This window comes from Anarhichas minor, unplaced genomic scaffold (assembly GCF_050575085.1).
Source record: "Anarhichas minor isolate MPS153535 unplaced genomic scaffold, ASM5057508v1 ptg000009l, whole genome shotgun sequence".
Lineage (NCBI taxonomy): Eukaryota > Metazoa > Chordata > Actinopteri > Perciformes > Anarhichadidae > Anarhichas > Anarhichas minor.
The window spans coordinates 7,277,989-7,422,167 of NW_027466455.1; positions in this window are offsets into that span (position 1 = coordinate 7,277,989).

Sequence of the window (144,179 nt, forward strand, 5' to 3'; positions counted from 1 at the left end):
AGAATGTTTGAATCTTTTTAGAATGTTTGAATCGTTTTTAGAATGTTTGAATCTTTTTTAGAATGTTTGAATCGTTTTTAGAATGTTTGAATCGTTTTTAGAATGTTTGAATCGTTATTAGAATTTTTTAGAATGTTTGAATTGTTTTTAGAATGTTTGAATCCTTTTAGAATGTTTGAATCCTTTTAGAATGTTTGAATCGTTTTTAGAATGTTTGAATCTTTTTAGAATGTTTGAATCTTTTTTAGAATGTTTGAATCGTTTTAGAATGTTTGAATCTTTTTTAGAATTTTTTAGAATGTTTGAATCGTTTTTAGAATGTTTGAATCCTTTTTAGAATGTTTGAATCTTTTTTAGAATGTTTATATCTTTTTTAGAATGTTTGAATCGTTTTTAGAATGTTTGAATCCTTTTTAGAATGTTTGAATCTTTTTTAGAATGTTTATATCTTTTTTAGAATGTTTGAATCGTTTGTAGAATGTTTGAATCTTTTTAGAATGTTTGAATCTTTTTTAGAATGTTTATATCTTTTTAGAATGTTTGAATCCTTTTAGAATGTTTGAATCTTTTTAGAATGTTTGAATCGTTTTTAGAATGTTTGAATCTTTTAGAATGTTTGAATTGTTTTTAGAATGTTTGAATCCTTTTAGAATGTTTGAATCTTTTTTAGAATTTTTTAGAATGTTTGAATCGTTTTTAGAATGTTTGAATCGTTTTTAGAATGTTTGAATCTTTTTTAGAATGTTTGAATCCTTTTAGAATGTTTGAATCGTTTTTAGAATGTTTGAATCGTTTTTAGAATGATTGAATCTTTTTTAGAATGTTTGAATCCTTTTAGAATGTTTGAATCGTTTTAGAATGTTTGAATCGTTTTTAGAATGATTTAATCGTTTTTAGAATGTTTGAATCTTTTTTAGAATGTTTGAATCTTTTTTAGAATGTTTGAATCCTTTTAGAATGTTTGAATCGTTTTTAGAATGTTTGAATCGTTTTTAGAATGATTGAATCTTTTTTAGAATGTTTGAATCCTTTTAGAATGTTTGAATCGTTTTAGAATGTTTGAATCGTTTTTAGAATGATTTAATCGTTTTTAGAATGTTTGAATCTTTTTTAGAATGTTTGCATCTTTTTTAGAATGTTTGAATCCTTTTAGAATGTTTGAATCCTTTTAGAATGTTTGAATCTTTTTAGAATGTTTGAATCGTTTTTAGAATGTTTATATCTTTTTTAGAATGTTTGAATCCTTTTAGAATGTTTGAATCCTTTTAGAATGTTTGAATCTTTTTTAGAATGTTTGAATCTTTTTAGAATGTTTGAATCGTTTTTAGAATGTTTGAATCTTTTTAGAATGTTTGAATCTTTTTTAGAATGTTTGAATCGTTTTAGAATGTTTGAATCTTTTTTAGAATTTTTTAGAATGTTTGAATCGTTTTTAGAATGTTTGAATCCTTTTTAGAATGTTTGAATCTTTTTTAGAATGTTTATATCTTTTTTAGAATGTTTGAATCGTTTTTAGAATGTTTGAATCCTTTTTAGAATGTTTGAATCTTTTTTAGAATGTTTATATCTTTTTTAGAATGTTTGAATCGTTTGTAGAATGTTTGAATCTTTTTAGAATGTTTGAATCTTTTTTAGAATGTTTATATCTTTTTAGAATGTTTGAATCCTTTTAGAATGTTTGAATCTTTTTAGAATGTTTGAATTGTTTTTAGAATGTTTGAATCCTTTTAGAATGTTTGAATCGTTTTTAGAATGTTTGAATCGTTATTAGAATTTTTTAGAATGTTTGAATTGTTTTTAGAATGTTTGAATCCTTTTAGAATGTTTGAATCTTTTTTAGAATTTTTTAGAATGTTTGAATCCTTTTAGAATGTTTGAATCCTTTTAGAATGTTTGAATCTTTTTTAGAATGTTTGAATCTTTTTAGAATGTTTGAATCGTTTTTAGAATGTTTGAATCTTTTTAGAATGTTTGAATTTTTTTAGAATGTTTGAATCGTTTTAGAATGTTTGAATCTTTTTTAGAATTTTTTAGAATGTTTGAATCGTTTTTAGAATGTTTGAATCCTTTTTAGAATGTTTGAATCTTTTTTAGAATGTTTATATCTTTTTTAGAATGTTTGAATCGTTTTTAGAATGTTTGAATCCTTTTTAGAATGTTTGAATCTTTTTTAGAATGTTTATATCTTTTTTAGAATGTTTGAATCGTTTGTAGAATGTTTGAATCTTTTTAGAATGTTTGAATCTTTTTTAGAATGTTTATATCTTTTTAGAATGTTTGAATCCTTTTAGAATGTTTGAATCTTTTTAGAATGTTTGAATCGTTTTTAGAATGTTTGAATCTTTTTAGAATGTTTGATTTTTTTAGAATGTTTGAATTGTTTTTAGAATGTTTGAATACTTTTAGAATGTTTGAATCTTTTTTAGAATTTTTTAGAATGTTTGAATCGTTTTTAGAATGTTTGAATCGTTTTTAGAATGTTTGAATCTTTTTTAGTATGTTTGAATCGTTTTTTGAATGATTTAATCGTTTTTAGAATGTTTGAATCTTTTTTAGAATGTTTGAATCCTTTTAGAATGTTTGAATCTTTTTTAGAATGTTTGAATCCTTTTAGAATGTTTGAATCGTTTTTAGAATGTTTGAATCGTTTTTAGAATGTTTGAATCCTTTTTTAGAATGTTTGAATCGTTTTTAGAATGTTTGAATCTTTTTTAGAATATTTGAATCCTTTTAGAATGTTTGAATCCTTTTAGAATGTTTGAATCTTTTTAGAATGTTTGAATCGTTTCTAGAATGTTTGAATCTTTTTTAGAATGTTTGCATCGTTTTTAGAATGTTTGAATCGTTTTTAGAATGTTTGAATCTTTTTTAGAATGTTTATATCTTTTTTAGAATGTTTGAATCTTTTTTAGAATGTTTGAATCGTTTTTAGAATGTTTGAATCGTTTTTAGAATGTTTGAATCGTTATTAGAATTTTTTAGAATGTTTGAATTGTTTTTAGAATGTTTGAATCCTTTTAGAATGTTTGAATCTTTTTTAGAATTTTTTAGAATGTTTGAATCCTTTTAGAATGTTTGAATCCTTTTAGAATGTTTGAATCTTTTTTAGAATGTTTGAATCTTTTTAGAATGTTTGAATCGTTTTTAGAATGTTTGAATCTTTTTAGAATGTTTGAATCTTTTTTAGAATGTTTGAATCGTTTTAGAATGTTTGAATCTTTTTTAGAATTTTTTAGAATGTTTGAATCGTTTTTAGAATGTTTGAATCCTTTTTAGAATGTTTGAATCTTTTTTAGAATGTTTATATCTTTTTTAGAATGTTTGAATCGTTTTTAGAATGTTTGAATCCTTTTTAGAATGTTTGAATCTTTTTTAGAATGTTTATATCTTTTTTAGAATGTTTGAATCGTTTGTAGAATGTTTGAATCTTTTTAGAATGTTTGAATCTTTTTTAGAATGTTTATATCTTTTTAGAATGTTTGAATCCTTTTAGAATGTTTGAATCTTTTTAGAATGTTTGAATCGTTTTTAGAATGTTTGAATCTTTTTAGAATGTTTGATTTTTTTAGAATGTTTGAATTGTTTTTAGAATGTTTGAATCGTTTTTAGAATGTTTGAATCGTTTTTAGAATGTTTGAATCTTTTTTAGTATGTTTGAATCGTTTTTTGAATGATTTAATCGTTTTTAGAATGTTTGAATCTTTTTTAGAATGTTTGAATCCTTTTAGAATGTTTGAATCTTTTTAGAATGTTTGAATCGTTTTTAGAATGTTTATATCTTTTTTAGAATGTTTGAATCCTTTTAGAATGTTTGAATCGTTTTAGAATGTTTGAATCGTTTTTAGAATGATTTAATCGTTTTTAGAATGTTTGAATCTTTTTAGAATGTTTGAATCGTTTTTAGAATGTTTGAATCTTTTTTAGAATGTTTGAATCGTTTTTAGAATGTTTGAATCGTTTTTAGAATGTTTGAATCGTTATTAGAATTTTTTAGAATGTTTGAATTGTTTTTAGAATGTTTGAATCCTTTTAGAATGTTTGAATCTTTTTTAGAATTTTTTAGAATGTTTGAATCCTTTTAGAATGTTTGAATCCTTTTAGAATGTTTGAATCTTTTTTAGAATGTTTGAATCTTTTTAGAATGTTTGAATCGTTTTTAGAATGTTTGAATCTTTTTAGAATGTTTGAATCTTTTTTAGAATGTTTGAATCGTTTTAGAATGTTTGAATCTTTTTTAGAATTTTTTAGAATGTTTGAATCGTTTTTAGAATGTTTGAATCGTTTTTAGAATGTTTGAATCTTTTTTAGAATGTTTATATCTTTTTTAGAATGTTTGAATCGTTTTTAGAATGTTTGAATCCTTTTTAGAATGTTTGAATCTTTTTTAGAATGTTTATATCTTTTTTAGAATGTTTGAATCGTTTGTAGAATGTTTGAATCTTTTTAGAATGTTTGATTTTTTTAGAATGTTTGAATTGTTTTTAGAATGTTTGAATCCTTTTAGAATGTTTGAATCTTTTTTAGAATTTTTTAGAATGTTTGAATCGTTTTTAGAATGTTTGAATCGTTTTTAGAATGTTTGAATCTTTTTTAGTATGTTTGAATCGTTTTTTGAATGATTTAATCGTTTTTAGAATGTTTGAATCTTTTTTAGAATGTTTGAATCCTTTTAGAATGTTTGAATCTTTTTTAGAATGTTTGAATCCTTTTAGAATGTTTGAATCGTTTTTAGAATGTTTGAATCGTTTTTAGAATGGTTGAATCCTTTTTTAGAATGTTTGAATCGTTTTTAGAATGTTTGAATCTTTTTTAGAATATTTGAATCCTTTTAGAATGTTTGAATCCTTTTAGAATGTTTGAATCTTTTTAGAATGTTTGAATCGTTTCTAGAATGTTTGAATCTTTTTTAGAATGTTTGCATCGTTTTTAGAATGTTTGAATCGTTTTTAGAATGTTTGAATCTTTTTTAGAATGTTTATATCTTTTTTAGAATGTTTGAATCCTTTTAGAATGTTTGAATCGTTTTTAGAATGTTTGAATCTTTTTTAGAATGTTTGAATCCTTTTAGAATGTTTGAATCGTTTTAGAATGTTTATATCTTTTTAGAATGTTTGAATCCTTTTAGAATGTTTGAATCTTTTTAGAATGTTTGAATCCTTTTTAGAATGTTTGAATCTTTTTTAGAATGTTTATATCTTTTTTAGAATGTTTGAATCGTTTGTAGAATGTTTGAATCTTTTTAGAATGTTTGATTTTTTTAGAATGTTTGAATTGTTTTTAGAATGTTTGAATCCTTTTAGAATGTTTGAATCTTTTTTAGAATTTTTTAGAATGTTTGAATCGTTTTTAGAATGTTTGAATCGTTTTTAGAATGTTTGAATCTTTTTTAGTATGTTTGAATCGTTTTTTGAATGATTTAATCGTTTTTAGAATGTTTGAATCTTTTTTAGAATGTTTGAATCCTTTTAGAATGTTTGAATCTTTTTTAGAATGTTTGAATCCTTTTAGAATGTTTGAATCGTTTTTAGAATGTTTGAATCGTTTTTAGAATGGTTGAATCCTTTTTTAGAATGTTTGAATCGTTTTTAGAATGTTTGAATCTTTTTTAGAATATTTGAATCCTTTTAGAATGTTTGAATCCTTTTAGAATGTTTGAATCTTTTTAGAATGTTTGAATCGTTTCTAGAATGTTTGAATCTTTTTTAGAATGTTTGCATCGTTTTTAGAATGTTTGAATCGTTTTTAGAATGTTTGAATCTTTTTTAGAATGTTTATATCTTTTTTAGAATGTTTGAATCCTTTTAGAATGTTTGAATCGTTTTTAGAATGTTTGAATCTTTTTTAGAATGTTTGAATCCTTTTAGAATGTTTGAATCGTTTTAGAATGTTTGAATCGTTTTTAGAATGATTGAATCTTTTTTAGAATGTTTGAATCCTTTTAGAATGTTTGAATCGTTTTAGAATGTTTGAATCGTTTTTAGAATGATTTAATCGTTTTTAGAATGTTTGAATCTTTTTAGAATGTTTGAATCGTTTTTAGAATGTTTGAATCTTTTTTAGAATGTTTGAATCCTTTTAGAATGTTTGAATCTTTTTTAGAATGATTTAATCGTTTTTAGAATGTTTGAATCTTTTTAGAATGTTTGAATCGTTTTTAGAATGTTTGAATCTTTTTTAGAATGTTTGAATCTTTTTAGAATGTTTGAATCTTTTTTAGAATGATTTAATCGTTTTAGAATGTTTGATCTTTTTAGAATGTTTGAATCGTTATTAGAATTTTTTAGAATGTTTGAATTGTTTTTAGAATGTTAGAATCCTTTTAGAATGTTTGAATCGTTTTTAGAATGTTTGAATCTTTTTTAGAATATTTGAATCCTTTTAGAATGTTTGAATCCTTTTAGAATGTTTGAATCTTTTTAGAATGTTTGAATCGTTTCTAGAATGTTTGAATCTTTTTTAGAATGTTTGCATCGTTTTTAGAATGTTTGAATCGTTTTTAGAATGTTTGAATCTTTTTTAGAATGTTTATATCTTTTTTAGAATGTTTGAATCCTTTTAGAATGTTTGAATCGTTTTTAGAATGTTTGAATCTTTTTTAGAATGTTTGAATCCTTTTAGAATGTTTGAATCGTTTTAGAATGTTTGAATCGTTTTTAGAATGTTTGAATCTTTTTTAGAATGTTTGAATCCTTTTAGAATGTTTGAATCGTTTTAGAATGTTTATATCTTTTTAGAATGTTTGAATCCTTTTAGAATGTTTGAATCTTTTTAGAATGTTTGAATCCTTTTTAGAATGTTTGAATCTTTTTTAGAATGTTTATATCTTTTTTAGAATGTTTGAATCGTTTGTAGAATGTTTGAATCTTTTTAGAATGTTTGATTTTTTTAGAATGTTTGAATTGTTTTTAGAATGTTTGAATCCTTTTAGAATGTTTGAATCTTTTTTAGAATTTTTTAGAATGTTTGAATCGTTTTTAGAATGTTTGAATCGTTTTTAGAATGTTTGAATCTTTTTTAGTATGTTTGAATCGTTTTTTGAATGATTTAATCGTTTTTAGAATGTTTGAATCTTTTTTAGAATGTTTGAATCCTTTTAGAATGTTTGAATCTTTTTTAGAATGTTTGAATCCTTTTAGAATGTTTGAATCGTTTTTAGAATGTTTGAATCGTTTTTAGAATGGTTGAATCCTTTTTTAGAATGTTTGAATCGTTTTTAGAATGTTTGAATCTTTTTTAGAATATTTGAATCCTTTTAGAATGTTTGAATCCTTTTAGAATGTTTGAATCCTTTTAGAATGTTTGAATCGTTTTAGAATGTTTGAATCGTTTTTAGAATGTTTGCATCGTTTTTAGAATGTTTGAATCGTTTTTAGAATGTTTGAATCTTTTTTAGAATGTTTATATCTTTTTTAGAATGTTTGAATCCTTTTAGAATGTTTGAATCGTTTTTAGAATGTTTGAATCTTTTTTAGAATGTTTGAATCCTTTTAGAATGTTTGAATCGTTTTAGAATGTTTGAATCGTTTTTAGAATGATTGAATCTTTTTTAGAATGTTTGAATCCTTTTAGAATGTTTGAATCGTTTTAGAATGTTTGAATCGTTTTTAGAATGATTTAATCGTTTTAGAATGTTTGATCTTTTTAGAATGTTTGAATCGTTATTAGAATTTTTTAGAATGTTTGAATTGTTTTTAGAATGTTTGAATCCTTTTAGAATGTTTGAATCGTTTGTAGAATGTTTGAATCTTTTTAGAATGTTTGAATCTTTTTTAGAATGTTTATATCTTTTTAGAATGTTTGAATCCTTTTAGAATGTTTGAATCTTTTTAGAATGTTTGAATCGTTTTTAGAATGTTTGAATCTTTTTAGAATGTTTGATTTTTTTAGAATGTTTGAATTGTTTTTAGAATGTTTGAATCCTTTTAGAATGTTTGAATCTTTTTTAGAATTTTTTAGAATGTTTGAATCGTTTTTAGAATGTTTGAATCGTTTTTAGAATGTTTGAATCTTTTTTAGTATGTTTGAATCGTTTTTTGAATGATTTAATCGTTTTTAGAATGTTTGAATCTTTTTTAGAATGTTTGAATCCTTTTAGAATGTTTGAATCTTTTTAGAATGTTTGAATCGTTTTTAGAATGTTTATATCTTTTTTAGAATGTTTGAATCCTTTTAGAATGTTTGAATCGTTTTAGAATGTTTGAATCGTTTTTAGAATGATTTAATCGTTTTTAGAATGTTTGAATCTTTTTAGAATGTTTGAATCGTTTTTAGAATGTTTGAATCTTTTTTAGAATGTTTGAATCGTTTTTAGAATGTTTGAATCGTTTTTAGAATGTTTGAATCGTTATTAGAATTTTTTAGAATGTTTGAATTGTTTTTAGAATGTTTGAATCCTTTTAGAATGTTTGAATCTTTTTTAGAATTTTTTAGAATGTTTGAATCCTTTTAGAATGTTTGAATCCTTTTAGAATGTTTGAATCTTTTTTAGAATGTTTGAATCTTTTTAGAATGTTTGAATCGTTTTTAGAATGTTTGAATCTTTTTAGAATGTTTGAATCTTTTTTAGAATGTTTGAATCGTTTTTAGAATGTTTGAATCCTTTTTAGAATGTTTGAATCTTTTTTAGAATGTTTATATCTTTTTTAGAATGTTTGAATCGTTTGTAGAATGTTTGAATCTTTTTAGAATGTTTGAATCTTTTTTAGAATGTTTATATCTTTTTAGAATGTTTGAATCCTTTTAGAATGTTTGAATCTTTTTAGAATGTTTGAATCGTTTTTAGAATGTTTGAATCTTTTTAGAATGTTTGATTTTTTTAGAATGTTTGAATTGTTTTTAGAATGTTTGAATCCTTTTAGAATGTTTGAATCTTTTTTAGAATTTTTTAGAATGTTTGAATCGTTTTTAGAATGTTTGAATCGTTTTTAGAATGTTTGAATCCTTTTAGAATGTTTGAATCTTTTTAGAATGTTTGAATCGTTTTTAGAATGATTTAATCGTTTTTAGAATGTTTGAATCTTTTTAGAATGTTTGAATCGTTTTTAGAATGTTTGAATCTTTTTTAGAATGTTTGAATCGTTTTTAGAATGTTTGAATCGTTTTTAGAATGTTTGAATCGTTTTTAGAATGTTTGAATCTTTTTTAGAATGTTTGAATCCTTTTAGAATGTTTGAATCGTTTTAGAATGTTTGAATCGTTTTTAGAATGATTGAATCTTTTTTAGAATGTTTGAATCCTTTTAGAATGTTTGAATCGTTTTAGAATGTTTGAATCGTTTTTAGAATGATTTAATCGTTTTTAGAATGTTTGAATCTTTTTAGAATGTTTGAATCGTTTTTAGAATGTTTGAATCTTTTTTAGAATGTTTGAATCCTTTTAGAATGTTTGAATCTTTTTTAGAATGATTTAATCGTTTTTAGAATGTTTGAATCTTTTTAGAATGTTTGAATCGTTTTTAGAATGTTTGAATCTTTTTTAGAATGTTTGAATCTTTTTAGAATGTTTGAATCTTTTTTAGAATGATTTAATCGTTTTAGAATGTTTGATCTTTTTAGAATGTTTGAATCGTTATTAGAATTTTTTAGAATGTTTGAATTGTTTTTAGAATGTTAGAATCCTTTTAGAATGTTTGAATCGTTTTTAGAATGTTTGAATCTTTTTTAGAATATTTGAATCCTTTTAGAATGTTTGAATCGTTTTTAGAATGTTTGAATCTTTTTTAGAATGTTTATATCTTTTTTAGAATGTTTGAATCCTTTTAGAATGTTTGAATCGTTTTTAGAATGTTTGAATCTTTTTTAGAATGTTTGAATCCTTTTAGAATGTTTGAATCGTTTTAGAATGTTTGAATCGTTTTTAGAATGTTTGAATCTTTTTTAGAATGTTTGAATCCTTTTAGAATGTTTGAATCGTTTTAGAATGTTTATATCTTTTTAGAATGTTTGAATCCTTTTAGAATGTTTGAATCTTTTTAGAATGTTTGAATCCTTTTTAGAATGTTTGAATCTTTTTTAGAATGTTTATATCTTTTTTAGAATGTTTGAATCGTTTGTAGAATGTTTGAATCTTTTTAGAATGTTTGATTTTTTTAGAATGTTTGAATTGTTTTTAGAATGTTTGAATCCTTTTAGAATGTTTGAATCTTTTTTAGAATTTTTTAGAATGTTTGAATCGTTTTTAGAATGTTTGAATCGTTTTTAGAATGTTTGAATCTTTTTTAGTATGTTTGAATCGTTTTTTGAATGATTTAATCGTTTTTAGAATGTTTGAATCTTTTTTAGAATGTTTGAATCCTTTTAGAATGTTTGAATCTTTTTTAGAATGTTTGAATCCTTTTAGAATGTTTGAATCGTTTTTAGAATGTTTGAATCGTTTTTAGAATGGTTGAATCCTTTTTTAGAATGTTTGAATCGTTTTTAGAATGTTTGAATCTTTTTTAGAATATTTGAATCCTTTTAGAATGTTTGAATCCTTTTAGAATGTTTGAATCCTTTTAGAATGTTTGAATCGTTTTAGAATGTTTGAATCGTTTTTAGAATGTTTGCATCGTTTTTAGAATGTTTGAATCGTTTTTAGAATGTTTGAATCTTTTTTAGAATGTTTATATCTTTTTTAGAATGTTTGAATCCTTTTAGAATGTTTGAATCGTTTTTAGAATGTTTGAATCTTTTTTAGAATGTTTGAATCCTTTTAGAATGTTTGAATCGTTTTAGAATGTTTGAATCGTTTTTAGAATGATTGAATCTTTTTTAGAATGTTTGAATCCTTTTAGAATGTTTGAATCGTTTTAGAATGTTTGAATCGTTTTTAGAATGATTTAATCGTTTTAGAATGTTTGATCTTTTTAGAATGTTTGAATCGTTATTAGAATTTTTTAGAATGTTTGAATTGTTTTTAGAATGTTTGAATCCTTTTAGAATGTTTGAATCGTTTGTAGAATGTTTGAATCTTTTTAGAATGTTTGAATCTTTTTTAGAATGTTTATATCTTTTTAGAATGTTTGAATCCTTTTAGAATGTTTGAATCTTTTTAGAATGTTTGAATCGTTTTTAGAATGTTTGAATCTTTTTAGAATGTTTGATTTTTTTAGAATGTTTGAATTGTTTTTAGAATGTTTGAATCCTTTTAGAATGTTTGAATCTTTTTTAGAATTTTTTAGAATGTTTGAATCGTTTTTAGAATGTTTGAATCGTTTTTAGAATGTTTGAATCTTTTTTAGTATGTTTGAATCGTTTTTTGAATGATTTAATCGTTTTTAGAATGTTTGAATCTTTTTTAGAATGTTTGAATCCTTTTAGAATGTTTGAATCTTTTTAGAATGTTTGAATCGTTTTTAGAATGTTTATATCTTTTTTAGAATGTTTGAATCCTTTTAGAATGTTTGAATCGTTTTAGAATGTTTGAATCGTTTTTAGAATGATTTAATCGTTTTTAGAATGTTTGAATCTTTTTAGAATGTTTGAATCGTTTTTAGAATGTTTGAATCTTTTTTAGAATGTTTGAATCGTTTTTAGAATGTTTGAATCGTTTTTAGAATGTTTGAATCGTTATTAGAATTTTTTAGAATGTTTGAATTGTTTTTAGAATGTTTGAATCCTTTTAGAATGTTTGAATCTTTTTTAGAATTTTTTAGAATGTTTGAATCCTTTTAGAATGTTTGAATCCTTTTAGAATGTTTGAATCTTTTTTAGAATGTTTGAATCTTTTTAGAATGTTTGAATCGTTTTTAGAATGTTTGAATCTTTTTAGAATGTTTGAATCTTTTTTAGAATGTTTGAATCGTTTTTAGAATGTTTGAATCCTTTTTAGAATGTTTGAATCTTTTTTAGAATGTTTATATCTTTTTTAGAATGTTTGAATCGTTTGTAGAATGTTTGAATCTTTTTAGAATGTTTGAATCTTTTTTAGAATGTTTATATCTTTTTAGAATGTTTGAATCCTTTTAGAATGTTTGAATCTTTTTAGAATGTTTGAATCGTTTTTAGAATGTTTGAATCTTTTTAGAATGTTTGATTTTTTTAGAATGTTTGAATTGTTTTTAGAATGTTTGAATCCTTTTAGAATGTTTGAATCTTTTTTAGAATTTTTTAGAATGTTTGAATCGTTTTTAGAATGTTTGAATCGTTTTTAGAATGTTTGAATCCTTTTAGAATGTTTGAATCTTTTTAGAATGTTTGAATCGTTTTTAGAATGATTTAATCGTTTTTAGAATGTTTGAATCTTTTTAGAATGTTTGAATCGTTTTTAGAATGTTTGAATCTTTTTTAGAATGTTTGAATCGTTTTTAGAATGTTTGAATCGTTTTTAGAATGTTTGAATCGTTATTAGAATTTTTTAGAATGTTTGAATTGTTTTTAGAATGTTTGAATCCTTTTAGAATGTTTGAATCTTTTTTAGAATTTTTTAGAATGTTTGAATCCTTTTAGAATGTTTGAATCCTTTTAGAATGTTTGAATCTTTTTTAGAATGTTTGAATCTTTTTAGAATGTTTGAATCGTTTTTAGAATGTTTGAATCTTTTTAGAATGTTTGAATCTTTTTTAGAATGTTTGAATCGTTTTAGAATGTTTGAATCTTTTTTAGAATTTTTTAGAATGTTTGAATCGTTTTTAGAATGTTTGAATCCTTTTTAGAATGTTTGAATCTTTTTTAGAATGTTTATATCTTTTTTAGAATGTTTGAATCGTTTTTAGAATGTTTGAATCCTTTTTAGAATGTTTGAATCTTTTTTAGAATGTTTATATCTTTTTTAGAATGTTTGAATCGTTTGTAGAATGTTTGAATCTTTTTAGAATGTTTGATTTTTTTAGAATGTTTGAATTGTTTTTAGAATGTTTGAATCCTTTTAGAATGTTTGAATCTTTTTTAGAATTTTTTAGAATGTTTGAATCGTTTTTAGAATGTTTGAATCGTTTTTAGAATGTTTGAATCTTTTTTAGTATGTTTGAATCGTTTTTTGAATGATTTAATCGTTTTTAGAATGTTTGAATCTTTTTTAGAATGTTTGAATCCTTTTAGAATGTTTGAATCTTTTTTAGAATGTTTGAATCCTTTTAGAATGTTTGAATCGTTTTTAGAATGTTTGAATCGTTTTTAGAATGGTTGAATCCTTTTTTAGAATGTTTGAATCGTTTTTAGAATGTTTGAATCTTTTTTAGAATATTTGAATCCTTTTAGAATGTTTGAATCCTTTTAGAATGTTTGAATCTTTTTAGAATGTTTGAATCGTTTCTAGAATGTTTGAATCTTTTTTAGAATGTTTGCATCGTTTTTAGAATGTTTGAATCGTTTTTAGAATGTTTGAATCTTTTTTAGAATGTTTATATCTTTTTTAGAATGTTTGAATCCTTTTAGAATGTTTGAATCGTTTTTAGAATGTTTGAATCTTTTTTAGAATGTTTGAATCCTTTTAGAATGTTTGAATCGTTTTAGAATGTTTATATCTTTTTAGAATGTTTGAATCCTTTTAGAATGTTTGAATCTTTTTAGAATGTTTGAATCCTTTTTAGAATGTTTGAATCTTTTTTAGAATGTTTATATCTTTTTTAGAATGTTTGAATCGTTTGTAGAATGTTTGAATCTTTTTAGAATGTTTGATTTTTTTAGAATGTTTGAATTGTTTTTAGAATGTTTGAATCCTTTTAGAATGTTTGAATCTTTTTTAGAATTTTTTAGAATGTTTGAATCGTTTTTAGAATGTTTGAATCGTTTTTAGAATGTTTGAATCTTTTTTAGTATGTTTGAATCGTTTTTTGAATGATTTAATCGTTTTTAGAATGTTTGAATCTTTTTTAGAATGTTTGAATCCTTTTAGAATGTTTGAATCTTTTTTAGAATGTTTGAATCCTTTTAGAATGTTTGAATCGTTTTTAGAATGTTTGAATCGTTTTTAGAATGGTTGAATCCTTTTTTAGAATGTTTGAATCGTTTTTAGAATGTTTGAATCTTTTTTAGAATATTTGAATCCTTTTAGAATGTTTGAATCCTTTTAGAATGTTTGAATCCTTTTAGAATGTTTGAATCGTTTTAGAATGTTTGAATCGTTTTTAGAATGTTTGCATCGTTTTTAGAATGTTTGAATCGTTTTTAGAATGTTTGAATCTTTTTTAGAATGTTTATATCTTTTTTAGAATGTTTGAATCCTTTTAGAATGTTTGAATCGTTTTTAGAATGTTTGAATCTTTTTTAGAATGTTTGAATCCTTTTAGAATGTTTGAATCGTTTTAGAATGTTTGAATCGTTTTTAGAATGATTGAATCTTTTTTAGAATGTTTGAATCCTTTTAGAATGTTTGAATCGTTTTAGAATGTTTGAATCGTTTTTAGAATGATTTAATCGTTTTAGAATGTTTGATCTTTTTAGAATGTTTGAATCGTTATTAGAATTTTTTAGAATGTTTGAATTGTTTTTAGAATGTTTGAATCCTTTTAGAATGTTTGAATCGTTTGTAGAATGTTTGAATCTTTTTAGAATGTTTGAATCTTTTTTAGAATGTTTATATCTTTTTAGAATGTTTGAATCCTTTTAGAATGTTTGAATCTTTTTAGAATGTTTGAATCGTTTTTAGAATGTTTGAATCTTTTTAGAATGTTTGATTTTTTTAGAATGTTTGAATTGTTTTTAGAATGTTTGAATCCTTTTAGAATGTTTGAATCTTTTTTAGAATTTTTTAGAATGTTTGAATCGTTTTTAGAATGTTTGAATCGTTTTTAGAATGTTTGAATCTTTTTTAGTATGTTTGAATCGTTTTTTGAATGATTTAATCGTTTTTAGAATGTTTGAATCTTTTTTAGAATGTTTGAATCCTTTTAGAATGTTTGAATCTTTTTAGAATGTTTGAATCGTTTTTAGAATGTTTATATCTTTTTTAGAATGTTTGAATCCTTTTAGAATGTTTGAATCGTTTTAGAATGTTTGAATCGTTTTTAGAATGATTTAATCGTTTTTAGAATGTTTGAATCTTTTTAGAATGTTTGAATCGTTTTTAGAATGTTTGAATCTTTTTTAGAATGTTTGAATCGTTTTTAGAATGTTTGAATCGTTTTTAGAATGTTTGAATCGTTATTAGAATTTTTTAGAATGTTTGAATTGTTTTTAGAATGTTTGAATCCTTTTAGAATGTTTGAATCTTTTTTAGAATTTTTTAGAATGTTTGAATCCTTTTAGAATGTTTGAATCCTTTTAGAATGTTTGAATCTTTTTTAGAATGTTTGAATCTTTTTAGAATGTTTGAATCGTTTTTAGAATGTTTGAATCTTTTTAGAATGTTTGAATCTTTTTTAGAATGTTTGAATCGTTTTTAGAATGTTTGAATCCTTTTTAGAATGTTTGAATCTTTTTTAGAATGTTTATATCTTTTTTAGAATGTTTGAATCGTTTGTAGAATGTTTGAATCTTTTTAGAATGTTTGAATCTTTTTTAGAATGTTTATATCTTTTTAGAATGTTTGAATCCTTTTAGAATGTTTGAATCTTTTTAGAATGTTTGAATCGTTTTTAGAATGTTTGAATCTTTTTAGAATGTTTGATTTTTTTAGAATGTTTGAATTGTTTTTAGAATGTTTGAATCCTTTTAGAATGTTTGAATCTTTTTTAGAATTTTTTAGAATGTTTGAATCGTTTTTAGAATGTTTGAATCGTTTTTAGAATGTTTGAATCCTTTTAGAATGTTTGAATCTTTTTAGAATGTTTGAATCGTTTTTAGAATGATTTAATCGTTTTTAGAATGTTTGAATCTTTTTAGAATGTTTGAATCGTTTTTAGAATGTTTGAATCTTTTTTAGAATGTTTGAATCGTTTTTAGAATGTTTGAATCGTTTTTAGAATGTTTGAATCGTTATTAGAATTTTTTAGAATGTTTGAATTGTTTTTAGAATGTTTGAATCCTTTTAGAATGTTTGAATCTTTTTTAGAATTTTTTAGAATGTTTGAATCCTTTTAGAATGTTTGAATCCTTTTAGAATGTTTGAATCTTTTTTAGAATGTTTGAATCTTTTTAGAATGTTTGAATCGTTTTTAGAATGTTTGAATCTTTTTAGAATGTTTGAATCTTTTTTAGAATGTTTGAATCGTTTTAGAATGTTTGAATCTTTTTTAGAATTTTTTAGAATGTTTGAATCGTTTTTAGAATGTTTGAATCCTTTTTAGAATGTTTGAATCTTTTTTAGAATGTTTATATCTTTTTTAGAATGTTTGAATCGTTTTTAGAATGTTTGAATCCTTTTTAGAATGTTTGAATCTTTTTTAGAATGTTTATATCTTTTTTAGAATGTTTGAATCGTTTGTAGAATGTTTGAATCTTTTTAGAATGTTTGATTTTTTTAGAATGTTTGAATTGTTTTTAGAATGTTTGAATCCTTTTAGAATGTTTGAATCTTTTTTAGAATTTTTTAGAATGTTTGAATCGTTTTTAGAATGTTTGAATCGTTTTTAGAATGTTTGAATCTTTTTTAGTATGTTTGAATCGTTTTTTGAATGATTTAATCGTTTTTAGAATGTTTGAATCTTTTTTAGAATGTTTGAATCCTTTTAGAATGTTTGAATCTTTTTTAGAATGTTTGAATCCTTTTAGAATGTTTGAATCGTTTTTAGAATGTTTGAATCGTTTTTAGAATGGTTGAATCCTTTTTTAGAATGTTTGAATCGTTTTTAGAATGTTTGAATCTTTTTTAGAATATTTGAATCCTTTTAGAATGTTTGAATCCTTTTAGAATGTTTGAATCTTTTTAGAATGTTTGAATCGTTTCTAGAATGTTTGAATCTTTTTTAGAATGTTTGCATCGTTTTTAGAATGTTTGAATCGTTTTTAGAATGTTTGAATCTTTTTTAGAATGTTTATATCTTTTTTAGAATGTTTGAATCCTTTTAGAATGTTTGAATCGTTTTTAGAATGTTTGAATCTTTTTTAGAATGTTTGAATCCTTTTAGAATGTTTGAATCGTTTTAGAATGTTTGAATCGTTTTTAGAATGATTGAATCTTTTTTAGAATGTTTGAATCCTTTTAGAATGTTTGAATCGTTTTAGAATGTTTGAATCGTTTTTAGAATGATTTAATCGTTTTTAGAATGTTTGAATCTTTTTAGAATGTTTGAATCGTTTTTAGAATGTTTGAATCTTTTTTAGAATGTTTGAATCCTTTTAGAATGTTTGAATCTTTTTTAGAATGATTTAATCGTTTTTAGAATGTTTGAATCTTTTTAGAATGTTTGAATCGTTTTTAGAATGTTTGAATCTTTTTTAGAATGTTTGAATCTTTTTAGAATGTTTGAATCTTTTTAGAATGTTTATATCTTTTTTAGAATGTTTGAATCCTTTTAGAATGTTTGAATCGTTTTAGAATGTTTGAATCGTTTTTAGAATGATTTAATCGTTTTTAGAATGTTTGAATCTTTTTAGAATGTTTGAATCGTTTTTAGAATGTTTGAATCTTTTTTAGAATGTTTGAATCGTTTTTAGAATGTTTGAATCGTTTTTAGAATGTTTGAATCGTTATTAGAATTTTTTAGAATGTTTGAATTGTTTTTAGAATGTTTGAATCCTTTTAGAATGTTTGAATCTTTTTTAGAATTTTTTAGAATGTTTGAATCCTTTTAGAATGTTTGAATCCTTTTAGAATGTTTGAATCTTTTTTAGAATGTTTGAATCTTTTTAGAATGTTTGAATCGTTTTTAGAATGTTTGAATCTTTTTAGAATGTTTGAATCTTTTTTAGAATGTTTGAATCGTTTTTAGAATGTTTGAATCCTTTTTAGAATGTTTGAATCTTTTTTAGAATGTTTATATCTTTTTTAGAATGTTTGAATCGTTTGTAGAATGTTTGAATCTTTTTAGAATGTTTGAATCTTTTTTAGAATGTTTATATCTTTTTAGAATGTTTGAATCCTTTTAGAATGTTTGAATCTTTTTAGAATGTTTGAATCGTTTTTAGAATGTTTGAATCTTTTTAGAATGTTTGATTTTTTTAGAATGTTTGAATTGTTTTTAGAATGTTTGAATCCTTTTAGAATGTTTGAATCTTTTTTAGAATTTTTTAGAATGTTTGAATCGTTTTTAGAATGTTTGAATCGTTTTTAGAATGTTTGAATCCTTTTAGAATGTTTGAATCTTTTTAGAATGTTTGAATCGTTTTTAGAATGATTTAATCGTTTTTAGAATGTTTGAATCTTTTTAGAATGTTTGAATCGTTTTTAGAATGTTTGAATCTTTTTTAGAATGTTTGAATCGTTTTTAGAATGTTTGAATCGTTTTTAGAATGTTTGAATCGTTATTAGAATTTTTTAGAATGTTTGAATTGTTTTTAGAATGTTTGAATCCTTTTAGAATGTTTGAATCTTTTTTAGAATTTTTTAGAATGTTTGAATCCTTTTAGAATGTTTGAATCCTTTTAGAATGTTTGAATCTTTTTTAGAATGTTTGAATCTTTTTAGAATGTTTGAATCGTTTTTAGAATGTTTGAATCTTTTTAGAATGTTTGAATCTTTTTTAGAATGTTTGAATCGTTTTAGAATGTTTGAATCTTTTTTAGAATTTTTTAGAATGTTTGAATCGTTTTTAGAATGTTTGAATCCTTTTTAGAATGTTTGAATCTTTTTTAGAATGTTTATATCTTTTTTAGAATGTTTGAATCGTTTTTAGAATGTTTGAATCCTTTTTAGAATGTTTGAATCTTTTTTAGAATGTTTATATCTTTTTTAGAATGTTTGAATCGTTTGTAGAATGTTTGAATCTTTTTAGAATGTTTGATTTTTTTAGAATGTTTGAATTGTTTTTAGAATGTTTGAATCCTTTTAGAATGTTTGAATCTTTTTTAGAATTTTTTAGAATGTTTGAATCGTTTTTAGAATGTTTGAATCGTTTTTAGAATGTTTGAATCTTTTTTAGTATGTTTGAATCGTTTTTTGAATGATTTAATCGTTTTTAGAATGTTTGAATCTTTTTTAGAATGTTTGAATCCTTTTAGAATGTTTGAATCTTTTTTAGAATGTTTGAATCCTTTTAGAATGTTTGAATCGTTTTTAGAATGTTTGAATCGTTTTTAGAATGGTTGAATCCTTTTTTAGAATGTTTGAATCGTTTTTAGAATGTTTGAATCTTTTTTAGAATATTTGAATCCTTTTAGAATGTTTGAATCCTTTTAGAATGTTTGAATCTTTTTAGAATGTTTGAATCGTTTCTAGAATGTTTGAATCTTTTTTAGAATGTTTGCATCGTTTTTAGAATGTTTGAATCGTTTTTAGAATGTTTGAATCTTTTTTAGAATGTTTATATCTTTTTTAGAATGTTTGAATCCTTTTAGAATGTTTGAATCGTTTTTAGAATGTTTGAATCTTTTTTAGAATGTTTGAATCCTTTTAGAATGTTTGAATCGTTTTAGAATGTTTGAATCGTTTTTAGAATGATTGAATCTTTTTTAGAATGTTTGAATCCTTTTAGAATGTTTGAATCGTTTTAGAATGTTTGAATCGTTTTTAGAATGATTTAATCGTTTTTAGAATGTTTGAATCTTTTTAGAATGTTTGAATCGTTTTTAGAATGTTTGAATCTTTTTTAGAATGTTTGAATCCTTTTAGAATGTTTGAATCTTTTTTAGAATGATTTAATCGTTTTTAGAATGTTTGAATCTTTTTAGAATGTTTGAATCGTTTTTAGAATGTTTGAATCTTTTTTAGAATGTTTGAATCTTTTTAGAATGTTTGAATCTTTTTTAGAATGATTTAATCGTTTTAGAATGTTTGAATCTTTTTTAGAATGTTTGAATCGTTTTTTGAATGATTTAATCGTTTTTAGAATGTTTGAATCTTTTTTAGAATGTTTGAATCCTTTTAGAATGTTTGAATCTTTTTTAGAATGTTTGAATCCTTTTAGAATGTTTGAATCCTTTTAGAATGTTTGAATCTTTTTAGAATGTTTGAATCGTTTTTAGAATGTTTGAATCTTTTTTAGAATGTTTGCATCGTTTTTAGAATGTTTGAATCCTTTTTAGAATGTTTGAATCTTTTTTAGAATGTTTATATCTTTTTTAGAATGTTTGAATCGTTTTTAGAATGTTTGAATCTTTTTAGAATGTTTGAATCGTTTTTAGAATGTTTGAATCTTTTTTAGAATGTTTGATCTTTTTAGAATGTTTGAATCGTTTTTAGAATGTTTGATCTTTTTAGAATGTTTGAATCGTTTTTAGAATGTTTGAATCGTTTTTAGAATGTTTGAATCGTTATTAGAATTTTTTAGAATGTTTGAATTGTTTTTAGAATGTTTGAATCCTTTTAGAATGTTTGAATCTTTTTTAGAATTTTTTAGAATGTTTGAATCCTTTTAGAATGTTTGAATCCTTTTAGAATGTTTGAATCGTTTTAGAATGTTTGAATCGTTTTTAGAATGATTTAATCGTTTTTAGAATGTTTGAATCTTTTTAGAATGTTTGAATCGTTTTTAGAATGTTTGAATCTTTTTTAGAATGTTTGAATCCTTTTAGAATGTTTGAATCTTTTTTAGAATGATTTAATCGTTTTTAGAATGTTTGAATCTTTTTAGAATGTTTGAATCGTTTTTAGAATGTTTGAATCTTTTTTAGAATGTTTGAATCTTTTTAGAATGTTTGAATCGTTTTTAGAATGTTTGAATCTTTTTTAGAATGTTTGAATCTTTTTAGAATGTTTGAATCGTTTTTAGAATGTTTGAATCTTTTTTAGAATGTTTGAATCCTTTTAGAATGTTTGATCTTTTTAGAATGTTTGAATCGTTATTAGAATGTTTGAATCGTTTTTAGAATGTTTGAATCGTTTTTAGAATGTTTGAATCGTTATTAGAATTTTTTAGAATGTTTGAATTGTTTTTAGAATGTTTGAATCCTTTTAGAATGTTTGAATCTTTTTTAGAATTTTTTAGAATGTTTGAATCCTTTTAGAATGTTTGAATCCTTTTAGAATGTTTGAATCGTTTTAGAATGTTTGAATCGTTTTTAGAATGATTTAATCGTTTTTAGAATGTTTGAATCTTTTTAGAATGTTTGAATCGTTTTTAGAATGTTTGAATCTTTTTTAGAATGTTTGAATCCTTTTAGAATGTTTGAATCTTTTTTAGAATGATTTAATCGTTTTTAGAATGTTTGAATCTTTTTAGAATGTTTGAATCGTTTTTAGAATGTTTGAATCTTTTTTAGAATGTTTGAATCTTTTTAGAATGTTTGAATCGTTTTTAGAATGTTTGAATCTTTTTTAGAATGTTTGAATCTTTTTAGAATGTTTGAATCGTTTTTAGAATGTTTGAATCTTTTTTAGAATGTTTGAATCCTTTTAGAATGTTTGATCTTTTTAGAATGTTTGAATCGTTATTAGAATGTTTGAATCGTTTTTAGAATGTTTGAATCGTTTTTAGAATGTTTGAATCGTTATTAGAATTTTTTAGAATGTTTGAATTGTTTTTAGAATGTTTGAATCCTTTTAGAATGTTTGAATCTTTTTTAGAATTTTTTAGAATGTTTGAATCGTTTTTAGAATGTTTGAATCGTTTTTAGAATGTTTGATCTTTTTAGAATGTTTGAATCGTTTTTAGAATGTTTGAATCGTTTTTAGAATGTTTGAATCTTTTTTAGAATGTTTGAATCTTTTTTATAATGTTTGAATCTTTTTAGAATGTTTGAATCCTTTTTAGAATGATTTAATCGTTTTTAGAATGTTTGAATCTTTTTAGAATGTTTGAATCGTTTTTAGAATGTTCATATCTTTTTTAGAATGTTTGAATCTTTTTTAGAATGTTTGAATCGTTTTTAGAATGTTTGAATCTTTTTTAGAATTTTTTAGAATGTTTGAATCGTTTTCAGAATGTTTGAATCCTTTTAGAATGTTTGAATCGTTATTAGAATGTTTGAATCGTTTTTAGAATGTTTGATCTTTTTAGAATGTTTGAATCGTTATTAGAATGTTTGAATCGTTTTTAGAATGTTTGAATCGTTTTTAGAATGTTTGAATCGTTTTTAGAATGTTTGATCTTTTTAGAATGTTTGAATCGTTTTTAGAATGTTTGAATCGTTTTTAGAATGTTTGAATCTTTTTTAGAATGTTTGAATCTTTTTTATAATGTTTGAATCTTTTTAGAATGTTTGAATCCTTTTTAGAATGATTTAATCGTTTTTAGAATGTTTGAATCTTTTTAGAATGTTTGAATCGTTTTTAGAATGTTTATATCTTTTTTAGAATGTTTGAATCTTTTTTAGAATGTTTGAATCGTTTTTAGAATGTTTGAATCGTTTTTAGAATGTTTGAATCGTTTTTAGAATGTTTGAATCGTTTTTAGAATGTTTGAATCGTTATTAGACTTTTTTAGAATGTTTGAATTGTTTTTAGAATGTTTGAATCGTTTTTAGAATGTTTGAATCGTTTTTAGAATGTTTGAATCGTTATTAGACTTTTTTAGAATGTTTGAATTGTTTTTAGAATGTTTGAATCCTTTTAGAATGTTTGAATCTTTTTTAGAATTTTTTAGAATGTTTGAATCGTTTTTAGAATGTTTGAATCGTTTTTAGAATGTTTGAATCTTTTTTAGAATGTTTGAATCCTTTTAGAATGTTTGAATCTTTTTTAGAATGTTTGAATCCTTTTAGAATGTTTGAATCGTTTTAGAATGTTTGAATCGTTTTTAGAATGATTTAATCGTTTTTAGAATGTTTGAATCTTTTTTAGAATGTTTGAATCCTTTTAGAATGTTTGAATCTTTTTTAGAATGTTTGAATCCTTTTAGAATGTTTGAATCGTTTTTAGAATGTTTGAATCGTTTTTAGAATGGTTGAATCCTTTTTTAGAATGTTTGAATCGTTTTTAGAATGTTTGAATCTTTTTTAGAATATTTGAATCCTTTTAGAATGTTTGAATCCTTTTAGAATGTTTGAATCTTTTTAGAATGTTTGAATCGTTTCTAGAATGTTTGAATCTTTTTTAGAATGTTTGCATCGTTTTTAGAATGTTTGAATCGTTTTTAGAATGTTTGAATCTTTTTTAGAATGTTTATATCTTTTTTAGAATGTTTGAATCCTTTTAGAATGTTTGAATCGTTTTTAGAATGTTTGAATCTTTTTTAGAATGTTTGAATCCTTTTAGAATGTTTGAATCGTTTTAGAATGTTTGAATCGTTTTTAGAATGATTGAATCTTTTTTAGAATGTTTGAATCCTTTTAGAATGTTTGAATCGTTTTAGAATGTTTGAATCGTTTTTAGAATGATTTAATCGTTTTTAGAATGTTTGAATCTTTTTAGAATGTTTGAATCGTTTTTAGAATGTTTGAATCTTTTTTAGAATGTTTGAATCCTTTTAGAATGTTTGAATCTTTTTTAGAATGATTTAATCGTTTTTAGAATGTTTGAATCTTTTTAGAATGTTTGAATCGTTTTTAGAATGTTTGAATCTTTTTTAGAATGTTTGAATCTTTTTAGAATGTTTGAATCTTTTTTAGAATGATTTAATCGTTTTAGAATGTTTGAATCTTTTTTAGAATGTTTGAATCGTTTTTTGAATGATTTAATCGTTTTTAGAATGTTTGAATCTTTTTTAGAATGTTTGAATCCTTTTAGAATGTTTGAATCTTTTTTAGAATGTTTGAATCCTTTTAGAATGTTTGAATCCTTTTAGAATGTTTGAATCTTTTTAGAATGTTTGAATCGTTTTTAGAATGTTTGAATCTTTTTTAGAATGTTTGCATCGTTTTTAGAATGTTTGAATCCTTTTTAGAATGTTTGAATCTTTTTTAGAATGTTTATATCTTTTTTAGAATGTTTGAATCGTTTTTAGAATGTTTGAATCTTTTTAGAATGTTTGAATCGTTTTTAGAATGTTTGAATCTTTTTTAGAATGTTTGATCTTTTTAGAATGTTTGAATCGTTTTTAGAATGTTTGATCTTTTTAGAATGTTTGAATCGTTTTTAGAATGTTTGAATCGTTTTTAGAATGTTTGAATCGTTATTAGAATTTTTTAGAATGTTTGAATTGTTTTTAGAATGTTTGAATCCTTTTAGAATGTTTGAATCTTTTTTAGAATTTTTTAGAATGTTTGAATCCTTTTAGAATGTTTGAATCCTTTTAGAATGTTTGAATCGTTTTAGAATGTTTGAATCGTTTTTAGAATGATTTAATCGTTTTTAGAATGTTTGAATCTTTTTAGAATGTTTGAATCGTTTTTAGAATGTTTGAATCTTTTTTAGAATGTTTGAATCCTTTTAGAATGTTTGAATCTTTTTTAGAATGATTTAATCGTTTTTAGAATGTTTGAATCTTTTTAGAATGTTTGAATCGTTTTTAGAATGTTTGAATCTTTTTTAGAATGTTTGAATCTTTTTAGAATGTTTGAATCGTTTTTAGAATGTTTGAATCTTTTTTAGAATGTTTGAATCTTTTTAGAATGTTTGAATCGTTTTTAGAATGTTTGAATCTTTTTTAGAATGTTTGAATCCTTTTAGAATGTTTGATCTTTTTAGAATGTTTGAATCGTTATTAGAATGTTTGAATCGTTTTTAGAATGTTTGAATCGTTTTTAGAATGTTTGAATCGTTATTAGAATTTTTTAGAATGTTTGAATTGTTTTTAGAATGTTTGAATCCTTTTAGAATGTTTGAATCTTTTTTAGAATTTTTTAGAATGTTTGAATCGTTTTTAGAATGTTTGAATCGTTTTTAGAATGTTTGATCTTTTTAGAATGTTTGAATCGTTTTTAGAATGTTTGAATCGTTTTTAGAATGTTTGAATCTTTTTTAGAATGTTTGAATCTTTTTTATAATGTTTGAATCTTTTTAGAATGTTTGAATCCTTTTTAGAATGATTTAATCGTTTTTAGAATGTTTGAATCTTTTTAGAATGTTTGAATCGTTTTTAGAATGTTCATATCTTTTTTAGAATGTTTGAATCTTTTTTAGAATGTTTGAATCGTTTTTAGAATGTTTGAATCTTTTTTAGAATTTTTTAGAATGTTTGAATCGTTTTCAGAATGTTTGAATCCTTTTAGAATGTTTGAATCCTTTTAGAATGTTTGAATCTTTTTAGAATGTTTGAATCGTTTTTAGAATGTTTGAATCGTTTTCAGAATGTTTGAATCCTTTTAGAATGTTTGAATCCTTTTAGAATGTTTGAATCTTTTTAGAATGTTTGAATCGTTTTTAGAATGTTTGAATCTTTTTTAGAATGTTTGCATCGTTTTTAGAATGTTTGAATCCTTTTTAGAATGTTTGAATCTTTTTTAGAATGTTTATATCTTTTTTAGAATGTTTGAATCGTTTTTAGAATGTTTGAATCTTTTTAGAATGTTTGAATCGTTTTTAGAATGTTTGAATCTTTTTTAGAATGTTTGATCTTTTTAGAATGTTTGAATCGTTTTTAGAATGTTTGAATCGTTATTAGAATTTTTTAGAATGTTTGAATTGTTTTTAGAATGTTTGAATCCTTTTAGAATGTTTGAATCTTTTTTAGAATTTTTTAGAATGTTTGAATCCTTTTAGAATGTTTGAATCCTTTTAGAATGTTTGAATCGTTTTAGAATGTTTGAATCGTTTTTAGAATGATTTAATCGTTTTTAGAATGTTTGAATCTTTTTAGAATGTTTGAATCGTTTTTAGAATGTTTGAATCTTTTTTAGAATGTTTGAATCCTTTTAGAATGTTTGAATCTTTTTTAGAATGATTTAATCGTTTTTAGAATGTTTGAATCTTTTTAGAATGTTTGAATCGTTTTTAGAATGTTTGAATCTTTTTTAGAATGTTTGAATCTTTTTAGAATGTTTGAATCGTTTTTAGAATGTTTGAATCTTTTTTAGAATGTTTGAATCTTTTTAGAATGTTTGAATCGTTTTTAGAATGTTTGAATCTTTTTTAGAATGTTTGAATCCTTTTAGAATGTTTGATCTTTTTAGAATGTTTGAATCGTTATTAGAATGTTTGAATCGTTTTTAGAATGTTTGAATCGTTTTTAGAATGTTTGAATCGTTATTAGAATTTTTTAGAATGTTTGAATTGTTTTTAGAATGTTTGAATCCTTTTAGAATGTTTGAATCTTTTTTAGAATTTTTTAGAATGTTTGAATCGTTTTTAGAATGTTTGAATCGTTTTTAGAATGTTTGATCTTTTTAGAATGTTTGAATCGTTTTTAGAATGTTTGAATCGTTTTTAGAATGTTTGAATCTTTTTTAGAATGTTTGAATCTTTTTTATAATGTTTGAATCTTTTTAGAATGTTTGAATCCTTTTTAGAATGATTTAATCGTTTTTAGAATGTTTGAATCTTTTTAGAATGTTTGAATCGTTTTTAGAATGTTCATATCTTTTTTAGAATGTTTGAATCTTTTTTAGAATGTTTGAATCGTTTTTAGAATGTTTGAATCTTTTTTAGAATTTTTTAGAATGTTTGAATCGTTTTCAGAATGTTTGAATCCTTTTAGAATGTTTGAATCGTTATTAGAATGTTTGAATCGTTTTTAGAATGTTTGATCTTTTTAGAATGTTTGAATCGTTATTAGAATGTTTGAATCGTTTTTAGAATGTTTGAATCGTTTTTAGAATGTTTGAATCGTTTTTAGAATGTTTGATCTTTTTAGAATGTTTGAATCGTTTTTAGAATGTTTGAATCGTTTTTAGAATGTTTGAATCTTTTTTAGAATGTTTGAATCTTTTTTATAATGTTTGAATCTTTTTAGAATGTTTGAATCCTTTTTAGAATGATTTAATCGTTTTTAGAATGTTTGAATCTTTTTAGAATGTTTGAATCGTTTTTAGAATGTTTGAATCGTTATTAGACTTTTTTAGAATGTTTGAATTGTTTTTAGAATGTTTGAATCCTTTTAGAATGTTTGAATCTTTTTTAGAATTTTTTAGAATGTTTGAATCGTTTTTAGAATGTTTGAATCGTTTTTAGAATGTTTGAATCTTTTTTAGAATGTTTGAATCCTTTTAGAATGTTTGAATCTTTTTTAGAATGTTTGAATCCTTTTAGAATGTTTGAATCGTTTTAGAATGTTTGAATCGTTTTTAGAATGATTTAATCGTTTTTAGAATGTTTGAATCTTTTTAGAATGTTTGAATCCTTTTAGAATGTTTGAATCTTTTTTAGAATGATTTAATCGTTTTTAGAATGTTTGAATCTTTTTAGAATGTTTGAATCGTTTTTAGAATGTTTGAATCTTTTTTAGAATGTTTGAATCTTTTTAGAATGTTTGAATCGTTTTTAGAATGTTTGAATCTTTTTTAGAATGTTTGAATCTTTTTAGAATGTTTGAATCGTTTTTAGAATGTTTGAATCTTTTTTAGAATGTTTGAATCCTTTTAGAATGTTTGATCTTTTTAGAATGTTTGAATCGTTATTAGAATGTTTGAATCGTTTTTAGAATGTTTGAATCGTTTTTAGAATGTTTGAATCGTTATTAGAATTTTTTAGAATGTTTGAATTGTTTTTAGAATGTTTGAATCCTTTTAGAATGTTTGAATCTTTTTTAGAATTTTTTAGAATGTTTGAATCGTTTTTAGAATGTTTGAATCGTTTTTAGAATGTTTGAATCTTTTTTAGAATGTTTGAATCGTTTTTTGAATGATTTAATCGTTTTTAGAATGTTTGAATCTTTTTTAGAATGTTTGAATCCTTTTAGAATGTTTGAATCTTTTTTAGAATGTTTGAATCCTTTTAGAATGTTTGAATCCTTTTAGAATGTTTGAATCTTTTTAGAATGTTTGAATCGTTTTTAGAATGTTTATATCTTTTTTAGAATGTTTGAATCGTTTTTAGAATGTTTGAATCTTTTTAGAATGTTTGAATCGTTTTTAGAATGTTTGATCTTTTTAGAATGTTTGAATCGTTTTTAGAATGTTTGAATCGTTTTTAGAATGTTTGAATCGTTATTAGAATTTTTTAGAATGTTTGAATTGTTTTTAGAATGTTTGAATCCTTTTAGAATGTTTGAATCTTTTTTAGAATTTTTTAGAATGTTTGAATCTTTTTTAGAATGTTTGAATCGTTTTAGAATGTTTGAATCTTTTTTAGAATTTTTTAGAATGTTTGAATCGTTTTTAGAATGTTTGAATCCTTTTTAGAATGTTTGAATCTTTTTTAGAATGTTTATATCTTTTTTAGAATGTTTGAATCGTTTGTAGAATGTTTGAATCTTTTTAGAATGTTTGAATCTTTTTTAGAATGTTTGAATTGTTTTTAGAATGTTTGAATCCTTTTAGAATGTTTGAATCTTTTTTAGAATTTTTTAGAATGTTTGAATCGTTTTTAGAATGTTTGAATCGTTTTTAGAATGTTTGAATCTTTTTTAGAATGTTTGAATCGTTTTTTGAATGATTTAATCGTTTTTAGAATGTTTGAATCTTTTTTAGAATGTTTGAATCCTTTTAGAATGTTTGAATCTTTTTTAGAATGTTTGAATCCTTTTAGAATGTTTGAATCCTTTTAGAATGTTTGAATCTTTTTAGAATGTTTGAATCGTTTTTAGAATGTTTATATCTTTTTTAGAATGTTTGAATCGTTTTTAGAATGTTTGAATCTTTTTAGAATGTTTGAATCGTTTTTAGAATGTTTGAATCTTTTTTAGAATGTTTGATCTTTTTAGAATGTTTGAATCGTTTTTAGAATGTTTGATCTTTTTAGAATGTTTGAATCGTTTTTAGAATGTTTGAATCGTTTTTAGAATGTTTGAATCGTTATTAGAATTTTTTAGAATGTTTGAATTGTTTTTAGAATGTTTGAATCCTTTTAGAATGTTTGAATCTTTTTTAGAATTTTTTAGAATGTTTGAATCCTTTTAGAATGTTTGAATCCTTTTAGAATGTTTGAATCTTTTTTAGAATGTTTGAATCTTTTTAGAATGTTTGAATCGTTTTTAGAATGTTTGAATCTTTTTAGAATGTTTGAATCTTTTTTAGAATGTTTGAATCGTTTTAGAATGTTTGAATCTTTTTTAGAATTTTTTAGAATGTTTGAATCGTTTTTAGAATGTTTGAATCCTTTTTAGAATGTTTGAATCTTTTTTAGAATGTTTATATCTTTTTTAGAATGTTTGAATCGTTTGTAGAATGTTTGAATCTTTTTAGAATGTTTGAATCTTTTTTAGAATGTTTGAATCGTTTTTAGAATGTTCATATCTTTTTTAGAATGTTTGAATCTTTTTTAGAATGTTTGAATCGTTTTTAGAATGTTTGAATCTTTTTTAGAATTTTTTAGAATGTTTGAATCGTTTTCAGAATGTTTGAATCCTTTTAGAATGTTTGAATCCTTTTAGAATGTTTGAATCTTTTTAGAATGTTTGAATCGTTTTTAGAATGTTTGAATCGTTTTCAGAATGTTTGAATCCTTTTAGAATGTTTGAATCCTTTTAGAATGTTTGAATCTTTTTAGAATGTTTGAATCGTTTTTAGAATGTTTGAATCTTTTTTAGAATGTTTGCATCGTTTTTAGAATGTTTGAATCCTTTTTAGAATGTTTGAATCTTTTTTAGAATGTTTATATCTTTTTTAGAATGTTTGAATCGTTTTTAGAATGTTTGAATCTTTTTAGAATGTTTGAATCGTTTTTAGAATGTTTGAATCTTTTTTAGAATGTTTGATCTTTTTAGAATGTTTGAATCGTTTTTAGAATGTTTGAATCGTTATTAGAATTTTTTAGAATGTTTGAATTGTTTTTAGAATGTTTGAATCCTTTTAGAATGTTTGAATCTTTTTTAGAATTTTTTAGAATGTTTGAATCCTTTTAGAATGTTTGAATCCTTTTAGAATGTTTGAATCGTTTTAGAATGTTTGAATCGTTTTTAGAATGATTTAATCGTTTTTAGAATGTTTGAATCTTTTTAGAATGTTTGAATCGTTTTTAGAATGTTTGAATCTTTTTTAGAATGTTTGAATCCTTTTAGAATGTTTGAATCTTTTTTAGAATGATTTAATCGTTTTTAGAATGTTTGAATCTTTTTAGAATGTTTGAATCGTTTTTAGAATGTTTGAATCTTTTTTAGAATGTTTGAATCTTTTTAGAATGTTTGAATCGTTTTTAGAATGTTTGAATCTTTTTTAGAATGTTTGAATCTTTTTAGAATGTTTGAATCGTTTTTAGAATTTTTTAGAATGTTTGAATTGTTTTTAGAATGTTTGAATCCTTTTAGAATGTTTGAATCTTTTTTAGAATTTTTTAGAATGTTTGAATCGTTTTTAGAATGTTTGAATCGTTTTTAGAATGTTTGATCTTTTTAGAATGTTTGAATCGTTTTTAGAATGTTTGAATCGTTTTTAGAATGTTTGAATCTTTTTTAGAATGTTTGAATCTTTTTTATAATGTTTGAATCTTTTTAGAATGTTTGAATCCTTTTTAGAATGATTTAATCGTTTTTAGAATGTTTGAATCTTTTTAGAATGTTTGAATCGTTTTTAGAATGTTCATATCTTTTTTAGAATGTTTGAATCTTTTTTAGAATGTTTGAATCGTTTTTAGAATGTTTGAATCTTTTTTAGAATTTTTTAGAATGTTTGAATCGTTTTCAGAATGTTTGAATCCTTTTAGAATGTTTGAATCGTTATTAGAATGTTTGAATCGTTTTTAGAATGTTTGATCTTTTTAGAATGTTTGAATCGTTATTAGAATGTTTGAATCGTTTTTAGAATGTTTGAATCGTTTTTAGAATGTTTGAATCGTTTTTAGAATGTTTGATCTTTTTAGAATGTTTGAATCGTTTTTAGAATGTTTGAATCGTTTTTAGAATGTTTGAATCTTTTTTAGAATGTTTGAATCTTTTTTATAATGTTTGAATCTTTTTAGAATGTTTGAATCCTTTTTAGAATGATTTAATCGTTTTTAGAATGTTTGAATCTTTTTAGAATGTTTGAATCGTTTTTAGAATGTTTATATCTTTTTTAGAATGTTTGAATCTTTTTTAGAATGTTTGAATCGTTTTTAGAATGTTTGAATCTTTTTTAGAATTTTTTAGAATGTTTGAATCGTTTTCAGAATGTTTGAATCCTTTTAGAATGTTTGAATCGTTTTTAGAATGTTTGATCTTTTTAGAATGTTTGAATCGTTATTAGAATGTTTGAATCTTTTTAGAATGTTTGAATCCTTTTAGAATGTTTGAATCTTTTTTAGAATGATTTAATCGTTTTTAGAATGTTTGAATCTTTTTAGAATGTTTGAATCGTTTTTAGAATGTTTGAATCTTTTTTAGAATGTTTGAATCTTTTTAGAATGTTTGAATCGTTTTTAGAATGTTTGAATCTTTTTTAGAATGTTTGAATCCTTTTAGAATGTTTGATCTTTTTAGAATGTTTGAATCGTTATTAGAATGTTTGAATCGTTTTTAGAATGTTTGAATCGTTTTTAGAATGTTTGAATCGTTATTAGAATTTTTTAGAATGTTTGAATTGTTTTTAGAATGTTTGAATCCTTTTAGAATGTTTGAATCTTTTTTAGAATTTTTTAGAATGTTTGAATCGTTTTTAGAATGTTTGAATCGTTTTTAGAATGTTTGAATCTTTTTTAGAATGTTTGAATCGTTTTTTGAATGATTTAATCGTTTTTAGAATGTTTGAATCTTTTTTAGAATGTTTGAATCCTTTTAGAATGTTTGAATCTTTTTTAGAATGTTTGAATCCTTTTAGAATGTTTGAATCCTTTTAGAATGTTTGAATCTTTTTAGAATGTTTGAATCGTTTTTAGAATGTTTATATCTTTTTTAGAATGTTTGAATCGTTTTCAGAATGTTTGAATCCTTTTAGAATGTTTGAATCGTTATTAGAATGTTTGAATCGTTTTTAGAATGTTTGATCTTTTTAGAATGTTTGAATCGTTATTAGAATGTTTGAATCGTTTTTAGAATGTTTGATCTTTTTAGAATGTTTGAATCGTTTTTAGAATGTTTGAATCGTTTTTAGAATGTTTGAATCTTTTTAGAATGTTTGAATCGTTTTTAGAATGTTTGAATCGTTTTTAGAATGTTTGAATCTTTTTTAGAATGTTTGAATCTTTTTTATAATGTTTGAATCTTTTTAGAATGTTTGAATCCTTTTTAGAATGTTTGAATCGTTTTTAGAATGTTTGATCTTTTTAGAATGTTTGAATCGTTATTAGAATGTTTGAATCGTTTTTAGAATGTTTGATCTTTTTAGAATGTTTGAATCGTTTTTAGAATGTTTGAATCGTTTTTAGAATGTTTGAATCTTTTTAGAATGTTTGAATCGTTTTTAGAATGTTTGAATCGTTTTTAGAATGTTTGAATCTTTTTTAGAATGTTTGAATCTTTTTTATAATGTTTGAATCTTTTTAGAATGTTTGAATCCTTTTTAGAATGATTTAATCGTTTTTAGAATGTTTGAATCTTTTTAGAATGTTTGAATCGTTTTTAGAATGTTCATATCTTTTTTAGAATGTTTGAATCGTTTTTAGAATGTTTGAATCGTTTTTAGAATGTTTGATCTTTTTAGAATGTTTGAATCGTTTTTAGAATGTTTGAATCGTTTTTAGAATGTTTGAATCTTTTTTAGAATGTTTGAATCTTTTTTATAATGTTTGAATCTTTTTAGAATGTTTGAATCCTTTTTAGAATGATTTAATCGTTTTTAGAATGTTTGAATCTTTTTAGAATGTTTGAATCGTTTTTAGAATGTTTATATCTTTTTTAGAATGTTTGAATCTTTTTTAGAATGTTTGAATCGTTTTTAGAATGTTTGAATCTTTTTTAGAATTTTTTAGAATGTTTGAATCGTTTTCAGAATGTTTGAATCCTTTTAGAATGTTTGAATCGTTTTTAGAATGTTTGATCTTTTTAGAATGTTTGAATCGTTATTAGAATGTTTGAATCTTTTTAGAATGTTTGAATCCTTTTAGAATGTTTGAATCTTTTTTAGAATGATTTAATCGTTTTTAGAATGTTTGAATCTTTTTAGAATGTTTGAATCCTTTTAGAATGTTTGAATCTTTTTTAGAATGTTTGAATCTTTTTAGAATGTTTGAATCGTTTTTAGAATGTTTGAATCTTTTTAGAATGTTTGAATCTTTTTTAGAATGTTTGAATCGTTTTAGAATGTTTGAATCTTTTTTAGAATTTTTTAGAATGTTTGAATCGTTTTTAGAATGTTTGAATCCTTTTTAGAATGTTTGAATCTTTTTTAGAATGTTTATATCTTTTTTAGAATGTTTGAATCGTTTGTAGAATGTTTGAATCTTTTTAGAATGTTTGAATCTTTTTTAGAATGTTTGAATTGTTTTTAGAATGTTTGAATCCTTTTAGAATGTTTGAATCTTTTTTAGAATTTTTTAGAATGTTTGAATCGTTTTTAGAATGTTTGAATCGTTTTTAGAATGTTTGAATCTTTTTTAGAATGTTTGAATCGTTTTTTGAATGATTTAATCGTTTTTAGAATGTTTGAATCTTTTTTAGAATGTTTGAATCCTTTTAGAATGTTTGAATCTTTTTTAGAATGTTTGAATCCTTTTAGAATGTTTGAATCCTTTTAGAATGTTTGAATCTTTTTAGAATGTTTGAATCGTTTTTAGAATGTTTATATCTTTTTTAGAATGTTTGAATCGTTTTTAGAATGTTTGAATCTTTTTAGAATGTTTGAATCGTTTTTAGAATGTTTGAATCTTTTTTAGAATGTTTGATCTTTTTAGAATGTTTGAATCGTTTTTAGAATGTTTGATCTTTTTAGAATGTTTGAATCGTTTTTAGAATGTTTGAATCGTTTTTAGAATGTTTGAATCGTTATTAGAATTTTTTAGAATGTTTGAATTGTTTTTAGAATGTTTGAATCCTTTTAGAATGTTTGAATCTTTTTTAGAATTTTTTAGAATGTTTGAATCCTTTTAGAATGTTTGAATCCTTTTAGAATGTTTGAATCTTTTTTAGAATGTTTGAATCTTTTTAGAATGTTTGAATCGTTTTTAGAATGTTTGAATCTTTTTAGAATGTTTGAATCTTTTTTAGAATGTTTGAATCGTTTTAGAATGTTTGAATCTTTTTTAGAATTTTTTAGAATGTTTGAATCGTTTTTAGAATGTTTGAATCCTTTTTAGAATGTTTGAATCTTTTTTAGAATGTTTATATCTTTTTTAGAATGTTTGAATCGTTTGTAGAATGTTTGAATCTTTTTAGAATGTTTGAATCTTTTTTAGAATGTTTGAATTGTTTTTAGAATGATTTAATCGTTTTTAGAATGTTTGATCTTTTTAGAATGTTTGAATCGTTTTTAGAATGTTTGATCTTTTTAGAATGTTTGAATCGTTTTTAGAATGTTTGAATCGTTTTTAGAATGTTTGAATCGTTATTAGAATTTTTTAGAATGTTTGAATTGTTTTTAGAATGTTTGAATCCTTTTAGAATGTTTGAATCTTTTTTAGAATTTTTTAGAATGTTTGAATCGTTTTTAGAATGTTTGAATCGTTTTTTGAATGATTTAATCGTTTTTAGAATGTTTGAATCTTTTTAGAATGTTTGAATCTTTTTTAGAATGTTTGAATCCTTTTAGAATGTTTGAATCTTTTTAGAATGTTTGATCTTTTTAGAATGTTTGAATCGTTTTTAGAATGTTTGATCTTTTTAGAATGTTTGAATCGTTTTTAGAATGTTTGAATCGTTTTTAGAATGTTTGAATCGTTATTAGAATGTTTGATCTTTTTAGAATGTTTGAATCGTTTTTAGAATGTTTGAATCGTTTTTTGAATGATTTAATCGTTTTTAGAATGTTTGAATCTTTTTAGAATGTTTGAATCTTTTTTAGAATGTTTGAATCCTTTTAGAATGTTTGAATCCTTTTAGAATGTTTGAATCTTTTTAGAATGTTTGATCTTTTTAGAATGTTTGAATCGTTTTTAGAATGTTTGATCTTTTTAGAATGTTTGAATCGTTTTTAGAATGTTTGAATCGTTTTTTGAATGATTTAATCGTTTTTAGAATGTTTGAATCTTTTTAGAATGTTTGAATCTTTTTTAGAATGTTTGAATCCTTTTAGAATGTTTGAATCCTTTTAGAATGTTTGAATCTTTTTAGAATGTTTGATCTTTTTAGAATGTTTGAATCGTTTTTAGAATGTTTGATCTTTTTAGAATGTTTGAATCGTTTTTAGAATGTTTGAATCTTTTTTAGAATGTTTGAATCCTTTTAGAATGTTTGAATCCTTTTAGAATGTTTGAATCTTTTTAGAATGTTTGAATCTTTTTTAGAATGTTTGCATCGTTTTTAGAATGTTTGAATCTTTTTTAGAATGTTTGAATCCTTTTAGAATGTTTGAATCCTTTTAGAATGTTTGAATCTTTTTAGAATGTTTGAATCGTTTCTAGAATGTTTGAATCTTTTTTAGAATGTTTGCATCGTTTTTAGAATGTTTGAATCGTTTTTAGAATGTTTGAATCTTTTTTAGAATGTTTATATATTTTTTAGAATGTTTGAATCCTTTTAGAATGTTTGAATCGTTTTTAGAATGTTTGAATCTTTTTTAGAATGTTTGAATCCTTTTAGAATGTTTGAATCGTTTTAGAATGTTTGAATCGTTTTTAGAATGATTTAATCGTTTTTAGAATGTTTGAATCTTTTTTAGAATGTTTGAATCCTTTTAGAATGTTTGAATCTTTTTTAGAATGTTTGAATCCTTTTAGAATGTTTGAATCCTTTTAGAATGTTTGAATCTTTTTAGAATGTTTGAATCGTTTTTAGAATGTTTGAATCTTTTTTAGAATGTTTGCATCGTTTTTAGAATGTTTGAATCCTTTTTAGAATGTTTGAATCTTTTTTAGAATGTTTATATCTTTTTTAGAATGTTTGAATCGTTTTTAGAATGTTTGAATCTTTTTAGAATGTTTGAATCGTTTTTAGAATGTTTGAATCTTTTTTAGAATGTTTGATCTTTTTAGAATGTTTGAATCGTTTTTAGAATGTTTGATCTTTTTAGAATGTTTGAATCGTTTTTAGAATGTTTGAATCGTTTTTAGAATGTTTGAATCGTTATTAGAATTTTTTAGAATGTTTGAATTGTTTTTAGAATGTTTGAATCCTTTTAGAATGTTTGAATCTTTTTTAGAATCTTTTTAGAATGTTTGAATCGTTTTTAGAATGTTTGAATCTTTTTTAGAATGTTTGAATCCTTTTAGAATGTTTGAATCTTTTTTAGAATGATTTAATCGTTTTTAGAATGTTGGAATCGTTTTTAGAATGTTTGATCTTTTTAGAATGTTTGAATCATTTTTAGAATGTTTGAATCGTTTTTAGAATGGTTGAATCCTTTTTTAGAATGTTTGAATCGTTTTTAGAATGTTTGAATCTTTTTTAGAATGTTTGAATCCTTTTAGAATGTTTGAATCCTTTTAGAATGTTTGAATCTTTTTAGAATGTTTGAATCGTTTCTAGAATGTTTGAATCTTTTTTAGAATGTTTGCATCGTTTTTAGAATGTTTGAATCGTTTTTAGAATGTTTGAATCTTTTTTAGAATGTTTATATCTTTTTTAGAATGTTTGAATCCTTTTAGAATGTTTGAATCGTTTTTAGAATGTTTGAATCTTTTTAGAATGTTTGAATCGTTTTTAGAATGTTTGAATCTTTTTTAGAATGTTTATATCTTTTTTAGAATGTTTGAATCCTTTTAGAATGTTTGAATCGTTTTTAGAATGTTTGAATCTTTTTAGAATGTTTGAATCGTTTTTAGAATGTTTGAATCTTTTTTAGAATGTTTGAATCCTTTTAGAATGTTTGAATCTTTTTTAGAATGTTTGAATCCTTTTAGAATGTTTGAATCCTTTTAGAATGTTTGAATCTTTTTAGAATGTTTGAATCGTTTTTAGAATGTTTGAATCTTTTTTAGAATGTTTGCATCGTTTTTAGAATGTTTGAATCCTTTTTAGAATGTTTGAATCTTTTTTAGAATGTTTATATCTTTTTTAGAATGTTTGAATCGTTTTTAGAATGTTTGAATCTTTTTAGAATGTTTGAATCGTTTTTAGAATGTTTGAATCTTTTTTAGAATGTTTGATCTTTTTAGAATGTTTGAATCGTTTTTAGAATGTTTGATCTTTTTAGAATGTTTGAATCGTTTTTAGAATGTTTGAATCGTTTTTAGAATGTTTGAATCGTTATTAGAATTTTTTAGAATGTTTGAATTGTTTTTAGAATGTTTGAATCCTTTTAGAATGTTTGAATCTTTTTTAGAATCTTTTTAGAATGTTTGAATCGTTTTTAGAATGTTTGAATCTTTTTTAGAATGTTTGAATCCTTTTAGAATGTTTGAATCTTTTTTAGAATGATTTAATCGTTTTTAGAATGTTGGAATCGTTTTTAGAATGTTTGATCTTTTTAGAATGTTTGAATCATTTTTAGAATGTTTGAATCGTTTTTAGAATGGTTGAATCCTTTTTTAGAATGTTTGAATCGTTTTTAGAATGTTTGAATCTTTTTTAGAATGTTTGAATCCTTTTAGAATGTTTGAATCCTTTTAGAATGTTTGAATCTTTTTAGAATGTTTGAATCGTTTCTAGAATGTTTGAATCTTTTTTAGAATGTTTGCATCGTTTTTAGAATGTTTGAATCGTTTTTAGAATGTTTGAATCTTTTTTAGAATGTTTATATCTTTTTTAGAATGTTTGAATCCTTTTAGAATGTTTGAATCGTTTTTAGAATGTTTGAATCTTTTTAGAATGTTTGAATCGTTTTTAGAATGTTGGAATCGTTTTTAGAATGTTTGATCTTTTTAGAATGTTTGAATCGTTTTTAGAATGTTTGAATCGTTTTTAGAATGGTTGAATCCTTTTTTAGAATGTTTGAATCGTTTTTAGAATGTTTGAATCTTTTTTAGAATGTTTGAATCCTTTTAGAATGTTTGAATCCTTTTAGAATGTTTGAATCTTTTTAGAATGTTTGAATCGTTTCTAGAATGTTTGAATCTTTTTTAGAATGTTTGCATCGTTTTTAGAATGTTTGAATCGTTTTTAGAATGTTTGAATCTTTTTTAGAATGTTTATATCTTTTTTAGAATGTTTGAATCCTTTTAGAATGTTTGAATCGTTTTTAGAATGTTTGAATCTTTTTTAGAATGTTTGAATCCTTTTAGAATGTTTGAATCCTTTTAGAATGTTTGAATCTTTTTTAGAATCTTTTTAGAATGTTTGAATCGTTTTTAGAATGTTTGAATCTTTTTTAGAATGTTTGAATCCTTTTAGAATGTTTGAATCTTTTTTAGAATGATTTAATCGTTTTTAGAATGTTTGAATCTTTTTTAGAATGTTTGAATCCTTTTAGAATGTTTGAATCTTTTTTAGAATGTTTGAATCCTTTTAGAATGTTTGAATCCTTTTAGAATGTTTGAATCTTTTTAGAATGTTTGAATCGTTTTTAGAATGTTTGAATCTTTTTTAGAATGTTTGCATCGTTTTTAGAATGTTTGAATCCTTTTTAGAATGTTTGAATCTTTTTTAGAATGTTTATATCTTTTTTAGAATGTTTGAATCGTTTTTAGAATGTTTGAATCTTTTTAGAATGTTTGAATCGTTTTTAGAATGTTTGAATCTTTTTTAGAATGTTTGATCTTTTTAGAATGTTTGAATCGTTTTTAGAATGTTTGAATCGTTTTTAGAATGTTTGAATCGTTTTTAGAATGTTTGAATCGTTATTAGAATTTTTTAGAATGTTTGAATCTTTTTTAGAATGTTTATATCTTTTTTAGAATGTTTGAATCGTTTTTAGAATGTTTGAATCTTTTTAGAATGTTTGAATCGTTTTTAGAATGTTTGAATCTTTTTTAGAATGTTTGATCTTTTTAGAATGTTTGAATCGTTTTTAGAATGTTTGATCTTTTTAGAATGTTTGAATCGTTTTTAGAATGTTTGAATCGTTTTTAGAATGTTTGAATCGTTATTAGAATTTTTTAGAATGTTTGAATCGTTTTTAGAATGTTTGAATCTTTTTTAGAATGTTTGAATCCTTTTAGAATGTTTGAATCTTTTTTAGAATGATTTAATCGTTTTTAGAATGTTTGAATCTTTTTTAGAATGTTTGAATCCTTTTAGAATGTTTGAATCTTTTTTAGAATGTTTGAATCCTTTTAGAATGTTTGAATCCTTTTAGAATGTTTGAATCTTTTTAGAATGTTTGAATCGTTTTTAGAATGTTTGAATCTTTTTTAGAATGTTTGCATCGTTTTTAGAATGTTTGAATCCTTTTTAGAATGTTTGAATCTTTTTTAGAATGTTTATATCTTTTTTAGAATGTTTGAATCGTTTTTAGAATGTTTGAATCTTTTTAGAATGTTTGAATTGTTTTTAGAATGTTTGAATCGTTTTTAGAATGTTTGAATCCTTTTAGAATGTTTGAATCTTTTTTAGAATGATTTAATCGTTTTTAGAATGTTTGAATCTTTTTAGAATGTTTGAATCGTTTTTAGAATGTTTGAATCTTTTTTAGAATGTTTGAATCTTTTTTAGAATGTTTGATCTTTTTAGAATGTTTGAATCGTTTTTAGAATGTTTGATCTTTTTAGAATGTTTGAATCGTTTTTAGAATGTTTGAATCGTTTTTAGAATGTTTGAATCGTTATTAGAATTTTTTAGAATGTTTGAATTGTTTTTAGAATGTTTGAATCCTTTTAGAATGTTTGAATCTTTTTAGAATGTTTGAATCGTTTCTAGAATGTTTGAATCTTTTTTAGAATGTTTGCATCGTTTTTAGAATGTTTGAATCGTTTTTAGAATGTTTGAATCTTTTTTAGAATGTTTGAATCCTTTTAGAATGTTTGAATCTTTTTTAGAATGTTTGAATCCTTTTAGAATGTTTGAATCCTTTTAGAATGTTTGAATCTTTTTAGAATGTTTGAATCGTTTTTAGAATGTTTGAATCTTTTTTAGAATGTTTGAATCGTTTCTAGAATGTTTGAATCTTTTTTAGAATGTTTGCATCGTTTTTAGAATGTTTGAATCGTTTTTAGAATGTTTGAATCTTTTTTAGAATGTTTGAATCGTTTTTTGAATGATTTAATCGTTTTTAGAATGTTTGAATCTTTTTTAGAATGTTTGAATCCTTTTAGAATGTTTGAATCTTTTTTAGAATGTTTGAATCCTTTTAGAATGTTTGAATCCTTTTAGAATGTTTGAATCTTTTTAGAATGTTTGAATCGTTTTTAGAATGTTTGAATCTTTTTTAGAATGTTTGCATCGTTTTTAGAATGTTTGAATCGTTTTTAGAATGTTTGAATCTTTTTTAGAATGTTTGAATCGTTTTTTGAATGATTTAATCGTTTTTAGAATGTTTGAATCTTTTTTAGAATGTTTGAATCCTTTTAGAATGTTTGAATCTTTTTTAGAATGTTTGAATCTTTTTTAGAATGTTTGAATCCTTTTAGAATGTTTGAATCGTTTTTAGAATGTTTGAATCGTTTTTAGAATGTTTGAATCGTTTTTAGAATGTTTGATCTTTTTAGAATGTTTGAATCGTTTTTAGAATGTTTGAATCGTTTTTAGAATGTTTGAATCTTTTTTAGAATGTTTGAATCGTTTTTAGAATGTTTGAATCTTTTTTAGAATGTTTGAATCCTTTTAGAATGTTTGAATCGTTTTTAGAATGATTTAATCGTTTTTAGAATGTTTGAATCTTTTTAGAATGTTTGAATCGTTATTAGAATGTTTGAATCGTTTTTAGAATGTTTGAATCGTTTTTAGAATGTTTGAATCGTTTTTAGAATGTTTGAATCGTTATTAGAATGTTTGAATCTTTTTTAGAATGTTTGAATCCTTTTAGAATGTTTGAATCCTTTTAGAATGTTTGAATCGTTTTTAGAATGTTTGATCTTTTTAGAATGTTTGAATCGTTATTAGAATGTTTGAATCGTTTTTAGAATGTTTGAATCGTTTTTAGAATGTTTGAATCGTTTTTAGAATGTTTGAATCGTTATTAGAATTTTTTAGAATGTTTGAATTGTTTTTAGAATGTTTGAATCCTTTTAGAATGTTTGAATCTTTTTTAGAATTTTTTAGAATGTTTGAATCGTTTTTAGAATGTTTGAATCGTTTTTAGAATGTTTGAATCTTTTTTAGAATGTTTGAATCCTTTTAGAATGTTTGAATCTTTTTTAGAATGTTTGAATCCTTTTAGAATGTTTGAATCCTTTTAGAATGTTTGAATCTTTTTAGAATGTTTGAATCGTTTTTAGAATGTTTGAATCTTTTTTAGAATGTTTGAATCCTTTTAGAATGTTTGAATCTTTTTTAGAATGATTTAATCGTTTTTAGAATGTTTGAATCCTTTTAGAATGTTTGAATCGTTATTAGAATGTTTGAATCGTTTTTAGAATGTTTGAATCGTTTTTAGAATGTTTGAATTGTTTTTAGAATGTTTGAATTGTTTTTAGAATGTTTGAATCTTTTTTAGAATGTTTGAATCGTTTTTTGAATGATTTAATCGTTTTTAGAATGTTTGAATCTTTTTTAGAATGTTTGAATCCTTTTAGAATGTTTGAATCTTTTTTAGAATGTTTGAATCCTTTTAGAATGTTTGAATCCTTTTAGAATGTTTGAATCTTTTTAGAATGTTTGAATCGTTTTTAGAATGTTTGAATCTTTTTTAGAATGTTTGCATCGTTTTTAGAATGTTTGAATCCTTTTTAGAATGTTTGAATCTTTTTTAGAATGTTTATATCTTTTTTAGAATGTTTGAATCGTTTTTAGAATGTTTGAATCTTTTTAGAATGTTTGAATCGTTTTTAGAATGTTTGAATCTTTTTTAGAATGTTTGAATCCTTTTAGAATGTTTGAATCTTTTTTAGAATTTTTTAGAATGTTTGAATCCTTTTAGAATGTTTGAATCCTTTTAGAATGTTTGAATCGTTTTAGAATGTTTGAATCGTTTTTAGAATGATTTAATCGTTTTTAGAATGTTTGATCTTTTTAGAATGTTTGAATCGTTTTTAGAATGTTTGAATCGTTTTTAGAATGTTTGAATCGTTATTAGAATTTTTTAGAATGTTTGAATTGTTTTTAGAATGTTTGAATCCTTTTAGAATGTTTGAATCTTTTTTAGAATTTTTTAGAATGTTTGAATCCTTTTAGAATGTTTGAATCCTTTTAGAATGTTTGAATCGTTTTAGAATGTTTGAATCGTTTTTAGAATGATTTCATCGTTTTTAGAATGTTTGAATCTTTTTAGAATGTTTGAATCGTTTTTAGAATGTTTGAATCTTTTTTAGAATGTTTGAATCCTTTTAGAATGTTTGAATCTTTTTTAGAATGATTTAATCGTTTTTAGAATGTTTGAATCTTTTTAGAATGTTTGAATCGTTTTTAGAATGTTTGAATCTTTTTTAGAATGTTTGAATCTTTTTAGAATGTTTGAATCGTTTTTAGAATGTTTGAATCTTTTTTAGAATGTTTGAATCTTTTTAGAATGTTTGAATCGTTTTTAGAATGTTTGAATCTTTTTTAGAATGTTTGAATCCTTTTAGAATGTTTGATCTTTTTAGAATGTTTGAATCGTTATTAGAATGTTTGAATCGTTTTTAGAATGTTTGAATCGTTTTTAGAATGTTTGAATCGTTATTAGAATTTTTTAGAATGTTTGAATTGTTTTTAGAATGTTTGAATCCTTTTAGAATGTTTGAATCTTTTTTAGAATTTTTTAGAATGTTTGAATCGTTTTTAGAATGTTTGAATCGTTTTTAGAATGTTTGAATCGTTTTTAGAATGTTTGATCTTTTTAGAATGTTTGAATCGTTTTTAGAATGTTTGAATCGTTTTTAGAATGTTTGAATCTTTTTTAGAATGTTTGAATCTTTTTTAGAATGTTTGAATCTTTTTAGAATGTTTGAATTGTTTTTAGAATGTTTGAATCGTTTTTAGAATGTTTGAATCTTTTTAGAATGTTTGAATCGTTTTTAGAATGTTTGAATCTTTTTTAGAATGTTTGAATCCTTTTAGAATGTTTGAATCTTTTTTAGAATTTTTTAGAATGTTTGAATCCTTTTAGAATGTTTGAATCCTTTTAGAATGTTTGAATCGTTTTAGAATGTTTGAATCGTTTTTAGAATGATTTAATCGTTTTTAGAATGTTTGATCTTTTTAGAATGTTTGAATCGTTTTTAGAATGTTTGAATCGTTTTTAGAATGTTTGAATCGTTATTAGAATTTTTTAGAATGTTTGAATTGTTTTTAGAATGTTTGAATCCTTTTAGAATGTTTGAATCTTTTTTAGAATTTTTTAGAATGTTTGAATCCTTTTAGAATGTTTGAATCCTTTTAGAATGTTTGAATCGTTTTAGAATGTTTGAATCGTTTTTAGAATGATTTCATCGTTTTTAGAATGTTTGAATCTTTTTAGAATGTTTGAATCGTTTTTAGAATGTTTGAATCTTTTTTAGAATGTTTGAATCCTTTTAGAATGTTTGAATCTTTTTTAGAATGATTTAATCGTTTTTAGAATGTTTGAATCTTTTTAGAATGTTTGAATCGTTTTTAGAATGTTTGAATCTTTTTTAGAATGTTTGAATCTTTTTAGAATGTTTGAATCGTTTTTAGAATGTTTGAATCTTTTTTAGAATGTTTGAATCTTTTTAGAATGTTTGAATCGTTTTTAGAATGTTTGAATCTTTTTTAGAATGTTTGAATCCTTTTAGAATGTTTGATCTTTTTAGAATGTTTGAATCGTTATTAGAATGTTTGAATCGTTTTTAGAATGTTTGAATCGTTTTTAGAATGTTTGAATCGTTATTAGAATTTTTTAGAATGTTTGAATTGTTTTTAGAATGTTTGAATCCTTTTAGAATGTTTGAATCTTTTTTAGAATTTTTTAGAATGTTTGAATCGTTTTTAGAATGTTTGAATCGTTTTTAGAATGTTTGAATCGTTTTTAGAATGTTTGATCTTTTTAGAATGTTTGAATCGTTTTTAGAATGTTTGAATCGTTTTTAGAATGTTTGAATCTTTTTTAGAATGTTTGAATCTTTTTTATAATGTTTGAATCTTTTTAGAATGTTTGAATCCTTTTTAGAATGATTTAATCGTTTTTAGAATGTTTGAATCTTTTTAGAATGTTTGAATCGTTTTTAGAATGTTTATATCTTTTTTAGAATGTTTGAATCTTTTTTAGAATGTTTGAATCGTTTTTAGAATGTTTGAATCTTTTTTAGAATTTTTTAGAATGTTTGAATCGTTTTCAGAATGTTTGAATCCTTTTAGAATGTTTGAATCGTTATTAGAATGTTTGAATCGTTTTTAGAATGTTTGATCTTTTTAGAATGTTTGAATCGTTATTAGAATGTTTGAATCGTTTTTAGAATGTTTGAATCGTTTTTAGAATGTTTGAATCGTTTTTAGAATGTTTGAATCGTTATTAGACTTTTTTAGAATGTTTGAATTGTTTTTAGAATGTTTGAATCGTTTTTAGAATGTTTGAATCCTTTTAGAATGTTTGAATCTTTTTAGAATGTTTGAATCTTTTTAGAATGTTTGAATCTTTTTTAGAATGTTTGAATCCTTTTAGAATGTTTGAATCCTTTTAGAATGTTTGAATCTTTTTAGAATGTTTGAATCTTTTTTAGAATGTTTGAATCGTTTTTTGAATGATTTAATCGTTTTTAGAATGTTTGAATCTTTTTTAGAATGTTTGAATCCTTTTAGAATGTTTGAATCTTTTTAGAATGTTTGAATCGTTTTTAGAATGTTTGAATCTTTTTTAGAATGTTTGCATCGTTTTTAGAATGTTTGAATCCTTTTTAGAATGTTTGAATCTTTTTTAGAATGTTTATATCTTTTTTAGAATGTTTGAATCGTTTTTAGAATGTTTGAATCTTTTTAGAATGTTTGAATCGTTTTTAGAATGTTTGAATCTTTTTTAGAATGTTTGATCTTTTTAGAATGTTTGAATCGTTTTTAGAATGTTTGAATCTTTTTTAGAATGTTTGAATCCTTTTAGAATGTTTGAATCGTTTTAGAATGTTTGAATCGTTTTTAGAATGATTTAATCGTTTTTAGAATGTTTGAATCTTTTTAGAATGTTTGAATCGTTTTTAGAATGATTTAATCGTTTTTAGAATGTTTGAATCTTTTTTAGAATGTTTGATCTTTTTAGAATGTTTGAATCGTTTTTAGAATGTTTGAATCTTTTTTAGAATGTTTGAATCCTTTTAGAATGTTTGAATCGTTTTAGAATGTTTGAATCGTTTTTAGAATGATTTAATCGTTTTTAGAATGTTTGAATCTTTTTAGAATGTTTGAATCGTTTTTAGAATGTTTGAATCTTTTTTAGAATGTTTGAATCCTTTTAGAATGTTTGAATCTTTTTTAGAATGATTTAATCGTTTTTAGAATGTTTGAATCTTTTTTAGAATGTTTGAATCCTTTTAGAATGTTTGAATCTTTTTTAGAATGTTTGAATCCTTTTAGAATGTTTGAATCTTTTTTAGAATGTTTGCATCGTTTTTAGAATGTTTGAATCCTTTTTAGAATGTTTGAATCTTTTTTAGAATGTTTATATCTTTTTTAGAATGTTTGAATCGTTTTTAGAATGTTTGATCTTTTTAGAATGTTTGAATCCTTTTAGAATGTTTGAATCGTTTTTAGAATGTTTGAATCTTTTTTAGAATGTTTGCATCGTTTTTAGAATGTTTGAATCCTTTTTAGAATGTTTGAATCTTTTTTAGAATGTTTATATCTTTTTTAGAATGTTTGAATCGTTTTTAGAATGTTTGATCTTTTTAGAATGTTTGAATCGTTTTTAGAATGTTTGAATCCTTTTAGAATGTTTGAATCTTTTTTAGAATCTTTTTAGAATGTTTGAATCGTTTTTAGAATGTTTGAATCTTTTTTAGAATGTTTGAATCCTTTTAGAATGTTTGAATCTTTTTTAGAATGATTTAATCGTTTTTAGAATGTTGGAATCGTTTTTAGAATGTTTGATCTTTTTAGAATGTTTGAATCGTTTTTAGAATGTTTGAATCGTTTTTAGAATGTTTGAATCTTTTTAGAATGTTTGAATCGTTTCTAGAATGTTTGAATCTTTTTTAGAATGTTTGCATCGTTTTTAGAATGTTTGAATCGTTTTTAGAATGTTTGAATCTTTTTTAGAATGTTTATATCTTTTTTAGAATGTTTGAATCCTTTTAGAATGTTTGAATCGTTTAAGAATGTTTGAATCTTTTTTAGAATGTTTGAATCCTTTTAGAATGTTTGAATCGTTTTAGAATGTTTGAATCGTTTTTAGAATGATTGAATCTTTTTTAGAATGTTTGAATCCTTTTAGAATGTTTGAATCGTTTTAGAATGTTTGAATCGTTTTTAGAATGATTTAATCGTTTTTAGAATGTTTGAATCTTTTTAGAATGTTTGAATCGTTTTTAGAATGTTTGAATCTTTTTTAGAATGTTTGAATCCTTTTAGAATGTTTGAATCTTTTTTAGAATGATTTAATCGTTTTTAGAATGTTTGAATCTTTTTAGAATGTTTGAATCGTTTTTAGAATGTTTGAATCTTTTTTAGAATGTTTGAATCTTTTTAGAATGTTTGAATCTTTTTTAGAATGATTTAATCGTTTTTAGAATGTTTGAATCTTTTTAGAATGTTTGAATCGTTTTTAGAATGTTTGAATCTTTTTTAGAATGTTTGAATCCTTTTAGAATGTTTGATCTTTTTAGAATGTTTGAATCGTTATTAGAATGTTTGAATCGTTTTTAGAATGTTTGAATCGTTTTTAGAATGTTTGAATCGTTATTAGAATTTTTTAGAATGTTTGAATTGTTTTTAGAATGTTTGAATCCTTTTAGAATGTTTGAATCTTTTTTAGAATTTTTTAGAATGTTTGAATCGTTTTTAGAATGTTTGAATCGTTTTTAGAATGTTTGAATCTTTTTTAGAATGTTTGAATCGTTTTTTGAATGATTTAATCGTTTTTAGAATGTTTGAATCTTTTTTAGAATGTTTGAATCCTTTTAGAATGTTTGAATCTTTTTTAGAATGTTTGAATCCTTTTAGAATGTTTGAATCGTTTTTAGAATGTTTGAATCTTTTTTAGAATGTTTGATCTTTTTAGAATGTTTGAATCGTTTTTAGAATGTTTGAATCTTTTTTAGAATGTTTGATCTTTTTAGAATGTTTGAATCGTTTTTAGAATGTTTGAATCGTTTTTAGAATGTTTGAATCGTTTTTAGAATGTTTGAATCGTTATTAGAATTTTTTAGAATGTTTGAATTGTTTTTAGAATGTTTGAATCCTTTTAGAATGTTTGAATCTTTTTTAGAATTTTTTAGAATGTTTGAATCCTTTTAGAATGTTTGAATCCTTTTAGAATGTTTGAATCGTTTTAGAATGTTTGAATCGTTTTTAGAATGATTTAATCGTTTTTAGAATGTTTGAATCTTTTTAGAATGTTTGAATCGTTTTTAGAATGTTTGAATCTTTTTTAGAATGTTTGAATCCTTTTAGAATGTTTGAATCTTTTTTAGAATGATTTAATCGTTTTTAGAATGTTTGAATCTTTTTAGAATGTTTGAATCGTTTTTAGAATGTTTGAATCTTTTTTAGAATGTTTGAATCTTTTTAGAATGTTTGAATCGTTTTTAGAATGTTTGAATCTTTTTTAGAATGTTTGAATCTTTTTAGAATGTTTGAATCGTTTTTAGAATGTTTGAATCTTTTTTAGAATGTTTGAATCCTTTTAGAATGTTTGATCTTTTTAGAATGTTTGAATCGTTTTTAGAATGTTTGAATCGTTATTAGAATTTTTTAGAATGTTTGAATTGTTTTTAGAATGTTTGAATCCTTTTAGAATGTTTGAATCTTTTTTAGAATTTTTTAGAATGTTTGAATCGTTTTTAGAATGTTTGAATCGTTTTTAGAATGTTTGAATCGTTTTTAGAATGTTTGATCTTTTTATAATGTTTGAATCTTTTTAGAATGTTTGAATCCTTTTTAGAATGATTTAATCGTTTTTAGAATGTTTGAATCTTTTTAGAATGTTTGAATCGTTTTTAGAATGTTTATATCTTTTTTAGAATGTTTGAATCTTTTTTAGAATGTTTGAATCGTTTTTAGAATGTTTGAATCTTTTTTAGAATTTTTTAGAATGTTTGAATCGTTTTCAGAATGTTTGAATCCTTTTAGAATGTTTGAATCGTTATTAGAATGTTTGAATCGTTTTTAGAATGTTTGATCTTTTTAGAATGTTTGAATCGTTATTAGAATGTTTGAATCGTTTTTAGAATGTTTGAATCGTTTTTAGAATGTTTGAATCGTTTTTAGAATGTTTGAATCGTTATTAGACTTTTTTAGAATGTTTGAATTGTTTTTAGAATGTTTGAATCGTTTTTAGAATGTTTGAATCTTTTTTAGAATGTTTGAATCGTTTTTTGAATGATTTAATCGTTTTTAGAATGTTTGAATCTTTTTTAGAATGTTTGAATCGTTATTAGAATTTTTTAGAATGTTTGAATTGTTTTTAGAATGTTTGAATCCTTTTAGAATGTTTGAATCTTTTTTAGAATTTTTTAGAATGTTTGAATCGTTTTTAGAATGTTTGAATCGTTTTTAGAATGTTTGAATCTTTTTTAGAATGTTTGAATCTTTTTTAGAATGTTTGAATCCTTTTAGAATGTTTGAATCTTTTTTAGAATGTTTGAATCCTTTTAGAATGTTTGAATCCTTTTAGAATGTTTGAATCTTTTTAGAATGTTTGAATCGTTTTTAGAATGTTTGAATCTTTTTTAGAATGTTTGCATCGTTTTTAGAATGTTTGAATCCTTTTTAGAATGTTTGAATCTTTTTTAGAATGTTTATATCTTTTTTAGAATGTTTGAATCGTTTTTAGAATGTTTGAATCTTTTTAGAATGTTTGAATCGTTTTTAGAATGTTTGAATCTTTTTTAGAATGTTTGATCTTTTTAGAATGTTTGAATCGTTTTTAGAATGTTTGATCTTTTTAGAATGTTTGAATCGTTTTTAGAATGTTTGAATCTTTTTTAGAATGTTTGAATCGTTTTTTGAATGATTTAATCGTTTTTAGAATGTTTGAATCTTTTTTAGAATGTTTGAATCCTTTTAGAATGTTTGAATCTTTTTTAGAATGTTTGAATCCTTTTAGAATGTTTGAATCCTTTTAGAATGTTTGAATCGTTTTAGAATGTTTGAATCGTTTTTAGAATGTTTGAATCTTTTTTAGAATGTTTGCATCGTTTTTAGAATGTTTGAATCCTTTTTAGAATGTTTGAATCTTTTTTAGAATGTTTATATCTTTTTTAGAATGTTTGAATCGTTTTTAGAATGTTTGAATCTTTTTAGAATGTTTGAATCGTTTTTAGAATGTTTGAATCTTTTTTAGAATGTTTGATCTTTTTAGAATGTTTGAATCGTTTTTAGAATGTTTGAATCGTTTTTAGAATGTTTGAATCGTTATTAGAATTTTTTAGAATGTTTGAATTGTTTTTAGAATGTTTGATCTTTTTATAATGTTTGAATCTTTTTAGAATGTTTGAATCCTTTTTAGAATGATTTAATCGTTTTTAGAATGTTTGAATCTTTTTAGAATGTTTGAATCGTTTTTAGAATGTTTATATCTTTTTTAGAATGTTTGAATCTTTTTTAGAATGTTTGAATCGTTTTTAGAATGTTTGAATCTTTTTTAGAATTTTTTAGAATGTTTGAATCGTTTTCAGAATGTTTGAATCCTTTTAGAATGTTTGAATCGTTATTAGAATGTTTGAATCGTTTTTAGAATGTTTGATCTTTTTAGAATGTTTGAATCGTTATTAGAATGTTTGAATCGTTTTTAGAATGTTTGAATCGTTTTTAGAATGTTTGAATCGTTTTTAGAATGTTTGAATCGTTATTAGACTTTTTTAGAATGTTTGAATTGTTTTTAGAATGTTTGAATCGTTTTTAGAATGTTTGAATCTTTTTTAGAATGTTTGAATCGTTTTTTGAATGATTTAATCGTTTTTAGAATGTTTGAATCTTTTTTAGAATGTTTGAATCGTTATTAGAATTTTTTAGAATGTTTGAATTGTTTTTAGAATGTTTGAATCCTTTTAGAATGTTTGAATCTTTTTTAGAATTTTTTAGAATGTTTGAATCGTTTTTAGAATGTTTGAATCGTTTTTAGAATGTTTGAATCTTTTTTAGAATGTTTGAATCTTTTTTAGAATGTTTGAATCCTTTTAGAATGTTTGAATCTTTTTTAGAATGTTTGAATCCTTTTAGAATGTTTGAATCCTTTTAGAATGTTTGAATCTTTTTAGAATGTTTGAATCGTTTTTAGAATGTTTGAATCTTTTTTAGAATGTTTGCATCGTTTTTAGAATGTTTGAATCCTTTTTAGAATGTTTGAATCTTTTTTAGAATGTTTATATCTTTTTTAGAATGTTTGAATCGTTTTTAGAATGTTTGAATCTTTTTAGAATGTTTGAATCGTTTTTAGAATGTTTGAATCTTTTTTAGAATGTTTGATCTTTTTAGAATGTTTGAATCGTTTTTAGAATGTTTGATCTTTTTAGAATGTTTGAATCGTTTTTAGAATGTTTGAATCTTTTTTAGAATGTTTGAATCGTTTTTTGAATGATTTAATCGTTTTTAGAATGTTTGAATCTTTTTTAGAATGTTTGAATCCTTTTAGAATGTTTGAATCTTTTTTAGAATGTTTGAATCCTTTTAGAATGTTTGAATCCTTTTAGAATGTTTGAATCTTTTTAGAATGTTTGAATCGTTTTTAGAATGTTTGAATCTTTTTTAGAATGTTTGCATCGTTTTTAGAATGTTTGAATCCTTTTTAGAATGTTTGAATCTTTTTTAGAATGTTTATATCTTTTTTAGAATGTTTGAATCGTTTTTAGAATGTTTGAATCTTTTTTAGAATGTTTGATCTTTTTAGAATGTTTGAATCGTTTTTAGAATGTTTGAATCGTTTTTAGAATGTTTGAATCGTTATTAGAATTTTTTAGAATGTTTGAATTGTTTTTAGAATGTTTGATCTTTTTATAATGTTTGAATCTTTTTAGAATGTTTGAATCCTTTTTAGAATGATTTAATCGTTTTTAGAATGTTTGAATCTTTTTAGAATGTTTGAATCGTTTTTAGAATGTTTATATCTTTTTTAGAATGTTTGAATCTTTTTTAGAATGTTTGAATCGTTTTTAGAATGTTTGAATCTTTTTTAGAATTTTTTAGAATGTTTGAATCGTTTTCAGAATGTTTGAATCCTTTTAGAATGTTTGAATCGTTATTAGAATGTTTGAATCGTTTTTAGAATGTTTGATCTTTTTAGAATGTTTGAATCGTTATTAGAATGTTTGAATCGTTTTTAGAATGTTTGAATCGTTTTTAGAATGTTTGAATCGTTTTTAGAATGTTTGAATCGTTATTAGACTTTTTTAGAATGTTTGAATTGTTTTTAGAATGTTTGAATCGTTTTTAGAATGTTTGAATCTTTTTTAGAATGTTTGAATCGTTTTTTGAATGATTTAATCGTTTTTAGAATGTTTGAATCTTTTTTAGAATGTTTGAATCGTTATTAGAATTTTTTAGAATGTTTGAATTGTTTTTAGAATGTTTGAATCCTTTTAGAATGTTTGAATCTTTTTTAGAATTTTTTAGAATGTTTGAATCGTTTTTAGAATGTTTGAATCGTTTTTAGAATGTTTGAATCTTTTTTAGAATGTTTGAATCTTTTTTAGAATGTTTGAATCCTTTTAGAATGTTTGAATCTTTTTTAGAATGTTTGAATCCTTTTAGAATGTTTGAATCCTTTTAGAATGTTTGAATCTTTTTAGAATGTTTGAATCGTTTTTAGAATGTTTGAATCTTTTTTAGAATGTTTGCATCGTTTTTAGAATGTTTGAATCCTTTTTAGAATGTTTGAATCTTTTTTAGAATGTTTATATCTTTTTTAGAATGTTTGAATCGTTTTTAGAATGTTTGAATCTTTTTAGAATGTTTGATCTTTTTAGAATGTTTGAATCGTTTTTAGAATGTTTGATCTTTTTAGAATGTTTGAATCGTTTTTAGAATGTTTGAATCTTTTTTAGAATGTTTGAATCGTTTTTTGAATGATTTAATCGTTTTTAGAATGTTTGAATCTTTTTTAGAATGTTTGAATCCTTTTAGAATGTTTGAATCTTTTTTAGAATGTTTGAATCCTTTTAGAATGTTTGAATCCTTTTAGAATGTTTGAATCTTTTTAGAATGTTTGAATCTTTTTAGAATGTTTGAATCGTTTTTAGAATGTTTGAATCTTTTTTAGAATGTTTGAATCTTTTTTAGAATGTTTGAATCCTTTTAGAATGTTTGAATCTTTTTTAGAATGTTTGAATCCTTTTAGAATGTTTGAATCCTTTTAGAATGTTTGAATCTTTTTAGAATGTTTGAATCGTTTTTAGAATGTTTGAATCTTTTTTAGAATGTTTGCATCGTTTTTAGAATGTTTGAATCCTTTTTAGAATGTTTGAATCTTTTTTAGAATGTTTATATCTTTTTTAGAATGTTTGAATCGTTTTTAGAATGTTTGAATCTTTTTAGAATGTTTGATCTTTTTAGAATGTTTGAATCGTTTTTAGAATGTTTGATCTTTTTAGAATGTTTGAATCGTTTTTAGAATGTTTGAATCTTTTTTAGAATGTTTGAATCGTTTTTTGAATGATTTAATCGTTTTTAGAATGTTTGAATCTTTTTTAGAATGTTTGAATCCTTTTAGAATGTTTGAATCTTTTTTAGAATGTTTGAATCCTTTTAGAATGTTTGAATCCTTTTAGAATGTTTGAATCTTTTTAGAATGTTTGAATCTTTTTAGAATGTTTGAATCGTTTTTAGAATGTTTGAATCTTTTTTAGAATGTTTGAATCTTTTTTAGAATGTTTGAATCCTTTTAGAATGTTTGAATCTTTTTTAGAATGTTTGAATCCTTTTAGAATGTTTGAATCCTTTTAGAATGTTTGAATCTTTTTAGAATGTTTGAATCGTTTTTAGAATGTTTGAATCTTTTTTAGAATGTTTGCATCGTTTTTAGAATGTTTGAATCCTTTTTAGAATGTTTGAATCTTTTTTAGAATGTTTATATCTTTTTTAGAATGTTTGAATCGTTTTTAGAATGTTTGAATCTTTTTAGAATGTTTGATCTTTTTAGAATGTTTGAATCGTTTTTAGAATGTTTGATCTTTTTAGAATGTTTGAATCGTTTTTAGAATGTTTGAATCTTTTTTAGAATGTTTGAATCGTTTTTTGAATGATTTAATCGTTTTTAGAATGTTTGAATCTTTTTTAGAATGTTTGAATCCTTTTAGAATGTTTGAATCTTTTTTAGAATGTTTGAATCCTTTTAGAATGTTTGAATCCTTTTAGAATGTTTGAATCTTTTTAGAATGTTTGAATCTTTTTAGAATGTTTGAATCGTTTTTAGAATGTTTGAATCTTTTTTAGAATGTTTGAATCTTTTTTAGAATGTTTGAATCCTTTTAGAATGTTTGAATCTTTTTTAGAATGTTTGAATCCTTTTAGAATGTTTGAATCCTTTTAGAATGTTTGAATCTTTTTAGAATGTTTGAATCGTTTTTAGAATGTTTGAATCTTTTTTAGAATGTTTGCATCGTTTTTAGAATGTTTGAATCCTTTTTAGAATGTTTGAATCTTTTTTAGAATGTTTATATCTTTTTTAGAATGTTTGAATCGTTTTTAGAATGTTTGAATCTTTTTAGAATGTTTGATCTTTTTAGAATGTTTGAATCGTTTTTAGAATGTTTGATCTTTTTAGAATGTTTGAATCGTTTTTAGAATGTTTGAATCTTTTTTAGAATGTTTGAATCGTTTTTTGAATGATTTAATCGTTTTTAGAATGTTTGAATCTTTTTTAGAATGTTTGAATCCTTTTAGAATGTTTGAATCTTTTTTAGAATGTTTGAATCCTTTTAGAATGTTTGAATCCTTTTAGAATGTTTGAATCTTTTTAGAATGTTTGAATCTTTTTAGAATGTTTGAATCGTTTTTAGAATGTTTGAATCTTTTTTAGAATGTTTGAATCTTTTTTAGAATGTTTGAATCCTTTTAGAATGTTTGAATCTTTTTTAGAATGTTTGAATCCTTTTAGAATGTTTGAATCCTTTTAGAATGTTTGAATCTTTTTAGAATGTTTGAATCGTTTTTAGAATGTTTGAATCTTTTTTAGAATGTTTGCATCGTTTTTAGAATGTTTGAATCCTTTTTAGAATGTTTGAATCTTTTTTAGAATGTTTATATCTTTTTTAGAATGTTTGAATCGTTTTTAGAATGTTTGAATCTTTTTTAGAATGTTTGATCTTTTTAGAATGTTTGAATCGTTTTTAGAATGTTTGAATCGTTTTTAGAATGTTTGAATCGTTATTAGAATTTTTTAGAATGTTTGAATTGTTTTTAGAATGTTTGATCTTTTTATAATGTTTGAATCTTTTTAGAATGTTTGAATCCTTTTTAGAATGATTTAATCGTTTTTAGAATGTTTGAATCTTTTTAGAATGTTTGAATCGTTTTTAGAATGTTTATATCTTTTTTAGAATGTTTGAATCTTTTTTAGAATGTTTGAATCGTTTTTAGAATGTTTGAATCTTTTTTAGAATTTTTTAGAATGTTTGAATCGTTTTCAGAATGTTTGAATCCTTTTAGAATGTTTGAATCGTTATTAGAATGTTTGAATCGTTTTTAGAATGTTTGATCTTTTTAGAATGTTTGAATCGTTATTAGAATGTTTGAATCGTTTTTAGAATGTTTGAATCGTTTTTAGAATGTTTGAATCGTTTTTAGAATGTTTGAATCGTTATTAGACTTTTTTAGAATGTTTGAATTGTTTTTAGAATGTTTGAATCGTTTTTAGAATGTTTGAATCTTTTTTAGAATGTTTGAATCGTTTTTTGAATGATTTAATCGTTTTTAGAATGTTTGAATCTTTTTTAGAATGTTTGAATCGTTATTAGAATTTTTTAGAATGTTTGAATTGTTTTTAGAATGTTTGAATCCTTTTAGAATGTTTGAATCTTTTTTAGAATTTTTTAGAATGTTTGAATCGTTTTTAGAATGTTTGAATCGTTTTTAGAATGTTTGAATCTTTTTTAGAATGTTTGAATCTTTTTTAGAATGTTTGAATCCTTTTAGAATGTTTGAATCTTTTTTAGAATGTTTGAATCCTTTTAGAATGTTTGAATCCTTTTAGAATGTTTGAATCTTTTTAGAATGTTTGAATCGTTTTTAGAATGTTTGAATCTTTTTTAGAATGTTTGCATCGTTTTTAGAATGTTTGAATCCTTTTTAGAATGTTTGAATCTTTTTTAGAATGTTTATATCTTTTTTAGAATGTTTGAATCGTTTTTAGAATGTTTGAATCTTTTTAGAATGTTTGATCTTTTTAGAATGTTTGAATCGTTTTTAGAATGTTTGATCTTTTTAGAATGTTTGAATCGTTTTTAGAATGTTTGAATCTTTTTTAGAATGTTTGAATCGTTTTTTGAATGATTTAATCGTTTTTAGAATGTTTGAATCTTTTTTAGAATGTTTGAATCCTTTTAGAATGTTTGAATCTTTTTTAGAATGTTTGAATCCTTTTAGAATGTTTGAATCCTTTTAGAATGTTTGAATCTTTTTAGAATGTTTGAATCGTTTTTAGAATGTTTGAATCTTTTTTAGAATGTTTGCATCGTTTTTAGAATGTTTGAATCCTTTTTAGAATGTTTGAATCTTTTTTAGAATGTTTATATCTTTTTTAGAATGTTTGAATCGTTTTTAGAATGTTTGAATCTTTTTAGAATGTTTGAATCGTTTTTAGAATGTTTGAATCTTTTTTAGAATGTTTGATCTTTTTAGAATGTTTGAATCGTTTTTAGAATGTTTGAATCGTTTTTAGAATGTTTGAATCGTTATTAGAATTTTTTAGAATGTTTGAATTGTTTTTAGAATGTTTGAATCCTTTTAGAATGTTTGAATCTTTTTTAGAATTTTTTAGAATGTTTGAATCCTTTTAGAATGTTTGAATCCTTTTAGAATGTTTGAATCGTTTTAGAATGTTTGAATCGTTTTTAGAATGATTTAATCGTTTTTAGAATGTTTGAATCTTTTTAGAATGTTTGAATCGTTTTTAGAATGTTTGAATCTTTTTTAGAATGTTTGAATCCTTTTAGAATGTTTGAATCTTTTTTAGAATGATTTAATCGTTTTTAGAATGTTTGAATCTTTTTAGAATGTTTGAATCGTTTTTAGAATGTTTGAATCTTTTTTAGAATGTTTGAATCTTTTTTAGAATGTTTATATCTTTTTTAGAATGTTTGAATCGTTTTTAGAATGTTTGAATCTTTTTAGAATGTTTGAATCGTTTTTAGAATGTTTGAATCTTTTTTAGAATGTTTGATCTTTTTAGAATGTTTGAATCGTTTTTAGAATGTTTGAATCGTTTTAGAATGTTTGAATCTTTTTTAGAATTTTTTAGAATGTTTGAATCCTTTTAGAATGTTTGAATCCTTTTAGAATGTTTGAATCGTTTTAGAATGTTTGAATCGTTTTTAGAATGATTTAATCGTTTTTAGAATGTTTGAATCTTTTTAGAATGTTTGAATCGTTTTTAGAATGTTTGAATCTTTTTTAGAATGTTTGAATCCTTTTAGAATGTTTGAATCTTTTTTAGAATGATTTAATCGTTTTTAGAATGTTTGAATCTTTTTAGAATGTTTGAATCGTTTTTAGAATGTTTGAATCTTTTTTAGAATGTTTGAATCGTTTTTTGAATGATTTAATCGTTTTTAGAATGTTTGAATCTTTTTTAGAATGTTTGAATCCTTTTAGAATGTTTGAATCTTTTTTAGAATGTTTGAATCCTTTTAGAATGTTTGAATCCTTTTAGAATGTTTGAATCTTTTTAGAATGTTTGAATCGTTTTTAGAATGTTTGAATCTTTTTTAGAATGTTTGCATCGTTTTTAGAATGTTTGAATCCTTTTTAGAATGTTTGAATCTTTTTTAGAATGTTTATATCTTTTTTAGAATGTTTGAATCGTTTTTAGAATGTTTGAATCTTTTTAGAATGTTTGAATCGTTTTTAGAATGTTTGAATCTTTTTTAGAATGTTTGATCTTTTTAGAATGTTTGAATCGTTTTTAGAATGTTTGAATCGTTTTTAGAATGTTTGAATCGTTATTAGAATTTTTTAGAATGTTTGAATTGTTTTTAGAATGTTTGAATCCTTTTAGAATGTTTGAATCTTTTTTAGAATTTTTTAGAATGTTTGAATCCTTTTAGAATGTTTGAATCCTTTTAGAATGTTTGAATCGTTTTAGAATGTTTGAATCGTTTTTAGAATGATTTAATCGTTTTTAGAATGTTTGAATCTTTTTAGAATGTTTGAATCGTTTTTAGAATGTTTGAATCTTTTTTAGAATGTTTGAATCCTTTTAGAATGTTTGAATCTTTTTTAGAATGATTTAATCGTTTTTAGAATGTTTGAATCTTTTTAGAATGTTTGAATCGTTTTTAGAATGTTTGAATCTTTTTTAGAATGTTTGAATCTTTTTAGAATGTTTGAATCGTTTTTAGAATGTTTGAATCTTTTTTAGAATGTTTGAATCTTTTTAGAATGTTTGAATCGTTTTTAGAATGTTTGAATCTTTTTTAGAATGTTTGAATCCTTTTAGAATGTTTGATCTTTTTAGAATGTTTGAATCGTTTTTAGAATGTTTGAATCGTTATTAGAATTTTTTAGAATGTTTGAATTGTTTTTAGAATGTTTGAATCCTTTTAGAATGTTTGAATCGTTTTTAGAATGTTTGAATCGTTTTTAGAATGTTTGAATCGTTTTTAGAATGTTTGATCTTTTTATAATGTTTGAATCTTTTTAGAATGTTTGAATCCTTTTTAGAATGATTTAATCGTTTTTAGAATGTTTGAATCTTTTTAGAATGTTTGAATCGTTTTTAGAATGTTTATATCTTTTTTAGAATGTTTGAATCTTTTTTAGAATGTTTGAATCGTTTTTAGAATGTTTGAATCTTTTTTAGAATTTTTTAGAATGTTTGAATCGTTTTCAGAATGTTTGAATCCTTTTAGAATGTTTGAATCGTTATTAGAATGTTTGAATCGTTTTTAGAATGTTTGATCTTTTTAGAATGTTTGAATCGTTATTAGAATGTTTGAATCGTTTTTAGAATGTTTGAATCGTTTTTAGAATGTTTGAATCGTTTTTAGAATGTTTGAATCGTTATTAGACTTTTTTAGAATGTTTGAATTGTTTTTAGAATGTTTGAATCGTTTTTAGAATGTTTGAATCTTTTTTAGAATGTTTGAATCGTTTTTTGAATGATTTAATCGTTTTTAGAATGTTTGAATCTTTTTTAGAATGTTTGAATCGTTATTAGAATTTTTTAGAATGTTTGAATTGTTTTTAGAATGTTTGAATCCTTTTAGAATGTTTGAATCTTTTTTAGAATTTTTTAGAATGTTTGAATCGTTTTTAGAATGTTTGAATCGTTTTTAGAATGATTGAATCGTTTTTAGAATGATTTAATCGTTTTTAGAATGTTTGAATCTTTTTAGAATGTTTGAATCGTTTTTAGAATGTTTGAATCTTTTTTAGAATGTTTGAATCCTTTTAGAATGTTTGAATCTTTTTTAGAATGATTTAATCGTTTTTAGAATGTTTGAATCTTTTTAGAATGTTTGAATCGTTTTTAGAATGTTTGAATCTTTTTTAGAATGTTTGAATCTTTTTTAGAATGTTTATATCTTTTTTAGAATGTTTGAATCGTTTTTAGAATGTTTGAATCTTTTTAGAATGTTTGAATCGTTTTTAGAATGTTTGAATCTTTTTTAGAATGTTTGATCTTTTTAGAATGTTTGAATCTTTTTAGAATGTTTGAATCGTTTTTAGAATGTTTGAATCTTTTTTAGAATGTTTGATCTTTTTAGAATGTTTGAATCGTTTTTAGAATGTTTGAATCGTTTTTAGAATGTTTGAATCGTTATTAGAATTTTTTAGAATGTTTGAATTGTTTTTAGAATGTTTGAATCCTTTTAGAATGTTTGAATCTTTTTTAGAATTTTTTAGAATGTTTGAATCCTTTTAGAATGTTTGAATCCTTTTAGAATGTTTGAATCGTTTTAGAATGTTTGAATCGTTTTTAGAATGATTTAATCGTTTTTAGAATGTTTGAATCTTTTTAGAATGTTTGAATCGTTTTTAGAATGTTTGAATCTTTTTTAGAATGTTTGAATCCTTTTAGAATGTTTGAATCTTTTTTAGAATGATTTAATCGTTTTTAGAATGTTTGAATCTTTTTAGAATGTTTGAATCGTTTTTAGAATGTTTGAATCTTTTTTAGAATGTTTGAATCGTTTTTTGAATGATTTAATCGTTTTTAGAATGTTTGAATCTTTTTTAGAATGTTTGAATCCTTTTAGAATGTTTGAATCTTTTTTAGAATGTTTGAATCCTTTTAGAATGTTTGAATCCTTTTAGAATGTTTGAATCTTTTTTAGAATGTTTGCATCGTTTTTAGAATGTTTGAATCCTTTTTAGAATGTTTGAATCTTTTTTAGAATGTTTATATCTTTTTTAGAATGTTTGAATCGTTTTTAGAATGTTTGAATCTTTTTAGAATGTTTGAATCGTTTTTAGAATGTTTGAATCTTTTTTAGAATGTTTGATCTTTTTAGAATGTTTGAATCGTTTTTAGAATGTTTGAATCGTTTTTAGAATGTTTGAATCGTTATTAGAATTTTTTAGAATGTTTGAATTGTTTTTAGAATGTTTGAATCCTTTTAGAATGTTTGAATCTTTTTTAGAATTTTTTAGAATGTTTGAATCCTTTTAGAATGTTTGAATCCTTTTAGAATGTTTGAATCGTTTTAGAATGTTTGAATCGTTTTTAGAATGATTTAATCGTTTTTAGAATGTTTGAATCTTTTTAGAATGTTTGAATCGTTTTTAGAATGTTTGAATCTTTTTTAGAATGTTTGAATCCTTTTAGAATGTTTGAATCTTTTTTAGAATGATTTAATCGTTTTTAGAATGTTTGAATCTTTTTAGAATGTTTGAATCGTTTTTAGAATGTTTGAATCTTTTTTAGAATGTTTGAATCTTTTTAGAATGTTTGAATCGTTTTTAGAATGTTTGAATCTTTTTTAGAATGTTTGAATCTTTTTAGAATGTTTGAATCGTTTTTAGAATGTTTGAATCTTTTTTAGAATGTTTGAATCCTTTTAGAATGTTTGATCTTTTTAGAATGTTTGAATCGTTTTTAGAATGTTTGAATCGTTATTAGAATTTTTTAGAATGTTTGAATTGTTTTTAGAATGTTTGAATCCTTTTAGAATGTTTGAATCTTTTTTAGAATTTTTTAGAATGTTTGAATCGTTTTTAGAATGTTTGAATCGTTTTTAGAATGTTTGAATCGTTTTTAGAATGTTTGATCTTTTTATAATGTTTGAATCTTTTTAGAATGTTTGAATCCTTTTTAGAATGATTTAATCGTTTTTAGAATGTTTGAATCTTTTTAGAATGTTTGAATCGTTTTTAGAATGTTTATATCTTTTTTAGAATGTTTGAATCTTTTTTAGAATGTTTGAATCGTTTTTAGAATGTTTGAATCTTTTTTAGAATTTTTTAGAATGTTTGAATCGTTATTAGAATGTTTGAATCGTTTTTAGAATGTTTGATCTTTTTAGAATGTTTGAATCGTTATTAGAATGTTTGAATCGTTTTTAGAATGTTTGAATCGTTTTTAGAATGTTTGAATCGTTTTTAGAATGTTTGAATCGTTATTAGACTTTTTTAGAATGTTTGAATTGTTTTTAGAATGTTTGAATCTTTTTTAGAATGTTTGAATCGTTTTTTGAATGATTTAATCGTTTTTAGAATGTTTGAATCCTTTTAGAATGTTTGAATCTTTTTTAGAATTTTTTAGAATGTTTGAATCGTTTTTAGAATGTTTGAATCGTTTTTAGAATGATTGAATCGTTTTAGAATGTTTGAATCGTTTTTAGAATGTTTGAATCTTTTTTAGAATGTTTGAATCCTTTTAGAATGTTTGAATCTTTTTTAGAATGATTTAATCGTTTTTAGAATGTTTGAATCTTTTTAGAATGTTTGAATCGTTTTTAGAATGTTTGAATCTTTTTTAGAATGTTTGAATCTTTTTTAGAATGTTTATATCTTTTTTAGAATGTTTGAATCGTTTTTAGAATGTTTGAATCTTTTTAGAATGTTTGAATCGTTTTTAGAATGTTTGAATCTTTTTTAGAATGTTTGATCTTTTTAGAATGTTTGAATCTTTTTAGAATGTTTGAATCGTTTTTAGAATGTTTGAATCTTTTTTAGAATGTTTGATCTTTTTAGAATGTTTGAATCGTTTTTAGAATGTTTGAATCGTTTTTAGAATGTTTGAATCGTTATTAGAATTTTTTAGAATGTTTGAATTGTTTTTAGAATGTTTGAATCCTTTTAGAATGTTTGAATCTTTTTTAGAATTTTTTAGAATGTTTGAATCCTTTTAGAATGTTTGAATCCTTTTAGAATGTTTGAATCGTTTTAGAATGTTTGAATCGTTTTTAGAATGATTTAATCGTTTTTAGAATGTTTGAATCTTTTTAGAATGTTTGAATCGTTTTTAGAATGTTTGAATCTTTTTTAGAATGTTTGAATCCTTTTAGAATGTTTGAATCTTTTTTAGAATGATTTAATCGTTTTTAGAATGTTTGAATCTTTTTAGAATGTTTGAATCGTTTTTAGAATGTTTGAATCTTTTTTAGAATGTTTGAATCGTTTTTTGAATGATTTAATCGTTTTTAGAATGTTTGAATCTTTTTTAGAATGTTTGAATCCTTTTAGAATGTTTGAATCTTTTTTAGAATGTTTGAATCCTTTTAGAATGTTTGAATCCTTTTAGAATGTTTGAATCTTTTTAGAATGTTTGAATCGTTTTTAGAATGTTTGAATCTTTTTTAGAATGTTTGCATCGTTTTTAGAATGTTTGAATCCTTTTTAGAATGTTTGAATCTTTTTTAGAATGTTTATATCTTTTTTAGAATGTTTGAATCGTTTTTAGAATGTTTGAATCTTTTTAGAATGTTTGAATCGTTTTTAGAATGTTTGAATCCTTTTAGAATGTTTGAATCCTTTTAGAATGTTTGAATCGTTTTAGAATGTTTGAATCGTTTTTAGAATGATTTAATCGTTTTTAGAATGTTTGAATCTTTTTAGAATGTTTGAATCGTTTTTAGAATGTTTGAATCTTTTTTAGAATGTTTGAATCCTTTTAGAATGTTTGAATCTTTTTTAGAATGATTTAATCGTTTTTAGAATGTTTGAATCTTTTTAGAATGTTTGAATCGTTTTTAGAATGTTTGAATCTTTTTTAGAATGTTTGAATCGTTTTTTGAATGATTTAATCGTTTTTAGAATGTTTGAATCTTTTTTAGAATGTTTGAATCCTTTTAGAATGTTTGAATCTTTTTTAGAATGTTTGAATCCTTTTAGAATGTTTGAATCCTTTTAGAATGTTTGAATCTTTTTAGAATGTTTGAATCGTTTTTAGAATGTTTGAATCTTTTTTAGAATGTTTGCATCGTTTTTAGAATGTTTGAATCCTTTTTAGAATGTTTGAATCTTTTTTAGAATGTTTATATCTTTTTTAGAATGTTTGAATCGTTTTTAGAATGTTTGAATCTTTTTAGAATGTTTGAATCGTTTTTAGAATGTTTGAATCTTTTTTAGAATGTTTGATCTTTTTAGAATGTTTGAATCGTTTTTAGAATGTTTGAATCGTTTTTAGAATGTTTGAATCGTTATTAGAATTTTTTAGAATGTTTGAATTGTTTTTAGAATGTTTGAATCCTTTTAGAATGTTTGAATCTTTTTTAGAATTTTTTAGAATGTTTGAATCCTTTTAGAATGTTTGAATCGTTTTAGAATGTTTGAATCGTTTTAGAATGTTTGAATCGTTTTTAGAATGATTTAATCGTTTTTAGAATGTTTGAATCTTTTTAGAATGTTTGAATCGTTTTTAGAATGTTTGAATCTTTTTTAGAATGTTTGAATCCTTTTAGAATGTTTGAATCTTTTTTAGAATGATTTAATCGTTTTTAGAATGTTTGAATCTTTTTAGAATGTTTGAATCGTTTTTAGAATGTTTGAATCTTTTTTAGAATGTTTGAATCTTTTTAGAATGTTTGAATCGTTTTTAGAATGTTTGAATCTTTTTTAGAATGTTTGAATCTTTTTAGAATGTTTGAATCGTTTTTAGAATGTTTGAATCTTTTTTAGAATGTTTGAATCCTTTTAGAATGTTTGATCTTTTTAGAATGTTTGAATCGTTTTTAGAATGTTTGAATCGTTATTAGAATTTTTTAGAATGTTTGAATTGTTTTTAGAATGTTTGAATCCTTTTAGAATGTTTGAATCTTTTTTAGAATTTTTTAGAATGTTTGAATCGTTTTTAGAATGTTTGAATCGTTTTTAGAATGTTTGAATCGTTTTTAGAATGTTTGATCTTTTTATAATGTTTGAATCTTTTTAGAATGTTTGAATCTTTTTTAGAATGTTTGAATCGTTTTTAGAATGTTTGAATCTTTTTTAGAATTTTTTAGAATGTTTGAATCGTTTTCAGAATGTTTGAATCCTTTTAGAATGTTTGAATCGTTATTAGAATGTTTGAATCGTTTTTAGAATGTTTGATCTTTTTAGAATGTTTGAATCGTTATTAGAATGTTTGAATCGTTTTTAGAATGTTTGAATCGTTTTTAGAATGTTTGAATCGTTTTTAGAATGTTTGAATCGTTATTAGACTTTTTTAGAATGTTTGAATTGTTTTTAGAATGTTTGAATCGTTTTTAGAATGTTTGAATCTTTTTTAGAATGTTTGAATCGTTTTTTGAATGATTTAATCGTTTTTAGAATGTTTGAATCTTTTTTAGAATGTTTGAATCGTTATTAGAATTTTTTAGAATGTTTGAATTGTTTTTAGAATGTTTGAATCCTTTTAGAATGTTTGAATCTTTTTTAGAATTTTTTAGAATGTTTGAATCGTTTTTAGAATGTTTGAATCGTTTTTAGAATGATTGAATCGTTTTTAGAATGATTTAATCGTTTTTAGAATGTTTGAATCTTTTTAGAATGTTTGAATCGTTTTTAGAATGTTTGAATCTTTTTTAGAATGTTTGAATCCTTTTAGAATGTTTGAATCTTTTTTAGAATGATTTAATCGTTTTTAGAATGTTTGAATCTTTTTAGAATGTTTGAATCGTTTTTAGAATGTTTGAATCTTTTTTAGAATGTTTGAATCTTTTTTAGAATGTTTATATCTTTTTTAGAATGTTTGAATCGTTTTTAGAATGTTTGAATCTTTTTAGAATGTTTGAATCGTTTTTAGAATGTTTGAATCTTTTTTAGAATGTTTGATCTTTTTAGAATGTTTGAATCTTTTTAGAATGTTTGAATCGTTTTTAGAATGTTTGAATCTTTTTTAGAATGTTTGATCTTTTTAGAATGTTTGAATCGTTTTTAGAATGTTTGAATCGTTTTTAGAATGTTTGAATCGTTATTAGAATTTTTTAGAATGTTTGAATTGTTTTTAGAATGTTTGAATCCTTTTAGAATGTTTGAATCTTTTTTAGAATTTTTTAGAATGTTTGAATCCTTTTAGAATGTTTGAATCCTTTTAGAATGTTTGAATCGTTTTAGAATGTTTGAATCGTTTTTAGAATGATTTAATCGTTTTTAGAATGTTTGAATCTTTTTAGAATGTTTGAATCGTTTTTAGAATGTTTGAATCTTTTTTAGAATGTTTGAATCCTTTTAGAATGTTTGAATCTTTTTTAGAATGATTTAATCGTTTTTAGAATGTTTGAATCTTTTTAGAATGTTTGAATCGTTTTTAGAATGTTTGAATCTTTTTTAGAATGTTTGAATCGTTTTTTGAATGATTTAATCGTTTTTAGAATGTTTGAATCTTTTTTAGAATGTTTGAATCCTTTTAGAATGTTTGAATCTTTTTTAGAATGTTTGAATCCTTTTAGAATGTTTGAATCCTTTTAGAATGTTTGAATCTTTTTAGAATGTTTGAATCGTTTTTAGAATGTTTGAATCTTTTTTAGAATGTTTGCATCGTTTTTAGAATGTTTGAATCCTTTTTAGAATGTTTGAATCTTTTTTAGAATGTTTATATCTTTTTTAGAATGTTTGAATCGTTTTTAGAATGTTTGAATCTTTTTAGAATGTTTGAATCGTTTTTAGAATGTTTGAATCTTTTTTAGAATGTTTGATCTTTTTAGAATGTTTGAATCGTTTTTAGAATGTTTGAATCGTTTTTAGAATGTTTGAATCGTTATTAGAATTTTTTAGAATGTTTGAATTGTTTTTAGAATGTTTGAATCCTTTTAGAATGTTTGAATCTTTTTTAGAATTTTTTAGAATGTTTGAATCCTTTTAGAATGTTTGAATCCTTTTAGAATGTTTGAATCGTTTTAGAATGTTTGAATCGTTTTTAGAATGATTTAATCGTTTTTAGAATGTTTGAATCTTTTTAGAATGTTTGAATCGTTTTTAGAATGTTTGAATCTTTTTTAGAATGTTTGAATCCTTTTAGAATGTTTGAATCTTTTTTAGAATGATTTAATCGTTTTAGAATGTTTGAATCTTTTTTAGAATGTTTGAATCCTTTTAGAATGTTTGAATCTTTTTTAGAATGTTTGAATCCTTTTAGAATGTTTGAATCCTTTTAGAATGTTTGCATCGTTTTTAGAATGTTTGAATCGTTTTTAGAATGTTTGAATCTTTTTTAGAATGTTTGCATCGTTTTTAGAATGTTTGAATCCTTTTTAGAATGTTTGAATCTTTTTTAGAATGTTTATATCTTTTTTAGAATGTTTGAATCGTTTTTAGAATGTTTGAATCTTTTTAGAATGTTTGAATCGTTTTTAGAATGTTTGAATCTTTTTTAGAATGTTTGATCTTTTTAGAATGTTTGAATCGTTTTTAGAATGTTTGAATCTTTTTTAGAATGTTTGATCTTTTTAGAATGTTTGAATCTTTTTTAGAATGTTTGAATCGTTTTTTGAATGATTTAATCGTTTTTAGAATGTTTGAATCTTTTTTAGAATGTTTGAATCCTTTTAGAATGTTTGAATCTTTTTTAGAATGTTTGAATCCTTTTAGAATGTTTGAATCCTTTTAGAATGTTTGAATCTTTTTAGAATGTTTGAATCGTTTTTAGAATGTTTGAATCTTTTTTAGAATGTTTGCATCGTTTTTAGAATGTTTGAATCCTTTTTAGAATGTTTGAATCTTTTTTAGAATGTTTATATCTTTTTTAGAATGTTTGAATCGTTTTTAGAATGTTTGAATCTTTTTAGAATGTTTGAATCGTTTTTAGAATGTTTGAATCTTTTTTAGAATGTTTGATCTTTTTAGAATGTTTGAATCGTTTTTAGAATGTTTGAATCGTTTTTAGAATGTTTGAATCGTTATTAGAATTTTTTAGAATGTTTGAATTGTTTTTAGAATGTTTGAATCCTTTTAGAATGTTTGAATCTTTTTTAGAATTTTTTAGAATGTTTGAATCCTTTTAGAATGTTTGAATCCTTTTAGAATGTTTGAATCGTTTTAGAATGTTTGAATCGTTTTTAGAATGTTTGAATCTTTTTTAGAATGTTTGAATCCTTTTAGAATGTTTGAATCTTTTTTAGAATGATTTAATCGTTTTTAGAATGTTTGAATCTTTTTAGAATGTTTGAATCGTTTTTAGAATGTTTGAATCTTTTTTAGAATGTTTGCATCGTTTTTAGAATGTTTGAATCCTTTTTAGAATGTTTGAATCTTTTTTAGAATGTTTATATCTTTTTTAGAATGTTTGAATCGTTTTTAGAATGTTTGAATCTTTTTAGAATGTTTGAATCGTTTTTAGAATGTTTGAATCTTTTTTAGAATGTTTGAATCGTTTTTTGAATGATTTAATCGTTTTTAGAATGTTTGAATCTTTTTTAGAATGTTTGAATCCTTTTAGAATGTTTGAATTTTTTTGAGAATGTTTGAATCCTTTTAGAATGTTTGAATCCTTTTAGAATGTTTGAATCTTTTTAGAATGTTTGAATCCTTTTTAGAATGTTTGAATCTTTTTTAGAATGTTTATATCTTTTTTAGAATGTTTGAATCGTTTTTAGAATGTTTGAATCTTTTTAGAATGTTTGAATCGTTTTTAGAATGTTTGAATCTTTTTTAGAATGTTTGATCTTTTTAGAATGTTTGAATCGTTTTTAGAATGTTTGAATCGTTTTTAGAATGTTTGAATCGTTATTAGAATTTTTTAGAATGTTTGAATTGTTTTTAGAATGTTTGAATCCTTTTAGAATGTTTGAATCTTTTTTAGAATTTTTTAGAATGTTTGAATCCTTTTAGAATGTTTGAATCCTTTTAGAATGTTTGAATCGTTTTAGAATGTTTGAATCGTTTTTAGAATGATTTAATCGTTTTTAGAATGTTTGAATCTTTTTAGAATGTTTGAATCGTTTTTAGAATGTTTGAATCTTTTTTAGAATGTTTGAATCCTTTTAGAATGTTTGAATCTTTTTTAGAATGATTTAATCGTTTTTAGAATGTTTGAATCTTTTTAGAATGTTTGAATCGTTTTTAGAATGTTTGAATCTTTTTTAGAATGTTTGAATCTTTTTAGAATGTTTGAATCGTTTTTAGAATGTTTGAATCTTTTTTAGAATGTTTGAATCTTTTTAGAATGTTTGAATCGTTTTTAGAATGTTTGAATCTTTTTTAGAATGTTTGAATCCTTTTAGAATGTTTGATCTTTTTAGAATGTTTGAATCGTTTTTAGAATGTTTGAATCGTTATTAGAATTTTTTAGAATGTTTGAATTGTTTTTAGAATGTTTGAATCCTTTTTAGAATGATTTAATCGTTTTTAGAATGTTTGAATCTTTTTTAGAATGTTTGATCTTTTTAGAATGTTTGAATCGTTTTTAGAATGTTTGAATCGTTTTTAGAATGTTTGAATCGTTATTAGAATTTTTTAGAATGTTTGAATTGTTTTTAGAATGTTTGAATCCTTTTAGAATGTTTGAATCTTTTTTAGAATTTTTTAGAATGTTTGAATCCTTTTAGAATGTTTGAATCCTTTTAGAATGTTTGAATCGTTTTAGAATGTTTGAATCGTTTTTAGAATGATTTAATCGTTTTTAGAATGTTTGAATCTTTTTAGAATGTTTGAATCGTTTTTAGAATGTTTGAATCTTTTTTAGAATGTTTGAATCCTTTTAGAATGTTTGAATCTTTTTTAGAATGATTTAATCGTTTTTAGAATGTTTGAATCTTTTTAGAATGTTTGAATCGTTTTTAGAATGTTTGAATCTTTTTTAGAATGTTTGCATCGTTTTTAGAATGTTTGAATCCTTTTTAGAATGTTTGAATCTTTTTTAGAATGTTTATATCTTTTTTAGAATGTTTGAATCGTTTTTAGAATGTTTGAATCTTTTTAGAATGTTTGAATCGTTTTTAGAATGTTTCAATCTTTTTTAGAATGTTTGAATCGTTTTTTGAATGATTTAATCGTTTTTAGAATGTTTGAATCTTTTTTAGAATGTTTGAATCCTTTTAGAATGTTTGAATTTTTTTGAGAATGTTTGAATCCTTTTAGAATGTTTGAATCCTTTTAGAATGTTTGAATCTTTTTAGAATGTTTGAATCCTTTTTAGAATGTTTGAATCTTTTTTAGAATGTTTATATCTTTTTTAGAATGTTTGAATCGTTTTTAGAATGTTTGAATCTTTTTAGAATGTTTGAATCGTTTTTAGAATGTTTGAATCTTTTTTAGAATGTTTGATCTTTTTAGAATGTTTGAATCGTTTTTAGAATGTTTGAATCGTTTTTAGAATGTTTGAATCGTTATTAGAATTTTTTAGAATGTTTGAATTGTTTTTAGAATGTTTGAATCCTTTTAGAATGTTTGAATCTTTTTTAGAATTTTTTAGAATGTTTGAATCCTTTTAGAATGTTTGAATCCTTTTAGAATGTTTGAATCGTTTTAGAATGTTTGAATCGTTTTTAGAATGATTTAATCGTTTTTAGAATGTTTGAATCTTTTTAGAATGTTTGAATCGTTTTTAGAATGTTTGAATCTTTTTTAGAATGTTTGAATCCTTTTAGAATGTTTGAATCTTTTTTAGAATGATTTAATCGTTTTTAGAATGTTTGAATCTTTTTAGAATGTTTGAATCGTTTTTAGAATGTTTGAATCTTTTTTAGAATGTTTGAATCTTTTTAGAATGTTTGAATCGTTTTTAGAATGTTTGAATCTTTTTTAGAATGTTTGAATCTTTTTAGAATGTTTGAATCGTTTTTAGAATGTTTGAATCTTTTTTAGAATGTTTGAATCCTTTTAGAATGTTTGATCTTTTTAGAATGTTTGAATCGTTTTTAGAATGTTTGAATCGTTATTAGAATTTTTTAGAATGTTTGAATTGTTTTTAGAATGTTTGAATCCTTTTTAGAATGATTTAATCGTTTTTAGAATGTTTGAATCTTTTTAGAATGTTTGAATCGTTTTTAGAATGTTTATATCTTTTTTAGAATGTTTGAATCTTTTTTAGAATGTTTGAATCGTTTTTAGAATGTTTGAATCTTTTTTAGAATTTTTTAGAATGTTTGAATCGTTTTCAGAATGTTTGAATCCTTTTAGAATGTTTGAATCGTTATTAGAATGTTTGAATCGTTTTTAGAATGTTTGATCTTTTTAGAATGTTTGAATCGTTATTAGAATGTTTGAATCGTTTTTAGAATGTTTGAATCGTTTTTAGAATGTTTGAATCGTTTTTAGAATGTTTGAATCGTTATTAGACTTTTTTAGAATGTTTGAATTGTTTTTAGAATGTTTGAATCGTTTTTAGAATGTTTGAATCTTTTTTAGAATGTTTGAATCGTTTTTTGAATGATTTAATCGTTTTTAGAATGTTTGAATCTTTTTTAGAATGTTTGAATCGTTATTAGAATTTTTTAGAATGTTTGAATTGTTTTTAGAATGTTTGAATCCTTTTAGAATGTTTGAATCTTTTTTAGAATTTTTTAGAATGTTTGAATCGTTTTTAGAATGTTTGAATCGTTTTTAGAATGTTTGAATCTTTTTTAGAATGTTTGAATCGTTTTTTGAATGATTTAATCGTTTTTAGAATGTTTGAATCTTTTTTAGAATGTTTGAATCCTTTTAGAATGTTTGAATCTTTTTAGAATGTTTGAATCGTTTTTAAAATGTTTGAATCTTTTTTAGAATGTTTGCATCGTTTTTAGAATGTTTGAATCTTTTTAGAATGTTTGAATCGTTTTTAGAATGTTTGAATCTTTTTTAGAATGTTTGATCTTTTTAGAATGTTTGAATCGTTTTTAGAATGTTTGATCTTTTTAGAATGTTTGAATCGTTTTTAGAATGTTTGAATCGTTTTTAGAATGTTTGAATCGTTATTAGAATTTTTTAGAATGTTTGAATTGTTTTTAGAATGTTTGAATCCTTTTAGAATGTTTGAATCTTTTTTAGAATTTTTTAGAATGTTTGAATCCTTTTAGAATGTTTGAATCCTTTTAGAATGTTTGATCTTTTTAGAATGATTTAATCGTTTTTAGAATGTTTGAATCTTTTTAGAATGTTTGAATCGTTTTTAGAATGTTTGAATCTTTTTTAGAATGTTTGAATCCTTTTAGAATGTTTGAATCTTTTTTAGAATGATTTAATCGTTTTTAGAATGTTTGAATCTTTTTAGAATGTTTGAATCGTTTTTAGAATGTTTGAATCTTTTTTAGAATGTTTGAATCTTTTTAGAATGTTTGAATCGTTTTTAGAATGTTTGAATCTTTTTTAGAATGTTTGAATCCTTTTAGAATGTTTGATCTTTTTAGAATGTTTGAATCGTTATTAGAATGTTTGAATCGTTTTTAGAATGTTTGAATCGTTTTTAGAATGTTTGAATCGTTATTAGAATTTTTTAGAATGTTTGAATTGTTTTTAGAATGTTTGAATCCTTTTAGAATGTTTGAATCTTTTTTAAAATTTTTTAGAATGTTTGAATCGTTTTTAGAATGTTTGAATCGTTTTTAGAATGTTTGAATCTTTTTTAGAATGTTTGAATCGTTTTTTGAATGATTTAATCGTTTTTAGAATGTTTGATCTTTTTAGAATGTTTGAATCGTTTTTAGAATGTTTGAATCTTTTTTAGAATGTTTGAATCGTTTTTTGAATGATTTAATCGTTTTTAGAATGTTTGAATCTTTTTTAGAATGTTTGAATCCTTTTAGAATGTTTGAATCTTTTTTAGAATGTTTGAATCCTTTTAGAATGTTTGAATCCTTTTAGAATGTTTGAATCTTTTTAGAATGTTTGAATCGTTTTTAGAATGTTTGAATCTTTTTTAGAATGTTTGCATCGTTTTTAGAATGTTTGAATCCTTTTTAGAATGTTTGAATCTTTTTTAGAATGTTTATATCTTTTTTAGAATGTTTGAATCGTTTTTAGAATGTTTGAATCTTTTTAGAATGTTTGAATCGTTTTTAGAATGTTTGAATCTTTTTTAGAATGTTTGATCTTTTTAGAATGTTTGAATCGTTTTTAGAATGTTTGAATCGTTTTTAGAATGTTTGAATCGTTATTAGAATTTTTTAGAATGTTTGAATTGTTTTTAGAATGTTTGAATCCTTTTAGAATGTTTGAATCTTTTTTAGAATTTTTTAGAATGTTTGAATCCTTTTAGAATGTTTGAATCCTTTTAGAATGTTTGAATCGTTTTAGAATGTTTGAATCGTTTTTAGAATGATTTAATCGTTTTTAGAATGTTTGAATCTTTTTAGAATGTTTGAATCGTTTTTAGAATGTTTGAATCTTTTTTAGAATGTTTGAATCCTTTTAGAATGTTTGAATCTTTTTTAGAATGATTTAATCGTTTTTAGAATGTTTGAATCTTTTTAGAATGTTTGAATCGTTTTTAGAATGTTTGAATCTTTTTTAGAATGTTTGAATCTTTTTAGAATGTTTGAATCGTTTTTAGAATGTTTGAATCTTTTTTAGAATGTTTGAATCTTTTTAGAATGTTTGAATCGTTTTTAGAATGTTTGAATCTTTTTTAGAATGTTTGAATCCTTTTAGAATGTTTGATCTTTTTAGAATGTTTGAATCGTTTTTAGAATGTTTGAATCGTTATTAGAATTTTTTAGAATGTTTGAATTGTTTTTAGAATGTTTGAATCCTTTTTAGAATGATTTAATCGTTTTTAGAATGTTTGAATCTTTTTAGAATGTTTGAATCGTTTTTAGAATGTTTGAATCGTTTTTAGAATGTTTGATCTTTTTATAATGTTTGAATCTTTTTAGAATGTTTGAATCCTTTTTAGAATGATTTAATCGTTTTTAGAATGTTTGAATCTTTTTAGAATGTTTGAATCGTTTTTAGAATGTTTATATCTTTTTTAGAATGTTTGAATCTTTTTTAGAATGTTTGAATCGTTTTTAGAATGTTTGAATCTTTTTTAGAATTTTTTAGAATGTTTGAATCGTTTTCAGAATGTTTGAATCCTTTTAGAATGTTTGAATCGTTATTAGAATGTTTGAATCGTTTTTAGAATGTTTGATCTTTTTAGAATGTTTGAATCGTTATTAGAATGTTTGAATCGTTTTTAGAATGTTTGAATCGTTTTTAGAATGTTTGAATCGTTTTTAGAATGTTTGAATCGTTATTAGACTTTTTTAGAATGTTTGAATTGTTTTTAGAATGTTTGAATCGTTTTTAGAATGTTTGAATCTTTTTTAGAATGTTTGAATCGTTTTTTGAATGATTTAATCGTTTTTAGAATGTTTGAATCTTTTTTAGAATGTTTGAATCGTTATTAGAATTTTTTAGAATGTTTGAATTGTTTTTAGAATGTTTGAATCCTTTTAGAATGTTTGAATCTTTTTTAGAATTTTTTAGAATGTTTGAATCGTTTTTAGAATGTTTGAATCGTTTTTAGAATGTTTGAATCTTTTTTAGAATGTTTGAATCGTTTTTTGAATGATTTAATCGTTTTTAGAATGTTTGAATCTTTTTTAGAATGTTTGAATCCTTTTAGAATGTTTGAATCTTTTTTAGAATGTTTGAATCCTTTTAGAATGTTTGAATCCTTTTAGAATGTTTGAATCTTTTTAGAATGTTTGAATCGTTTTTAAAATGTTTGAATCTTTTTTAGAATGTTTGCATCGTTTTTAGAATGTTTGAATCCTTTTTAGAATGTTTGAATCTTTTTTAGAATGTTTATATCTTTTTTAGAATGTTTGAATCGTTTTTAGAATGTTTGAATCTTTTTAGAATGTTTGAATCGTTTTTAGAATGTTTGAATCTTTTTTAGAATGTTTGAATCTTTTTAGAATGTTTGAATCGTTTTTAGAATGTTTGAATCCTTTTAGAATGTTTGAATCTTTTTAGAATGTTTGAATCGTTTTTAGAATGTTTATATCTTTTTTAGAATGTTTGAATCCTTTTAGAATGTTTGAATCGTTTTTAGAATGTTTGAATCTTTTTTAGAATGTTTGAATCCTTTTAGAATGTTTGAATCGTTTTAGAATGTTTGAATCGTTTTTAGAATGATTTAATCGTTTTTAGAATGTTTGAATCTTTTTAGAATGTTTGAATCGTTTTTAGAATGTTTGAATCTTTTTAGAATGTTTGAATCGTTTTTAGAATGTTTGAATCGTTTTTAGAATGTTTGAATCGTTATTAGAATTTTTTAGAATGTTTGAATTGTTTTTAGAATGTTTGAATCCTTTTAGAATGTTTGAATCTTTTTTAGAATTTTTTAGAATGTTTGAATCCTTTTAGAATGTTTGAATCCTTTTAGAATGTTTGAATCTTTTTTAGAATGTTTGAATCTTTTTAGAATGTTTGAATCGTTTTTAGAATGTTTGAATCTTTTTAGAATGTTTGAATCGTTTTAGAATGTTTGAATCTTTTTTAGAATTTTTTAGAATGTTTGAATCGTTTTTAGAATGTTTGAATCCTTTTTAGAATGTTTGAATCTTTTTTAGAATGTTTATATCTTTTTTAGAATGTTTGAATCGTTTTTAGAATGTTTGAATCCTTTTTAGAATGTTTGAATCTTTTTTAGAATGTTTATATCTTTTTTAGAATGTTTGAATCGTTTGTAGAATGTTTGAATCTTTTTAGAATGTTTGAATCTTTTTTAGAATGTTTGAATCTTTTTTAGAATGTTTATATCTTTTTAGAATGTTTGAATCCTTTTAGAATGTTTGAATCTTTTTAGAATGTTTGAATCGTTTTTAGAATGTTTGAATCTTTTTAGAATGTTTGATCTTTTTAGAATGTTTGAATCGTTATTAGAATGTTTGAATCGTTTTTAGAATGTTTGAATCGTTTTTAGAATGTTTGAATCGTTTTTAGAATGTTTGAATCGTTATTAGAATTTTTTTAGAATGTTTGAATTGTTTTTAGAATGTTTGAATCTTTTTTAGAATTTTTTAGAATGTTTGAATCGTTTTTAGAATGTTTGAATCCTTTTAGAATGTTTGAATCTTTTTTAGAATTTTTTAGAATGTTTGAATCGTTTTTAGAATGTTTGAATCGTTTTTAGAATGTTTGAATCTTTTTTAGTATGTTTGAATCGTTTTTTGAATTATTTAATCGTTTTTAGAATGTTTGAATCTTTTTTAGAATGTTTGAATCCTTTTAGAATGTTTGAATCGTTTTTAGAATGTTTGAATCGTTTTTAGAATGTTTGAATCTTTTTTAGAATGTTTATATCTTTTTTAGAATGTTTGAATCCTTTTAGAATGTTTGAATCGTTTTTAGAATGTTTGAATCTTTTTTAGAATGTTTGAATCCTTTTAGAATGTTTGAATCTTTTTTAGAATTTTTTAGAATGTTTGAATCCTTTTAGAATGTTTGAATCCTTTTAGAATGTTTGAATCTTTTTAGAATGTTTGAATCTTTTTTAGAATGTTTGAATCGTTTTAGAATGTTTGAATCTTTTTTAGAATTTTTTAGAATGTTTGAATCGTTTTTAGAATGTTTGAATCCTTTTTAGAATGTTTGAATCTTTTTTAGAATGTTTATATCTTTTTTAGAATGTTTGAATCGTTTTTAGAATGTTTGAATCCTTTTTAGAATGTTTGAATCTTTTTTAGAATGTTTATATCTTTTTTAGAATGTTTGAATCGTTTGTAGAATGTTTGAATCTTTTTAGAATGTTTGAATCTTTTTTAGAATGTTTATATCTTTTTAGAATGTTTGAATCCTTTTAGAATGTTTGAATCTTTTTAGAATGTTTGAATCGTTTTTAGAATGTTTGAATCTTTTTAGAATGTTTGATCTTTTTAGAATGTTTGAATCGTTATTAGAATGTTTGAATCGTTTTTAGAATGTTTGAATCGTTTTTAGAATGTTTGAATCGTTTTTAGAATGTTTGAATCTTTTTTAGAATGTTTGAATCGTTTTTAGAATGTTTATATCTTTTTTAGAATGTTTGAATCCTTTTAGAATGTTTGAATCGTTTTTAGAATGTTTGAATCTTTTTTAGAATGTTTGAATCGTTTTTAGAATGTTTGAATCGTTTTTAGAATGTTTGAATCGTTATTAGAATTTTTTAGAATGTTTGAATTGTTTTTAGAATGTTTGAATCCTTTTAGAATGTTTGAATCTTTTTTAGAATTTTTTAGAATGTTTGAATCCTTTTAGAATGTTTGAATCCTTTTAGAATGTTTGAATCTTTTTTAGAATGTTTGAATCTTTTTAGAATGTTTGAATCGTTTTTAGAATGTTTGAATCTTTTTAGAATGTTTGAATCTTTTTTAGAATGTTTGAATCGTTTTAGAATGTTTGAATCTTTTTTAGAATTTTTTAGAATGTTTGAATCGTTTTTAGAATGTTTGAATCCTTTTTAGAATGTTTGAATCTTTTTTAGAATGTTTATATCTTTTTTAGAATGTTTGAATCGTTTTTAGAATGTTTGAATCCTTTTTAGAATGTTTGAATCGTTTTAGAATGTTTGAATCTTTTTTAGAATGATTTAATCGTTTTTAGAATGTTTGAATCTTTTTAGAATGTTTGAATCGTTTTTAGAATGTTTGAATCTTTTTTAGAATGTTTGAATCTTTTTAGAATGTTTGAATCGTTTTTAGAATGTTTGAATCTTTTTTAGAATGTTTGAATCTTTTTAGAATGTTTGAATCGTTTTTAGAATGTTTGAATCTTTTTTAGAATGTTTGAATCCTTTTAGAATGTTTGATCTTTTTAGAATGTTTGAATCGTTTTTAGAATGTTTGAATCGTTATTAGAATTTTTTAGAATGTTTGAATTGTTTTTAGAATGTTTGAATCCTTTTTAGAATGATTTAATCGTTTTTAGAATGTTTGAATCTTTTTAGAATGTTTGAATCGTTTTTAGAATGTTTGAATCGTTTTTAGAATGTTTGATCTTTTTATAATGTTTGAATCTTTTTAGAATGTTTGAATCCTTTTTAGAATGATTTAATCGTTTTTAGAATGTTTGAATCTTTTTAGAATGTTTGAATCGTTTTTAGAATGTTTATATCTTTTTTAGAATGTTTGAATCTTTTTTAGAATGTTTGAATCGTTTTCAGAATGTTTGAATCCTTTTAGAATGTTTGAATCGTTATTAGAATGTTTGAATCGTTTTTAGAATGTTTGATCTTTTTAGAATGTTTGAATCGTTATTAGAATGTTTGAATCGTTTTTAGAATGTTTGAATCGTTTTTAGAATGTTTGAATCGTTTTTAGAATGTTTGAATCGTTATTAGACTTTTTTAGAATGTTTGAATTGTTTTTAGAATGTTTGAATCGTTTTTAGAATGTTTGAATCTTTTTTAGAATGTTTGAATCGTTTTTTGAATGATTTAATCGTTTTTAGAATGTTTGAATCTTTTTTAGAATGTTTGAATCGTTATTAGAATTTTTTAGAATGTTTGAATTGTTTTTAGAATGTTTGAATCCTTTTAGAATGTTTGAATCTTTTTTAGAATTTTTTAGAATGTTTGAATCGTTTTTAGAATGTTTGAATCGTTTTTAGAATGTTTGAATCTTTTTTAGAATGTTTGAATCGTTTTTTGAATGATTTAATCGTTTTTAGAATGTTTGAATCTTTTTTAGAATGTTTGAATCCTTTTAGAATGTTTGAATCTTTTTTAGAATGTTTGAATCCTTTTAGAATGTTTGAATCCTTTTAGAATGTTTGAATCTTTTTAGAATGTTTGAATCGTTTTTAAAATGTTTGAATCTTTTTTAGAATGTTTGCATCGTTTTTAGAATGTTTGAATCCTTTTTAGAATGTTTGAATCTTTTTTAGAATGTTTATATCTTTTTTAGAATGTTTGAATCGTTTTTAGAATGTTTGAATCTTTTTAGAATGTTTGAATCGTTTTTAGAATGTTTGAATCTTTTTTAGAATGTTTGAATCCTTTTAGAATGTTTGAATCCTTTTAGAATGTTTGAATCTTTTTAGAATGTTTGAATCGTTTTTAGAATGTTTATATCTTTTTTAGAATGTTTGAATCCTTTTAGAATGTTTGAATCGTTTTTAGAATGTTTGAATCTTTTTTAGAATGTTTGAATCCTTTTAGAATGTTTGAATCGTTTTAGAATGTTTGAATCGTTTTTAGAATGATTTAATCGTTTTTAGAATGTTTGAATCTTTTTAGAATGTTTGAATCGTTTTTAGAATGTTTGAATCGTTATTAGAATTTTTTAGAATGTTTGAATTGTTTTTAGAATGTTTGAATCCTTTTAGAATGTTTGAATCTTTTTTAGAATTTTTTAGAATGTTTGAATCCTTTTAGAATGTTTGAATCCTTTTAGAATGTTTGAATCTTTTTTAGAATGTTTATATCTTTTTTAGAATGTTTGAATCGTTTTTAGAATGTTTGAATCTTTTTAGAATGTTTGAATCGTTTTTAGAATGTTTGAATCTTTTTTAGAATGTTTGAATCCTTTTAGAATGTTTGAATCCTTTTAGAATGTTTGAATCTTTTTAGAATGTTTGAATCGTTTTTAGAATGTTTATATCTTTTTTAGAATGTTTGAATCCTTTTAGAATGTTTGAATCGTTTTTAGAATGTTTGAATCTTTTTTAGAATGTTTGAATCCTTTTAGAATGTTTGAATCTTTTTTAGAATTTTTTAGAATGTTTGAATCCTTTTAGAATGTTTGAATCCTTTTAGAATGTTTGAATCTTTTTTAGAATGTTTGAATCTTTTTAGAATGTTTGAATCGTTTTTAGAATGTTTGAATCTTTTTAGAATGTTTGAATCGTTTTAGAATGTTTGAATCTTTTTTAGAATTTTTTAGAATGTTTGAATCGTTTTTAGAATGTTTGAATCCTTTTTAGAATGTTTGAATCTTTTTTAGAATGTTTATATCTTTTTTAGAATGTTTGAATCGTTTTTAGAATGTTTGAATCCTTTTTAGAATGTTTGAATCTTTTTTAGAATGTTTGAATCTTTTTTAGAATGTTTATATCTTTTTTAGAATGTTTGAATCGTTTTTAGAATGTTTGAATCGTTTTTAGAATGTTTGAATCCTTTTTAGAATGTTTGAATCTTTTTTAGAATGTTTATATCTTTTTTAGAATGTTTGAATCGTTTGTAGAATGTTTGAATCGTTTTTAGAATGTTTGAATCTTTTTAGAATGTTTGATCTTTTTAGAATGTTTGAATCGTTATTAGAATGTTTGAATCGTTTTTAGAATGTTTGAATCGTTTTTAGAATGTTTGAATCGTTTTTAGAATGTTTGAATCGTTATTAGAATTTTTTTAGAATGTTTGAATTGTTTTTAGAATGTTTGAATCTTTTTTAGAATTTTTTAGAATGTTTGAATCGTTTTTAGAATGTTTGAATCGTTTTTAGAATGTTTGAATCTTTTTTAGTATGTTTGAATCGTTTTTTGAATTATTTAATCGTTTTTAGAATGTTTGAATCTTTTTTAGAATGTTTGAATCCTTTTAGAATGTTTGAATCGTTTTTAGAATGTTTGAATCGTTTTTAGAATGTTTGAATCTTTTTTAGAATGTTTATATCTTTTTTAGAATGTTTGAATCCTTTTAGAATGTTTGAATCGTTTTTAGAATGTTTGAATCTTTTTTAGAATGTTTGAATCCTTTTAGAATGTTTGAATCTTTTTTAGAATTTTTTAGAATGTTTGAATCCTTTTAGAATGTTTGAATCCTTTTAGAATGTTTGAATCTTTTTAGAATGTTTGAATCTTTTTTAGAATGTTTGAATCGTTTTAGAATGTTTGAATCTTTTTTAGAATTTTTTAGAATGTTTGAATCGTTTTTAGAATGTTTGAATCCTTTTTAGAATGTTTGAATCTTTTTTAGAATGTTTATATCTTTTTTAGAATGTTTGAATCGTTTTTAGAATGTTTGAATCCTTTTTAGAATGTTTGAATCTTTTTTAGAATGTTTATATCTTTTTTAGAATGTTTGAATCGTTTGTAGAATGTTTGAATCTTTTTAGAATGTTTGAATCTTTTTTAGAATGTTTATATCTTTTTAGAATGTTTGAATCCTTTTAGAATGTTTGAATCTTTTTAGAATGTTTGAATCGTTTTTAGAATGTTTGAATCTTTTTAGAATGTTTGATCTTTTTAGAATGTTTGAATCGTTATTAGAATGTTTGAATCGTTTTTAGAATGTTTGAATCGTTTTTAGAATGTTTGAATCGTTTTTAGAATGTTTGAATCTTTTTTAGAATGTTTGAATCGTTTTTAGAATGTTTATATCTTTTTTAGAATGTTTGAATCCTTTTAGAATGTTTGAATCGTTTTTAGAATGTTTGAATCGTTTTTAGAATGTTTGAATCTTTTTTAGAATGTTTGAATCGTTTTTAGAATGTTTATATCTTTTTTAGAATGTTTGAATCCTTTTAGAATGTTTGAATCGTTTTTAGAATGTTTGAATCTTTTTTAGAATGTTTGAATCTTTTTAGAATGTTTGAATCGTTTTTAGAATGTTTGAATCTTTTTTAGAATGTTTGAATCGTTTTTAGAATGTTTGAATCGTTTTTAGAATGTTTGAATCGTTATTAGAATTTTTTAGAATGTTTGAATTGTTTTTAGAATGTTTGAATCCTTTTAGAATGTTTGAATCTTTTTTAGAATTTTTTAGAATGTTTGAATCCTTTTAGAATGTTTGAATCCTTTTAGAATGTTTGAATCTTTTTTAGAATGTTTGAATCTTTTTAGAATGTTTGAATCGTTTTTAGAATGTTTGAATCTTTTTAGAATGTTTGAATCTTTTTTAGAATGTTTGAATCGTTTTAGAATGTTTGAATCTTTTTTAGAATTTTTTAGAATGTTTGAATCGTTTTTAGAATGTTTGAATCCTTTTTAGAATGTTTGAATCTTTTTTAGAATGTTTATATCTTTTTTAGAATGTTTGAATCGTTTTTAGAATGTTTGAATCCTTTTTAGAATGTTTGAATCTTTTTTAGAATGTTTATATCTTTTTTAGAATGTTTGAATCGTTTGTAGAATGTTTGAATCTTTTTAGAATGTTTGAATCCTTTTAGAATGTTTGAATCTTTTTAGAATGTTTGAATCGTTTTTAGAATGTTTGAATCTTTTTAGAATGTTTGATTTTTTTAGAATGTTTGAATTGTTTTTAGAATGTTTGAATCCTTTTAGAATGTTTGAATCTTTTTTAGAATTTTTTAGAATGTTTGAATCGTTTTTAGAATGTTTGAATCGTTTTTAGAATGATTGAATCTTTTTTAGAATGTTTGAATCCTTTTAGAATGTTTGAATCGTTTTAGAATGTTTGAATCGTTTTTAGAATGATTTAATCGTTTTTAGAATGTTTGAATCTTTTTTAGAATGTTTGCATCTTTTTTAGAATGTTTGAATCCTTTTAGAATGTTTGAATCCTTTTAGAATGTTTGAATCTTTTTAGAATGTTTGAATCGTTTTTAGAATGTTTATATCTTTTTTAGAATGTTTGAATCCTTTTAGAATGTTTGAATCGTTTTTAGAATGTTTGAATCTTTTTTAGAATGTTTGAATCCTTTTAGAATGTTTGAATCGTTTTAGAATGTTTGAATCGTTTTTAGAATGATTTAATCGTTTTTAGAATGTTTGAATCTTTTTAGAATGTTTGAATCGTTTTTAGAATGTTTGAATCTTTTTTAGAATGTTTGAATCGTTTTTAGAATGTTTGAATCGTTTTTAGAATGTTTGAATCGTTATTAGAATTTTTTAGAATGTTTGAATTGTTTTTAGAATGTTTGAATCCTTTTAGAATGTTTGAATCTTTTTTAGAATTTTTTAGAATGTTTGAATCCTTTTAGAATGTTTGAATCCTTTTAGAATGTTTGAATCTTTTTTAGAATGTTTGAATCTTTTTAGAATGTTTGAATCGTTTTTAGAATGTTTGAATCTTTTTAGAATGTTTGAATCTTTTTTAGAATGTTTGAATCGTTTTAGAATGTTTGAATCTTTTTTAGAATTTTTTAGAATGTTTGAATCGTTTTTAGAATGTTTGAATCCTTTTTAGAATGTTTGAATCGTTTTTAGAATGTTTGAATCTTTTTTAGAATGTTTGAATCGTTTTTAGAATGTTTGAATCGTTTTTAGAATGTTTGAATCGTTATTAGAATTTTTTAGAATGTTTGAATTGTTTTTAGAATGTTTGAATCCTTTTAGAATGTTTGAATCTTTTTTAGAATTTTTTAGAATGTTTGAATCCTTTTAGAATGTTTGAATCCTTTTAGAATGTTTGAATCTTTTTTAGAATGTTTGAATCTTTTTAGAATGTTTGAATCGTTTTTAGAATGTTTGAATCTTTTTAGAATGTTTGAATCTTTTTTAGAATGTTTGAATCGTTTTAGAATGTTTGAATCTTTTTTAGAATTTTTTAGAATGTTTGAATCGTTTTTAGAATGTTTGAATCCTTTTTAGAATGTTTGAATCTTTTTTAGAATGTTTATATCTTTTTTAGAATGTTTGAATCGTTTTTAGAATGTTTGAATCCTTTTTAGAATGTTTGAATCTTTTTTAGAATGTTTATATCTTTTTTAGAATGTTTGAATCGTTTGTAGAATGTTTGAATCTTTTTAGAATGTTTGAATCTTTTTTAGAATGTTTATATCTTTTTAGAATGTTTGAATCCTTTTAGAATGTTTGAATCTTTTTAGAATGTTTGAATCGTTTTTAGAATGTTTGAATCTTTTTAGAATGTTTGATTTTTTTAGAATGTTTGAATTGTTTTTAGAATGTTTGAATCCTTTTAGAATGTTTGAATCTTTTTTAGAATTTTTTAGAATGTTTGAATCGTTTTTAGAATGTTTGAATCGTTTTTAGAATGATTGAATCTTTTTTAGAATGTTTGAATCCTTTTAGAATGTTTGAATCGTTTTAGAATGTTTGAATCGTTTTTAGAATGATTTAATCGTTTTTAGAATGTTTGAATCTTTTTTAGAATGTTTGCATCTTTTTTAGAATGTTTGAATCCTTTTAGAATGTTTGAATCCTTTTAGAATGTTTGAATCTTTTTAGAATGTTTGAATCGTTTTTAGAATGTTTATATCTTTTTTAGAATGTTTGAATCCTTTTAGAATGTTTGAATCGTTTTTAGAATGTTTGAATCTTTTTTAGAATGTTTGAATCCTTTTAGAATGTTTGAATCGTTTTAGAATGTTTGAATCGTTTTTAGAATGATTTAATCGTTTTTAGAATGTTTGAATCTTTTTAGAATGTTTGAATCGTTTTTAGAATGTTTGAATCTTTTTTAGAATGTTTGAATCGTTTTTAGAATGTTTGAATCGTTTTTAGAATGTTTGAATCGTTATTAGAATTTTTTAGAATGTTTGAATTGTTTTTAGAATGTTTGAATCCTTTTAGAATGTTTGAATCTTTTTTAGAATTTTTTAGAATGTTTGAATCCTTTTAGAATGTTTGAATCCTTTTAGAATGTTTGAATCTTTTTTAGAATGTTTGAATCTTTTTAGAATGTTTGAATCGTTTTTAGAATGTTTGAATCTTTTTAGAATGTTTGAATCTTTTTTAGAATGTTTGAATCGTTTTAGAATGTTTGAATCTTTTTTAGAATTTTTTAGAATGTTTGAATCGTTTTTAGAATGTTTGAATCCTTTTTAGAATGTTTGAATCTTTTTTAGAATGTTTATATCTTTTTTAGAATGTTTGAATCGTTTTTAGAATGTTTGAATCCTTTTTAGAATGTTTGAATCTTTTTTAGAATGTTTATATCTTTTTTAGAATGTTTGAATCGTTTGTAGAATGTTTGAATCTTTTTAGAATGTTTGAATCTTTTTTAGAATGTTTATATCTTTTTAGAATGTTTGAATCCTTTTAGAATGTTTGAATCTTTTTAGAATGTTTGAATCGTTTTTAGAATGTTTGAATCTTTTTAGAATGTTTGATTTTTTTAGAATGTTTGAATTGTTTTTAGAATGTTTGAATCCTTTTAGAATGTTTGAATCTTTTTTAGAATTTTTTAGAATGTTTGAATCGTTTTTAGAATGTTTGAATCGTTTTTAGAATGTTTGAATCTTTTTTAGTATGTTTGAATCGTTTTTTGAATGATTTAATCGTTTTTAGAATGTTTGAATCTTTTTTAGAATGTTTATATCTTTTTAGAATGTTTGAATCCTTTTAGAATGTTTGAATCTTTTTAGAATGTTTGAATCGTTTTTAGAATGTTTGAATCTTTTTAGAATGTTTGATTTTTTTAGAATGTTTGAATTGTTTTTAGAATGTTTGAATCCTTTTAGAATGTTTGAATCTTTTTTAGAATTTCTTAGAATGTTTGAATCGTTTTTAGAATGTTTGAATCGTTTTTAGAATGTTTGAATCGTTTTTAGAATGATTGAATCTTTTTTAGAATGTTTGAATCCTTTTAGAATGTTTGAATCGTTTTAGAATGTTTGAATCGTTTTTAGAATGATTTAATCGTTTTTAGAATGTTTGAATCTTTTTTAGAATGTTTGCATCTTTTTTAGAATGTTTGAATCCTTTTAGAATGTTTGAATCCTTTTAGAATGTTTGAATCTTTTTAGAATGTTTGAATCGTTTTTAGAATGTTTATATCTTTTTTAGAATGTTTGAATCCTTTTAGAATGTTTGAATCGTTTTTAGAATGTTTGAATCTTTTTTAGAATGTTTGAATCGTTTTTAGAATGTTTGAATCGTTTTTAGAATGTTTGAATCGTTATTAGAATTTTTTAGAATGTTTGAATTGTTTTTAGAATGTTTGAATCCTTTTAGAATGTTTGAATCCTTTTAGAATGTTTGAATCGTTTTTAGAATGTTTGAATCCTTTTTAGAATGTTTGAATCTTTTTTAGAATGTTTATATCTTTTTTAGAATGTTTGAATCTTTTTAGAATGTTTGAATCGTTTTTAGAATGTTTATATCTTTTTTAGAATGTTTGAATCCTTTTAGAATGTTTGAATCGTTTTTAGAATGTTTGAATCTTTTTTAGAATGTTTGAATCCTTTTAGAATGTTTGAATCGTTTTAGAATGTTTGAATCGTTTTTAGAATGATTTAATCGTTTTTAGAATGTTTGAATCTTTTTAGAATGTTTGAATCGTTTTTAGAATGTTTGAATCTTTTTTAGAATGTTTGAATTGTTTTTAGAATGTTTGAATCCTTTTAGAATGTTTGAATCTTTTTTAGAATTTTTTAGAATGTTTGAATCGTTTTTAGAATGTTTGAATCCTTTTTAGAATGTTTGAATCTTTTTTAGAATGTTTATATCTTTTTTAGAATGTTTGAATCGTTTTTAGAATGTTTGAATCCTTTTTAGAATGTTTGAATCTTTTTTAGAATGTTTATATCTTTTTTAGAATGTTTGAATCGTTTGTAGAATGTTTGAATCTTTTTAGAATGTTTGAATCTTTTTTAGAATGTTTATATCTTTTTAGAATGTTTGAATCCTTTTAGAATGTTTGAATCTTTTTAGAATGTTTGAATCGTTTTTAGAATGTTTGAATCTTTTTAGAATGTTTGATTTTTTTAGAATGTTTGAATTGTTTTTAGAATGTTTGAATCCTTTTAGAATGTTTGAATCTTTTTTAGAATTTTTTAGAATGTTTGAATCGTTTTTAGAATGTTTGAATCGTTTTTAGAATGATTGAATCTTTTTTAGAATGTTTGAATCCTTTTAGAATGTTTGAATCGTTTTAGAATGTTTGAATCGTTTTTAGAATGATTTAATCGTTTTTAGAATGTTTGAATCTTTTTTAGAATGTTTGCATCTTTTTTAGAATGTTTGAATCCTTTTAGAATGTTTGAATCCTTTTAGAATGTTTGAATCTTTTTAGAATGTTTGAATCGTTTTTAGAATGTTTATATCTTTTTTAGAATGTTTGAATCCTTTTAGAATGTTTGAATCGTTTTTAGAATGTTTATATCTTTTTTAGAATGTTTGAATCCTTTTAGAATGTTTGAATCGTTTTAGAATGTTTGAATCGTTTTTAGAATGATTTAATCGTTTTTAGAATGTTTGAATCTTTTTAGAATGTTTGAATCGTTTTTAGAATGTTTGAATCTTTTTTAGAATGTTTGAATCGTTTTTAGAATGTTTGAATCGTTTTTAGAATGTTTGAATCGTTATTAGAATTTTTTAGAATGTTTGAATTGTTTTTAGAATGTTTGAATCCTTTTAGAATGTTTGAATCTTTTTTAGAATTTTTTAGAATGTTTGAATCCTTTTAGAATGTTTGAATCCTTTTAGAATGTTTGAATCTTTTTTAGAATGTTTGAATCTTTTTAGAATGTTTGAATCGTTTTTAGAATGTTTGAATCTTTTTAGAATGTTTGAATCTTTTTTAGAATGTTTGAATCGTTTTAGAATGTTTGAATCTTTTTTAGAATTTTTTAGAATGTTTGAATCGTTTTTAGAATGTTTGAATCCTTTTTAGAATGTTTGAATCTTTTTTAGAATGTTTATATCTTTTTTAGAATGTTTGAATCGTTTTTAGAATGTTTGAATCCTTTTTAGAATGTTTGAATCTTTTTTAGAATGTTTATATCTTTTTTAGAATGTTTGAATCGTTTGTAGAATGTTTGAATCTTTTTAGAATGTTTGAATCTTTTTTAGAATGTTTATATCTTTTTAGAATGTTTGAATCTTTTTAGAATGTTTGATTTTTTTAGAATGTTTGAATTGTTTTTAGAATGTTTGAATCCTTTTAGAATGTTTGAATCTTTTTTAGAATTTTTTAGAATGTTTGAATCGTTTTTAGAATGTTTGAATCGTTTTTAGAATGTTTGAATCTTTTTTAGTATGTTTGAATCGTTTTTTGAATGATTTAATCGTTTTTAGAATGTTTGAATCTTTTTTAGAATGTTTATATCTTTTTAGAATGTTTGAATCCTTTTAGAATGTTTGAATCTTTTTAGAATGTTTGAATCGTTTTTAGAATGTTTGAATCTTTTTAGAATGTTTGATTTTTTTAGAATGTTTGAATTGTTTTTAGAATGTTTGAATCCTTTTAGAATGTTTGAATCTTTTTTAGAATTTCTTAGAATGTTTGAATCGTTTTTAGAATGTTTGAATCGTTTTTAGAATGTTTGAATCGTTTTTAGAATGATTGAATCTTTTTTAGAATGTTTGAATCCTTTTAGAATGTTTGAATCGTTTTAGAATGTTTGAATCGTTTTTAGAATGATTTAATCGTTTTTAGAATGTTTGAATCTTTTTTAGAATGTTTGCATCTTTTTTAGAATGTTTGAATCCTTTTAGAATGTTTGAATCCTTTTAGAATGTTTGAATCTTTTTAGAATGTTTGAATCGTTTTTAGAATGTTTATATCTTTTTTAGAATGTTTGAATCCTTTTAGAATGTTTGAATCGTTTTTAGAATGTTTGAATCTTTTTTAGAATGTTTGAATCGTTTTTAGAATGTTTGAATCGTTTTTAGAATGTTTGAATCGTTATTAGAATTTTTTAGAATGTTTGAATTGTTTTTAGAATGTTTGAATCCTTTTAGAATGTTTGAATCCTTTTAGAATGTTTGAATCGTTTTTAGAATGTTTGAATCCTTTTTAGAATGTTTGAATCTTTTTTAGAATGTTTATATCTTTTTTAGAATGTTTGAATCTTTTTAGAATGTTTGAATCGTTTTTAGAATGTTTATATCTTTTTTAGAATGTTTGAATCCTTTTAGAATGTTTGAATCGTTTTTAGAATGTTTGAATCTTTTTTAGAATGTTTGAATCCTTTTAGAATGTTTGAATCGTTTTAGAATGTTTGAATCGTTTTTAGAATGATTTAATCGTTTTTAGAATGTTTGAATCTTTTTAGAATGTTTGAATCGTTTTTAGAATGTTTGAATCTTTTTTAGAATGTTTGAATCGTTTTTAGAATGTTTGAATCGTTTTTAGAATGTTTGAATCGTTATTAGAATTTTTTAGAATGTTTGAATTGTTTTTAGAATGTTTGAATCCTTTTAGAATGTTTGAATCCTTTTAGAATGTTTGAATCGTTTTTAGAATGTTTGAATCTTTTTAGAATGTTTGAATCTTTTTTAGAATGTTTGAATCGTTTTAGAATGTTTGAATCTTTTTTAGAATTTTTTAGAATGTTTGAATCGTTTTTAGAATGTTTGAATCCTTTTTAGAATGTTTGAATCTTTTTTAGAATGTTTATATCTTTTTTAGAATGTTTGAATCGTTTTTAGAATGTTTGAATCCTTTTTAGAATGTTTGAATCTTTTTTAGAATGTTTATATCTTTTTTAGAATGTTTGAATCGTTTGTAGAATGTTTGAATCTTTTTAGAATGTTTGAATCTTTTTTAGAATGTTTATATCTTTTTAGAATGTTTGAATCCTTTTAGAATGTTTGAATCCTTTTAGAATGTTTGAATCTTTTTTAGAATTTTTTAGAATGTTTGAATCGTTTTTAGAATGTTTGAATCGTTTTTAGAATGTTTGAATCTTTTTTAGTATGTTTGAATCGTTTTTTGAATGATTTAATCGTTTTTAGAATGTTTGAATCTTTTTTAGAATGTTTGAATCCTTTTAGAATGTTTGAATCGTTTTTAGAATGTTTGAATCGTTTTTAGAATGATTGAATCTTTTTTAGAATGTTTGAATCCTTTTAGAATGTTTGAATCGTTTTAGAATGTTTGAATCGTTTTTAGAATGATTTAATCGTTTTTAGAATGTTTGAATCTTTTTTAGAATGTTTGCATCTTTTTTAGAATGTTTGAATCCTTTTAGAATGTTTGAATCCTTTTAGAATGTTTGAATCTTTTTAGAATGTTTGAATCGTTTTTAGAATGTTTATATCTTTTTTAGAATGTTTGAATCCTTTTAGAATGTTTGAATCCTTTTAGAATGTTTGAATCTTTTTTAGAATGTTTGAATCTTTTTAGAATGTTTGAATCGTTTTTAGAATGTTTGAATCTTTTTAGAATGTTTGAATCTTTTTTAGAATGTTTGAATCGTTTTAGAATGTTTGAATCTTTTTTAGAATTTTTTAGAATGTTTGAATCGTTTTTAGAATGTTTGAATCCTTTTTAGAATGTTTGAATCTTTTTTAGAATGTTTATATCTTTTTTAGAATGTTTGAATCGTTTTTAGAATGTTTGAATCCTTTTTAGAATGTTTGAATCTTTTTTAGAATGTTTATATCTTTTTTAGAATGTTTGAATCGTTTGTAGAATGTTTGAATCTTTTTAGAATGTTTGAATCTTTTTTAGAATGTTTATATCTTTTTAGAATGTTTGAATCCTTTTAGAATGTTTGAATCTTTTTAGAATGTTTGAATTGTTTTTAGAATGTTTGAATCCTTTTAGAATGTTTGAATCGTTTTTAGAATGTTTGAATCGTTATTAGAATTTTTTAGAATGTTTGAATTGTTTTTAGAATGTTTGAATCCTTTTAGAATGTTTGAATCTTTTTTAGAATTTTTTAGAATGTTTGAATCCTTTTAGAATGTTTGAATCCTTTTAGAATGTTTGAATCTTTTTTAGAATGTTTGAATCTTTTTAGAATGTTTGAATCGTTTTTAGAATGTTTGAATCTTTTTAGAATGTTTGAATCTTTTTTAGAATGTTTGAATCGTTTTAGAATGTTTGAATCTTTTTTAGAATTTTTTAGAATGTTTGAATCGTTTTTAGAATGTTTGAATCCTTTTTAGAATGTTTGAATCTTTTTTAGAATGTTTATATCTTTTTTAGAATGTTTGAATCGTTTTTAGAATGTTTGAATCCTTTTTAGAATGTTTGAATCTTTTTTAGAATGTTTATATCTTTTTTAGAATGTTTGAATCGTTTGTAGAATGTTTGAATCTTTTTAGAATGTTTGAATCTTTTTTAGAATGTTTATATCTTTTTAGAATGTTTGAATCCTTTTAGAATGTTTGAATCTTTTTAGAATGTTTGAATCGTTTTTAGAATGTTTGAATCTTTTTAGAATGTTTGATTTTTTTAGAATGTTTGAATTGTTTTTAGAATGTTTGAATACTTTTAGAATGTTTGAATCTTTTTTAGAATTTTTTAGAATGTTTGAATCGTTTTTAGAATGTTTGAATCGTTTTTAGAATGTTTGAATCTTTTTTAGTATGTTTGAATCGTTTTTTGAATGATTTAATCGTTTTTAGAATGTTTGAATCTTTTTTAGAATGTTTGAATCCTTTTAGAATGTTTGAATCTTTTTTAGAATGTTTGAATCCTTTTAGAATGTTTGAATCGTTTTTAGAATGTTTGAATCGTTTTTAGAATGTTTGAATCCTTTTTTAGAATGTTTGAATCGTTTTTAGAATGTTTGAATCTTTTTTAGAATATTTGAATCCTTTTAGAATGTTTGAATCCTTTTAGAATGTTTGAATCTTTTTAGAATGTTTGAATCGTTTCTAGAATGTTTGAATCTTTTTTAGAATGTTTGCATCGTTTTTAGAATGTTTGAATCGTTTTTAGAATGTTTGAATCTTTTTTAGAATGTTTATATCTTTTTTAGAATGTTTGAATCTTTTTTAGAATGTTTGAATCGTTTTTAGAATGTTTGAATCGTTTTTAGAATGTTTGAATCGTTATTAGAATTTTTTAGAATGTTTGAATTGTTTTTAGAATGTTTGAATCCTTTTAGAATGTTTGAATCTTTTTTAGAATTTTTTAGAATGTTTGAATCCTTTTAGAATGTTTGAATCCTTTTAGAATGTTTGAATCTTTTTTAGAATGTTTGAATCTTTTTAGAATGTTTGAATCGTTTTTAGAATGTTTGAATCTTTTTAGAATGTTTGAATCTTTTTTAGAATGTTTGAATCGTTTTAGAATGTTTGAATCTTTTTTAGAATTTTTTAGAATGTTTGAATCGTTTTTAGAATGTTTGAATCCTTTTTAGAATGTTTGAATCTTTTTTAGAATGTTTATATCTTTTTTAGAATGTTTGAATCGTTTTTAGAATGTTTGAATCCTTTTTAGAATGTTTGAATCTTTTTTAGAATGTTTATATCTTTTTTAGAATGTTTGAATCGTTTGTAGAATGTTTGAATCCTTTTTAGAATGTTTGAATCTTTTTTAGAATGTTTATATCTTTTTAGAATGTTTGAATCCTTTTAGAATGTTTGAATCTTTTTAGAATGTTTGAATCGTTTTTAGAATGTTTGAATCTTTTTAGAATGTTTGATTTTTTTAGAATGTTTGAATTGTTTTTAGAATGTTTGAATCGTTTTTAGAATGTTTGAATCGTTTTTAGAATGTTTGAATCTTTTTTAGTATGTTTGAATCGTTTTTTGAATGATTTAATCGTTTTTAGAATGTTTGAATCTTTTTTAGAATGTTTGAATCCTTTTAGAATGTTTGAATCTTTTTAGAATGTTTGAATCGTTTTTAGAATGTTTATATCTTTTTTAGAATGTTTGAATCCTTTTAGAATGTTTGAATCGTTTTAGAATGTTTGAATCGTTTTTAGAATGATTTAATCGTTTTTAGAATGTTTGAATCTTTTTAGAATGTTTGAATCGTTTTTAGAATGTTTGAATCTTTTTTAGAATGTTTGAATCGTTTTTAGAATGTTTGAATCGTTTTTAGAATGTTTGAATCGTTATTAGAATTTTTTAGAATGTTTGAATTGTTTTTAGAATGTTTGAATCCTTTTAGAATGTTTGAATCTTTTTTAGAATTTTTTAGAATGTTTGAATCCTTTTAGAATGTTTGAATCCTTTTAGAATGTTTGAATCTTTTTTAGAATGTTTGAATCTTTTTAGAATGTTTGAATCGTTTTTAGAATGTTTGAATCTTTTTAGAATGTTTGAATCTTTTTTAGAATGTTTGAATCGTTTTAGAATGTTTGAATCTTTTTTAGAATTTTTTAGAATGTTTGAATCGTTTTTAGAATGTTTGAATCCTTTTTAGAATGTTTGAATCTTTTTTAGAATGTTTATATCTTTTTTAGAATGTTTGAATCGTTTTTAGAATGTTTGAATCCTTTTTAGAATGTTTGAATCTTTTTTAGAATGTTTATATCTTTTTTAGAATGTTTGAATCGTTTGTAGAATGTTTGAATCTTTTTAGAATGTTTGATTTTTTTAGAATGTTTGAATTGTTTTTAGAATGTTTGAATCCTTTTAGAATGTTTGAATCTTTTTTAGAATTTTTTAGAATGTTTGAATCGTTTTTAGAATGTTTGAATCGTTTTTAGAATGTTTGAATCTTTTTTAGTATGTTTGAATCGTTTTTTGAATGATTTAATCGTTTTTAGAATGTTTGAATCTTTTTTAGAATGTTTGAATCCTTTTAGAATGTTTGAATCTTTTTTAGAATGTTTGAATCCTTTTAGAATGTTTGAATCGTTTTTAGAATGTTTGAATCGTTTTTAGAATGGTTGAATCCTTTTTTAGAATGTTTGAATCGTTTTTAGAATGTTTGAATCTTTTTTAGAATATTTGAATCCTTTTAGAATGTTTGAATCCTTTTAGAATGTTTGAATCTTTTTAGAATGTTTGAATCGTTTCTAGAATGTTTGAATCTTTTTTAGAATGTTTGCATCGTTTTTAGAATGTTTGAATCGTTTTTAGAATGTTTGAATCTTTTTTAGAATGTTTATATCTTTTTTAGAATGTTTGAATCCTTTTAGAATGTTTGAATCGTTTTTAGAATGTTTGAATCTTTTTTAGAATGTTTGAATCCTTTTAGAATGTTTGAATCGTTTTAGAATGTTTGAATCGTTTTTAGAATGATTGAATCTTTTTTAGAATGTTTGAATCCTTTTAGAATGTTTGAATCGTTTTAGAATGTTTGAATCGTTTTTAGAATGATTTAATCGTTTTTAGAATGTTTGAATCTTTTTAGAATGTTTGAATCGTTTTTAGAATGTTTGAATCTTTTTTAGAATGATTTAATCGTTTTTAGAATGTTTGAATCTTTTTAGAATGTTTGAATCGTTTTTAGAATGTTTGAATCTTTTTTAGAATGTTTGAATCTTTTTAGAATGTTTGAATCTTTTTTAGAATGATTTAATCGTTTTAGAATGTTTGATCTTTTTAGAATGTTTGAATCGTTATTAGAATTTTTTAGAATGTTTGAATTGTTTTTAGAATGTTTGAATCCTTTTAGAATGTTTGAATCGTTTGTAGAATGTTTGAATCTTTTTAGAATGTTTGAATCTTTTTTAGAATGTTTATATCTTTTTAGAATGTTTGAATCCTTTTAGAATGTTTGAATCTTTTTAGAATGTTTGAATCCTTTTTAGAATGTTTGAATCTTTTTTAGAATGTTTATATCTTTTTTAGAATGTTTGAATCGTTTGTAGAATGTTTGAATCTTTTTAGAATGTTTGATTTTTTTAGAATGTTTGAATTGTTTTTAGAATGTTTGAATCCTTTTAGAATGTTTGAATCTTTTTTAGAATTTTTTAGAATGTTTGAATCGTTTTTAGAATGTTTGAATCGTTTTTAGAATGTTTGAATCTTTTTTAGTATGTTTGAATCGTTTTTTGAATGATTTAATCGTTTTTAGAATGTTTGAATCTTTTTTAGAATGTTTGAATCCTTTTAGAATGTTTGAATCTTTTTTAGAATGTTTGAATCCTTTTAGAATGTTTGAATCGTTTTTAGAATGTTTGAATCGTTTTTAGAATGGTTGAATCCTTTTTTAGAATGTTTGAATCGTTTTTAGAATGTTTGAATCTTTTTTAGAATATTTGAATCCTTTTAGAATGTTTGAATCCTTTTAGAATGTTTGAATCTTTTTAGAATGTTTGAATCGTTTCTAGAATGTTTGAATCTTTTTTAGAATGTTTGCATCGTTTTTAGAATGTTTGAATCGTTTTTAGAATGTTTGAATCTTTTTTAGAATGTTTATATCTTTTTTAGAATGTTTGAATCCTTTTAGAATGTTTGAATCGTTTTTAGAATGTTTGAATCTTTTTTAGAATGTTTGAATCCTTTTAGAATGTTTGAATCGTTTTAGAATGTTTGAATCGTTTTTAGAATGATTGAATCTTTTTTAGAATGTTTGAATCCTTTTAGAATGTTTGAATCGTTTTAGAATGTTTGAATCGTTTTTAGAATGATTTAATCGTTTTTAGAATGTTTGAATCTTTTTAGAATGTTTGAATCGTTTTTAGAATGTTTGAATCTTTTTTAGAATGATTTAATCGTTTTTAGAATGTTTGAATCTTTTTAGAATGTTTGAATCGTTTTTAGAATGTTTGAATCTTTTTTAGAATGTTTGAATCTTTTTAGAATGTTTGAATCTTTTTTAGAATGATTTAATCGTTTTAGAATGTTTGATCTTTTTAGAATGTTTGAATCGTTATTAGAATTTTTTAGAATGTTTGAATTGTTTTTAGAATGTTTGAATCCTTTTAGAATGTTTGAATCGTTTGTAGAATGTTTGAATCTTTTTAGAATGTTTGAATCTTTTTTAGAATGTTTATATCTTTTTAGAATGTTTGAATCCTTTTAGAATGTTTGAATCTTTTTAGAATGTTTGAATCCTTTTTAGAATGTTTGAATCTTTTTTAGAATGTTTATATCTTTTTTAGAATGTTTGAATCGTTTGTAGAATGTTTGAATCTTTTTAGAATGTTTGATTTTTTTAGAATGTTTGAATTGTTTTTAGAATGTTTGAATCCTTTTAGAATGTTTGAATCTTTTTTAGAATTTTTTAGAATGTTTGAATCGTTTTTAGAATGTTTGAATCGTTTTTAGAATGTTTGAATCTTTTTTAGTATGTTTGAATCGTTTTTTGAATGATTTAATCGTTTTTAGAATGTTTGAATCTTTTTTAGAATGTTTGAATCCTTTTAGAATGTTTGAATCTTTTTTAGAATGTTTGAATCCTTTTAGAATGTTTGAATCGTTTTTAGAATGTTTGAATCGTTTTTAGAATGGTTGAATCCTTTTTTAGAATGTTTGAATCGTTTTTAGAATGTTTGAATCTTTTTTAGAATATTTGAATCCTTTTAGAATGTTTGAATCCTTTTAGAATGTTTGAATCTTTTTAGAATGTTTGAATCGTTTCTAGAATGTTTGAATCTTTTTTAGAATGTTTGCATCGTTTTTAGAATGTTTGAATCGTTTTTAGAATGTTTGAATCTTTTTTAGAATGTTTATATCTTTTTTAGAATGTTTGAATCCTTTTAGAATGTTTGAATCGTTTTTAGAATGTTTGAATCTTTTTTAGAATGTTTGAATCCTTTTAGAATGTTTGAATCGTTTTAGAATGTTTGAATCGTTTTTAGAATGATTGAATCTTTTTTAGAATGTTTGAATCCTTTTAGAATGTTTGAATCGTTTTAGAATGTTTGAATCGTTTTTAGAATGATTTAATCGTTTTTAGAATGTTTGAATCTTTTTAGAATGTTTGAATCGTTTTTAGAATGTTTGAATCTTTTTTAGAATGTTTGAATCCTTTTAGAATGTTTGAATCTTTTTTAGAATGATTTAATCGTTTTTAGAATGTTTGAATCTTTTTAGAATGTTTGAATCGTTTTTAGAATGTTTGAATCTTTTTTAGAATGTTTGAATCTTTTTAGAATGTTTGAATCTTTTTTAGAATGATTTAATCGTTTTAGAATGTTTGATCTTTTTAGAATGTTTGAATCGTTATTAGAATTTTTTAGAATGTTTGAATTGTTTTTAGAATGTTTGAATCTTTTTTAGAATGTTTGAATCCTTTTAGAATGTTTGAATCTTTTTTAGAATGTTTGAATCCTTTTAGAATGTTTGAATCGTTTTTAGAATGTTTGAATCGTTTTTAGAATGGTTGAATCCTTTTTTAGAATGTTTGAATCGTTTTTAGAATGTTTGAATCTTTTTTAGAATATTTGAATCCTTTTAGAATGTTTGAATCCTTTTAGAATGTTTGAATCTTTTTAGAATGTTTGAATCGTTTCTAGAATGTTTGAATCTTTTTTAGAATGTTTATATCTTTTTTAGAATGTTTGAATCCTTTTAGAATGTTTGAATCGTTTTTAGAATGTTTGAATCTTTTTTAGAATGTTTGAATCCTTTTAGAATGTTTGAATCGTTTTAGAATGTTTGAATCGTTTTTAGAATGATTGAATCTTTTTTAGAATGTTTGAATCCTTTTAGAATGTTTGAATCGTTTTAGAATGTTTGAATCGTTTTTAGAATGATTTAATCGTTTTTAGAATGTTTGAATCTTTTTAGAATGTTTGAATCGTTTTTAGAATGTTTGAATCTTTTTTAGAATGTTTGAATCCTTTTAGAATGTTTGAATCTTTTTTAGAATGATTTAATCGTTTTTAGAATGTTTGAATCTTTTTAGAATGTTTGAATCGTTTTTAGAATGTTTGAATCTTTTTTAGAATGTTTGAATCTTTTTAGAATGTTTGAATCTTTTTTAGAATGATTTAATCGTTTTAGAATGTTTGATCTTTTTAGAATGTTTGAATCGTTATTAGAATTTTTTAGAATGTTTGAATTGTTTTTAGAATGTTTGAATCCTTTTAGAATGTTTGAATCGTTTGTAGAATGTTTGAATCTTTTTAGAATGTTTGAATCTTTTTTAGAATGTTTATATCTTTTTAGAATGTTTGAATCCTTTTAGAATGTTTGAATCTTTTTAGAATGTTTGAATCGTTTTTAGAATGTTTGAATCTTTTTAGAATGTTTGATTTTTTTAGAATGTTTGAATTGTTTTTAGAATGTTTGAATCCTTTTAGAATGTTTGAATCTTTTTTAGAATTTTTTAGAATGTTTGAATCGTTTTTAGAATGTTTGAATCGTTTTTAGAATGTTTGAATCTTTTTTAGTATGTTTGAATCGTTTTTTGAATGATTTAATCGTTTTTAGAATGTTTGAATCTTTTTTAGAATGTTTGAATCCTTTTAGAATGTTTGAATCTTTTTAGAATGTTTGAATCGTTTTTAGAATGTTTATATCTTTTTTAGAATGTTTGAATCCTTTTAGAATGTTTGAATCGTTTTAGAATGTTTGAATCGTTTTTAGAATGATTTAATCGTTTTTAGAATGTTTGAATCTTTTTAGAATGTTTGAATCGTTTTTAGAATGTTTGAATCTTTTTTAGAATGTTTGAATCGTTTTTAGAATGTTTGAATCGTTTTTAGAATGTTTGAATCGTTATTAGAATTTTTTAGAATGTTTGAATTGTTTTTAGAATGTTTGAATCCTTTTAGAATGTTTGAATCTTTTTTAGAATTTTTTAGAATGTTTGAATCCTTTTAGAATGTTTGAATCCTTTTAGAATGTTTGAATCTTTTTTAGAATGTTTGAATCTTTTTAGAATGTTTGAATCGTTTTTAGAATGTTTGAATCTTTTTAGAATGTTTGAATCTTTTTTAGAATGTTTGAATCGTTTTTAGAATGTTTGAATCCTTTTTAGAATGTTTGAATCTTTTTTAGAATGTTTATATCTTTTTTAGAATGTTTGAATCGTTTGTAGAATGTTTGAATCTTTTTAGAATGTTTGAATCTTTTTTAGAATGTTTATATCTTTTTAGAATGTTTGAATCCTTTTAGAATGTTTGAATCTTTTTAGAATGTTTGAATCGTTTTTAGAATGTTTGAATCTTTTTAGAATGTTTGATTTTTTTAGAATGTTTGAATTGTTTTTAGAATGTTTGAATCCTTTTAGAATGTTTGAATCTTTTTAGAATGTTTGAATCGTTTTTAGAATGTTTATATCTTTTTTAGAATGTTTGAATCCTTTTAGAATGTTTGAATCGTTTTAGAATGTTTGAATCGTTTTTAGAATGATTTAATCGTTTTTAGAATGTTTGAATCTTTTTAGAATGTTTGAATCGTTTTTAGAATGTTTGAATCTTTTTTAGAATGTTTGAATCGTTTTTAGAATGTTTGAATCGTTTTTAGAATGTTTGAATCGTTATTAGAATTTTTTAGAATGTTTGAATTGTTTTTAGAATGTTTGAATCCTTTTAGAATGTTTGAATCTTTTTTAGAATTTTTTAGAATGTTTGAATCCTTTTAGAATGTTTGAATCCTTTTAGAATGTTTGAATCTTTTTTAGAATGTTTGAATCTTTTTAGAATGTTTGAATCGTTTTTAGAATGTTTGAATCTTTTTAGAATGTTTGAATCTTTTTTAGAATGTTTGAATCGTTTTAGAATGTTTGAATCTTTTTTAGAATTTTTTAGAATGTTTGAATCGTTTTTAGAATGTTTGAATCCTTTTTAGAATGTTTGAATCTTTTTTAGAATGTTTATATCTTTTTTAGAATGTTTGAATCGTTTTTAGAATGTTTGAATCCTTTTTAGAATGTTTGAATCTTTTTTAGAATGTTTATATCTTTTTTAGAATGTTTGAATCGTTTGTAGAATGTTTGAATCTTTTTAGAATGTTTGATTTTTTTAGAATGTTTGAATTGTTTTTAGAATGTTTGAATCCTTTTAGAATGTTTGAATCTTTTTTAGAATTTTTTAGAATGTTTGAATCGTTTTTAGAATGTTTGAATCGTTTTTAGAATGTTTGAATCTTTTTTAGTATGTTTGAATCGTTTTTTGAATGATTTAATCGTTTTTAGAATGTTTGAATCTTTTTTAGAATGTTTGAATCCTTTTAGAATGTTTGAATCTTTTTTAGAATGTTTGAATCCTTTTAGAATGTTTGAATCGTTTTTAGAATGTTTGAATCGTTTTTAGAATGGTTGAATCCTTTTTTAGAATGTTTGAATCCTTTTAGAATGTTTGAATCGTTTTTAGAATGTTTGAATCGTTTTTAGAATGGTTGAATCCTTTTTTAGAATGTTTGAATCGTTTTTAGAATGTTTGAATCTTTTTTAGAATATTTGAATCCTTTTAGAATGTTTGAATCCTTTTAGAATGTTTGAATCTTTTTAGAATGTTTGAATCGTTTCTAGAATGTTTGAATCTTTTTTAGAATGTTTGCATCGTTTTTAGAATGTTTGAATCGTTTTTAGAATGTTTGAATCTTTTTTAGAATGTTTATATCTTTTTTAGAATGTTTGAATCCTTTTAGAATGTTTGAATCGTTTTTAGAATGTTTGAATCTTTTTTAGAATGTTTGAATCCTTTTAGAATGTTTGAATCGTTTTAGAATGTTTGAATCTTTTTTAGAATGTTTGAATCCTTTTAGAATGTTTGAATCCTTTTTAGAATGTTTGAATCTTTTTTAGAATGTTTATATCTTTTTTAGAATGTTTGAATCGTTTTTAGAATGTTTGAATCTTTTTAGAATGTTTGAATCGTTTTTAGAATGTTTGAATCTTTTTTAGAATGTTTGATCTTTTTAGAATGTTTGAATCGTTTTTAGAATGTTTGATCTTTTTAGAATGTTTGAATCGTTTTTAGAATGTTTGAATCGTTTTTAGAATGTTTGAATCGTTATTAGAATTTTTTAGAATGTTTGAATTGTTTTTAGAATGTTTGAATCCTTTTAGAATGTTTGAATCTTTTTTAGAATTTTTTAGAATGTTTGAATCCTTTTAGAATGTTTGAATCCTTTTAGAATGTTTGAATCGTTTTAGAATGTTTGAATCGTTTTTAGAATGATTTAATCGTTTTTAGAATGTTTGAATCTTTTTAGAATGTTTGAATCGTTTTTAGAATGTTTGAATCTTTTTTAGAATGTTTGAATCTTTTTTAGAATGATTTAATCGTTTTTAGAATGTTTGAATCTTTTTAGAATGTTTGAATCGTTTTTAGAATGTTTGAATCTTTTTTAGAATGTTTGAATCCTTTTAGAATGTTTGATCTTTTTAGAATGTTTGAATCGTTATTAGAATGTTTGAATCGTTTTTAGAATGTTTGAATCGTTTTTAGAATGTTTGAATCGTTATTAGAATTTTTTAGAATGTTTGAATTGTTTTTAGAATGTTTGAATCCTTTTAGAATGTTTGAATCTTTTTTAGAATTTTTTAGAATGTTTGAATCGTTTTTAGAATGTTTGAATCGTTTTTAGAATGTTTGATCTTTTTAGAATGTTTGAATCGTTTTTAGAATGTTTGAATCGTTTTTAGAATGTTTGAATCTTTTTTAGAATGTTTGAATCTTTTTTATAATGTTTGAATCTTTTTAGAATGTTTGAATCCTTTTTAGAATGATTTAATCGTTTTTAGAATGTTTGAATCTTTTTAGAATGTTTGAATCGTTTTTAGAATGTTCATATCTTTTTTAGAATATTTGAATCCTTTTAGAATGTTTGAATCCTTTTAGAATGTTTGAATCGTTTTAGAATGTTTGAATCGTTTTTAGAATGTTTGAATCTTTTTTAGAATGTTTGAATCCTTTTAGAATGTTTGATCTTTTTAGAATGTTTGAATCGTTATTAGAATGTTTGAATCGTTTTTAGAATGTTTGAATCGTTTTTAGAATGTTTGAATCGTTATTAGAATTTTTTAGAATGTTTGAATTGTTTTTAGAATGTTTGAATCCTTTTAGAATGTTTGAATCTTTTTTAGAATTTTTTAGAATGTTTGAATCGTTTTTAGAATGTTTGAATCGTTTTTAGAATGTTTGATCTTTTTAGAATGTTTGAATCGTTTTTAGAATGTTTGAATCGTTTTTAGAATGTTTGAATCTTTTTTAGAATGTTTGAATCTTTTTTATAATGTTTGAATCTTTTTAGAATGTTTGAATCCTTTTTAGAATGATTTAATCGTTTTTAGAATGTTTGAATCTTTTTAGAATGTTTGAATCGTTTTTAGAATGTTCATATCTTTTTTAGAATGTTTGAATCTTTTTTAGAATGTTTGAATCGTTTTTAGAATGTTTGAATCTTTTTTAGAATATTTGAATCCTTTTAGAATGTTTGAATCCTTTTAGAATGTTTGAATCTTTTTAGAATGTTTGAATCGTTTCTAGAATGTTTGAATCTTTTTTAGAATGTTTGCATCGTTTTTAGAATGTTTGAATCGTTTTTAGAATGTTTGAATCTTTTTTAGAATGTTTATATCTTTTTTAGAATGTTTGAATCCTTTTAGAATGTTTGAATCGTTTTTAGAATGTTTGAATCTTTTTTAGAATGTTTGAATCCTTTTAGAATGTTTGAATCGTTTTAGAATGTTTGAATCGTTTTTAGAATGATTGAATCTTTTTTAGAATGTTTGAATCCTTTTAGAATGTTTGAATCGTTTTAGAATGTTTGAATCGTTTTTAGAATGATTTAATCGTTTTTAGAATGTTTGAATCTTTTTAGAATGTTTGAATCGTTTTTAGAATGTTTGAATCTTTTTTAGAATGTTTGAATCCTTTTAGAATGTTTGAATCTTTTTTAGAATGATTTAATCGTTTTTAGAATGTTTGAATCTTTTTAGAATGTTTGAATCGTTTTTAGAATGTTTGAATCTTTTTTAGAATGTTTGAATCTTTTTAGAATGTTTGAATCTTTTTTAGAATGATTTAATCGTTTTAGAATGTTTGATCTTTTTAGAATGTTTGAATCGTTATTAGAATTTTTTAGAATGTTTGAATTGTTTTTAGAATGTTTGAATCCTTTTAGAATGTTTGAATCTTTTTTAGAATTTTTTAGAATGTTTGAATCGTTTTTAGAATGTTTGAATCGTTTTTAGAATGTTTGAATCTTTTTTAGAATGTTTGAATCGTTTTTTGAATGATTTAATCGTTTTTAGAATGTTTGAATCTTTTTTAGAATGTTTGAATCCTTTTAGAATGTTTGAATCTTTTTTAGAATGTTTGAATCCTTTTAGAATGTTTGAATCCTTTTAGAATGTTTGAATCTTTTTAGAATGTTTGAATCGTTTTTAGAATGTTTGAATCTTTTTTAGAATGTTTGCATCGTTTTTAGAATGTTTGAATCCTTTTTAGAATGTTTGAATCTTTTTTAGAATGTTTATATCTTTTTTAGAATGTTTGAATCGTTTTTAGAATGTTTGAATCTTTTTAGAATGTTTGAATCGTTTTTAGAATGTTTGAATCTTTTTTAGAATGTTTGATCTTTTTAGAATGTTTGAATCGTTTTTAGAATGTTTGATCTTTTTAGAATGTTTGAATCGTTTTTAGAATGTTTGAATCGTTTTTAGAATGTTTGAATCGTTATTAGAATTTTTTAGAATGTTTGAATTGTTTTTAGAATGTTTGAATCCTTTTAGAATGTTTGAATCTTTTTTAGAATTTTTTAGAATGTTTGAATCCTTTTAGAATGTTTGAATCCTTTTAGAATGTTTGAATCGTTTTAGAATGTTTGAATCGTTTTTAGAATGATTTAATCGTTTTTAGAATGTTTGAATCTTTTTAGAATGTTTGAATCGTTTTTAGAATGTTTGAATCTTTTTTAGAATGTTTGAATCTTTTTTAGAATGATTTAATCGTTTTTAGAATGTTTGAATCTTTTTAGAATGTTTGAATCGTTTTTAGAATGTTTGAATCTTTTTTAGAATGTTTGAATCTTTTTAGAATGTTTGAATCGTTTTTAGAATGTTTGAATCTTTTTTAGAATGTTTGAATCTTTTTAGAATGTTTGAATCGTTTTTAGAATGTTTGAATCTTTTTTAGAATGTTTGAATCCTTTTAGAATGTTTGATCTTTTTAGAATGTTTGAATCGTTATTAGAATGTTTGAATCGTTTTTAGAATGTTTGAATCGTTTTTAGAATGTTTGAATCGTTTTAGAATGTTTGAATCTTTTTTAGAATTTTTTAGAATGTTTGAATCGTTTTTAGAATGTTTGAATCGTTTTTAGAATGTTTGATCTTTTTAGAATGTTTGAATCGTTTTTAGAATGTTTGAATCGTTTTTAGAATGTTTGAATCTTTTTTAGAATGTTTGAATCTTTTTTATAATGTTTGAATCTTTTTAGAATGTTTGAATCCTTTTTAGAATGATTTAATCGTTTTTAGAATGTTTGAATCTTTTTAGAATGTTTGAATCGTTTTTAGAATGTTCATATCTTTTTTAGAATGTTTGAATCTTTTTTAGAATGTTTGAATCGTTTTTAGAATGTTTGAATCTTTTTTAGAATTTTTTAGAATGTTTGAATCGTTTTCAGAATGTTTGAATCCTTTTAGAATGTTTGAATCCTTTTAGAATGTTTGAATCTTTTTAGAATGTTTGAATCGTTTTTAGAATGTTTGAATCGTTTTCAGAATGTTTGAATCCTTTTAGAATGTTTGAATCCTTTTAGAATGTTTGAATCTTTTTAGAATGTTTGAATCGTTTTTAGAATGTTTGAATCTTTTTTAGAATGTTTGCATCGTTTTTAGAATGTTTGAATCCTTTTTAGAATGTTTGAATCTTTTTTAGAATGTTTATATCTTTTTTAGAATGTTTGAATCGTTTTTAGAATGTTTGAATCTTTTTAGAATGTTTGAATCGTTTTTAGAATGTTTGAATCTTTTTTAGAATGTTTGATCTTTTTAGAATGTTTGAATCGTTTTTAGAATGTTTGAATCGTTATTAGAATTTTTTAGAATGTTTGAATTGTTTTTAGAATGTTTGAATCCTTTTAGAATGTTTGAATCTTTTTTAGAATTTTTTAGAATGTTTGAATCCTTTTAGAATGTTTGAATCCTTTTAGAATGTTTGAATCGTTTTAGAATGTTTGAATCGTTTTTAGAATGATTTAATCGTTTTTAGAATGTTTGAATCTTTTTAGAATGTTTGAATCGTTTTTAGAATGTTTGAATCTTTTTTAGAATGTTTGAATCCTTTTAGAATGTTTGAATCTTTTTTAGAATGATTTAATCGTTTTTAGAATGTTTGAATCTTTTTAGAATGTTTGAATCGTTTTTAGAATGTTTGAATCTTTTTTAGAATGTTTGAATCTTTTTAGAATGTTTGAATCGTTTTTAGAATGTTTGAATCTTTTTTAGAATGTTTGAATCTTTTTAGAATGTTTGAATCGTTTTTAGAATGTTTGAATCTTTTTTAGAATGTTTGAATCCTTTTAGAATGTTTGATCTTTTTAGAATGTTTGAATCGTTATTAGAATGTTTGAATCGTTTTTAGAATGTTTGAATCGTTTTTAGAATGTTTGAATCGTTATTAGAATTTTTTAGAATGTTTGAATTGTTTTTAGAATGTTTGAATCCTTTTAGAATGTTTGAATCTTTTTTAGAATTTTTTAGAATGTTTGAATCGTTTTTAGAATGTTTGAATCGTTTTTAGAATGTTTGATCTTTTTAGAATGTTTGAATCGTTTTTAGAATGTTTGAATCGTTTTTAGAATGTTTGAATCTTTTTTAGAATGTTTGAATCTTTTTTATAATGTTTGAATCTTTTTAGAATGTTTGAATCCTTTTTAGAATGATTTAATCGTTTTTAGAATGTTTGAATCTTTTTAGAATGTTTGAATCGTTTTTAGAATGTTCATATCTTTTTTAGAATGTTTGAATCTTTTTTAGAATGTTTGAATCGTTTTTAGAATGTTTGAATCTTTTTTAGAATTTTTTAGAATGTTTGAATCGTTTTCAGAATGTTTGAATCCTTTTAGAATGTTTGAATCGTTATTAGAATGTTTGAATCGTTTTTAGAATGTTTGATCTTTTTAGAATGTTTGAATCGTTATTAGAATGTTTGAATCGTTTTTAGAATGTTTGAATCGTTTTTAGAATGTTTGAATCTTTTTAGAATGTTTGAATCGTTTTTAGAATGTTTGAATCTTTTTTAGAATGTTTGAATCTTTTTAGAATGTTTGAATCGTTTTTAGAATGTTTGAATCTTTTTTAGAATGTTTGAATCTTTTTAGAATGTTTGAATCGTTTTTAGAATGTTTGAATCTTTTTTAGAATGTTTGAATCCTTTTAGAATGTTTGATCTTTTTAGAATGTTTGAATCGTTATTAGAATGTTTGAATCGTTATTAGAATTTTTTAGAATGTTTGAATTGTTTTTAGAATGTTTGAATCCTTTTAGAATGTTTGAATCTTTTTTAGAATTTTTTAGAATGTTTGAATCGTTTTTAGAATGTTTGAATCGTTTTTAGAATGTTTGAATCGTTTTTAGAATGTTTGATCTTTTTAGAATGTTTGAATCGTTTTTAGAATGTTTGAATCGTTTTTAGAATGTTTGAATCTTTTTTAGAATGTTTGAATCTTTTTTATAATGTTTGAATCTTTTTAGAATGTTTGAATCCTTTTTAGAATGATTTAATCGTTTTTAGAATGTTTGAATCTTTTTAGAATGTTTGAATCGTTTTTAGAATGTTTATATCTTTTTTAGAATGTTTGAATCTTTTTTAGAATGTTTGAATCGTTTTTAGAATGTTTGAATCTTTTTTAGAATTTTTTAGAATGTTTGAATCGTTTTCAGAATGTTTGAATCCTTTTAGAATGTTTGAATCGTTTTTAGAATGTTTGATCTTTTTAGAATGTTTGAATCGTTATTAGAATGTTTGAATCGTTTTTAGAATGTTTGAATCGTTTTTAGAATGTTTGAATCGTTTTTAGAATGTTTGAATCGTTATTAGACTTTTTTAGAATGTTTGAATTGTTTTTAGAATGTTTGAATCGTTTTTAGAATGTTTGAATCTTTTTTAGAATGTTTGAATCGTTTTTTGAATGATTTAATCGTTTTTAGAATGTTTGAATCTTTTTAGAATGTTTGAATCTTTTTTAGAATTTTTTAGAATGTTTGAATCGTTTTTAGAATGTTTGAATCGTTTTTAGAATGTTTGAATCTTTTTTAGAATGTTTGAATCGTTTTTTGAATGATTTAATCGTTTTTAGAATGTTTGAATCTTTTTAGAATGTTTGAATCTTTTTTAGAATTTTTTAGAATGATTTAATCGTTTTTAGAATGTTTGAATCTTTTTAGAATGTTTGAATCTTTTTTAGAATGTTTGAATCCTTTTAGAATGTTTGAATCTTTTTTAGAATGATTTAATCGTTTTTAGAATGTTTGAATCTTTTTAGAATGTTTGAATCGTTTTTAGAATGTTTGAATCTTTTTTAGAATGTTTGAATCTTTTTAGAATGTTTGAATCGTTTTTAGAATGTTTGAATCTTTTTTAGAATGTTTGAATCTTTTTAGAATGTTTGAATCGTTTTTAGAATGTTTGAATCTTTTTTAGAATGTTTGAATCCTTTTAGAATGTTTGATCTTTTTAGAATGTTTGAATCGTTATTAGAATGTTTGAATCGTTTTTAGAATGTTTGAATCGTTTTAAAATGTTTGAATCGTTATTAGAATTTTTTAGAATGTTTGAATTGTTTTTAGAATGTTTGAATCCTTTTAGAATGTTTGAATCTTTTTTAGAATTTTTTAGAATGTTTGAATCGTTTTTAGAATGTTTGAATCGTTTTTAGAATGTTTGAATCTTTTTTAGAATGTTTGAATCGTTTTTTGAATGATTTAATCGTTTTTAGAATGTTTGAATCTTTTTTAGAATGTTTGAATCCTTTTAGAATGTTTGAATCTTTTTTAGAATGTTTGAATCCTTTTAGAATGTTTGAATCCTTTTAGAATGTTTGAATCTTTTTAGAATGTTTGAATCGTTTTTAGAATGTTTATATCTTTTTTAGAATGTTTGAATCGTTTTTAGAATGTTTGAATCTTTTTAGAATGTTTGAATCGTTTTTAGAATGTTTGATCTTTTTAGAATGTTTGAATCGTTTTTAGAATGTTTGAATCGTTTTTAGAATGTTTGAATCGTTATTAGAATTTTTTAGAATGTTTGAATTGTTTTTAGAATGTTTGAATCCTTTTAGAATGTTTGAATCTTTTTTAGAATTTTTTAGAATGTTTGAATCCTTTTAGAATGTTTGAATCCTTTTAGAATGTTTGAATCTTTTTTAGAATGTTTGAATCTTTTTAGAATGTTTGAATCGTTTTTAGAATGTTTGAATCTTTTTAGAATGTTTGAATCTTTTTTAGAATGTTTGAATCGTTTTAGAATGTTTGAATCTTTTTTAGAATTTTTTAGAATGTTTGAATCGTTTTTAGAATGTTTGAATCCTTTTTAGAATGTTTGAATCTTTTTTAGAATGTTTATATCTTTTTTAGAATGTTTGAATCGTTTGTAGAATGTTTGAATCTTTTTAGAATGTTTGAATCTTTTTTAGAATGTTTGAATCGTTTTAGAATGTTTGAATCTTTTTTAGAATTTTTTAGAATGTTTGAATCGTTTTTAGAATGTTTGAATCGTTTTTAGAATGTTTGAATCTTTTTTAGAATGTTTGAATCGTTTTTTGAATGATTTAATCGTTTTTAGAATGTTTGAATCTTTTTTAGAATGTTTGAATCCTTTTAGAATGTTTGAATCTTTTTTAGAATGTTTGAATCCTTTTAGAATGTTTGAATCCTTTTAGAATGTTTGAATCTTTTTAGAATGTTTGAATCGTTTTTAGAATGTTTATATCTTTTTTAGAATGTTTGAATCGTTTTTAGAATGTTTGAATCTTTTTAGAATGTTTGAATCGTTTTTAGAATGTTTGAATCTTTTTTAGAATGTTTGATCTTTTTAGAATGTTTGAATCGTTTTTAGAATGTTTGATCTTTTTAGAATGTTTGAATCGTTTTTAGAATGTTTGAATCGTTTTTAGAATGTTTGAATCGTTATTAGAATTTTTTAGAATGTTTGAATTGTTTTTAGAATGTTTGAATCCTTTTAGAATGTTTGAATCTTTTTTAGAATTTTTTAGAATGTTTGAATCCTTTTAGAATGTTTGAATCCTTTTAGAATGTTTGAATCTTTTTTAGAATGTTTGAATCTTTTTAGAATGTTTGAATCGTTTTTAGAATGTTTGAATCTTTTTAGAATGTTTGAATCTTTTTTAGAATGTTTGAATCGTTTTAGAATGTTTGAATCTTTTTTAGAATTTTTTAGAATGTTTGAATCGTTTTTAGAATGTTTGAATCCTTTTTAGAATGTTTGAATCTTTTTTAGAATGTTTATATCTTTTTTAGAATGTTTGAATCGTTTGTAGAATGTTTGAATCTTTTTAGAATGTTTGAATCTTTTTTAGAATGTTTGAATTGTTTTTAGAATGATTTAATCGTTTTTAGAATGTTTGATCTTTTTAGAATGTTTGAATCGTTTTTAGAATGTTTGATCTTTTTAGAATGTTTGAATCGTTTTTAGAATGTTTGAATCGTTTTTAGAATGTTTGAATCGTTATTAGAATTTTTTAGAATGTTTGAATTGTTTTTAGAATGTTTGAATCCTTTTAGAATGTTTGAATCTTTTTTAGAATTTTTTAGAATGTTTGAATCGTTTTTAGAATGTTTGAATCGTTTTTTGAATGATTTAATCGTTTTTAGAATGTTTGAATCTTTTTAGAATGTTTGAATCTTTTTTAGAATGTTTGAATCCTTTTAGAATGTTTGAATCCTTTTAGAATGTTTGAATCTTTTTAGAATGTTTGAATCGTTTTTAGAATGTTTGAATCTTTTTTAGAATGTTTGAATCCTTTTAGAATGTTTGAATCCTTTTAGAATGTTTGAATCTTTTTTAGAATGTTTATATATTTTTTAGAATGTTTGAATCCTTTTAGAATGTTTGAATCGTTTTTAGAATGTTTGAATCTTTTTTAGAATGTTTGAATCCTTTTAGAATGTTTGAATCGTTTTAGAATGTTTGAATCGTTTTTAGAATGATTTAATCGTTTTTAGAATGTTTGAATCTTTTTTAGAATGTTTGAATCCTTTTAGAATGTTTGAATCTTTTTTAGAATGTTTGAATCCTTTTAGAATGTTTGAATCCTTTTAGAATGTTTGAATCTTTTTAGAATGTTTGAATCGTTTTTAGAATGTTTGAATCTTTTTTAGAATGTTTGCATCGTTTTTAGAATGTTTGAATCCTTTTTAGAATGTTTGAATCTTTTTTAGAATGTTTATATCTTTTTTAGAATGTTTGAATCGTTTTTAGAATGTTTGAATCTTTTTAGAATGTTTGAATCGTTTTTAGAATGTTTGAATCTTTTTTAGAATGTTTGATCTTTTTAGAATGTTTGAATCGTTTTTAGAATGTTTGATCTTTTTAGAATGTTTGAATCGTTTTTAGAATGTTTGAATCGTTTTTAGAATGTTTGAATCGTTATTAGAATTTTTTAGAATGTTTGAATTGTTTTTAGAATGTTTGAATCCTTTTAGAATGTTTGAATCTTTTTTAGAATCTTTTTAGAATGTTTGAATCGTTTTTAGAATGTTTGAATCTTTTTTAGAATGTTTGAATCCTTTTAGAATGTTTGAATCTTTTTTAGAATGATTTAATCGTTTTTAGAATGTTGGAATCGTTTTTAGAATGTTTGATCTTTTTAGAATGTTTGAATCATTTTTAGAATGTTTGAATCGTTTTTAGAATGGTTGAATCCTTTTTTAGAATGTTTGAATCGTTTTTAGAATGTTTGAATCTTTTTTAGAATGTTTGAATCCTTTTAGAATGTTTGAATCCTTTTAGAATGTTTGAATCTTTTTAGAATGTTTGAATCGTTTCTAGAATGTTTGAATCTTTTTTAGAATGTTTGCATCGTTTTTAGAATGTTTGAATCGTTTTTAGAATGTTTGAATCTTTTTTAGAATGTTTATATCTTTTTTAGAATGTTTGAATCCTTTTAGAATGTTTGAATCGTTTTTAGAATGTTTGAATCTTTTTAGAATGTTTGAATCTTTTTTAGAATGATTTAATCGTTTTTAGAATGTTTGAATCTTTTTTAGAATGTTTGAATCCTTTTAGAATGTTTGAATCTTTTTTAGAATGTTTGAATCCTTTTAGAATGTTTGAATCCTTTTAGAATGTTTGAATCTTTTTAGAATGTTTGAATCGTTTTTAGAATGTTTGAATCTTTTTTAGAATGTTTGCATCGTTTTTAGAATGTTTGAATCCTTTTTAGAATGTTTGAATCTTTTTTAGAATGTTTATATCTTTTTTAGAATGTTTGAATCGTTTTTAGAATGTTTGAATCTTTTTAGAATGTTTGAATCGTTTTTAGAATGTTTGAATCTTTTTTAGAATGTTTGATCTTTTTAGAATGTTTGAATCGTTTTTAGAATGTTTGATCTTTTTAGAATGTTTGAATCGTTTTTAGAATGTTTGAATCGTTTTTAGAATGTTTGAATCGTTATTAGAATTTTTTAGAATGTTTGAATTGTTTTTAGAATGTTTGAATCCTTTTAGAATGTTTGAATCTTTTTTAGAATCTTTTTAGAATGTTTGAATCGTTTTTAGAATGTTTGAATCTTTTTTAGAATGTTTGAATCCTTTTAGAATGTTTGAATCTTTTTTAGAATGATTTAATCGTTTTTAGAATGTTGGAATCGTTTTTAGAATGTTTGATCTTTTTAGAATGTTTGAATCATTTTTAGAATGTTTGAATCGTTTTTAGAATGGTTGAATCCTTTTTTAGAATGTTTGAATCGTTTTTAGAATGTTTGAATCTTTTTTAGAATGTTTGAATCCTTTTAGAATGTTTGAATCCTTTTAGAATGTTTGAATCTTTTTAGAATGTTTGAATCGTTTCTAGAATGTTTGAATCTTTTTTAGAATGTTTGCATCGTTTTTAGAATGTTTGAATCGTTTTTAGAATGTTTGAATCTTTTTTAGAATGTTTATATCTTTTTTAGAATGTTTGAATCCTTTTAGAATGTTTGAATCGTTTTTAGAATGTTTGAATCTTTTTAGAATGTTTGAATCGTTTTTAGAATGTTGGAATCGTTTTTAGAATGTTTGATCTTTTTAGAATGTTTGAATCGTTTTTAGAATGTTTGAATCGTTTTTAGAATGGTTGAATCCTTTTTTAGAATGTTTGAATCGTTTTTAGAATGTTTGAATCTTTTTTAGAATGTTTGAATCCTTTTAGAATGTTTGAATCCTTTTAGAATGTTTGAATCTTTTTAGAATGTTTGAATCGTTTCTAGAATGTTTGAATCTTTTTTAGAATGTTTGCATCGTTTTTAGAATGTTTGAATCGTTTTTAGAATGTTTGAATCTTTTTTAGAATGTTTATATCTTTTTTAGAATGTTTGAATCCTTTTAGAATGTTTGAATCGTTTTTAGAATGTTTGAATCTTTTTTAGAATGTTTGAATCCTTTTAGAATGTTTGAATCCTTTTAGAATGTTTGAATCTTTTTTAGAATCTTTTTAGAATGTTTGAATCGTTTTTAGAATGTTTGAATCTTTTTTAGAATGTTTGAATCCTTTTAGAATGTTTGAATCTTTTTTAGAATGATTTAATCGTTTTTAGAATGTTTGAATCTTTTTTAGAATGTTTGAATCCTTTTAGAATGTTTGAATCTTTTTTAGAATGTTTGAATCCTTTTAGAATGTTTGAATCCTTTTAGAATGTTTGAATCTTTTTAGAATGTTTGAATCGTTTTTAGAATGTTTGAATCTTTTTTAGAATGTTTGCATCGTTTTTAGAATGTTTGAATCCTTTTTAGAATGTTTGAATCTTTTTTAGAATGTTTATATCTTTTTTAGAATGTTTGAATCGTTTTTAGAATGTTTGAATCTTTTTAGAATGTTTGAATCGTTTTTAGAATGTTTGAATCTTTTTTAGAATGTTTGATCTTTTTAGAATGTTTGAATCGTTTTTAGAATGTTTGAATCGTTTTTAGAATGTTTGAATCGTTTTTAGAATGTTTGAATCGTTATTAGAATTTTTTAGAATGTTTGAATCTTTTTTAGAATGTTTATATCTTTTTTAGAATGTTTGAATCGTTTTTAGAATGTTTGAATCTTTTTAGAATGTTTGAATCGTTTTTAGAATGTTTGAATCGTTTTTAGAATGTTTGAATCTTTTTTAGAATGTTTGAATCCTTTTAGAATGTTTGAATCTTTTTTAGAATGATTTAATCGTTTTTAGAATGTTTGAATCTTTTTTAGAATGTTTGAATCCTTTTAGAATGTTTGAATCTTTTTAGAATGTTTGAATCGTTTTTAGAATGTTTGAATCTTTTTTAGAATGTTTGCATCGTTTTTAGAATGTTTGAATCCTTTTTAGAATGTTTGAATCTTTTTTAGAATGTTTATATCTTTTTTAGAATGTTTGAATCGTTTTTAGAATGTTTGAATCTTTTTAGAATGTTTGAATCGTTTTTAGAATGTTTGAATCTTTTTTAGAATGTTTGATCTTTTTAGAATGTTTGAATCGTTTTTAGAATGTTTGATCTTTTTAGAATGTTTGAATCGTTTTTAGAATGTTTGAATCGTTTTTAGAATGTTTGAATCGTTATTAGAATTTTTTAGAATGTTTGAATTGTTTTTAGAATGTTTGAATCGTTTTTAGAATGTTTGAATCGTTATTAGAATTTTTTAGAATGTTTGAATCTTTTTTAGAATGTTTATATCTTTTTTAGAATGTTTGAATCGTTTTTAGAATGTTTGAATCTTTTTAGAATGTTTGAATCGTTTTTAGAATGTTTGAATCTTTTTTAGAATGTTTGATCTTTTTAGAATGTTTGAATCGTTTTTAGAATGTTTGATCTTTTTAGAATGTTTGAATCGTTTTTAGAATGTTTGAATCGTTTTTAGAATGTTTGAATCGTTATTAGAATTTTTTAGAATGTTTGAATCGTTTTTAGAATGTTTGAATCTTTTTTAGAATGTTTGATCTTTTTAGAATGTTTGAATCGTTTTTAGAATGTTTGAATCCTTTTAGAATGTTTGAATCGTTTTAGAATGTTTGAATCGTTTTTAGAATGATTTAATCGTTTTTAGAATGTTTGAATCTTTTTAGAATGTTTGAATCGTTTTTAGAATGTTTGAATCTTTTTTAGAATGTTTGAATCCTTTTAGAATGTTTGAATCTTTTTTAGAATGATTTAATCGTTTTTAGAATGTTTGAATCTTTTTTAGAATGTTTGAATCCTTTTAGAATGTTTGAATCCTTTTAGAATGTTTGAATCTTTTTAGAATGTTTGAATCGTTTCTAGAATGTTTGAATCTTTTTTAGAATGTTTGCATCGTTTTTAGAATGTTTGAATCGTTTTTAGAATGTTTGAATCTTTTTTAGAATGTTTATATCTTTTTTAGAATGTTTGAATCCTTTTAGAATGTTTGAATCGTTTTTAGAATGTTTGAATCTTTTTAGAATGTTTGAATCGTTTTTAGAATGTTGGAATCGTTTTTAGAATGTTTGATCTTTTTAGAATGTTTGAATCGTTTTTAGAATGTTTGAATCGTTTTTAGAATGGTTGAATCCTTTTTTAGAATGTTTGAATCGTTTTTAGAATGTTTGAATCTTTTTTAGAATGTTTGAATCCTTTTAGAATGTTTGAATCCTTTTAGAATGTTTGAATCTTTTTAGAATGTTTGAATCGTTTCTAGAATGTTTGAATCTTTTTTAGAATGTTTGCATCGTTTTTAGAATGTTTGAATCGTTTTTAGAATGTTTGAATCTTTTTTAGAATGTTTATATCTTTTTTAGAATGTTTGAATCCTTTTAGAATGTTTGAATCGTTTTTAGAATGTTTGAATCTTTTTTAGAATGTTTGAATCCTTTTAGAATGTTTGAATCCTTTTAGAATGTTTGAATCTTTTTTAGAATCTTTTTAGAATGTTTGAATCGTTTTTAGAATGTTTGAATCTTTTTTAGAATGTTTGAATCCTTTTAGAATGTTTGAATCTTTTTTAGAATGATTTAATCGTTTTTAGAATGTTTGAATCTTTTTTAGAATGTTTGAATCCTTTTAGAATGTTTGAATCTTTTTTAGAATGTTTGAATCCTTTTAGAATGTTTGAATCCTTTTAGAATGTTTGAATCTTTTTAGAATGTTTGAATCGTTTTTAGAATGTTTGAATCTTTTTTAGAATGTTTGCATCGTTTTTAGAATGTTTGAATCCTTTTTAGAATGTTTGAATCTTTTTTAGAATGTTTATATCTTTTTTAGAATGTTTGAATCGTTTTTAGAATGTTTGAATCTTTTTAGAATGTTTGAATCGTTTTTAGAATGTTTGAATCTTTTTTAGAATGTTTGATCTTTTTAGAATGTTTGAATCGTTTTTAGAATGTTTGAATCGTTTTTAGAATGTTTGAATCGTTTTTAGAATGTTTGAATCGTTATTAGAATTTTTTAGAATGTTTGAATCTTTTTTAGAATGTTTATATCTTTTTTAGAATGTTTGAATCGTTTTTAGAATGTTTGAATCTTTTTAGAATGTTTGAATCGTTTTTAGAATGTTTGAATCGTTTTTAGAATGTTTGAATCGTTATTAGAATTTTTTAGAATGTTTGAATCGTTTTTAGAATGTTTGAATCTTTTTTAGAATGTTTGAATCCTTTTAGAATGTTTGAATCTTTTTTAGAATGATTTAATCGTTTTTAGAATGTTTGAATCTTTTTTAGAATGTTTGAATCCTTTTAGAATGTTTGAATCTTTTTAGAATGTTTGAATCGTTTTTAGAATGTTTGAATCTTTTTTAGAATGTTTGCATCGTTTTTAGAATGTTTGAATCCTTTTTAGAATGTTTGAATCTTTTTTAGAATGTTTATATCTTTTTTAGAATGTTTGAATCGTTTTTAGAATGTTTGAATCTTTTTAGAATGTTTGAATCGTTTTTAGAATGTTTGAATCTTTTTTAGAATGTTTGATCTTTTTAGAATGTTTGAATCGTTTTTAGAATGTTTGATCTTTTTAGAATGTTTGAATCGTTTTTAGAATGTTTGAATCGTTTTTAGAATGTTTGAATCGTTATTAGAATTTTTTAGAATGTTTGAATTGTTTTTAGAATGTTTGAATCGTTTTTAGAATGTTTGAATCGTTATTAGAATTTTTTAGAATGTTTGAATCTTTTTTAGAATGTTTATATCTTTTTTAGAATGTTTGAATCGTTTTTAGAATGTTTGAATCTTTTTAGAATGTTTGAATCGTTTTTAGAATGTTTGAATCTTTTTTAGAATGTTTGATCTTTTTAGAATGTTTGAATCGTTTTTAGAATGTTTGATCTTTTTAGAATGTTTGAATCGTTTTTAGAATGTTTGAATCGTTTTTAGAATGTTTGAATCGTTATTAGAATTTTTTAGAATGTTTGAATCGTTTTTAGAATGTTTGAATCTTTTTTAGAATGTTTGATCTTTTTAGAATGTTTGAATCGTTTTTAGAATGTTTGAATCCTTTTAGAATGTTTGAATCGTTTTAGAATGTTTGAATCGTTTTTAGAATGATTTAATCGTTTTTAGAATGTTTGAATCTTTTTAGAATGTTTGAATCGTTTTTAGAATGTTTGAATCTTTTTTAGAATGTTTGAATCCTTTTAGAATGTTTGAATCTTTTTTAGAATGATTTAATCGTTTTTAGAATGTTTGAATCTTTTTAGAATGTTTGAATCGTTTTTAGAATGTTTGAATCTTTTTTAGAATGTTTGAATCTTTTTTAGAATGTTTGATCTTTTTAGAATGTTTGAATCGTTTTTAGAATGTTTGATCTTTTTAGAATGTTTGAATCGTTTTTAGAATGTTTGAATCCTTTTAGAATGTTTGAATCTTTTTAGAATGTTTGAATCGTTTCTAGAATGTTTGAATCTTTTTTAGAATGTTTGCATCGTTTTTAGAATGTTTGAATCGTTTTTAGAATGTTTGAATCTTTTTTAGAATGTTTGAATCCTTTTAGAATGTTTGAATCTTTTTTAGAATGTTTGAATCCTTTTAGAATGTTTGAATCCTTTTAGAATGTTTGAATCTTTTTAGAATGTTTGAATCGTTTTTAGAATGTTTGAATCTTTTTTAGAATGTTTGAATCGTTTCTAGAATGTTTGAATCTTTTTTAGAATGTTTGCATCGTTTTTAGAATGTTTGAATCGTTTTTAGAATGTTTGAATCTTTTTTAGAATGTTTGAATCGTTTTTTGAATGATTTAATCGTTTTTAGAATGTTTGAATCTTTTTTAGAATGTTTGAATCCTTTTAGAATGTTTGAATCTTTTTTAGAATGTTTGAATCCTTTTAGAATGTTTGAATCCTTTTAGAATGTTTGAATCTTTTTAGAATGTTTGAATCGTTTTTAGAATGTTTGAATCTTTTTTAGAATGTTTGCATCGTTTTTAGAATGTTTGAATCGTTTTTAGAATGTTTGAATCTTTTTTAGAATGTTTGAATCGTTTTTTGAATGATTTAATCGTTTTTAGAATGTTTGAATCTTTTTTAGAATGTTTGAATCCTTTTAGAATGTTTGAATCTTTTTTAGAATGTTTGAATCCTTTTAGAATGTTTGAATCCTTTTAGAATGTTTGAATCTTTTTAGAATGTTTGAATCGTTTTTAGAATGTTTGAATCTTTTTTAGAATGTTTGCATCGTTTTTAGAATGTTTGAATCCTTTTTAGAATGTTTGAATCTTTTTTAGAATGTTTATATCGTTTTTAGAATGTTTGAATCTTTTTTAGAATGTTTGAATCCTTTTAGAATGTTTGAATCCTTTTAGAATGTTTGAATCTTTTTAGAATGTTTGAATCGTTTCTAGAATGTTTGAATCTTTTTTAGAATGTTTGCATCGTTTTTAGAATGTTTGAATCGTTTTTAGAATGTTTGAATCTTTTTTAGAATGTTTATATCTTTTTTAGAATGTTTGAATCCTTTTAGAATGTTTGAATCGTTTTTAGAATGTTTGAATCTTTTTTAGAATGTTTGAATCCTTTTAGAATGTTTGAATCGTTTTAGAATGTTTGAATCGTTTTTAGAATGATTTAATCGTTTTTAGAATGTTTGAATCTTTTTTAGAATGTTTGAATCCTTTTAGAATGTTTGAATCGTTTTAGAATGTTTGAATCGTTTTTAGAATGATTTAATCGTTTTTAGAATGTTTGAATCTTTTTTAGAATGTTTGAATCCTTTTAGAATGTTTGAATCTTTTTTAGAATGTTTGAATCCTTTTAGAATGTTTGAATCCTTTTAGAATGTTTGAATCTTTTTAGAATGTTTGAATCGTTTTTAGAATGTTTGAATCTTTTTTAGAATGTTTGCATCGTTTTTAGAATGTTTGAATCCTTTTTAGAATGTTTGAATCTTTTTTAGAATGTTTATATCTTTTTTAGAATGTTTGAATCGTTTTTAGAATGTTTGAATCTTTTTAGAATGTTTGAATCGTTTTTAGAATGTTTGAATCTTTTTTAGAATGTTTGATCTTTTTAGAATGTTTGAATCGTTTTTAGAATGTTTGATCTTTTTAGAATGTTTGAATCGTTTTTAGAATGTTTGAATCGTTTTTAGAATGTTTGAATCGTTATTAGAATTTTTTAGAATGTTTGAATTGTTTTTAGAATGTTTGAATCCTTTTAGAATGTTTGAATCTTTTTTAGAATTTTTTAGAATGTTTGAATCGTTTTTAGAATGTTTGAATCGTTTTTTGAATGATTTAATCGTTTTTAGAATGTTTGAATCTTTTTAGAATGTTTGAATCGTTTTTAGAATGTTTGATCTTTTTAGAATGTTTGAATCGTTTTTAGAATGTTTGAATCGTTTTTAGAATGTTTGAATCGTTATTAGAATTTTTTAGAATGTTTGAATTGTTTTTAGAATGTTTGAATCGTTTTTAGAATGTTTGATCTTTTTAGAATGTTTGAATCCTTTTTAGAATGTTTGAATCTTTTTTAGAATGTTTATATCTTTTTTAGAATGTTTGAATCGTTTTTAGAATGTTTGATCTTTTTAGAATGTTTGAATCGTTTTTAGAATGTTTGAATCGTTTTTAGAATGTTTGAATCGTTATTAGAATTTTTTAGAATGTTTGAATTGTTTTTAGAATGTTTGAATCCTTTTAGAATGTTTGAATCTTTTTTAGAATCTTTTTAGAATGTTTGAATCGTTTTTAGAATGTTTGAATCTTTTTTAGAATGTTTGAATCCTTTTAGAATGTTTGAATCTTTTTTAGAATGGTTGAATCCTTTTTTAGAATGTTTGAATCGTTTTTAGAATGTTTGAATCTTTTTTAGAATGTTTGAATCCTTTTAGAATGTTTGAATCCTTTTAGAATGTTTGAATCTTTTTAGAATGTTTGAATCCTTTTAGAATGTTTGAATCTTTTTAGAATGTTTGAATCGTTTTTAGAATGTTTGAATCTTTTTTAGAATGTTTATATCTTTTTTAGAATGTTTGAATCCTTTTAGAATGTTTGAATCCTTTTAGAATGTTTGAATCCTTTTAGAATGTTTGAATCTTTTTTAGAATGATTTAATCGTTTTTAGAATGTTGGAATCGTTTTTAGAATGTTTGATCTTTTTAGAATGTTTGAATCGTTTTTAGAATGTTTGAATCGTTTTTAGAATGGTTGAATCCTTTTTTAGAATGTTTGAATCGTTTTTAGAATGTTTGAATCGTTTTTAGAATGTTTGAATCTTTTTTAGAATGTTTGAATCCTTTTAGAATGTTTGAATCCTTTTAGAATGTTTGAATCTTTTTAGAATGTTTGAATCCTTTTAGAATGTTTGAATCTTTTTAGAATGTTTGAATCGTTTTTAGAATGTTTGAATCTTTTTTAGAATGTTTGATCTTTTTAGAATGTTTGAATCGTTTTTAGAATGTTTGATCTTTTTAGAATGTTTGAATCGTTTTTAGAATGTTTGAATCGTTTTTAGAATGTTTGAATCGTTATTAGAATTTTTTAGAATGTTTGAATCTTTTTTAGAATGTTTATATCTTTTTTAGAATGTTTGAATCGTTTTTAGAATGTTTGAATCTTTTTAGAATGTTTGAATCGTTTTTAGAATGTTTGAATCTTTTTTAGAATGTTTGATCTTTTTAGAATGTTTGAATCGTTTTTAGAATGTTTGATCTTTTTAGAATGTTTGAATCGTTTTTAGAATGTTTGAATCGTTTTTAGAATGTTTGAATCGTTATTAGAATTTTTTAGAATGTTTGAATTGTTTTTAGAATGTTTGAATCCTTTTAGAATGTTTGAATCTTTTTTAGAATCTTTTTAGAATGTTTGAATCGTTTTTAGAATGTTTGAATCTTTTTTAGAATGTTTGAATCCTTTTAGAATGTTTGAATCTTTTTTAGAATGATTTAATCGTTTTTAGAATGTTTGAATCTTTTTTAGAATGTTTGAATCCTTTTAGAATGTTTGAATCGTTTTTTGAATGATTTAATCGTTTTTAGAATGTTTGAATCTTTTTAGAATGTTTGAATCCTTTTAGAATGTTTGAATCTTTTTTAGAATGTTTGAATCCTTTTAGAATGTTTGAATCCTTTTAGAATGTTTGAATCTTTTTTAGAATGTTTGAATCTTTTTTAGAATGTTTGAATCTTTTTAGAATGTTTGAATCCTTTTTAGAATGTTTGAATCTTTTTTAGAATGTTTATATCTTTTTTAGAATGTTTGAATCGTTTTTAGAATGTTTGAATCGTTTTTAGAATGTTTGATCTTTTTAGAATGTTTGAATCGTTTTTAGAATGTTTGATCTTTTTAGAATGTTTGAATCGTTTTTAGAATGTTTGAATCGTTTTTAGAATGTTTGAATCGTTATTAGAATTTTTTAGAATGTTTGAATTGTTTTTAGAATGTTTGAATCGTTTTTAGAATGTTTGATCTTTTTAGAATGTTTGAATCGTTTTTAGAATGTTTGAATCTTTTTTAGAATGTTTGAATCCTTTTAGAATGTTTGAATCGTTTTAGAATGTTTGAATCGTTTTTAGAATGATTTAATCGTTTTTAGAATGTTTGAATCTTTTTTAGAATGTTTGAATCTTTTTTAGAATGTTTGAATCCTTTTAGAATGTTTGAATCCTTTTAGAATGTTTGAATCTTTTTAGAATGTTTGAATCGTTTTTAGAATGTTTGAATCTTTTTTAGAATGTTTGCATCGTTTTTAGAATGTTTGAATCCTTTTTAGAATGTTTGAATCTTTTTTAGAATGTTTATATCTTTTTTAGAATGTTTGAATCGTTTTTAGAATGTTTGAATCTTTTTAGAATGTTTGAATCGTTTTTAGAATGTTTGAATCTTTTTTAGAATGTTTGATCTTTTTAGAATGTTTGAATCGTTTTTAGAATGTTTGATCTTTTTAGAATGTTTGAATCGTTTTTAGAATGTTTGAATCGTTTTTAGAATGTTTGAATCGTTATTAGAATTTTTTAGAATGTTTGAATTGTTTTTAGAATGTTTGAATCCTTTTAGAATGTTTGAATCTTTTTTAGAATCTTTTTAGAATGTTTGAATCGTTTTTAGAATGTTTGAATCTTTTTTAGAATGTTTGAATCCTTTTAGAATGTTTGAATCTTTTTTAGAATGTTTGAATCGTTTTTAGAATGGTTGAATCCTTTTTTAGAATGTTTGAATCGTTTTTAGAATGTTTGAATCTTTTTTAGAATGTTTGAATCCTTTTAGAATGTTTGAATCCTTTTAGAATGTTTGAATCCTTTTAGAATGTTTGAATCTTTTTTAGAATCTTTTTAGAATGTTTGAATCGTTTTTAGAATGTTTGAATCTTTTTTAGAATGTTTGAATCCTTTTAGAATGTTTGAATCTTTTTTAGAATGATTTAATCGTTTTTAGAATGTTTGAATCTTTTTTAGAATGTTTGAATCCTTTTAGAATGTTTGAATCTTTTTTAGAATGTTTGAATCCTTTTAGAATGTTTGAATCCTTTTAGAATGTTTGAATCTTTTTAGAATGTTTGAATCGTTTTTAGAATGTTTGAATCTTTTTTAGAATGTTTGCATCGTTTTTAGAATGTTTGAATCCTTTTTAGAATGTTTGAATCTTTTTTAGAATGTTTATATCTTTTTTAGAATGTTTGAATCTTTTTTAGAATGTTTGATCTTTTTAGAATGTTTGAATCGTTTTTAGAATGTTTGATCTTTTTAGAATGTTTGAATCGTTTTTAGAATGTTTGAATCGTTTTTAGAATGTTTGAATCGTTATTAGAATTTTTTAGAATGTTTGAATCTTTTTTAGAATGTTTATATCTTTTTTAGAATGTTTGAATCGTTTTTAGAATGTTTGATCTTTTTAGAATGTTTGAATCTTTTTTAGAATGTTTGAATCCTTTTAGAATGTTTGATCTTTTTAGAATGTTTGAATCGTTATTAGAATGTTTGAATCGTTTTTAGAATGTTTGAATCGTTTTTAGAATGTTTGAATCGTTTTTAGAATGTTTGAATCGTTATTAGAATTTTTTAGAATGTTTGAATCGTTTTTAGAATGTTTGAATCTTTTTTAGAATGTTTGAATCGTTTTTTGAATGTTTGAATCCTTTTAGAATGTTTGAATCTTTTTTAGAATGTTTGAATCCTTTTAGAATGTTTGATCTTTTTAGAATGTTTGAATCGTTATTAGAATGTTTGAATCGTTTTTAGAATGTTTGAATCGTTTTTAGAATGTTTGAATCCTTTTAGAATGTTTGAATCTTTTTTAGAATGATTTAATCTTTTTTAGAATGTTTGCATCGTTTTTAGAATGTTTGAATCCTTTTTAGAATGTTTGAATCTTTTTTAGAATGTTTATATCTTTTTTAGAATGTTTGAATCGTTTTTAGAATGTTTGAATCTTTTTAGAATGTTTGAATCGTTTTTAGAATGTTTGAATCTTTTTTAGAATGTTTGATCTTTTTAGAATGTTTGAATCGTTTTTAGAATGTTTGATCTTTTTAGAATGTTTGAATCGTTTTTAGAATGTTTGAATCGTTTTTAGAATGTTTGAATCGTTATTAGAATTTTTTAGAATGTTTGAATCTTTTTTAGAATGTTTATATCTTTTTTAGAATGTTTGAATCGTTTTTAGAATGTTTGAATCTTTTTAGAATGTTTGAATCGTTTTTAGAATGTTTGAATCTTTTTTAGAATGTTTGATCTTTTTAGAATGTTTGAATCGTTTTTAGAATGTTTGATCTTTTTAGAATGTTTGAATCGTTTTTAGAATGTTTGAATCGTTTTAGAATGTTTGAATCTTTTTTAGAATCTTTTTAGAATGTTTGAATCGTTTTTAGAATGTTTGAATCTTTTTTAGAATGTTTGAATCCTTTTAGAATGTTTGAATCTTTTTTAGAATGATTTAATCGTTTTTAGAATGTTTGAATCTTTTTTAGAATGTTTGAATCCTTTTAGAATGTTTGATCTTTTTAGAATGTTTGAATCGTTATTAGAATGTTTGAATCGTTTTTAGAATGTTTGAATCGTTTTTAGAATGTTTGAATCCTTTTAGAATGTTTGAATCTTTTTTAGAATGATTTAATCTTTTTTAGAATGTTTGCATCGTTTTTAGAATGTTTGAATCCTTTTTAGAATGTTTGAATCTTTTTTAGAATGTTTATATCTTTTTTAGAATGTTTGAATCGTTTTTAGAATGTTTGAATCTTTTTAGAATGTTTGAATCGTTTTTAGAATGTTTGAATCTTTTTTAGAATGTTTGATCTTTTTAGAATGTTTGAATCGTTTTTAGAATGTTTGATCTTTTTAGAATGTTTGAATCGTTTTTAGAATGTTTGAATCGTTTTTAGAATGTTTGAATCGTTATTAGAATTTTTTAGAATGTTTGAATCTTTTTTAGAATGTTTATATCTTTTTTAGAATGTTTGAATCGTTTTTAGAATGTTTGAATCTTTTTAGAATGTTTGAATCGTTTTTAGAATGTTTGAATCTTTTTTAGAATGTTTGATCTTTTTAGAATGTTTGAATCGTTTTTAGAATGTTTGATCTTTTTAGAATGTTTGAATCGTTTTTAGAATGTTTGAATCGTTTTAGAATGTTTGAATCTTTTTTAGAATCTTTTTAGAATGTTTGAATCGTTTTTAGAATGTTTGAATCTTTTTTAGAATGTTTGAATCCTTTTAGAATGTTTGAATCTTTTTTAGAATGATTTAATCGTTTTTAGAATGTTTGAATCTTTTTTAGAATGTTTGAATCCTTTTAGAATGTTTGAATCTTTTTTAGAATGTTTGAATCCTTTTAGAATGTTTGAATCCTTTTAGAATGTTTGAATCTTTTTAGAATGTTTGAATCGTTTTTAGAATGTTTGAATCTTTTTTAGAATGTTTGCATCGTTTTTAGAATGTTTGAATCCTTTTTAGAATGTTTGAATCTTTTTTAGAATGTTTGATCTTTTTAGAATGTTTGAATCGTTTTTAGAATGTTTGATCTTTTTAGAATGTTTGAATCGTTTTTAGAATGTTTGAATCGTTTTTAGAATGTTTGAATCTTTTTAGAATGTTTGAATCGTTTTTAGAATGTTTGAATCTTTTTTAGAATGTTTGAATCCTTTTAGAATGTTTGATCTTTTTAGAATGTTTGAATCGTTTTTTGAATGTTTGAATCCTTTTAGAATGTTTGAATCTTTTTTAGAATGTTTGAATCCTTTTAGAATGTTTGATCTTTTTAGAATGTTTGAATCGTTATTAGAATGTTTGAATCGTTTTTAGAATGTTTGAATCGTTTTTAGAATGTTTGAATCCTTTTAGAATGTTTGAATCTTTTTTAGAATGATTTAATCTTTTTTAGAATGTTTGCATCGTTTTTAGAATGTTTGAATCTTTTTAGAATGTTTGAATCGTTTTTAGAATGTTTGAATCTTTTTTAGAATGTTTGATCTTTTTAGAATGTTTGAATCGTTTTTAGAATGTTTGATCTTTTTAGAATGTTTGAATCGTTTTTAGAATGTTTGAATCGTTTTTAGAATGTTTGAATCGTTATTAGAATTTTTTAGAATGTTTGAATCTTTTTTAGAATGTTTATATCTTTTTTAGAATGTTTGAATCGTTTTTAGAATGTTTGAATCGTTTTTAGAATGTTTGAATCGTTTTTAGAATGTTTGAATCGTTATTAGAATTTTTTAGAATGTTTGAATTGTTTTTAGAATGTTTGAATCGTTTTTAGAATGTTTGAATCGTTATTAGAATTTTTTAGAATGTTTGAATTGTTTTTAGAATGTTTGAATCCTTTTAGAATGTTTGAATCTTTTTTAGAATCTTTTTAGAATGTTTGAATCGTTTTTAGAATGTTTGAATCTTTTTTAGAATGTTTGAATCCTTTTAGAATGTTTGAATCTTTTTTAGAATGATTTAATCGTTTTTAGAATGTTTGAATCTTTTTTAGAATGTTTGAATCCTTTTAGAATGTTTGAATCTTTTTTAGAATGTTTGAATCCTTTTAGAATGTTTGAATCCTTTTAGAATGTTTGAATCTTTTTAGAATGTTTGAATCGTTTTTAGAATGTTTGAATCTTTTTTAGAATGTTTGCATCGTTTTTAGAATGTTTGAATCCTTTTTAGAATGTTTGAATCTTTTTTAGAATGTTTATATCTTTTTTAGAATGTTTGAATTGTTTTTAGAATGTTTGAATCCTTTTAGAATGTTTGAATCCTTTTAGAATGTTTGAATCTTTTTAGAATGTTTGAATCGTTTTTAGAATGTTTGAATCTTTTTTAGAATGTTTGCATCGTTTTTAGAATGTTTGAATCCTTTTTAGAATGTTTGAATCCTTTTAGAATGTTTGAATCGTTTTAGAATGTTTGAATCGTTTTTAGAATGATTTAATCGTTTTTAGAATGTTTGAATCTTTTTAGAATGTTTGAATCTTTTTTAGAATGTTTGAATCTTTTTTAGAATGTTTGAATCTTTTTAGAATGTTTGATCTTTTTAGAATGTTTGAATCTTTTTTAGAATGTTTGAATCCTTTTAGAATGTTTGATCTTTTTAGAATGTTTGAATCGTTATTAGAATGTTTGAATCGTTTTTAGAATGTTTGAATCGTTTTTAGAATGTTTGAATCGTTTTTAGAATGTTTGAATCGTTATTAGAATTTTTTAGAATGTTTGAATTGTTTTTAGAATGTTTGAATCCTTTTAGAATGTTTGAATCTTTTTTAGAATTTTTTAGAATGTTTGAATCGTTTTTAGAATGTTTGAATCGTTTTTAGAATGTTTGAATCTTTTTTAGAATGTTTGAATCGTTTTTTGAATGTTTGAATCCTTTTAGAATGTTTGAATCTTTTTTAGAATGTTTGAATCCTTTTAGAATGTTTGATCTTTTTAGAATGTTTGAATCGTTATTAGAATGTTTGAATCGTTTTTAGAATGTTTGAATCGTTTTTAGAATGTTTGAATCCTTTTAGAATGTTTGAATCTTTTTTAGAATTTTTTAGAATGTTTGAATTGTTTTTAGAATGTTTGAATCCTTTTAGAATGTTTGAATCTTTTTTAGAATTTTTTAGAATGTTTGAATCGTTTTTAGAATGTTTGAATCCTTTTAGAATGTTTGAATCTTTTTTAGAATTTTTTAGAATGTTTGAATCGTTTTTAGAATGTTTGAATCGTTTTTAGAATGTTTGAATCTTTTTTAGAATGTTTGAATCCTTTTAGAATGTTTGAATCTTTTTTAGAATGTTTGAATCCTTTTAGAATGTTTGAATCCTTTTAGAATGTTTGAATCCTTTTAGAATGTTTGAATCTTTTTAGAATGTTTGAATCGTTTTTAGAATGTTTGAATCTTTTTTAGAATGTTTGCATCGTTTTTAGAATGTTTGAATCCTTTTTAGAATGTTTGAATCTTTTTTAGAATGTTTATATCTTTTTTAGAATGTTTGAATCGTTTTTAGAATGTTTGAATCTTTTTAGAATGTTTGAATCGTTTTTAGAATGTTTGAATCTTTTTTAGAATGTTTGATCTTTTTAGAATGTTTGAATCGTTTTTAGAATGTTTGAATCGTTTTTTGAATGTTTGAATCGTTATTAGAATTTTTTAGAATGTTTGAATTGTTTTTAGAATGTTTGAATCCTTTTAGAATGTTTGAATCTTTTTTAGAATTTTTTAGAATGTTTGAATCGTTTTTAGAATGTTTGAATCGTTTTTTGAATGATTTAATCGTTTTTAGAATGTTTGAATCTTTTTAGAATGTTTGAATCCTTTTAGAATGTTTGAATCTTTTTTAGAATGTTTGAATCCTTTTAGAATGTTTGAATCCTTTTAGAATGTTTGAATCTTTTTTAGAATGTTTATATCTTTTTTAGAATGTTTATATCCTTTTTAGAATGTTTGAATCTTTTTTAGAATGTTTATATCTTTTTTAGAATGTTTGAATCGTTTTTAGAATGTTTGAATCTTTTTAGAATGTTTGAATCTTTTTTAGAATGTTTGAATCGTTTTAGAATGTTTGAATCTTTTTTAGAATTTTTTAGAATGTTTGAATCGTTTTTAGAATGTTTGATCTTTTTAGAATGTTTGAATCGTTTTTAGAATGTTTGAATCCTTTTTAGAATGTTTGAATCTTTTTTAGAATTTTTTAGAATGTTTGAATCGTTTTTAGAATGTTTGAATCCTTTTAGAATGTTTGATCTTTTTAGAATGTTTGAATCATTATTAGAATTTTTTAGAATGTTTGAATTGTTTTTAGAATTTTTTAGAATGTTTGAATCGTTTTTAGAATGTTTGAATCCTTTTAGAATGTTTGATCTTTTTAGAATGTTTGAATCGTTATTAGAATGTTTGAATCGTTTTTAGAATGTTTGAATCGTTTTTAGAATGTTTGAATCTTTTTTAGAATGTTTGAATCGTTTTTTGAATGATTTAATCGTTTTTAGAATGTTTGAATCTTTTTAGAATGTTTGAATCCTTTTAGAATGTTTGAATCTTTTTAGAATGTTTGAATCCTTTTAGAATGTTTGAATCTTTTTTAGAATGTTTGAATCCTTTTAGAATGTTTGAATCCTTTTAGAATGTTTGAATCTTTTTAGAATGTTTGAATCGTTTTTAGAATGTTTGAATCTTTTTTAGAATGTTTGCATCGTTTTTAGAATGTTTGAATCCTTTTTAGAATGTTTGAATCTTTTTTAGAATGTTTATATCTTTTTTAGAATGTTTGAATCGTTTTTAGAATGTTTGAATCTTTTTAGAATGTTTGAATCGTTTTTAGAATGTTTGAATCTTTTTTAGAATGTTTGATCTTTTTAGAATGTTTGAATCGTTTTTAGAATGTTTGATCTTTTTAGAATGTTTGAATCGTTTTTAGAATGTTTGAATCGTTTTTAGAATGTTTGAATCGTTATTAGAATTTTTTAGAATGTTTGAATTGTTTTTAGAATGTTTGAATCCTTTTAGAATGTTTGAATCTTTTTTAGAATTTTTTAGAATGTTTGAATCGTTTTTAGAATGTTTGAATCTTTTTAGAATGTTTGAATCCTTTTAGAATGTTTGAATCTTTTTTAGAATGTTTGAATCCTTTTAGAATGTTTGAATCCTTTTAGAATGTTTGAATCTTTTTTAGAATGTTTGAATCTTTTTAGAATGTTTGAATCGTTTTTAGAATGTTTGAATCCTTTTTAGAATGTTTGAATCTTTTTTAGAATGTTTATATCTTTTTTAGAATGTTTGAATCGTTTTTAGAATGTTTGAATCTTTTTAGAATGTTTGAATCTTTTTTAGAATGTTTGAATCGTTTTAGAATGTTTGAATCTTTTTTAGAATTTTTTAGAATGTTTGAATCGTTTTTAGAATGTTTGATCTTTTTAGAATGTTTGAATCGTTTTTAGAATGTTTGATCTTTTTAGAATGTTTGAATCGTTTTTAGAATGTTTGATCTTTTCAGAATGTTTGAATCGTTTTTAGAATGTTTGAATCGTTTTTAGAATGTTTGAATCGTTATTAGAATTTTTTAGAATGTTTGAATTGTTTTTAGAATGTTTGAATCCTTTTAGAATGTTTGAATCTTTTTTAGAATTTTTTAGAATGTTTGAATCGTTTTTAGAATGTTTGAATCGTTTTTTGAATGATTTAATCGTTTTTAGAATGTTTGAATCTTTTTAGAATGTTTGAATCCTTTTAGAATGTTTGAATCTTTTTTAGAATGTTTGAATCCTTTTAGAATGTTTGAATCCTTTTAGAATGTTTGAATCTTTTTTAGAATGTTTGAATCTTTTTAGAATGTTTGAATCGTTTTTAGAATGTTTGAATCCTTTTAGAATGTTTGAATCTTTTTAGAATGTTTGAATCGTTTTTAGAATGTTTGAATCTTTTTTAGAATGTTTGCATCGTTTTTAGAATGTTTGAATCCTTTTTAGAATGTTTGAATCTTTTTTAGAATGTTTATATCTTTTTTAGAATGTTTGAATCCTTTTAGAATGTTTGAATCGTTTTTAGAATGTTTGAATCTTTTTTAGAATGTTTGAATCCTTTTAGAATGTTTGAATCGTTTTAGAATGTTTGAATCGTTTTTAGAATGATTTAATCGTTTTTAGAATGTTTGAATCCTTTTAGAATGTTTGAATCTTTTTTAGAATGTTTGAATCGTTTTAGAATGTTTGAATCGTTTTAGAATGTTTGAATCGTTTTTAGAATGATTTAATCGTTTTTAGAATGTTTGAATCTTTTTAGAATGTTTGAATCGTTTTAGAATGTTTGAATCTTTTTTAGAATGTTTGAATCCTTTTAGAATGTTTGAATCCTTTTAGAATGTTTGAATCTTTTTTAGAATGTTTGAATCCTTTTAGAATGTTTGAATCTTTTTTAGAATGTTTGAATCCTTTTAGAATGTTTGAATCCTTTTAGAATGTTTGAATCTTTTTTAGAATGTTTGAATCTTTTTTAGAATGTTTGAATCGTTTTTAGAATGTTTGAATCTTTTTAGAATGTTTGAATCTTTTTTAGAATGTTTGAATCGTTTTAGAATGTTTGAATCTTTTTTAGAATTTTTTAGAATGTTTGAATCGTTTTTAGAATGTTTGATCTTTTTAGAATGTTTGAATCTTTTTTAGAATTTTTTAGAATGTTTGAATCGTTTTTAGAATGTTTGATCTTTTTAGAATGTTTGAATCTTTTTTAGAATGTTTATATCTTTTTAGAATGTTTGAATCGTTATTAGAATGTTTGAATCTTTTTTAGAATGTTTGAATCCTTTTAGAATGTTTGAATCTTTTTTAGAATGTTTGAATCCTTTTAGAATGTTTGAATCCTTTTAGAATGTTTGAATCTTTTTTAGAATGTTTGAATCTTTTTTAGAATTTTTTAGAATGTTTGAATCGTTTTTAGAATGTTTGATCTTTTTAGAATGTTTGAATCTTTTTTAGAATTTTTTAGAATGTTTGAATCGTTTTTAGAATGTTTGATCTTTTTAGAATGTTTGAATCTTTTTTAGAATGTTTATATCTTTTTAGAATGTTTGAATCGTTATTAGAATGTTTGAATCGTTTTTAGAATGTTTGAATCGTTTTTAGAATGTTTGAATCTTTTTTAGAATTTTTTAGAATGTTTGAATCGTTTTTAGAATGTTTATATCTTTTTAGAATGTTTGAATCGTTATTAGAATGTTTGAATCGTTTTTAGAATGTTTGATCTTTTTAGAATGTTTGAATCGTTATTAGAATGTTTGAATCGTTTTTAGAATGTTTGAATCGTTTTTAGAATGTTTGAATCGTTTTTAGAATGTTTGAATCGTTTTTAGAATGTTTGAATCGTTTTTAGAATGTTTGAATCGTTATTAGATTTTTTTAGAATGTTTGAATTGTTTTTAGAATGTTTGAATCCTTTTAGAATGTTTGAATCTTTTTTAGAATGTTTGAATCTTTTTTAGAATGTTTGAATCCTTTTAGAATGTTTGAATCTTTTTTAGAATGTTTGAATCTTTTTAGAATGTTGGAATCGTTTTTAGAATGTTTGATCTTTTTAGAATGTTTGAATCGTTTTTAGAATGTTTGAATCGTTTTTAGAATGGTTGAATCCTTTTTTAGAATGTTTGAATCGTTTTTAGAATGGTTGAATCCTTTTTTAGAATGTTTGAATCGTTTTTAGAATGTTTGAATCTTTTTAGAATGTTTGAATCTTTTTTAGAATGTTTGAATCGTTTTAGAATGTTTGAATCTTTTTTAGAATTTTTTAGAATGTTTGAATCGTTTTTAGAATGTTTGATCTTTTTAGAATGTTTGAATCTTTTTTAGAATTTTTTAGAATGTTTGAATCGTTTTTAGAATGTTTGATCTTTTTAGAATGTTTGAATCTTTTTTAGAATGTTTATATCTTTTTAGAATGTTTGAATCGTTATTAGAATGTTTGAATCTTTTTTAGAATGTTTGAATCCTTTTAGAATGTTTGAATCTTTTTTAGAATGTTTGAATCCTTTTAGAATGTTTGAATCCTTTTAGAATGTTTGAATCTTTTTTAGAATGTTTGAATCTTTTTTAGAATGTTTGAATCGTTTTTAGAATGTTTGAATCTTTTTAGAATGTTTGAATCTTTTTTAGAATGTTTGAATCGTTTTAGAATGTTTGAATCGTTTTAGAATGTTTGAATCTTTTTTAGAATTTTTTAGAATGTTTGAATCGTTTTTAGAATGTTTGATCTTTTTAGAATGTTTGAATCTTTTTTAGAATTTTTTAGAATGTTTGAATCGTTTTTAGAATGTTTGATCTTTTTAGAATGTTTGAATCTTTTTTAGAATGTTTATATCTTTTTAGAATGTTTGAATCGTTATTAGAATGTTTGAATCGTTTTTAGAATGTTTGAATCGTTTTTAGAATGTTTGAATCTTTTTTAGAATTTTTTAGAATGTTTGAATCGTTTTTAGAATGTTTATATCTTTTTAGAATGTTTGAATCGTTATTAGAATGTTTGAATCGTTTTTAGAATGTTTGATCTTTTTAGAATGTTTGAATCGTTATTAGAATGTTTGAATCGTTTTTAGAATGTTTGAATCGTTTTTAGAATGTTTGAATCGTTTTTAGAATGTTTGAATCGTTATTAGATTTTTTTAGAATGTTTGAATTGTTTTTAGAATGTTTGAATCCTTTTAGAATGTTTGAATCTTTTTTAGAATGTTTGAATCTTTTTTAGAATGTTTGAATCCTTTTAGAATGTTTGAATCTTTTTTAGAATGTTTGAATCTTTTTAGAATGTTGGAATCGTTTTTAGAATGTTTGATCTTTTTAGAATGTTTGAATCGTTTTTAGAATGTTTGAATCGTTTTTAGAATGGTTGAATCCTTTTTTAGAATGTTTGAATCGTTTTTAGAATGGTTGAATCCTTTTTTAGAATGTTTGAATCGTTTTTAGAATGTTTGAATCTTTTTTAGAATGTTTGAATCCTTTTAGAATGTTTGAATCCTTTTAGAATGTTTGAATCTTTTTAGAATGTTTGAATCGTTTCTAGAATGTTTGAATCTTTTTTAGAATGTTTGAATCGTTTTTAGAATGTTTGATCTTTTTAGAATGTTTGAATCTTTTTTAGAATGTTTATATCTTTTTAGAATGTTTGAATCGTTATTAGAATGTTTGAATCGTTTTTAGAATGTTTGAATCGTTTTTAGAATGTTTGAATCTTTTTTAGAATTTTTTAGAATGTTTGAATCGTTTTTAGAATGTTTGATCTTTTTAGAATGTTTGAATCGTTATTAGAATGTTTGAATCGTTTTTAGAATGTTTGAATCGTTTTTAGAATGTTTGAATCGTTTTTAGAATGTTTGAATCGTTTTTAGAATGTTTGAATCTTTTTTAGAATTTTTTAGAATGTTTGAATCGTTATTAGAATGTTTGAATCGTTTTTAGAATTTTTTAGAATGTTTGAATCGTTTTTAGAATGTTTGATCTTTTTAGAATGTTTGAATCTTTTTTAGAATGTTTATATCTTTTTAGAATGTTTGAATCGTTATTAGAATGTTTGAATCGTTTTTAGAATGTTTGATCTTTTTAGAATGTTTGAATCGTTATTAGAATGTTTGAATCGTTTTTAGAATGTTTGAATCGTTATTAGAATGTTTGAATCGTTTTTAGAATTTTTTAGAATGTTTGAATCGTTTTTAGAATGTTTGATCTTTTTAGAATGTTTGAATCGTTTTTAGAATGTTTGAATCGTTTTTAGAATGGTTGAATCCTTTTTTAGAATGTTTGAATCGTTTTTAGAATGTTTGAATCTTTTTTAGAATGTTTGAATCCTTTTAGAATGTTTGAATCCTTTTAGAATGTTTGAATCTTTTTAGAATGTTTGAATCGTTTCTAGAATGTTTGAATCTTTTTTAGAATGTTTGCATCGTTTTTAGAATGTTTGAATCGTTTTTAGAATGTTTGAATCTTTTTTAGAATGTTTATATCTTTTTTAGAATGTTTGAATCCTTTTAGAATGTTTGAATCGTTTTTAGAATGTTTGAATCTTTTTTAGAATGTTTGAATCCTTTTAGAATGTTTAAATCGTTTTTAGAATGTTTGAATCGTTATTAGAATTTTTTAGAATGTTTGAATTGTTTTTAGAATGTTTGAATCCTTTTAGAATGTTTGAATCGTTTTTAGAATGTTTGAATCTTTTTTAGAATGTTTGAATCCTTTTAGAATGTTTAAATCGTTTTTAGAATGTTTGAATCGTTATTAGAATTTTTTAGAATGTTTGAATTGTTTTTAGAATGTTTGAATCCTTTTAGAATGTTTGAATCTTTTTTAGAATTTTTTAGAATGTTTGAATCGTTTTTAGAATGTTTGATCTTTTTAGAATGTTTGAATCTTTTTTAGAATGTTTATATCTTTTTAGAATGTTTGAATTGTTTTTAGAATGTTTGAATCCTTTTAGAATGTTTGAATCTTTTTTAGAATTTTTTAGAATGTTTGAATCGTTTTTAGAATGTTTGAATCGTTTTTAGAATGTTTGAATCTTTTTTAGAATGTTTGAATCGTTTTTTGAATGATTTAATCGTTTTTAGAATGTTTGAATCTTTTTTAGAATGTTTGAATCCTTTTAGAATGTTTGAATCTTTTTTAGAATGTTTGAATCCTTTTAGAATGTTTGAATCCTTTTAGAATGTTTGAATCTTTTTAGAATGTTTGAATCCTTTTTAGAATGTTTGAATCTTTTTTAGAATGTTTATATCTTTTTTAGAATGTTTGAATCGTTTTTAGAATGTTTGAATCTTTTTAGAATGTTTGAATCGTTTTTAGAATGTTTGAATCTTTTTTAGAATGTTTGATCTTTTTAGAATGTTTGAATCGTTTTTAGAATGTTTGATCTTTTTAGAATGTTTGAATCATTTTTAGAATGTTTGAATCGTTTTTAGAATGTTTGAATCTTTTTTAGAATGTTTATATCTTTTTTAGAATGTTTGAATCCTTTTAGAATGTTTGATCGTTATTAGAATTTTTTAGAATGTTTGAATCGTTTTTAGGATGTTTGAATCTTTTTAGAATGTTTGAATCGTTTTTAGAATGTTTGAATCTTTTTAGAATGTTTGAATCGTTATTAGAATTTTTTAGAATGTTTGAATTGTTTTTAGAATGTTTGAATCCTTTTAGAATGTTTGAATCGTTTTTAGAATGTTTGAATCGTTTTTAGAATGTTTGAATCGTTTTTAGAATGTTTGAATCCTTTTAGAATGTTTGAATCGTTTTTAGAATGTTTGAATCGTTTTAAGAATGTTTGAATCCTTTTAGAATGTTTGAATCTTTTTTAGAATTTTTTAGAATGTTTGAATCGTTTTTAGAATGTTTGAATCCTTTTAGAATGTTTGAATCTTTTTTAGAATTTTTTAGAATGTTTGAATCGTTTTTAGAATGTTTGAATCTTTTTTAGAATGTTTGAATCCTTTTAGAATGTTTGAATCCTTTTAGAATGTTTGAATCGTTTTTAGAATGATTTAATCGTTTTTAGAATGTTTGAATCTTTTTAGAATGTTTGAATCGTTTTTAGAATGTTTGAATCTTTTTAGAATGTTTGAATCGTTTTTAGAATGTTTGAATCGTTTTTAGAATGTTTGAATCGTTTTTAGAATGTTTGAATCGTTATTAGAATTTTTTAGAATGTTTGAATTGTTTTTAGAATGTTTGAATCCTTTTAGAATGTTTGAATCGTTTTTAGAATGTTTGAATCGTTTTTAGTATGTTTGAATCTTTTTTAGAATGTTTGAATCTTTTTTAGAATGTTTGAATCTTTTTAGAATGTTTGAATCGTTTTTTGAATGATTTAATCGTTTTTAGAATGTTTGAATCCTTTTAGAATGTTTGAATCTTTTTTAGAATGTTTGAATCCTTTTAGAATGTTTGAATCTTTTTAGAATGTTTGAATCGTTTTTAGAATGTTTGAATCTTTTTTAGAATGTTTGAATCGTTTTTAGAATGTTGGAATCGTTTTTAGAATGTTTGATCTTTTTAGAATGTTTGAATCGTTTTTTGAATGATTTAATCGTTTTTAGAATGTTTGAATCCTTTTAGAATGTTTGAATCTTTTTTAGAATGTTTGAATCCTTTTAGAATGTTTGAATCTTTTTAGAATGTTTGAATCGTTTTTAGAATGTTTGAATCTTTTTTAGAATGTTTGAATCGTTTTTAGAATGTTGGAATCGTTTTTAGAATGTTTGATCTTTTTAGAATGTTTGAATCGTTTTTAGAATGTTTGAATCGTTTTTAGAATGGTTGAATCCTTTTTTAGAATGTTTGAATCGTTTTTAGAATGTTTGAATCTTTTTTAGAATGTTTGAATCCTTTTAGAATGTTTGAATCCTTTTAGAATGTTTGAATCTTTTTAGAATGTTTGAATCGTTTCTAGAATGTTTGAATCTTTTTTAGAATGTTTATATCTTTTTTAGAATGTTTGAATCCTTTTAGAATGTTTGAATCGTTTTTAGAATGTTTGAATCTTTTTTAGAATGTTTGAATCCTTTTAGAATGTTTGAATCCTTTTAGAATGTTTGAATCTTTTTAGAATGTTTGAATCGTTTTTAGAATGTTTGAATCTTTTTAGAATGTTTGAATCGTTATTAGAATTTTTTAGAATGTTTGAATTGTTTTTAGAATGTTTGAATCCTTTTAGAATGTTTGAATCGTTTTTAGAATGTTTGAATCGTTTTAAGAATGTTTGAATCCTTTTAGAATGTTTGAATCTTTTTTAGAATTTTTTAGAATGTTTGAATCGTTTTTAGAATGTTTGAATCTTTTTTAGAATGTTTGAATCCTTTTAGAATGTTTGAATCCTTTTAGAATGTTTGAATCGTTTTTAGAATGATTTAATCGTTTTTAGAATGTTTGAATCTTTTTAGAATGTTTGAATCGTTTTTAGAATGTTTGAATCTTTTTAGAATGTTTGAATCGTTTTTAGAATGTTTGAATCGTTTTTAGAATGTTTGAATCGTTATTAGAATTTTTTAGAATGTTTGAATTGTTTTTAGAATGTTTGAATCCTTTTAGAATGTTTGAATCGTTTTTAGAATGTTTGAATCGTTTTAAGAATGTTTGAATCCTTTTAGAATGTTTGAATCTTTTTTAGAATTTTTTAGAATGTTTGAATCGTTTTTAGAATGTTTGAATCGTTTTTAGTATGTTTGAATCTTTTTTAGAATGTTTGAATCTTTTTTAGAATGTTTGAATCTTTTTAGAATGTTTGAATCGTTTTTTGAATGATTTAATCGTTTTTAGAATGTTTGAATCCTTTTAGAATGTTTGAATCTTTTTTAGAATGTTTGAATCCTTTTAGAATGTTTGAATCCTTTTAGAATGTTTGAATCTTTTTAGAATGTTTGAATCGTTTTTAGAATGTTTGAATCTTTTTTAGAATGTTTGAATCGTTTTTAGAATGTTTGATCTTTTTAGAATGTTTGAATCGTTTTTAGAATGTTTGAATCGTTTTTAGAATGGTTGAATCCTTTTTTAGAATGTTTGAATCGTTTTTAGAATGTTTGAATCTTTTTTAGAATGTTTGAATCCTTTTAGAATGTTTGAATCCTTTTAGAATGTTTGAATCTTTTTAGAATGTTTGAATCGTTTCTAGAATGTTTGAATCTTTTTTAGAATGTTTATATCTTTTTTAGAATGTTTGAATCCTTTTAGAATGTTTGAATCGTTTTTAGAATGTTTGAATCTTTTTTAGAATGTTTGAATCCTTTTAGAATGTTTGAATCCTTTTAGAATGTTTGAATCGTTTTTAGAATGTTTGAATCGTTTTTAGAATGTTTGAATCTTTTTTAGAATGTTTGAATCCTTTTAGAATGTTTGAATCTTTTTTAGAATGATTTAATCGTTTTTAGAATGTTTGAATCTTTTTAGAATGTTTGAATCGTTTTTAGAATGTTTGAATCTTTTTTAGAATGTTTGAATCCTTTTAGAATGTTTGAATCCTTTTAGAATGTTTGAATCGTTTTTAGAATGATTTAATCGTTTTTAAAATGTTTGAATCTTTTTAGAATGTTTGAATCCTTTTAGAATGTTTGAATCCTTTTAGAATGTTTGAATCGTTTCTAGAATGTTTGAATCTTTTTTAGAATGTTTATATCTTTTTTAGAATGTTTGAATCCTTTTAGAATGTTTGAATCGTTTTTAGAATGTTTGAATCTTTTTTAGAATGTTTGAATCCTTTTAGAATGTTTGAATCGTTTTAGAATGTTTGAATCGTTTTTAGAATGTTTGAATCTTTTTTAGAATGTTTGAATCTTTTTTAGAATGTTTGAATCCTTTTAGAATGTTTGAATCTTTTTTAGAATGATTTAATCGTTTTTAGAATGTTTGAATCTTTTTAGAATGTTTGAATCGTTTTTAGAATGTTTGAATCTTTTTTAGAATGTTTGAATCCTTTTAGAATGTTTGAATCTTTTTAGAATGTTTGAATCGTTTCTAGAATGTTTGAATCTTTTTTAGAATGTTTATATCTTTTTTAGAATGTTTGAATCCTTTTAGAATGTTTGAATCGTTTTTAGAATGTTTGAATCTTTTTTAGAATGTTTGAATCCTTTTAGAATGTTTGAATCGTTTTAGAATGTTTGAATCTTTTTTAGAATGATTTAATCGTTTTTAGAATGTTTGAATCTTTTTAGAATGTTTGAATCGTTTTTAGAATGTTTGAATCTTTTTTAGAATGTTTGAATCCTTTTAGAATGTTTGAATCCTTTTAGAATGTTTGAATCGTTTTTAGAATGATTTAATCGTTTTTAAAATGTTTGAATCTTTTTAGAATGTTTGAATCCTTTTAGAATGTTTGAATCCTTTTAGAATGTTTGAATCTTTTTAGAATGTTTGAATCGTTTCTAGAATGTTTGAATCTTTTTTAGAATGTTTATATCTTTTTTAGAATGTTTGAATCCTTTTAGAATGTTTGAATCGTTTTTAGAATGTTTGAATCTTTTTTAGAATGTTTGAATCCTTTTAGAATGTTTGAATCGTTTTAGAATGTTTGAATCGTTTTTAGAATGTTTGAATCGTTTTTAGAATGTTTGAATCTTTTTTAGAATGTTTGAATCCTTTTAGAATGTTTGAATCTTTTTTAGAATGATTTAATCGTTTTTAGAATGTTTGAATCTTTTTAGAATGTTTGAATCGTTTTTAGAATGTTTGAATCTTTTTTAGAATGTTTGAATCCTTTTAGAATGTTTGAATCCTTTTAGAATGTTTGAATCGTTTTTAGAATGATTTAATCGTTTTTAAAATGTTTGAATCCTTTTAGAATGTTTGAATCCTTTTAGAATGTTTGAATCCTTTTAGAATGTTTGAATCTTTTTAGAATGTTTGAATCGTTTCTAGAATGTTTGAATCTTTTTTAGAATGTTTATATCTTTTTTAGAATGTTTGAATCCTTTTAGAATGTTTGAATCGTTTTTAGAATGTTTGAATCTTTTTTAGAATGTTTGAATCCTTTTAGAATGTTTGAATCGTTTTAGAATGTTTGAATCGTTTTTAGAATGTTTGAATCTTTTTTAGAATGTTTGAATCTTTTTTAGAATGTTTGAATCCTTTTAGAATGTTTGAATCTTTTTTAGAATGATTTAATCGTTTTTAGAATGTTTGAATCTTTTTAGAATGTTTGAATCGTTTTTAGAATGTTTGAATCTTTTTTAGAATGTTTGAATCCTTTTAGAATGTTTGAATCTTTTTAGAATGTTTGAATCGTTTCTAGAATGTTTGAATCTTTTTTAGAATGTTTATATCTTTTTTAGAATGTTTGAATCCTTTTAGAATGTTTGAATCGTTTTTAGAATGTTTGAATCTTTTTTAGAATGTTTGAATCCTTTTAGAATGTTTGAATCGTTTTAGAATGTTTGAATCTTTTTTAGAATGATTTAATCGTTTTTAGAATGTTTGAATCTTTTTAGAATGTTTGAATCGTTTTTAGAATGTTTGAATCTTTTTTAGAATGTTTGAATCCTTTTAGAATGTTTGAATCCTTTTAGAATGTTTGAATCGTTTTTAGAATGATTTAATCGTTTTTAAAATGTTTGAATCTTTTTAGAATGTTTGAATCCTTTTAGAATGTTTGAATCCTTTTAGAATGTTTGAATCTTTTTAGAATGTTTGAATCGTTTCTAGAATGTTTGAATCTTTTTTAGAATGTTTATATCTTTTTTAGAATGTTTGAATCCTTTTAGAATGTTTGAATCGTTTTTAGAATGTTTGAATCTTTTTTAGAATGTTTGAATCCTTTTAGAATGTTTGAATCGTTTTAGAATGTTTGAATCGTTTTTAGAATGTTTGAATCGTTTTTAGAATGTTTGAATCTTTTTTAGAATGTTTGAATCCTTTTAGAATGTTTGAATCTTTTTTAGAATGATTTAATCGTTTTTAGAATGTTTGAATCTTTTTAGAATGTTTGAATCGTTTTTAGAATGTTTGAATCTTTTTTAGAATGTTTGAATCCTTTTAGAATGTTTGAATCCTTTTAGAATGTTTGAATCGTTTTTAGAATGATTTAATCGTTTTTAAAATGTTTGAATCCTTTTAGAATGTTTGAATCGTTTTTAGAATGTTTGAATCTTTTTAGAATGTTTGAATCGTTATTAGAATTTTTGAATCGTTTTTAGAATGTTTGAATCGTTTTTAGAATGTTTGAATCTTTTTTAGAATGTTTGAATCTTTTTTAGAATGTTTGAATCTTTTTTAGAATGTTTGAATCTTTTTAGAATGTTTGAATCTTTTTTAGAATGTTTGAATCCTTTTAGAATGTTTGAATCCTTTTAGAATGTTTGAATCTTTTTAGAATGTTTGAATCGTTTTTAGAATGTTTGAATCTTTTTTAGAATGTTCATATCTTTTTTAGAATGTTTGAATCGTTTTTAGAATGTTTGAATCTTTTTAGAATGTTTGAATCGTTTTTAGAATGTTTGAATCTTTTTTAGAATGTTTGAATCGTTTTAGAATGTTTGAATCTTTTTTATACACACATTACACATGTACACACATATACACGTATACAGACACTACACATGTACACACATATACACGTATACACACATTACACATGTACACACATATACACGTATACACACACTACACATGTACACACATATACACGTATACACACATTACACATGTACACAAATATTCACGTATACACACATTACACATGTACACACATATACACGTATACACACATTACACATGTACACAAATATTCACGTATACACACATTACACATGTACACACATATACACGTATACACACATTACACATGTACACACATATACACGTATACACACACTACACATGTACACACATATACACGTATACACACATTACACATGTACACACATATACACGTATACACACACTACACATGTACACACATATACACGTATACACACACTACACATGTACACACATATATACATATACACACATTACACATGTACATATATACACGTATACACACATTACACACATATACACGTATACACACACTCCACATGTACACACATATACACACACTACACATGTACACACATATACACACATTACACATGTACACACATATATACGTATACACACACTACACATGTACACACATATACACACATTACACATGTACACACATATACACGTATACACACATTACACATGTATACACATATACACACATTACACATGTACACACATATACACACATTACACATGTACACACATTACACATGTACACACATATACACGTATACAAACACTACACATGTACACACATATATACATATACACACATTACACATGTACACACATATACACGTATACACACATTACACATGTACACGTATACACACATTACACATGTACACACATATTCACGTATACACACATTACACATGTACACACATATACACGTATACACACATTACACATGTACACAAATATTCACGTATACACACATTACACATGTACACACATATACACGTATACACACATTACACATGTACACACATATACACGTATACACACACTACACATGTACACACATATACACGTATAAACACATTACACATTACACATACATATACACACATTACACATGTACATATATACACGTATACACACATTACACACATATACACGTATACACACATTACACATGTACACACATATACACGTATACACACACTACACATGTACACACATATACACGTATACACACACTCCACATGTACACACATATACACACACTACACATGTACACACATATACACACATTACACATGTACACACATACACACATTACACATGTACACACATATACACGTATACACACATTACACATGTACACACATACACACATTACACATGTACATATATACACGTATACACACATTACACACATATACACGTATACACACACTCCACATGTACACACATATACACACATTACACGTGTACACACATATACACGTATACACACACTACACATGTACACACATATACACGTATACACACATTACACATGTACACACATATACACGTATACACACATTACACATGTACACACATATACACGTATACACACACTACACATGTACACACATATACACACTTTACACGTGTACACACACATACACGTATACACACACTACACATGTACATACATATACACGTATACACACACTACACATGTACACACATATATACATATACACACATTACACATGTACACACATATACACGTATACACACATTACACATGTACACGTATACACACATTACACATGTACACACATATTCACGTATACACACATTACACATGTACACACATATACACGTATACACACATTACACATGTACACAAATATTCACGTATACACACATTACACATGTACACACATATACACGTATACACACATTACACATGTACACACATATACACGTATACACACACTACACATGTACACACATATACACGTATAAACACATTACACATTACACATACATATACACACATTACACATGTACATATATACACGTATACACACATTACACACATATACACGTATACACACATTACACATGTACACACATATACACGTATACACACACTACACATGTACACACATATACACGTATACACACACTCCACATGTACACACATATACACACACTACACATGTACACACATATACACACATTACACATGTACACACATACACACATTACACATGTACACACATATACACGTATACACACATTACACATGTACACACATACACACATTACACATGTACATATATACACGTATACACACATTACACACATATACACGTATACACACACTCCACATGTACACACATATACACACATTACACGTGTACACACATATACACGTATACACACACTACACATGTACACACATATACACGTATACACACATTACACATGTACACACATATACACGTATACACACATTACACATGTACACACACATACACGTATACACACACTACACATGTACATACATATACACGTATACACACACTACACATGTACACCCATATACACGTATACACACATTACACATGTACACACATATACACGTATACACACATTACACATGTACACGTATACACACATTACACATGTACATACATATACATGTATACACACACTACACATGTACACACATATACATGTATACACACACTACACATGTACACACATATACACGTATACACACATTACACATGTACACACATATACACGTATACACACACTCCACATGTACACACATATACACACACTACACATGTACACACATATACACACATTACACATGTACACACATACACACATTACACATGTACACACATATACACGTATACACACATTACACATGTACACACATACACACATTACACATGTACATATATACACGTATACACACATTACACACATATACACGTATACACACACTCCACATGTACACACATATACACACATTACACGTGTACACACATATACACGTATACACACACTACACATGTACACACATATACACGTATACACACATTACACATGTACACGTATACACACATTACACATGTACACACATATACACGTATACACACATTACACATGTACACACATATACACGTATACACACACTACACATGTACACACATATACACACTTTACACGTGTACACACACATACACGTATACACACACTACACATGTACATACATATACACGTATACACACACTACACATGTACACCCATATACACGTATACACACATTACACATGTACACACATATACACGTATACACACATTACACATGTACACGTATACACACATTACACATGTACATACATATACATGTATACACACACTACACATGTACACACATATACACGTATACACACATTACACATGTACACACATATACACGTATACACACATTACACATGTACATGTATACACACATTACACATGTACACACATATATACGTATACACACACTACACATGTACACACATATACACACATTACACATGTACACACATATACACGTATACACACATTACACATGTACACACATATACACGTATACACACACTACACGTGTACACACATATACACACATTACACATGTACACACATATACACACATTACACATGTACACACATATACACGTATACACACATTACACATGTACACACATATACACACACTACACACATATACACACATTACACATGTACACACATATACACGTATACACACATTACACATGTACACACATATACACGTATACACACACTACACAAGTACACACACATACACGTATACACACATTACACATGTACACACATATACACATTACACATGTACATATATACACGTATACACACATTACACACATATACACGTATACACACACTCCACATGTACACACATATACACACATTACACGTGTACACACATACACACATTACACATGTACACACATATACACGTATACACACACTACACATGTACACACATATACACACATTACACATGTACACACATATACACGTATACACACACTACACATGTACACACATATACACGTATACACACACTACACATGTACACACATATACACACATTACACATGTACACACATATATACGTATACACACACTACACATGTACACACATATACACACATTACACATGTACACACATATACATGTATACACACACTACACATGTACACACATATACACGTATACACACACTACACATGTACACACATATACACGTATACACACATTACACATGTACACACATATACACGTATACACACACTACACATGTACACACATATACACACATTACACATGTACACACATATACACGTATACACACATTACACATGTACACACTTATACACGTATACACACATTACACATGTACACGTATACACACATTACACATGTACACACATATACACGTATACACACATTACACATGTACACACATATACACGTATACACACACTACACATGTACACACATATACACGTATACACACACTACACATGTACACACATATACACGTATACACACATTACACATGTACACACATATACACGAATACACACACTACACATGTACACACATAAACACGTATACACACATTACACATGTACACACATATACACGTATACACACACTCCACATGTACACACATATACACACATTACACGTGTACACACATACACACATTACACATGTACACACATATACACGTATACACACACTACACATGTACACACATATACACACATTACACATGTACACACATATACACGTATACACACACTACACATGTACACACATATACACGTATACACACACTACACATGTACACACATTACACATGTACACACATATATACGTATACACACACTACACATTTACACACGTATACACACATTACACATGTACACACATATACACGTATACACACACTACACATGTACAGACATATACACGTATACACACACTACACATGTACACACATATACACACATTACACATGTACACACATATACACACATTACACATGTACACACATATAAACGTATACACACACTACACATGTACACACATATATACATATACACACATTACACATGTACATATATACACGTATACACACATTACACACATATACACGTATACACACATTACACATGTACACACATATACACGTATACACACACTACACATGTACACACATATACACGTATACACACACTCCACATGTACACACATATACACACACTACACATGTACACACATATACACACATTACACATGTACACACATACACACATTACACATGTACACACATATACACGTATACACACATTACACATGTACACACATCCACACATTACACATGTACATATATACACGTATACACACATTACACACATATACACGTATACACACACTCCACATGTACACACATATACACACATTACACGTGTACACACATATACACGTATACACACACTACACATGTACACACATATACACGTATACACACATTACACATGTACACGTATACACACATTACACATGTACACACATATACACGTATACACACATTACACATGTACACACATATACACGTATACACACATTACACATGTACACGTATACACACATTACACATGTACATACATATACATGTATACACACACTACACATGTACACACATATACATGTATACACACACTACACATGTACACACATATACACGTATACACACATTACACATGTACACACATATACACGTATACACACATTACACATGTACATGTATACACACATTA